This window comes from Rhododendron vialii, chromosome 6a (assembly GCF_030253575.1).
Source record: "Rhododendron vialii isolate Sample 1 chromosome 6a, ASM3025357v1".
NCBI lineage: Eukaryota > Viridiplantae > Streptophyta > Magnoliopsida > Ericales > Ericaceae > Rhododendron > Rhododendron vialii.
In genome coordinates, this window is record NC_080562.1 from 29,639,629 (window position 1) to 29,783,215 (window position 143,587).

General features: G+C 38.5%; 12 protein-coding genes and 1 long non-coding RNA gene across 15 annotated transcripts; 8 read left to right on the top strand and 5 right to left on the bottom strand.

Moving 5' to 3' along the window:
* Positions 1–11,441: 11,441 nt before the first annotated feature.
* On the bottom strand, positions 11,442–15,046 carry LOC131329334 (basic leucine zipper 61-like). The gene is made up of 4 exons (XM_058362424.1): positions 14,088–15,046; positions 13,603–13,693; positions 13,360–13,486; positions 11,442–12,524 (listed from the first exon to the last, which is right to left on the bottom strand). The coding sequence occupies exons 1-4, from the start codon at positions 14,624–14,626 to the stop codon at positions 12,376–12,378; spliced, it is 906 nt and encodes a 301-aa protein (XP_058218407.1). The 5' UTR covers positions 14,627–15,046; the 3' UTR covers positions 11,442–12,375.
* A 5,797-nt stretch (positions 15,047–20,843) lies between these two features.
* Positions 20,844–23,084, top strand: LOC131329337 (ervatamin-B). The gene is made up of 2 exons (XM_058362426.1): positions 20,844–21,473; positions 22,333–23,084. Exons 1-2 carry the CDS (start codon positions 21,041–21,043, stop codon positions 22,923–22,925), a joined length of 1,026 nt encoding a protein of 341 aa, XP_058218409.1. The 5' UTR covers positions 20,844–21,040; the 3' UTR covers positions 22,926–23,084.
* Positions 23,085–23,415: 331 nt separating this feature from the next.
* On the bottom strand, positions 23,416–25,494 carry LOC131329335 (pentatricopeptide repeat-containing protein At1g06270). Its single transcript, XM_058362425.1, has 2 exons — positions 25,274–25,494; positions 23,416–24,913 (listed from the first exon to the last, which is right to left on the bottom strand). The coding sequence occupies exon 2, from the start codon at positions 24,800–24,802 to the stop codon at positions 23,771–23,773; it is 1,032 nt and encodes a 343-aa protein (XP_058218408.1). The 5' UTR covers positions 24,803–24,913; positions 25,274–25,494; the 3' UTR covers positions 23,416–23,770.
* A 5,872-nt stretch (positions 25,495–31,366) lies between these two features.
* On the top strand, positions 31,367–35,178 carry LOC131329421 (ras-related protein RABA1f-like). Its single transcript, XM_058362522.1, has 2 exons — positions 31,367–31,909; positions 34,384–35,178. Exons 1-2 carry the CDS (start codon positions 31,689–31,691, stop codon positions 34,814–34,816), a joined length of 654 nt encoding a protein of 217 aa, XP_058218505.1. The 5' UTR covers positions 31,367–31,688; the 3' UTR covers positions 34,817–35,178.
* Positions 35,179–42,613: 7,435 nt separating this feature from the next.
* Positions 42,614–50,303, top strand: LOC131329392 (acyl-coenzyme A oxidase 3, peroxisomal-like). Its single transcript, XM_058362493.1, has 13 exons — positions 42,614–43,343; positions 45,329–45,446; positions 45,549–45,656; positions 45,731–45,903; positions 46,022–46,121; positions 46,323–46,397; positions 46,542–46,672; positions 47,621–47,756; positions 47,839–47,958; positions 48,277–48,423; positions 48,506–48,610; positions 48,722–48,823; positions 49,513–50,303. The coding sequence occupies exons 1-13, from the start codon at positions 42,868–42,870 to the stop codon at positions 49,759–49,761; spliced, it is 2,040 nt and encodes a 679-aa protein (XP_058218476.1). The 5' UTR covers positions 42,614–42,867; the 3' UTR covers positions 49,762–50,303.
* Positions 50,304–51,224: 921 nt separating this feature from the next.
* LOC131329371 (uncharacterized) lies at positions 51,225–56,896 on the bottom strand. Its single transcript, XR_009200746.1, has 2 exons — positions 52,703–56,896; positions 51,225–51,467 (listed from the first exon to the last, which is right to left on the bottom strand). It is a non-coding gene; the product is annotated as an uncharacterized LOC131329371 (long non-coding RNA).
* A 2,798-nt stretch (positions 56,897–59,694) lies between these two features.
* LOC131329067 (cyanidin 3-O-galactoside 2''-O-xylosyltransferase FGGT1-like) lies at positions 59,695–63,454 on the top strand. Of its 2 annotated transcripts, none has more exons than XM_058362129.1 (2): positions 59,695–59,873; positions 61,734–63,454. In XM_058362129.1, the coding sequence occupies exon 2, from the start codon at positions 61,777–61,779 to the stop codon at positions 63,148–63,150; it is 1,374 nt and encodes a 457-aa protein (XP_058218112.1). In that variant the 5' UTR covers positions 59,695–59,873; positions 61,734–61,776; the 3' UTR covers positions 63,151–63,454. The 2 variants fall into 2 exon arrangements, with proteins under 2 accessions (XP_058218112.1, XP_058218113.1); XM_058362130.1 differs by having other exon boundaries at positions 59,701–59,873; positions 61,699–63,454.
* A 622-nt stretch (positions 63,455–64,076) lies between these two features.
* Positions 64,077–70,589, bottom strand: LOC131329808 (proline-rich receptor-like protein kinase PERK2). Its single transcript, XM_058363182.1, has 2 exons — positions 69,914–70,589; positions 64,077–64,536 (listed from the first exon to the last, which is right to left on the bottom strand). Coding segments are annotated over exons 1-2 (528 nt in total). The 5' UTR covers positions 70,441–70,589; the 3' UTR covers positions 64,077–64,535.
* Positions 70,590–73,140: 2,551 nt separating this feature from the next.
* On the top strand, positions 73,141–79,650 carry LOC131329825 (sm-like protein LSM3A). The gene is made up of 3 exons (XM_058363200.1): positions 73,141–73,480; positions 76,231–76,326; positions 79,392–79,650. The coding sequence occupies exons 1-3, from the start codon at positions 73,364–73,366 to the stop codon at positions 79,470–79,472; spliced, it is 294 nt and encodes a 97-aa protein (XP_058219183.1). The 5' UTR covers positions 73,141–73,363; the 3' UTR covers positions 79,473–79,650.
* A 9,211-nt stretch (positions 79,651–88,861) lies between these two features.
* On the top strand, positions 88,862–89,758 carry LOC131329162 (fasciclin-like arabinogalactan protein 9). The gene has a single exon (XM_058362244.1). The coding sequence runs from the start codon at positions 88,951–88,953 to the stop codon at positions 89,671–89,673; it is 723 nt and encodes a 240-aa protein (XP_058218227.1). The 5' UTR covers positions 88,862–88,950; the 3' UTR covers positions 89,674–89,758.
* Positions 89,759–100,868: 11,110 nt separating this feature from the next.
* LOC131329416 (prohibitin-1, mitochondrial) lies at positions 100,869–106,456 on the top strand. The gene is made up of 6 exons (XM_058362516.1): positions 100,869–101,011; positions 102,284–102,471; positions 103,175–103,291; positions 105,114–105,284; positions 105,576–105,788; positions 106,022–106,456. The coding sequence occupies exons 2-6, from the start codon at positions 102,295–102,297 to the stop codon at positions 106,217–106,219; spliced, it is 876 nt and encodes a 291-aa protein (XP_058218499.1). The 5' UTR covers positions 100,869–101,011; positions 102,284–102,294; the 3' UTR covers positions 106,220–106,456.
* Positions 106,457–122,821: 16,365 nt separating this feature from the next.
* On the top strand, positions 122,822–123,623 carry LOC131329840 (glutaredoxin-C9-like). The gene has a single exon (XM_058363237.1). It carries the CDS (start codon positions 122,935–122,937, stop codon positions 123,424–123,426), a length of 492 nt encoding a protein of 163 aa, XP_058219220.1. The 5' UTR covers positions 122,822–122,934; the 3' UTR covers positions 123,427–123,623.
* Positions 123,624–125,699: 2,076 nt separating this feature from the next.
* LOC131329799 (protein ECERIFERUM 16) lies at positions 125,700–134,071 on the bottom strand. Of its 2 annotated transcripts, none has more exons than XM_058363169.1 (5): positions 133,941–134,071; positions 132,498–132,962; positions 130,826–130,935; positions 127,806–127,910; positions 125,700–126,827 (listed from the first exon to the last, which is right to left on the bottom strand). In XM_058363169.1, exons 2-5 carry the CDS (start codon positions 132,868–132,870, stop codon positions 125,994–125,996), a joined length of 1,422 nt encoding a protein of 473 aa, XP_058219152.1. In that variant the 5' UTR covers positions 132,871–132,962; positions 133,941–134,071; the 3' UTR covers positions 125,700–125,993. The 2 variants fall into 2 exon arrangements, with proteins under 2 accessions (XP_058219152.1, XP_058219153.1); XM_058363170.1 differs by lacking the exon at positions 133,941–134,071 and adding an exon at positions 133,132–133,261.
* Between the last annotated feature and the right edge of the window lie 9,516 nt (positions 134,072–143,587).

A 143,587-nucleotide genomic window follows, 5' to 3' on the forward strand; every position in this document is an offset into this window, starting at 1 on the left:
TGCACACAAAAGATATCAAAATGCATATACTAAATAATCTTTCTTACAAGTTCTTGACAAAAAAAAAGCTACACGAGTTTCTATAATTGCATTCGACGTGATTTCATATTTTGAAATCGTTGCATGATAGTTTCTATGTCAATAGCGTCAAAGTCGATATAATTATTTTTCCAAAAAATCAAACTCATATCAAACTTGAGTGTATACAAATTTCAAAGGGCAAAGCTTATAAAATTGTTCATATCATATTTTATGTATATACTCAGAATATTGTATTCATATTACTTATTCCAATCCCACCAAAGTTTTATACATTTAAACTAACAAGCCCTAAAATATTCAAAGTGGATGAGAGGAGAAAACAAGAGAAATATATGTACCAATGGCTATGACAAGAGAAAACTTCTCAGACTCAATCGAATTTGCCCACTGACGACAAGGCGACGGCCGACAAAGATCAAACCATCGGTGATCGGTCGAATCGAAGACTCGAAGATAACATAGATGGTGCACACATTTTGCTTTTTGTTTTGTACATGTATAATGTCGACTATGGTTTTGTATTGAATATGAAGGGAAAATTATCTTGTGTGGTGTCGCCGTAAATGTAGAGACCCGTAAATTCATTTTATAATTTTGTTATTTTATAAATGAAAAAAGTGGTGGATTAATGAGAATATTAAAGTTGGGGGTCAAAATGTGAGAAGTTAAAAGCCATGAGCGTTCGTGTGATTAGTGCATGTGTGAGCCGTGTATACCAGGAGAAATCCTTTTCTTTTTTCAATTTCATCTCATCACTCTCTCGTCTCTCGATCTCTCTCACTCTCTCACTCAACCACTCAAAACTCACAACAATCAAGCTTAATTCCATCGTCTACTAGTATATTCGAGCTTGTATCGTGTTGGACAAAGCTTGGTTCGGCGTATTGTTGCTTGATTTGGACTCCGGAAGCTAGGGTTTGCATAATCTTCTTGATTTCGGTTTGGATACTCGAGGTAGGGAATTCTACCTCTCTTTATATGTTAGTTGAGTTCTCCTATGTCTTATTGAGCATTTCCATGCTTTGTTTGAGCTTGTATTGATTGTTGTTTGGCCTGGATCAAAATCTGTTATCTGATGAAAAATCGCCAAATTCCGGATTCCTACCGGTAGGCCCGTCCTTTCTACCGGTAGAACGTTGTTGCGTTGTCAAAAAATTTAGCTTCCTACCGGTATAACTTTTCTCCTACCGGTAGGTTGTCTCAAATTTTCATCGTGCAAAAATGGTGGCCTTTCTGTTTCGTATCTGTACCGGTAGGACTTGATCCCTACCGGTAGAAGCAAAAAAAATTTCCAAATCTCTACCGGTATCACCCAGTTCCCTACCGGTAGACACCAGTAAAAAGGCCAAATTTTCCTGTGCCGTTCTGCTTTTATTTTCCCAAGCCTTAAGCCTTTTCCATGAGTTCAAATGATTATTTTATTATATATGATTAAGGCTTGGGGCAATCATGCATGATGTCAGGATCATTGAGTTATCCAACTTGGATATGTCCGAATTTGTGAAATTTTTGAAATGGTAAATATGGGCCTCTTGCACAATATTTGTACGAACGATACACTTGAACTTGTGAACGACGCGCAAACATTCAGGGCCCATCGACGGGTGGGTGCCTGGCAGGGGATTTCAGGGTCCCATAATTAGCCTGGCAGGAGCTTATGCTCATAATAATTTTTCAAGGCCTAACCTTCAAGGTGGGTGCTTGGCAGGGGATATCGGGGTCCCAAAATTAGCCCGGCAGGAGCTTCGGCTCAGACACACAAATGACACGACATGTTGAGACACGATTTGAACGGATATGATTTATGGGTTGAATAAAAGAAAAATTGGAGATTTTGGGACACTTGTACATGAAAATTGTGCTTCCTCCGTTGTCTCATGATCTTTTATCAGTCGTTCTTTCATCTCGCTCATTTGCATATAGAGTTTGCGTAGACTTTTCTACTGGGCTTGTGTAGCTCAAGCCCTATATTATTTTCAGGTGCTAACCCGGGACCATAGCTTGCATTGCTTGGCGTGCTTGGAGTGTGGACATTATTTTTGAAAGCTAACCGAAGGAGTTACTTATTCATCTTTGTAAACTTATTTTGAAAGATGTATTTGTAACTTAAATTGTAATTCTTTTGACTCGGAATATTGTAACCACTAATTCTCTTTCGAACTTCGCTCCTTATGTTAAATCTGGGGCCGTTGAGCCGATATTGTAATATTTTGGAACCGTGTGAACTTGGAAGTATTTGCTTTGGGAATGAGAATATAGTGATCTTTTGGGTACCGTACGGATATTTGTGAGTATTTTTATTATGTAAATCACTTATAATTATGTTTAAAATCGAGTACGTGACAACTTGGTATCAGAGCATAGGTTTAGAACACCTAGAGACCGTGGGGAGACGTTTTGTCTCATGGGTTCAAAATGTCGCGCCTTCTAACATAACTTGTGCATGCTTGTGTGACTAACATTCATGTGATTACGTGGCATTGCATTTTTCATTATCGTAGAGTGGTGTAGAGCTATTAACCCGTGTTGCGAAGTTGAGGGCTTCAACTCCATAGTTCTAATGTTGTGGTTAATAGTTTCTTTTGTATATCATGTAGTAAGATGCCTCCGAAGACGCGTGTCAGACGAGTTGGGGCTGGAACCCGGGGTGGTCGAGGCCGTGGTCGTGGCCGTGGGGTACCTCTTGAGGACGAGGTTAGTCAGCATGGGGAGAACCCAGGTGGGAATTTGGGGGCTGGGATCGGTCGAGGTGCAGGAGTACCTCAAGCTCAAAATCAGTTTGCTAGGGATCTCGTCGCAGCACTTACAGCTGCAAATCTTCTAAACCAAGCACCTAGGGAGAATGTTGAGGATCGAGCTATCGTGGCGATGCGAGAGTTTAGCCGTAGAAACCCTCCAGTGTTCGATGGGACTAGTAGCGACCCTTTGGTGGCGGACCATTGGCTAGCTCAGATTCGTAAGCTTTTTAGAGCTCTCAATATCACTGAAGACACCATCAGGGTAGGTATCGTGGCTGTGCAACTAGTTGGGGAGGCCGGTGAATGGTGGGAATCCGTTCTTGAAAGTAGGAAAGATGCAAGGAGAGCGGCAAGGACCGCAGCTCAAGTAGATGAGCCAGACATTGAGAATTTGACATGGGCTGAATTTGAGGCGTTATTTGAGGAGCAGTATTTTCCAGAAACTAGCCGTGACCAATTGAGGGACCAATTCGAAAAGTTAGAGCAAGGAAGCATGACCGTGTCGGAGTACGCACAAAAATTCCAATCTTTATCTCGCTTTGCGCCAGAGTTGGTGGCGACGGAAGAGAGGAAATGTAGACGCTTTGAGAAAGGACTGCACAACACCGTAAGGAGGATGGTAATGGTACAACGCAAGACAAAATACGCCGAGGTAGTTGAGTGTGCGAGGAGCATTGAGATACCGAAAGAGGCGCAACGTAATAGAGGGGTTTGGGAACCACGACAACCAACCGTGAACACGAGTTCTTCATCGGGGAGCTTTGGAAGCCAAGGGAGGAAAAGGGCAAGGGAACCATCTCAGACACCGCAGGGTAGTTCGTCGAACTTTAGGCCGCCTTCTTCTTTGGGGATCCGGGGTGCTTTGTCCAGACCTTCAACTGTGTGCTACAAGTGTAATCAACCTGGACACGTTCGTGCTCAGTGTCCACGCCTCGGGGAAACTTGTTATATTTGTGGTAAAACGGATCATTTCGCAAGGAGTTGTCCTCAGGGGTCGGGAGCGCGCAGTGAGTCAGGTTCTGTGCAGCAGCCGGGAACGGGGCGTAATGTGGGCCAGCCGTTTAGGGGTACTCAGAGGCAGCAGCAGCCTTACTTTCGTCAGACTACGTCAGCTCAGAGTTCCGGGGTTGATAAGGGAGCGAGTTCTTCCGCGCCTGCTCAGGGTTCTGGTCAGAGAAGGGGTTTTATGCAGGGTCAGGGTACCCAGGGGCGAGTTTTCAACATCACTTCTGCTATCCCACCTACCACTTCTCAGGCTCCGGAAACTTCTGTTGTGAGGGGTACTTTTCTTTTGTTCAACTCATTTGCTAAAGTACTCTTTGATTCTGGAGCATCGCATTCTTTCATTGCTGCATCATTTGTGTGTACCTTGGAATTGGAATCGGACACTATTAGTCCTCCTTTGTTTGTCGAAACACCTCTAGGGGGTAGAACACCTCTTAACCGTATTTGTCGAGATTGTGAGTTGGTTATTCGTGATCATCGTTTCGTGTTCGACTTCATCGTTTTAGGAATGTCGGGGTTTGATCTTATCTTGGGGATGGATTGGCTATCCACGTTTCATGCTACTATCGATTGTCTCAAGCGTCGAGTTCGTATTTGTCCTCCCGAAGGTCCTTGCTTCGAATTCTTTGGGGAGCGTCGGGAACCATTGGAACCTTATTTATGTGGGCCTCGTGAGCTAGGGTCGGTTTATTCATTGTTGGCGAGTTTGACGTTAGATGAGGATGCCTTCATGCGTGGGGAGTTACCCTTAGTGGTTTGCGACTTCCCGGATGTATTCCCGGAAGAGTTACCTGGTTTACCTCCCGAGCGAGAGATTGAGTTCACCATTGATCTACTTCCTGGTACCGCTCCTATTTCCGTACCTCCATATCGTTTCGCACCCGCCGAATTGAGAGAGCTAAAGACTCAGTTACAAGAACTGGAGAACCTAGGATTCATTCGTCCAAGTACGTCTCCGTGGGGAGCACCGGCTCTTTTTGCGCAAAAGAAGGATGGTTCACTCCGTTTGTGTATTGACTACCGTAAGCTAAACCGAGTCACCATTAAGAACAAGTATCCCATGCCTAGAATCGATGATTTGTTCGACCAACTTCGGGGTGCCACTTGTTTTTCTAAAATCGACTTGAGGTCCGGTTATCACCAATTGAGGGTTCGTAGAGAGGACATCCCTAAAACCGCTTTCCGCACTCGTTATGGCCATTATGAGTTCGTTGTTATGCCTTTCGGACTAACAAACGCTCCAGCTACATTCATGGACTTGATGAATCGTATTTTTCGTGCTTATCTTGATCGCTTCGTCGTCGTCTTTGTGGATGATATTTTGATCTATTCGCCTACGGAGGAGGAACACCAAGCCCATCTCACCATTGTTCTTGAACTCTTGAGAGAGCACCAGCTATACGCTAAACTTAGTAAGTGTGAGTTTTGGTTATCCGAAGTTAAATTCTTAGGCCACGTGGTTTCGAAGGGTGGAGTGTCTGTTGATCCCGGAAAGATAGAGTCGATTATGAATTGGCAGCGACCAAAGAACGTATTCGAGATTCGAAGCTTCTTGGGTTTGGCTGGGTACTACCGCCGTTTCGTTTTAGACTTCTCTCGTTTAGCGGCACCACTGACTAGATTGACACGTAAGGGGACCCGATTCGTTTGGAGTGACTCGTGTGAGACAGCCTTTGAGGAGTTAAAGAAGCGATTGACTACCGCGCCGGTTTTGATTGTGCCCGACCGTGGAGTTGGCTACTCTGTGTATTGTGACGCGTCTAAGGAAGGGTTGGGATGCGTGTTGATGCAGGCGGGACGAGTGGTAGCGTATGGGTCACGACAGTTGAAAACACATGAGCGGAATTACCCGACACACGATCTAGAACTTGCAGCCGTCGTATTTGCTTTGAAAAGTTGGCGTCATTACTTGTATGGTGAGAAGTTTGAAGTCTTTTCCGATCATAAAAGTTTGAAATACTTATTCTCTCAAAAGGAACTTAACCTTCGTCAACGCCGTTGGATGGAGCATTTGGAGGATTATGACTTTGAATTACAATACCACCCGGGGAAAGCGAACGTTGTGGCTGACGCATTGAGTAGAAAACCGACACATCTAGCGAGCCTAGCGATTCATGAGTGGAAAGCAATGAACGACTTGGGCTCCTACGCCATGCACTTTGAGGAAGTTCGGGAAGGGGTCACGTTATGCAACTTGACGGTACAATCGACTTTATCGACGAGAGTGATTGAGGCCCAGCAACATGATGAGGAAGCAGAGGAACTCCGTACTAGATTCCTTAGTGGAAACGCTCAAGAAGGGTGGATGATTCACGCCGACCGAAGCTTGCGCTATCAAGGAAAGTTGTTCGTACCCATTTCGTGTCGGGAAGAAATCTTACGAGAGTTTCATCATTCTCCGTTAGCCGTTCACCCGGGAGGAACGAAAATGTATCATGATTTGCGTAGACAATTTTGGTGGTCCGGAATGAAGAGGGACGTTGTGATTTTCGTGTCCAAGTGTCTCACGTGCCAACAAGTGAAAGCCGAACATCAACGACCCGCGGGGGAATTGCAACCATTACCAGTGGCCGAGTGGAAGTGGGAGCATGTGACCATGGATTTCGTTACGGGTTTACCGAGATCGCCAAGGGGGCATGATGCTATTTGGGTAGTTGTGGACCGTTTGACTAAAACCGCTCATTTCCTACCCATTCAAGTCACCGATTCCGTTGATACGCTTAGCCGTTTGTATATTCGAGAGATCATTCGACTTCATGGGATTCCCGTGTCCATCGTGTCCGATCGAGATCCGAGATTTACCGCACGTTTTTGGCAGAGTTTACAAGCTGCTTTGGGCACTAATCTTCTATTTAGTACCGCGTATCATCCTCAAACCGATGGGCAATCCGAGAGAACGATTCAGATTTTGGAAGACATGCTTCGGGCTTGTGTGATGGATTTCCGGGGTAGTTGGGAGGACCACTTGCCATTAGTTGAGTTCGCGTACAACAATAGCTATCAATCTAGTATCGAAATGGCACCGTATGAGGCTTTGTATGGAAGACCGTGTCGATCGCCTGTGTGTTGGACCGAATTGGGAGAGGCTACGTTTGTAGGACCGGACATGATTAAGGAGACCTCCGAGAGCTTGAAAGTAATTCGTCAACGCCTTAAGGAAGCTCAAGAGAGAACGACCGAACAAGTGAAGGTGATTCGCCAAAGATTGTTAACCGCGCAAAGCCGACAAAAGAATTATGCCGATCGTCGTCGTCGCCCGTTGTCATTTGAAGAAGGGGATCATGTATTCCTCAAAGTATCGCCGCGTAGAGGTTTATCTCGTTTCGGGAAAAAGGGAAAGCTATCGCCGCGTTATATCGGGCCGTTCGACATCATTGAGAAAATTGGGGAGGTTGCGTATCGTTTGGCTTTGCCACCAAGGCTATCGGGTGTTCATGATGTGTTTCACGTGTCTATGTTGAGGAAGTACGAACCGGATCCGTCGCATGTGTTGGAATGGTCCGAACTCGAGTTAGAGGCCGATGCGTCTTATGGGGAAGAACCGGTCCGTATCTTAGATTCGCGCGATCAAGTGTTGAGGGGTAAGACGATACCGTTAGTGCGAGTCTTATGGAGAAGTCAGGGTAACGAGGATCAAACTTGGGAACGAGAAGATGAGGTTAGAGAGAAGTATCCGCACTTGTTTCAGGCATAAATACCGACGTGAGTATCCGAGATTGAAGTATTTTAATGTTTAACATGTTGCATAATATTGGTGATTGAGACATTGCATGTATAAGTGGTGCATGACTTAGTGAGCACGTTTATTTGAATTTCGAGGACGAAATTTCTTTAAGGAGGGTAGGATGTAGAGACCCGTAAATTCATTTTATAATTTTGTTATTTTATAAATGAAAAAAGTGGTGGATTAATGAGAATATTAAAGTTGGGGGTCAAAATGTGAGAAGTTAAAAGCCATGAGCGTTCGTGTGATTAGTGCATGTGTGAGCCGTGTATACCAGGAGAAATCCTTTTCTTTTTTCAATTTCATCTCATCACTCTCTCGTCTCTCGATCTCTCTCACTCTCTCACTCAACCACTCAAAACTCACAACAATCAAGCTTAATTCCATCGTCTACTAGTATATTCGAGCTTGTATCGTGTTGGACAAAGCTTGGTTCGGCGTATTGTTGCTTGATTTGGACTCCGGAAGCTAGGGTTTGCATAATCTTCTTGATTTCGGTTTGGATACTCGAGGTAGGGAATTCTACCTCTCTTTATATGTTAGTTGAGTTCTCCTATGTCTTATTGAGCATTTCCATGCTTTGTTTGAGCTTGTATTGATTGTTGTTTGGCCTGGATCAAAATCTGTTATCTGATGAAAAATCGCCAAATTCCGGATTCCTACCGGTAGGCCCGTCCTTTCTACCGGTAGAACGTTGTTGCGTTGTCAAAAAATTTAGCTTCCTACCGGTATAACTTTTCTCCTACCGGTAGGTTGTCTCAAATTTTCATCGTGCAAAAATGGTGGCCTTTCTGTTTCGTATCTGTACCGGTAGGACTTGATCCCTACCGGTAGAAGCAAAAAAAATTTCCAAATCTCTACCGGTATCACCCAGTTCCCTACCGGTAGACACCAGTAAAAAGGCCAAATTTTCCTGTGCCGTTCTGCTTTTATTTTCCCAAGCCTTAAGCCTTTTCCATGAGTTCAAATGATTATTTTATTATATATGATTAAGGCTTGGGGCAATCATGCATGATGTCAGGATCATTGAGTTATCCAACTTGGATATGTCCGAATTTGTGAAATTTTTGAAATGGTAAATATGGGCCTCTTGCACAATATTTGTACGAACGATACACTTGAACTTGTGAACGACGCGCAAACATTCAGGGCCCATCGACGGGTGGGTGCCTGGCAGGGGATTTCAGGGTCCCATAATTAGCCTGGCAGGAGCTTATGCTCATAATAATTTTTCAAGGCCTAACCTTCAAGGTGGGTGCTTGGCAGGGGATATCGGGGTCCCAAAATTAGCCCGGCAGGAGCTTCGGCTCAGACACACAAATGACACGACATGTTGAGACACGATTTGAACGGATATGATTTATGGGTTGAATAAAAGAAAAATTGGAGATTTTGGGACACTTGTACATGAAAATTGTGCTTCCTCCGTTGTCTCATGATCTTTTATCAGTCGTTCTTTCATCTCGCTCATTTGCATATAGAGTTTGCGTAGACTTTTCTACTGGGCTTGTGTAGCTCAAGCCCTATATTATTTTCAGGTGCTAACCCGGGACCATAGCTTGCATTGCTTGGCGTGCTTGGAGTGTGGACATTATTTTTGAAAGCTAACCGAAGGAGTTACTTATTCATCTTTGTAAACTTATTTTGAAAGATGTATTTGTAACTTAAATTGTAATTCTTTTGACTCGGAATATTGTAACCACTAATTCTCTTTCGAACTTCGCTCCTTATGTTAAATCTGGGGCCGTTGAGCCGATATTGTAATATTTTGGAACCGTGTGAACTTGGAAGTATTTGCTTTGGGAATGAGAATATAGTGATCTTTTGGGTACCGTACGGATATTTGTGAGTATTTTTATTATGTAAATCACTTATAATTATGTTTAAAATCGAGTACGTGACAGTAAATATCCATGGGTCAGTCTATTAATTTCTAGTACAGATTTTCAACATGGTAGTAGTAAAAAAAAAATTTGCATGGGGTCGCCGGACCCCGCCCCCTGGATGTGGCATCGCTACTGGCCTTAGTAATAATGCTTGTATTGGATGACATTCAATAAACATACATTTTGTTTTCTTCATCTTTATTTTCTTATCACCAACATTAAATTTTTTTTTTTTGAAAAAGAAAATAGATTGAGAGAGAAGAAGGGGGAAAAAACTCAAACCAAATGCATCAGGCATTTAAGTGTAATTGGTTACGAGTGCAGATATGGTGTTATATTGTAAGCTGAACGGAGGGAATGTAAGCCAAACATACTTAAGGAACTATCCCTTGTTATTAGAATTTAAGTGTTATTAGAATTTAAGTGTAAGTGTAAGTGGGTATGAGGGTAGATATGGTGTTAAATTGTACGGTAAGCCGTAAGTGACAGATATTCTAGAAAATCACATAAAATATTGATAATATTCAATACAAAGAATTAGAACAAATTGTGAATTTGTAGACGCTACAGCGATCGGTTCTACCAATACAAATACATATATAATCAGTTATTTCTCCTCTCAACAATATGTATTTTTACGTTTTGTAATTGTGAATTTGTAGATGCACTCTATTCTAAAGGTTTGCTTTTTCATGATATCGTTAATCACAAAACGGGTCCCATTTCAAAATACCTTCTTAAAAAATAAATATTTATTTCATATTTTCAAACTCAAAAATAATGTAAATATAAAATAATTTTTCAATTTTTTTTGCACCGTATAAAAGATCTCAATGAGATCTATCAAACAAGATCCATATTGATAGGAAAATTATTTACGTAAGCACATGATTTTTTAGTTTGAAATTGTCTTCTTAAAAAATAAGTATTTATTTCCATTTCGGGAACAGGGTATAACAAACTATTTTGGTTTAGTGATTGTGGGTCCTCCAATTGCATGGCATCCACTATTTAAGTTGTTTTAAACCTGCGGAGAGAAAGGAGTTGGTTTTAAAGACCCAAAGCGAACACAGTTGTCTGCCTGTGCAAGTATTCAATATATGTCATGAACAGAGATCGTCGACTTTTACGATGTATTTGAATCATCTTAAACTTTCTCCCATGTTTATAAATGATTATGTATCTCGTGATTTCCATCAAAACTCATCCGAGGAGTGACTTTTTCCTTAGCCATTAGTGTGCGGTTACTTCTGAATTCAGTTGCAAGTTGTCTGCTAATTTCACTTTCTTAGGGATTGATTAATCCTCTCATAAGCTTAACAACAATACCTCTAGTTTAGGCATTTAAAAGAACTTTGTATTCTGCATAATTTTAGGAGTTTGATTGGAATGGTTTGAGTCCAAAATGCTGGACCAGAAAAAGAAATGTCACAGGGATTTTACTTAATGAAATCTCAAAATATACAAGGCTGTGTATTACATACGAAATTCGGGAGAGATCCCCTTAATTCTTGGTAATAACCTTGACACAGTTGGTAAACAACAAATCGTTCCTAGGTAATTAAACGATATTGTTACAGTTACAGGATCTCACCACAAAACGTACCAAGGTCTTCTCTCTTCTTTTCCTTTCTCTTGGCTTTTACTTTATTACGGAGATGCCGTTTCGGGCTTCGATAAAGGTGGTGGTGATGGTCCTTTGATGAAGCAAGACGGAGACAGCGGTGGTCTGATGACGAAGCAGATTGTTTGGATAGGCTTGCCTTCAGTGCTTGGTCTTGTTCTACAGAAGTAGAAGTTGTCCCCGAAGATGTTCGCCGCAAAGTTAATCAGTTTAGGTTTGTGAGTTTCTTTTGTTCCTAGATCGGCGACTTCGGTTTGTGAGGTTCTGGTATTCGTATTTGGAAAGCTAGGCCTCCTAATTGATTATTGGATCATTTGTGAATTGATAATCATCCTTTTTAATATACTGCTATGCTCTTTTTTATCAATGATAATTTGTTACCATGTTTGACAAAAAAAAACCCGTACCAAGGTCATCAATAATTTTAGATTTACACTTTTTTTTCATTACTTTCTAAAATAAAATCAACAAATATAACACCAAAAATGAAAAAATCAAAGACAAGAGAGACACTAAAATAATCTGCACAATAACCTGACACCAACAACTCCCTGACAAGCCCCTTCTTTCATACTACATCCCAAAACACAAAATCCAACTATTTTGACCACAAATACCTCCTCACAAACTCCCCCAATCAGTACTGAGAAAAAAAAAAAAAACTCCCCCAATCAGTAGAAATTTTTGGACCAACATTTTACTATACAAAACAAATCCCCACTAATCCTAGTGACTGCTTTTTTATGTTTTCTGTGGCTCCCCACCATGTGATCATCTCTGAGCCCCCACGGCCCCACCAACAGGGCAACCACCATCATGTGAAATGGGACAGGTTGGATAACAGGGACATAGCACCATCACTATTGGTAGATCTGTTCAGTTTCTTCAGTTGAAATAAAAACAGGAAAGGTTTTTTTTTTTTTTTAAATAACTACAAAGATTTTTGAAAAAGAAATTGGTTTTGTGCAGATCCTCATTGCCACTTCATTGGGTTTCTTCACTCTCCTCCAGTGAACTTTTGTTCCTCCCAGTAATGTGACTAGAAAAGGTTTCTGATGATCAAATGCTTTATTGGTGGAGATTTACCAATTTATGGGTTTTGTCAATAAAACATTCAAAAATGAAAAAAAATAATCCACAAAGCCAAGATTTGAGTTGAAAATGAAGAGAAGTTCTTCAAGTCATTAGAAAAAAGAAGAGGGGAAAATTAATTTTGGCCAATGTTTAATAGAATTTGCCCAACATTTTTTAGGCCAAGAATAGAATTTGGTTCTCAATAAGTCATGGATCACTTCGCTATACTGGGAGATCAGTAAGTCACTGAAAGGAGAGTGATGTGCCCCTGCGTTCTCTCTTTCAGTTGGCAAGTTGTTCTTTCTCCATGGAACCATTGTTGGCTTCGGACGACGACGGCGGTGGAGCACCATTTTCTACCCCTTTGAGATTTTGTTGCTGATACACCTTCCTCAACCTCTCTATTTCCCTCCTCAGCGCTTCTTGATGAGCTGCAGTATTTGCATAAATAGAACATTATTTTCAAACGATGTTCGAAATTGTTCTTCCGATCAGAGAAATTAAATTTCGAAAAGGCTTGCTAGAAACAGCTCGTGTAATAATGTCAAGAAAACAAACAAGATAATAAAACAACGAGAGTTAATCAGAGCTCCTTACTATACAATTCAAGTTTCACTTGCAGAAAGGACGATCCAAACTTGTGCTCCGGTGGGAGTTGAACTAAAAACTTTTGTTTTAGTTTGTCAAACACTTAGCTTCGACCTTCTTACCATTGTCCGTAAGAGACAAGTGAGGTCCGTTTGATTTTTCATGAGGATATTTGATAATTTGCAAAGAAATTTTGCTATTTTAACTCTACAAAAGATTTTTAAATTGTCTCAACTTGCTTCAAATGCATAGAGACACCACACGTACTCTTCTTTTTGACAATCGATAGTATTACAAATGAGACTATCTTGCATCATTTTTCAAATATAACAAATATTTGGACTAATCGAAAAACAAAACTACATTTATGTTTCAATAGATATGGGAGTGTATTAACCTCTTAGTTTTGATGTTTCTTTACATTAGCATCTATAAACTAAAATAATAAAAAACCAGCAGACATATGGACTTGATTTTTAATCTCACTAACCAAAAATCCTAGCTCAGCCTTGCTTATTACAATTTTGAACTCACCGTAATTAGACTGTATGGTTGTTCATTTGTGTTCACTATTATGCTATTTACACATAATTTCCATCCATTCATACAAGAAAGTGAGTCAATGTGCAAGTAAGATGCCCTGGAGATCTGAATTATCAAAAATGTAAATACACATACCATCTTTGAAAATCTTGTCTTGAGCGAGAGCTGCGATCCTTTGCTTTAGAGCACTATTATCCACGTTCAGAATTAAGCGTTGGTGATCCAAAAATGCAACCCTTGGCGACAGAACTGATACTTCAGCCTTCAACAAATGATCAACAAAATAAATTAATCAGACTAAACCATGCAATAATAACATTTCAAGCAATTAAAAAACTTAGCTGTAGGGAAAGAAGGCAAAATTATGCACTAACATACTTGGAGTGAGGTTACGCTGCGTTCGAGCTCGGATATATATTGTAACTTCCTCACCCGTGACCTCTGCGCGGATTGCCTGTTGGCCAAAATTCTGTTTTGCAAAACCAAAATTACATGTAGTTAATTATATGATCTTATAATCAGTCAATTTACAATAATTCAACTGAAAGTCATTCTGCAATTTTTAGATGGGTTCTGATCCTTGAGGCAGGTGCTCTTAATCGCACGATATGACACACGACAAGACAAAAGATGCATATCGTATGATTAGAGGGAAACATTTGAATTTTCGGAACAAAGAATCCTCAGTTGTTAGTTACATTGTTGTAAATGTAATGCAAAAATTCAAATACTTCATCAATTTTTTGGTGGCTAAAATGAGGATTGGCAATCAAAAGTAAAAACCTTACGCTCAAAAGCCCAGAAACAAAGCACAAATTGGAAATGTAGCAAATGTATGAGGTAAATGTAATTGCATGGTTTACCTCTTTACCCTCTTTGGATCAATATTGATCCTCTCATTTGAATTCTCCGCGCCCTGCGCCTCCGATTTGCACGAGCTCTGCACCTCGTCGGCCTCGCTCTTCACCAGCAGCTGGTGCTGGTCGAGCGGCGCCGCCTGCTTGTCGTCGTTGTTGCTGTTGTGGTCGGACCGCGACGACGCGTTCGACAGCGACATGGCGGGTCCCACCGCGATCTCGTCGGCGAACATCGACATGAGCTGCTCGTCGTCGAACCGGTCGAACTCGGCCATGCTGTTGTTGTGGCCGCCGGCCCTGGCGGCAGACGACCTCCTGCACTCCTCCACCATCGGCGGCTCGATGAAGGCGATCGAGTCGCTTATGGACCGGCGGTGGGACCCGCGCTTCGCCGTCGAGAAGTCGTGGAACTCGTCGATCCACGAGATGTTTTGGGCGGCGGCGGTGCTGGGCGGTGGCAGGTTTTCCAGGGAGGACATCCTTTGGTGGGGGAAGTCAGCCCAGTTTGGTGTCATGTTGGGCACTTTTGGAGGCAATTGTGCCATTTCTTTTCCCCCCACTCAGCTAAGCAATTCTAACACAATGTATTTGTATAATAAGTAGAGAGAAATGAACAGAGGAGCAAAGCTGAAAACAGACCAAAACTACAGTCTACACAACAGAACAAGTTATAAATACACACTAATGAGATTGCATCTATCTATATCTATAGCCACAAGAACATCATCAGCAACACACACACACACACACACACACACACTCTCTCTCTCTCTCTCTCTCTCTCTCCTCTCTCTCTCACTTGATGCAAGGTGGGGTCACATGGGGGGAGGGGATTGGGACAGCTATCTACAGCTGGGAGGGAGGTTGGGGACTCAACGGTATCAGTGGGAAGTAACAGTAGTTTAATAACTAAGAGGGAGGGGCATCAGAGACCACGTGCTCTTGTGCACCCCTTTCCCCTTTACCCCCCAAACCTTATAATACTACTCTCATTTTTATAAATTTGCATCCCAAAGGAAACATTCCCCTGTTTCCATCCCCATTCACACACACTTTGCAAAACACTTCCATCGCCGTACGATCGATTGATCAAACGGGTCGTCTTGTTTAACCATGAAATCAAATGGGTCCTCACCGTCTAATCTGGATATCATGTGCGCTCCCATAGAGAGTCCTGATGTCTCACCAACTGGCATATTAATCTTTTCGGTGCTAGGAATTTGTGAAAGGAAATTGATTTTTGCGCTCTACTTTTTACTGATGGCGCTTCACTTTTAACGTGAAGTTACTAGTAACTTCATGAATAAAGTAGAACGCCATCAATAAAAAGTAAAGCGCGAAAATCAATTTCCTTCGTGAAACCCCAAAATTCTGAATCTGGAGAGTATTAATTTCGTCAAAAAATCGAAGAGGAACAAATACAGAACACCAGATATACGTAGCTCATTTCGATGAGGGTACGTCTACGGTCGAGATAATTATTTAAACATGATGAACCTATAAGAATTCAATACATTGAAGTTGCCTAAATGCTAAGGTATATATGCCATAAAATTGGGGTTGTACCATATGTAAGTAGAAGAAGAATATATCACTAGAGTAAAATCAGGCTCCAAAAAGACCATAAAATTTGGGGGGAGGGGGGGTGTTTTCTTGAAATTATACAATTGGGTTGTTGTACCATTTGTACTTAGAGTGTATCTCTATCTACCAATATATGTATCCTATATAATGGGGGAGATGTGGGAGGATGAGCTGGGGAAAGAGAGGCACTTGTGAAGGGGATAATGTCAGGCCATGTGAATTGTTTTTGCATGCTCTTAAGCTTTCTTTACTTTGTCCCCAAACCACACCCACATGTAGGGCATGTGTACCTTATTCCTTTCCAAAAACACTGTTTTTCTTGGTACCTTCCATCACAATCCCCAGATTTGGAATCTCTTTTGTTTGCTTAATTTAAGTTTTTGGGGAAGCACTATGGATCATGATTGCTGATTAGTTTTCTTGAAATATAATAGCCGCCATTTCAGTACTACTAGTATTAAGGAAGTGCTTACCAATGAAATTTATCCACGAATTCAAGTTTCTTTTTATTTGATCGAGAATGGAACTTGTCATTGATTTTTCCAGCGTTATACTACTAATAGTTTTTACTGCATCCCTGACAAGATTTGATTTTCTTAAATTTCTCTTGTATGATTTTCCCAAAACATAGGACCAATCACAAAATATTTGAATTGAAACTGATATATTTACGGGTGAATCGATTTTCGGCATGCTCAATCAATAATCTGCAAACAAGAATTACGGACACTGATGTGGTCCCAACCAGCAACCCTCCAATGCTTTTTAGTGAGTCGAATTCTGACTTAGAGAATAAAAAGAACTCAAGCAATTGGATAGTAAGAGTTGCGTACGTGCCCATTGGGGGCTGATTTCATAGGTATTTAGGAACTGAAATCCTAGTAGGATTAGGATATTTGGAACTCATAAAGAGGGCACTAGTTGAGTCCAATGGCCTTGGCTTTTCCAAGGAGTCATTACCTGCTCGAGACCCTGTAGAAACGGTTTACACGTACTCGACCATGTGTGGACTGAGCAGGTATTAGCCAGTCCCGGGTCGGTTGTTGGTTTATTATACCTATGGAGTAAGAAATGCGGTGACATATGGAATAATCATTTTCGGTGAGTGAAAAGCAAGTTTTATTGTCTATATAATAATTAATTAAAAGTGCAATGGGTTGAGAAGTAATCACCATGCTTTCAAAGCTGCAACTTAACTTCTTTGGGCGGGAGCCTCGGAATTGCAAAAAGAAAAAAGGAAGAAAAACCTATCTTAAGCTTAAGTTGAATTAGCGCACATTAAAAAAACTTAAATTGAATTAGCGCACATTAAATAGAGTAACTTCTATTGTGTGTCTTTGGTAACTGGGAAATTTTTCGGTGCCGGATGAGTATATCCCACGTGGTAACCGCTCGACACATTCGGGTCGTCCAATACACTTTTGGACGGCTCGTATTGAAACCCTTTCTTTCCTTTCCTTATAACACTTTCTCTCTCCAAATCCGAGCCGTTCAAAAATGCAATAAACGACTCAGATGCGCCGAGCGGGCACCACGTGAGACCCACCCGGCACTAAAAAAAATTCCGTGGTAACTAGGGTCATTTGAGTACCCCACTAACGTCTAAAATTTCTTACTACTATATACTTTCTCAGTCCATTTTTTTAAGTGTCCAATACAATTTTACATGTCATTTTTAATGGCTTATATCTCTCAACATATTATGTTTTATATTTTTAAAATTATTTTCTTATAAAAATAATTGAGATCTATGAAACAAGATCAATTTGCTTATTTTTAACAATATACATTGAGAGACATAGGTAATTGAAAATGACACGCAGAACCGTAGTGGGCACTTAAAAAGAGACAGAGGGAGTACAAGTATAGATTTTTGTTGTATTTTATGAATTTGGCCCCACGAGAGTTATATATCTCAAGGACCTATACTCAAATTATAATACTTGTTGTTTTATAACGCGTTGCCACAAAATGCTTAGCTATTTGACCTCTCTATCGAAAAATTCTGACTTTGCTCCTGCTCTTATGCCTCTCCCACCGGTTTCGGCAATAATCAAAATCCAGAGAGAGAGAGAGAGAGAGAAGAATCTAGTTCGATGAATATATGACCAATTCAAAAGAGCAAAACTATCTACAGATTATCTACTTTTTTATGCATTTTTCAAAAATGGCTATGAAGATGTTTTGGAACTTTTTATGTTCCTCCTGCATTCCTTTATTCGAGCCTTTCTGGTCCTCATTATACCTACTAGCTCTTTTTTATATTACCCCTTTCTTTTAATAGGTCACTCACAGTCACAGATTTTATGTTAGAAACACTCAAGTGCTAAATAAAACTTCTTTTGTTAGAGGAATATTTTGGACACATTGCTTAAATCAAAATTTGGTTTGGAAATTACGACCTAAATTTTTTCGAAAGAAAGCGCCCTTATTATTATGAACGGCGCTATGGCACAAAAATAAATGGACAAATAATGCACAGATTTTTTTACTGGCCTGCCCCGGGTCCTGCAAGAATGATCCAAACCATTCATTTTTCTTAGAATATTTTTTTATGTATTTCTGTGAAAAATCATCCCAATGGGATATCGGTAAGGATTTTTTTTAGAATTCGTGGGGCAAACCAGTCAATTTCGCCCTACGAGTTTTGAAAAGGCCCTTACCAATATTCGATTAAGATGAATTTTTACAGGTATGCATAAAAAAATATTTGAAGAAACATAAGTGATTCGGATTGTCCTTGCGGAACTCAAAGTGAGCCCCGTAAAAAATCTGTGCAATATATATTTATATGTGCTTAATTAGTCTGTGCAAGTAGACTTTTCGTATTATTATATCAAGCTCTTCTCAATCAAGTAGTGCGTGAAATTTTTTATTTCTATTTTTTGATAGTAGCATATCCAGGCTAGTTGCACGCACCTCAACTAATTTCGAAACCCGAAAGTTAGTGACCGGGTGACCCCAAGGTTTGGAATATTTGGTCTTCGTGTGATTTGAACAAGCAATTAAATGGAGAACTAACACTCTCATGCCCACTTGACCACAAACCCTTGGGGTTAAAGTTGTACATGTTATATTCTGAATAAATATATCTCAATGGATAAAAAAATTAAAATTACCATGGGCAGTAGAAGGTGAAAGTAACTACAGGCCAACATGTTTCGGTAGAAAATTTTCAAGACAGGGAATTAGAGTCGTCAATGGGTGAGAGTGGTCGGATCTAGGCCATCCAAAACACGTTTGGACGGCTCCGATTTGCGCTCGGATACCATGTGGACTATACCCTATTTGCACTCAAAAACTTCTCCTTCACTGGACTACTGTGTCAGAATTCCCAGGTTGAATTCCTCTGTAGCTAGCAGACCCCTGCACTATTTGGAATGAGCCTTTATTTTTGTTTGTTCTTTCCATAGTTCCCAAATAAAACCCAAACTGGATGGTTTATCAGTCTTGTTTGTTCTAAGCTTTTAGCCTAACGGGTAAGGATTGCTTATCTCCAATCCTATCTCGCCAAAAGCTATCGAAACAACGGCGGAAATCTGCAAACTACAACAGGGGATCGGCTCATCTTCAATGTCTTGTCAAGAAGTTACCCCGTTTGGCTAAATAAGCCAACTGGCTCTTTTTTGTCCTTATTCAAATTTTTTTTGTATTTGTTAGTTTTTCGTCAATTTTTTGTAGATTATTGCATCGTCGTGACAAGAGGAATCTAAAAAGTAAAAAATTATGATTGAAACCTAATTTTTTTGAATAAACACAAAAATAAGCCAATAAGCCAATTTTTTCGTCTTTATTCAAAAAAATTTGGATTTCGATAATAATTTTTTACTTTTTAAATTCCTCTCATCATGACAATGCAATAATCCCCAAAAAATTGACAAAATACTAACAAATACAAAAAAAATTTGAATAAAGACAAAAAAAAAAGTCAATTGGCTTATTTAGCCGAACGGGGTTGTCTCAGATTACGGGGCATCGGTCTCTTAAGCATCTCGAAGCTCTTAGCCACCAGCCCACCACCTCTCCCAAAATCTTTGTTCTACTTTAGACTCATCTGGGGGCAATCTTTTTGGCATGCCCCGAAACAATCAAAACATGGCCCTCCAGTATTCCATACGATTGTTGGTACTATTCAGAAAGAGGTACTGGCCTAGCGCTACAGCACAAGTCTGAATCAGAAAATCGACCTTTGCAGAAAAAATTGAGCGAATTTGCCTCCTATCAGTTCTTTCAAACTGTGCTATAAGCAGGAGGCAAGTGCCGTTGGCCTCTTCGTCAAACAGTCCCATTAACATACAGTCCATTCTTGCGTGTTTTGCTATACTTGAAACCACTCGTGTGTGGCACAAATGACCTACTGGTGACCTATTATTGGGCAGTGTTTTTTAGGTAGTCCAAACAGAATTGACTTACTTTGAAAACTAGTTTTAAACGAACACAACACTGAATCATGCGAAGTGAACCGCCCAAGAATTTCAAAATATATCCCAACCAGATCTAAAGATGTGCGAGTTGTAAGATCAAAAACTCTAGCAACCTCACAGAAATGACTGGATGTGTTTGTTGGGTTCCCCCTCAATCCATTCAACAAAAGACACATGACATTCAGCAACTGAAGGTGTTAAGCGAAACTACCAAAAAAAAAATTTTAAAAATAACTTTTGGAGTGGCCTTAATCCTCTTTTTTTTTTTTTTTTTGGGTTGAGAAGCTAATTTATATGGCTCGAATACAAGCTACAAAAACCCTGGGATGCCCCGCTAGGTCCTAATCCTACATCCATGAATTGCATATTTTGTCAAGAAATTGGATGTCTTGAGAGCATTGCAGCAAGCCAACTACCTCACCATACACGCAACACTACCAGAGTAGAAGTTCAAGTGAAAATCATATCGATTCATTTGAACAGATAAGACCAGGGGATGACTTGGTGGATGAGGGACTCCCAGCAGGCCTGATTACCTGCGTTCGAGTCTTACTTTCCCAAAAAAAAAAGAATAAAAATGGTTCGAGCCCATGATTTAGATATTTGAAATAATTGTCCAATACAAGGTCCCATGTTTAACAACCACTTTTTCTCAAGCCAGGTTCTCCAAGTTTTGTGGCAAAATAAATAAGCATATGGTTTCTGACTGTTAATTTAAACCGCCAAAATAAGACATGACATTTGATACCAATAAACCAGAACATATTATAAATAAATCATGGAAGAGACGTGTACGGGACATATCAGGCAGCAGTTGAGTAAAAGAAGCATAACAGAAGAGTTGCCTTGTGAAATTCTCTTGTGCAATAGGATAGAAAAGAGACATGATGAACAACAAATGAAGTACCTCAGATATCAGGTCTCATTCTCCACCAGCATTTTAAGAAAGCCATGGAGGCTCCTTTTGTCTTTAGGAGTTTTTGCTTGACTGTCCTAATAACATTATGCATTCTATGCATTCCACCCAGAGTCTGTTCTGATGAAACTGATCCAATAAGGGAGAGATACGAAAAGTGGCTGCAAGAAAACAAACGAGAGTACAAGGATAGGGGTGAATTGGAACAGCGTTTTGGAATTTACAAGACAAATGTTCAGTTCATTGACCAGTTCAATTCCCAAAACTTCTCATTCAAGCTCATCGATAACAAATTTGCAGACATGACAAATGAGGAGTTCAAGTCCATCTACCTGGGCCTTGGAAACACTACAAATAATTCAGGCCAGGGGAAGAGCTTTGGATATGAAGAACATGAGGATTTGCCAACTAGCGTGGACTGGAGGACGAAAGGCGCTGTGACTCCAGTCAAGGATCAAGGCCAATGTGGTAAAGTATTCTCTTGCTTCTACTAGAACAAAAGGACTGTTGAGTGTGCTTAAAATCCTTTGGAGTAAGACTAACAACCTTACTACTCCTCTAGATAAAAATAAGATTCAAAAAGTAGTATCAATCAAAAAACATTGAGCAACTACTACGCTAAAAGCTCTTACACAAACATTCTACAACTACTTCAAAGGACAAGACGTCCTTTTGGAGTCATTATTCGCATCCAGTATTTCTTTCCACATTGGGCACAATACATTAAATTTTTGAAGCACAGAAGACACTCAACAGTCAAGTTCTGTGAATCCCAATAGACAATCATGATGCACCAACTCAAACAAATTGTAACACTAATTAGCATGACATTGTTTAACTAATTAGGTTGTTATGAGACTTTTGCTAAACCAAAATAAACCACAAGCCTTGAAATGTTGCAATCATACAAGATACAATACCTTCAACTTTCATCTTAGTTCTTACCAAACAAGGACTGTGTGTGTGGGTGTAATTAAAAATCTTTCTAAAAGACTAACTGTTAACTACATTTAAATTTTCTACTTGCAGCATACTGTATTGAATCCCAGTGAGCTAAAGTAACTTACTGAGGTTCTTGGTAATGGAATGATCACATCCAAGATCCTTTGTGATTGGTCTTTGAATAAGCCACTAGAAAATTCGCAGCCATTAGGAGACATTCTTCAGTCAATCTGTTGAACATAAATTTACTAAGACACCATCGTTCTAATGTTAAAGCAAATAGATAGTTGCCTTCGGAAAGTGGTTTTAGTGTCCAAGGACTACGTAGAAGGTACCATACGTGCAAAAGAGCCAGAAATAATTGTTTACTTCCCTTTCCCCGCAGGAAGTTGTTGGGCATTCTCAGCTGTCGCAGCTGTGGAAGGCATAACCAAGATCAAAACAGGCAAATTGGTGTCACTGTCAGAACAAGAGCTGGTGGACTGTGATGTTAACACTGGGAACCAAGGCTGCAATGGTGGATACATGGAAAAAGCTTTCGAGTTCATTATAAAGAATGGGGGCATTGCAACCGAAAGAGATTACCCTTATGCTGGAAGAGACAACAACTGTGACAAAGCTAAAGCTGCAACTTCCGCAACGACTATAAGTAGCTACGTACAGATACCTCCAAACAACGAGATGAGTCTACAAGCTGCAGCAGCCAAACAACCTGTATCAGTTGCAATTGACTCTGGTGGCTATGCATTCCAGCTCTACTCTAGTGGTGTCTACTCAGGCCAATGTGGCACGAATCTTGATCATGGAGTAACAGTAGCTGGCTACGGGGTATCTAACGGACAAAATTACTGGCTAGTGAAGAACTCATGGGGCACTGGATGGGGTGAATCAGGTTACGTAAGGATGAAACGCAGTGTAACTGATAAGGAAGGTACTTGTGGAATTGCCATGGAGGCCAGTTACCCAGTCAAGGACTGAATCATCAGTGATGATATTTAGCTTTATAAGTTTAATGCACTTGAATATTTTAAGTATGAATAAGGTGGATCCCCTAGCATGTAAGAGCAGATCAGCAAAATGGGATGATCCAGACATAACAGAATATGTTAATAAAACTACTCTTTAAGTTATTTTCTACTGGAGAATTCATCTCAGTACCATTAAAAGCAGGTCAAGAGTTCTGTCGCCACCTAAGATGGCTATGTTCACAATCGGCCTACAGGCTAAAAACTTGTCATCAGATTAAGCTCAACCAAATCAAAACAAAATGCCAGAATGGAGATGACAAAGTTTGACCGGTAGAAGAAAGGTTCATCCTCAAGTCCAACCTCTATCAACCACACACTGAAGCTCCTCGTGATGACTCTCTATTTGATCAGTAAAATTGGCACCATAGTAATGCTGATATATTTTTGAAGTGAGTGGAAATGGTTGCATCAAAAAGGAGGATGGAGTTCACAAATCAGGATAGCCAAGAACAAACATAATCCATAGCTTTCCAGAAAGAGAGTAAACATGAAGGAAAATAAAATCAAGAGCTGCGAATTGAAGTTTTACTTCCACCAAAGAGCTTATATATCCATGCATTGATTAAATCTGACATGATACCATGCCAGACAATAGACGTATGTCATTCATTAGAAAACTTCAATGGAGATTTATACTGCTAACTAACAAGATATTGATCATAGCTCCTCTTTGGTTGTCGACTGATATATGATGAACGTTTGATAACTAACCGAAGGTCGTTATATTCACCAGCCCACAAAAACGACCTTTAGTTCATTTTCTGCAAACAGACAGCCCAAACGACATCCGAGAAGCTAAGATTTCAATTCTACAAACTTTTGCCTCACAGCACAGGCAAGCTCCTGTTCCCCGACACTAACCAGCCCCTCAAATACCTTCTGCCTTGCCCTAATATAAGGTATAAAACCTCTTTCAGTCATCCTCATTACAACTTTCCCAGCCAAAATAAACTCACCACACTCCAAGCAGCCTTCAACCCCTAACTCGTAGCTTTCAAAACCGACAGGGAACCCTGCCTTCTCCAAAAACTCAATCAAATCAACTGCTCTCCGAATATCTTTGTTTCTGCGCATTGCCGCAACCACTTTCACCACTGTTTCCTGTCTTGGCGTCAATCCAATTTTCGCCACCATTTCTTTCATCTTTTCTGCCGCAACTGTAGTTCTTCTGACTGCACACATAGCACCAATTACAGCACTATAACTTTCCAAGTTAGGAACACATCCTACCCCACTCATGCCGTTCAACACGTTAACTGCATCTGTCAAACGATCGACAGCACAGAGTGAGGAAATAAGGTAATTGCAAGTTCCAGTATCAGGGTTATAACCAATTGATTGCATCTCTAGAAGTAGGTTTGAGACAGACTGAGATTGGTGTTGTCGATGAAGCCATGCATTGGAAAGAAAAAGCTGAGTTTGGGGGACAGGGATGCAGCCGGAACGTAGAGTTCGTTGAATAATGGCAAGAGCAAGAGGAAAGGGATCAGGACTTTGGAGGGTGTAGGAGAGAAGGAAAGAATAGGCAACATGACAGCGATAACGGGGTCTGACAGGGATAAAAGATTGCAAGATTTCGTCAATGATTTTGGTTCTCAGATGCTGCGGGAAGGTGGAGAGGAATGAGAACGGGTTTGGGTTTTGGCAAGACTCATTTGAGGCAATGAGAAGATCAGGAATTTGCTGGTATTTTTTGGCCTCCACTGCTGCTCTGACAGATTCTTCAAGTGTCGGAATTGATGAGATAAAACGAATGGAACAATACTGGAGAAATGGTTCACGAAAACGAAAAAGAGACGAACAAATCTTTGTCACTGAAGTCACCATCTTTTAAATCTGCAACAATAACATGCTGATGGAGGACCATGGGCATTATGATGCAATCAAAACCAGTAGGCATTAAAGGCGTGCACAGTCCAACTAGTCAGTGATTTGTAGCTGAAAGGATTACAAAATACAATTTAGAAGACCAAAAAAACACCCATAAAAGATGCAATATGCTAGAGTATTGGAATTCCTATGTGAAGAGTATGAAGTATACACAGGAATAGCAAGACTACGGAAATAAATATAAGGCATAAATTAAACTCGAAATCAAAACAACAACATTTTTACAGTCGGAAATTCCAACCCACTCGCATATTCAACCGCACGACCGAGAATGCACCGTAGCAATAACCGAGATGGTCATTCAACCGCCAAAAAACAAAAGTTAATTTTCGGAAATTTGAAACAACGAAGATATGGATTCATTTAATTCGAAATGAACATATGTTTGAATTCAGGATAGAGTAATACCAGGCCATCGGTGATGCCGCTCGGAGCAATTACGAAAGTTGTCGCTGGTAGGTATCTGGTGCATTTGATCTCCTCTAAAGCACAGTATTTCTAAATTCTAATGAACAATATCAATACACACACACACAGGGGAGAGAGAGAAGAAGAAGAAGAGGGAAGGGTTGAAGGACTTCTCTCCGTAGCGTGTTCGAGACCTCGGCCCGTATTCCGATAGGCCCAGGACTAGGGCCGTAAATATGAATAGAACCATTCACGAACTGTTTGAAACTCGGTTCGGTAAGAGCTCGTTCGAGTTAGATTCGCCTGCTAAACGAATTGAACCTGAACCTCAATTTTAGGCTCGCTCCGTAAATGAGCCAAACTTGAGCCTAACGGTATTCGGCTCGGTTAAGTTCGCGACTTAAATTTAATTAATAATTCAATAGGGGTCTGTTTGTAAATGTAAAAAATTTTAAGGTTGTATATATAATTCAATACTTATTTTTCTCCCAAATTCTATACTATCAATGAGAGAGTTTGGGTTCGCTTGAGTTTAATGAGCTGAGCCGAATCAAACTTGAGTCTTGACGAGCTCAATTCGAGCTTAGATTCGGCTTGGCTCGATTCATTTGAGTTTAACGAGCCAAACTCGAGCCAAGATGTTCAAGGTCGAATCGAACCCGAGCCGAATCCGAGCTGAACTCGAGTCAGACTAGTATCTTAACGAACCCAACCGAGCCGAACCCGAGCCTTGAAAAATTTTAACGAGACGAACTCAAGCCAAGTTGTTCAAGCTCGAATCGAACTCGAGCCGAACTCATACTTTAACGAACCCGAGCAGAACCTAACAGGGTTCGGTTCGATTCGGTTCATTTACAGCGCTACTAGGACACCCCAGACTCGAGTCCATTCCCCTAGTTTTTGTGGGCAGGGATTTCTAGTGAACCCTCGTTTGGTTGCTATCATTTATAATACTAGGTTTTTCGCCGTCGTGCAAGCACGAAGATTTCGTGCCCGTGGAATCTGTTAAAAAGGAGATTTTTCGAAAATATCGCATACAATGCACAATCTCCAATCACTTATCATTTTTGTGACAATTGCCTTATTAACGTCTATTTAGTTTCAATTCGGGCACGAATACCCTCAGGATCCTTTTTGTCCAATTTCTACGTTCACGTAGCAATTCAAATTACAATAATATCACAAAATAAATATTCAGCCAAACAATTAATTACTACATTTAAAATTAAGTCTATTTCTCAGATTTAGAATTTATAAAACATTTTCACTATAAGAAAGTATTCAATACACACCTCTTCAAGGTGTATATCATATGCACCTATTGTATGGTTCATATTGTGCCACCTCATAAAAAATTACTTGTAGGACCGGTCATTCATAACATTTTATTTCGTATCGTAACTTTTATACTAAAAATTCGTAACTTTTCAACAATATGATTCGTAACTTTTTAACAATAGATTCGTAACTTTTTGGAATTCATAACATTTTAGTGTATTTTAATGAGGGTGCATATGATACACACCCAAATAAAGGGTGTGTATTGTAGCACTTCCCTTTCACTATTTATCTATTTAACTACTATATTCTTATTCATAGATTTTAGAAACTAATTTTTATTCGAAAGTGCATATTACTAAATTTAGCATTTTCTTAATTTTATTTTTTTAACAAAAAAATACAATAAATGTTATAATGAGTAATTTGGTCTAATCAATATTTATTAGGGTTAAATATTAACTAATATATAATCTAAAATAAATCTAATTAACTATACAATGAAATGAATAAAAATAAATAGTATATGAACAAATACTTGTGTTAATCCTCATATTTTTAAATAGATACTTTCTACAAATTTCATTGGTAAACATGTTTTTCTTTTTATAAAAAGTTCCTTCTACGTTTCTTAATGCTATTTACTAATTAAAACCCCCCTTTTGTTTTTATATCATCTATTGACTCAATAAACCTGCACTTGTTCTCTTGCACACAATTCAACCACTTATCTCCGCCAGTGATTCACCATAATCTCGCGAATAATCAGCAATCTACGTATAAAAACATTTTCAGGCCTTACCACTGATTTTCTATCACAAACAGGACTAAATATTAATGAAAACAGGACTAACTAATAATTAATTAAATTCTGAAATTAAAAACAGGTTACCATCTTCAACAGGAATTAAGTTTTTGTCCAAACTCCATTAAAATACAAATTGAGTTACGGGTTTCCGGAAAACTACCTCAAACACGACTCTAAGTCCGAGTAAGTGTTGCACGGTGTCTCTAGTTCGCTGTGGTTGTTTCGAAAACTTGAGGCGGTGTCCGGCGGAGCTTTGACGGGGCCCGCGGCGGCGGCGTAGGCATGAAACCCACAGTTTTTTTTTTTTTAGACCACCGGGGTGGAAACGGGTGGTGGTGAACGGAGGGGAGGGAGGTGGCTGCCGTGAGAGGTGGTGGTGATGGCAGGAGGTCGGGCCGAGGAGTGGCCGGCCGAGGTGGGTGGAGAACGTGGCCGGAGGAGGTGGCTGGTGGTGCGGGGTGGAAGGAGCCGAAAACACCCCCAGCAGAACCACGGTTTAACGAAAACACCCCCGCAGATTGAAAAGACCAAATTACCCATCATCACAAACCTGGCCAACTCTAATCCAGGGGCTTAATTGGAAAAATTGGACAAAAATGGCCAAACCCTTTTAACGTTCTTTTATTAACAGGTTAGAAAATAAAAAATAATTACATTTTTGTTTTTGTTATCTGTTCATTTGGTGAAAGAAAATTACAAGAAAGTTAGGAAACACTTATTTAATTCTAAGGGAAAGTAGTGTAAACGTAGAATTCTTGCAATTTTTTTTGTTTTTGTTTTTTTTGCAGGTTGAAGAAAAATTAATTCTAGTAAGAAAGTTGGATACGTGGACTCCACAATTTCCCTGGTAAATGGAAAATTGAAAAATATAAGAAAATTAGACATTACAATACTTTTCTTTCATTTCTCAGTTTGGGCCTGGCCCCGTTTCGCTAAGATTATATTTGTAAGTACTTATTTTCTGCTTTACGAGAAATGACATTCTCTCATAATATATCACATTTAATTCAAAAAATAAGTACTTATTTGAGTTAACGGAATGAAGCTAAGTAGATTATCTTTTAGGAGGGTATAATTTGCTATCATGGTTAGGAATATTGATATATTATTAAGGTTTGATGAAGACCAAAGTTTGAACAATCTCAGTGAGAGGGTATTTTATTTCCCATAGATGGTGTATGAGTTTTTGCCAGGAAAAATTCGGTTATCAAGCGTTGGATGAGCATTTGCCCTTATTTCAATCAACCATACCCACCTTTGTTATCCAAATTAGCATTAGTTGCCCAGCGGCATTCCCTGGCCATGTTTTCACCTCATTCCCTTTTTCTTTGTTAAATGGCATGGAGGTGCTTAAGGCCTCGTTTCAAAACGGGTTTAAAGAACTTATTTTTTGTTTAATAATAAGGCATGTTTCACAAAAGGATAAATAAGTACTTATTTTTTAAGAAGACAATTTTAAACTCAAAAATCATGTGCTTACGCAAATAATTTTCCTATTAATATGTTTTGTTTGATAGATCTCATTGAGATCTTTAATACAGTACCAAAAAAATTAAAAAATTATTTTTTATTTTACATTATTTTTGAGTTTGAAAATGTGAAATAAGTTGTTTATTTGAGCTTTGTGTAACAACCCTTCTTATTTTTCTTTGAGAAGTTTCAAAATAAATACTTATTTTTTAAGAAGGTTTCTCGAACGAGGCTTAATAATTACTCCCTCCGTCCCTAAATAATTGTCCAACGCGCAAACCTAGGCCTTTAAAAAGATGCATTTGTTTCGTTAAAAAAATCAATTTTTTTCACAAATCAATAGATAGCAATGAGTTCCATTAGATTGTAAAAAAAAATTAAAATTTTAAATTAAAAACATGCATATTTTGTAAGGCCTAATTTTGCTCGCCAAACACTTATTTAGGGACGAAAGGAGTAACATGTTAAGGTCACTTGAGCACAATTACATCGATCGGGATACATACCAGGATATGCGTAAGTTACCTCAAATAGCTAAATTATCAAAATAAATAACATATCGGGGAGGTATGCATCGCCTGTCAAACAATATTTCGGCATGAATTAACAAATGGCTCTCCAATTGCCTTCTACTATAATTTTTTTGCCGGAATTTGGAGTCTTCGAATGTATGTCCCAAATTTTAGATGAAATATGAGACGTTTGATATGAGTTTGAAATTAATCCACTTTAACTTTTAACCGTCATTCTACAACAGATAGTCGCTTGTCATATATTCTATGATGGAAAAAAAGTAATATGATGCATACATATTACATATTGCCTTTCCAATTCGAGAAAATTTTTTGTGAGCTTCTTAGAAAAATATATATATATATATATTTTTATAATCCCAAATCGAAGTTTCTTTAGAGTCGATCAAACAAGGAGTTTGGAGAAATTAAAGTGGGAAAAAGGAAGGTTAGAATTAAGCACTTCACAAGGAATTGAAAGTTATGCAACGACCCCACTCTATCATGTGCTCGCATTCACATTTGTCATTTGACTAGGTATTACCCCTTTACATGTACACAACAAAGTTGTCAACAACAATACAACACATGTATCTCTGTCAACTTTTTCCCCTTCGAATTTCAAAACTTTTTGGAGGCAAAGGTTTTCTCAGTTATTTCTACCATCAAAAACTCCCGAGTCATTGACCATTTATCCGGTAATTAAATTCAGTGTTTCAAAATCAATAGATGTGCATCAGCTAGCTCAGATACTTGATTAGTAAACTTACGATGAATTAAACTTTCATAGTAATTATTCAGTAGTTTGAGGTGACAGTATTCCAGATCATTTCAGAACCACATATTTATGTGGAGATTATTCATACATTTAATCGTAGACTTCACGAGATTGTGTAGTTATGGAGTGGTTCAGAGCACAACGTTACGGTGCTCCTAGATTATTTTATACCGTAATAATTTCGCTAAGTTTTCGTAGTTAAATACAAGAAGAATCATATTTTGGTTGCGGGTCGCATCAGAACCACTTAAACATGACCCATGCATATAATTTCCTAATTCGTTCTCTTTACATGACCCATCAATAACAATTTTTTACATTTTAAAAAATAATCAACGAACTAATCCATTTATATCATGAACATTTTTAAGCAACGGACTAATCCATTTATCTACTATATATTTCACTCACCATCCTCACTGTACGTATGCAGAACTCGTGAAGAGAAAGGAAAGAGAGGACATAATTAACATGAAAAATGTGGGGAAAAATAACGAAAATTTGTTTTTTCTCAATAGTTAGTTTTGCTATTTTATTTTACTCCAGACCAATTAACCAAATACTAGTGATTGATGTATAACAGAGATTCGCTTATTCACAGAGGCTTCGTGAATCCTTTATTCAAGGAGTCGCGCGATCTCGGTCATCTATTTCGGCTTTAGAGGGTCTGGATTTCAGTGGAACTTTTCTCGTCTCCAATACAAAATTCATTAGCATTCAGACTGTCTAAAACACTCTTAAACAGTCGCGATCCACCTTCACAAACAATGAAACAACTATTCACCGAACCCTACATTAAAAAGATTTTCTCATTTTATTTTTGAGCTTCCAAAAAGAGATTAAGTTCTTTTCACCTGCGGTAAAAAAACCCCAATTTCCCACCGCCGCCTTTTTCGGTCCTACCGTGTGTTTATTGTTGATCTGAACCGTTCATCTTGTAAACCCCACATAATAGTGTATCGATGCAGAAAATAAACTTGATCGAATATCAATAGGAGTATCAAACATTGAATTTTGCTTTGTAAAATGGACAGTTTATCTTTATGTTTTATTATTGACAAATATCATATCGTCCATTTTATAAAACTAAAATTCAAATTTTGATATATCTATCAACTTTCGATGAAGCAGATTTTTGCATGGCAATACCATACTGGGTCTTATAATATGAACAATTCAAATTACAATAATAGACACTTTGTGGAGCCCATAATAAACGATAATAAAAGAGTGGAGTTTTACGCCAATGGTGTATAAAATTTTTATTCCCTTCCAAAAATTTCCCTTTTTCCTTCGTTCCTCAACTTACTTCCTCTAGCTTTGAATCGTCTCCCTCTCCTGTCTCTCTTCATCGTACGTCATAACGGTGTGCCTCTCCTTTAAAACTCACCTGTGTCTCTCTCTCTCTCTCTCTCTCTCTCTCTCAAGAAATGTTGAGATCTGTTTGCTAGCAGATCTACACATTCATCGCAATCCAATCTCACATCTTCCCCTCCAAAAAAATCCTTCCTTTCCTCTCTCGCTCTCTCTCTCTACAAATCTCTGTATAAATAAATCCAAGGAAGGGAAATGGGAGGGTACAGAGCAGACGACGATTACGATTACCTCTTCAAAGTCGTTCTAATCGGCGACTCCGGCGTCGGTAAATCCAACCTCCTGTCCAGGTTCACCAAGAACGAGTTCAGCCTCGAGTCCAAGTCCACCATCGGCGTCGAATTCGCCACCCGTAGCATCCACGTCGACGATAAGGTCGTCAAGGCCCAGATTTGGGACACCGCTGGCCAGGAGAGGTACAGATCCAACCTCGTCTCCTTTCTTTCCATTCATTTACGTACGTTTAAGAGATTATTATATTGAATCACGGCTTTTAATCGATTGCGGTTGTGGGGTTTGATTGATATTTTAGATCTGTGCGTTGTAAACTCGTCATTATGCGTTGTTCTACTGGATAGGGATGCTGGGTATAGGTTAGGCACCTCAAAATAATTAGAGATGTACAAAGTGACTGATAGATTCGTCTCGCCCCGAGTTTAGAATCTTGCGGGGGCACATGGCCCTATCAGATCTGGCATTTGCTTTATATGCTAAGAAAATGGATGAATTTTTAGGTCGTGTTTGATTCGGTGTGTAGGAGGTTCGGACTAAGAATTCAGTGGGGGCATTAATCTGCTGTTTGGTTGCATTTGCCGTGGGGGTGATTATTTGTCAGCCGGGACTCTGAATTCCCCTTTTGGGGGTTTGGCGGATCCATAGGGGAGGTGTTTTGCATGGTCTAAACTCTGAATTCCCCTTTTGGGGGTTTGGCGGATCCATAGGGGAGGTGTTTTGCATGGTCTAAACTGTCCGGACTCCTCCCAATTGACACATTATCATATTAATCTTCTCTCACTCCTCAACCAAAACAAACATAGTTTGAACAATCCCTACACAATTCGTACTTCCAACCAAACAACCAACTTCACTAGTAATCCGTCTTCACCACCAATGTCTATCCCAATAGCCTCCTCACTACAGGTCGACCCATAACACATATCAAATGAGGCCTATGGACTTATTTCAGTCTAATACGTGCTTATGTTGTGTTTGGTATACATGAAAGAAGGGGTGTTCTTCGGAGTTAATTGTGCCAGGCTTTGTTGATTGGACATTGGAGGTTTCTTTTATCTCAGATGCCATGTGATATATAGGATTTGTACCTTTAATGTTTGACATCCTCTCTTTTCAAACTTGTCACCTCGAGGTATTGGGTAGATAAAAAATCTCGTGATGCACAGATTCTCATAGTTTGGATTCTTTGTGAAGTTTCCTGATCATATCCTTGGCTTTTCCTTTCCTACGCTTGAGGATTTGGGCTTGAGGATTTGGTGTTTGTAGTTTGTGTATTCCAATAATTTTTGGAAGCCAAATCCCCTTGTGAAAGTTCTTCCTAGGGATAGAGAAGAAGTTCAATGGTTAAACAGAATTGTTGGCTGGAGCACAAAGGTGGTTTTCTTCACAATGGACCTATCACATGCCTAAGGTATTTGGCTGAAAGGAATAACCCATTTTCGATGGGTTAATTAACTTACTTTGAGCACTAACTGGTGATTTGGTGACAGAATTGGAAGCAAAATAGAAAATTCCCAAAAGCTTGATGCAATGTAGAAATACTAAGCAGAAGTTAGTTTTAAATTTTTTATAGAGCTGTTTATTTCCTATCAACTCAATAAGGGAGAGAGACTCTAATCGAATCACTAGACCTCTCAGATTGCTTCTCAATTTCTTTCTAACTAGTGTCATAAGGCACTCTACGGGGTAGATTTTGTATTACCTCAAGTACTTGTACAGTTGCACAGCTTTTTATATAGCCAGTGATGTTTGGATTTAGGTGTGAGAGAGTAGTGGAGACAAAAGAAAAATGTGAGGATGAGAGAAAAATTACAAGCTAGCAAGAAGCATAGGTAGCTTGGGGCTCAGGGACACTGGGATGAGCTAGGATTCAACTATCCTTGAGCAAGGGGCTGGGGTCAATGGTGTGGGTTTTGAGTAATTTCCATCTTACATTATAATCCAGGTATTCAAGGTGTTTCACTTTTGTGCATGTGTTGTGCATTTTTTTGAGGAGCACTTCCCCTGGGATGGAAGAGATTTGGGAAAAACTCAATAGACAAGTAATTTGAGCACTCACTAGTGTAACGCACTAGAGTTGGAAATGACTGATTTTCTGTAATTGTGAGGTGGACCGACTAAAGCACGACTAATCGCCAGTCAAATGTTTCCCTTTTTGCTTGTGTTGTTTGGTAAGGAGATGGGGTTGGGGTGGTCGTGCGATGGATGCATTTTTTTCCTAACTTCTATGTCTCTGATATTGTGTATGCGGTCCATTTTGTCATTTTGGTATTTAATGGTAAGCATACTTCTGAACTTAGCTTGAAGTTAATTATTCTAGTGAATGTAGCCTAGTACCCTTTCCTTCTAGTTCTAGATACAGGTAGTTTACAAGGATGATTTGTCCTGGACATGGTTTCCTCAAGTTTTGATTGTATACTGTGCTTCAAGTTTCAATCAGTCCCATGTTATTTGTTCCTGTTATTAGACCCTTTTACCCACCAGTGTCCAAGCTAACTATCTGGTTTATATATTTTCTTAGTTAATTCGGCTCTCTCTTTTGGAAGAGCACACCATGTTTATTTCTTCATAGTTCATACTGTTATTTACTTGATTGCGATGACAAAGCCTTAACTGTATTCTCCAGCCTCATCTAATTCCATTTTCTTTGTTGAAGATATCGTGCAATCACAAGTGCATATTATCGGGGAGCTGTAGGCGCATTGCTTGTTTATGACGTCACTAGACACGTTACGTTTGAGAACGTAGAGAGATGGTTAAAGGAGCTCCGGGGTCACACGGATACAAACATCGTGATAATGCTTGTCGGCAACAAGGCGGATTTGCGCCATTTGCGGGCCGTCTCCACTGAGGATGCCAAGGCATTTGCTGAAAGAGAGAGCACATTTTTCATGGAGACCTCTGCTCTGGAGTCTATGAACGTGGAGAATTCCTTCACAGAAGTTCTTACTCAAATATATCATGTGGTAAGCAAGAAGGCTCTGGACATCGGGGATGACCCAGCTGCTTTGCCCAAGGGTCAAACCATAAATGTTGGCGGCAAGGATGATGTGTCTGCTGTGAAAAAAGTTGGATGCTGCTCAACATAGTGTAAAAGGAAAGTAGAAAAATAAGAGCCATTTTCTCATCTTCCCCCAATGGGTTCTAAAATTTAAACGGGTTGTGGAATATTTCAATGCTAGAAGCATGGCAGAGAGATGACAAATTTTCTTTTTGATGGCATATCCTGTTTGGAGATCTGAAAGCCTCATGGGCGAAGATCCGCTTCGTCCTTGGGGTTTTTCCCCCTCCTGTTTTTGTTTTGCATTCGATATTCCTCCCCTTTTAATGTTCTTCTTTCTGTCAAGTGTACTTCTATATTTTGTGGCTGCCCTATAGGTTAGTTCATATTAGTATTTGATTGCTGAGGATTGGGTTCGTTAATGTATTAAGATATTTGATTTCCAGATTACCTGATTGATTCATTAGTTGTTCTGTGGAAATGGCCATTAGATTAGAGTTTTGCAGTATGCTTCCGGAAATTTGTTTGCTTTGGCCTACGCCGCATGCAGGCAACGTCCATCATGCAGACTGGGTCACAAACTTTATAACAACTTACCAAAAACTAGAAGCAAGCATGTTCTCTCTCTCTCTCTCTCTCATTTTCTTGCCATTTGAAAATAACCCTACCACTGATGATGAATCCTTTATCTTCAATACGCCGTAAACCTAGTTTCACACATCAACCACTATCATCCCAAATGCCAGCCTCTCTCCCGCCCGTGCGCCACCTCACCAACCTGTAAAATCCGACTAAAAGTGAAAATTTATGCGAGGTTGTGAATCGTTACACAGGAAAATGATTTCTCCAGTAGGACTCAATTTTACTTAAAACAGTTCTTGTAAAAGATATGAAATTTAGTGTTGCGAGAGAGTCCTCCTCTCGTCATTCTCAAATTTTTGGTGCCAACATTCTCCATCTCTCCTTCGTACAAATCTCCATTTTTTCTTTGTTTCCTGCTATAAAGGTAAGCAATACAGTCATTATGTCGATTTTTTGAACGCATTTTTGATCTGGGTATCGGTCTTTTGTATATTGGTTCCATTTGATTAATCATCGTTGGTTAACTAACCCCCTATAGTTAGGTTCTTTTATTTATTTCCCAGCCTGTTCTAATTTTAGAAAAAAACTTTCATTAAATGAAGAGGAAAAAGGTATTTTTGTCATAAAATCTTATTTAACAATTAACATGTCATGCTTTGCTTACATGACAAGCTCCGTCCAACATCCTAACGTTTTGCTAACGGAAGTCATCGGATGAATACTTTGAGGGGTGCTTGTGTTGAGTTTTAAACATTACAGGGGCTAGGTGAAAATCAATCATAGTTAAGTGGACTTTAAACGTAATTTATCCTTTTTAAAAATACGTTAACTAGTAGTAGTGTCCTTATGGGGGAAAATCTTTTAGTGCCGAATGGGTACCACGTGATGCCCACTTGGTGCATCTGAGCTGTTCATTGCGTTTGGATGGCTCAAATTTGGAGAGAGAAAAATGAGAGAGACAGTGTTGGGGTGAGAGAAGAGAGAGTTTCAATCCGAGTCGTTCAAAAATGTATTGGACGGCATGTGCAATATACCCACCCGACGCAAGAAAATTTCTCCCAAGTCCTGGCCCCTTGTGGTTCAAAATTTCCATAATTACCCTCTCTTTTTTAATATCAAAACTATACACAGTGGCATCCACTGAATAAAGAACGGTGGCCCAAAAAAGCATTTTCAGGTATGAATATTGTCAGAATCATTCGTGTTTTGCTTGATAAATCCCATTTGAAATCAATTTATCTCATAAACAAGCTAAACTCAAAACATACTTTTGAACCTCCCTAAATTTTCAAAGTAAACTTTTCAAAGTAAACTTGATCAACCACCTACTTAGTTTGTTCGGCTCGTTTATTACTTGACCTCCTTTACTTTTCGATGTCAAAAAAAAAATATTGGAAGAGTAGAAATAATTAAAAGGTGATGGTCCGGTAGGGTTCAACCAATCAGAGTGTTTATTGGGCCGTAGTTGCGCCGGCCCGTAATCCTTCCACCGCCAAGTTCGAGAGGTATTCGCTGCTCTGTGAAGCCAGCCTGACGCGTTGCCCTCTACTCTAAGGGCCACGAAACCCAGGCCTTCGCCCGGGCTCTGTGGCCCAACTCCCTGCTTGGATAGGGCAGGCCAGCAGTTGGCACCATTGGGCCCTACTCTTTGGGCCGACCCCACGTCCCATCACAGTAATTGCCCCCACTTGGGTCACAGGCTTGCGTTGCTAACCCCGGCAATTGGTTGTTAATTACTTGGAGTTAATATAGTGATCAGTAGCTTTCCTCTTTGGCTATGTGGGACTTCTCCATGCTTAAGCTGTAATCCAGACTTCGCTGTTTTTTTGACTTTTTGTGAGTACTAATTAATTGCCAATCTCCAGTGTTTTTGGTCAAATCAATTGCCAAAAAACTGGTTTTGTCAAATCTTTGGCAAAATAGATTGTGCTAATTAAGAAACAAGATTGGCACCTACTCCGACAAACTTCCTCCCAGAAAAAGAAGTACAAGCATACAGCAATTGGAAAAATAATTACTAATTTGAAGAAAAACTACTCCATTAGAGATGTGCTCTAAAAAAGAATGAAGTTAGGGTCGTTAGTCTACTCCGGTCGATGTGCTTAGTGGATTTTGTCCACGGGATTTGAGTTGTATCCTCTTGCTGTGTTGTTGTTATTGTTTAGGAATCCACGGTTAAGTTTATGCATTGATTAGAGCATCTCCATTGTAATAAACAAATGAGTGTGGATAAGCAAACTTAACAACAATACTCAAAAAACACCTCACATTGTAATAAGCAAAGTTATAAGTCTTTTATCAAATAATCAAATTTCACTCATTCCATAACCAAACTTAACAATTTTTACCAATAACCAAAACTCAATAACCAAACTCAAAACTCAAAAATACCCCGCATTGGAATCGTCTCATCGAGACGAATAATTTGGTGTGGTCGGGTGCGTGATTAAAATTCGTTTGCAATTGGACATAGGTTCATTGCGTATTGTGAGTTTTTTTTTTGTTAGGAATGCAAAAATAACCAACGTAGAGGTAGAGGTTGTTAAGTTTGATTATGAACTAAATGGATAATCAAATGCTGACGTGACACATTTTGGTTATTGATTTTGATTATTCCCACTGCGGATGCTCTTAGAATCTGTCATCCCTTGGGTGCCTGTTTGTTGGTCGTTGGCTGGTTCTAATGGCGTTCACGAAGTATCGGTTCTACTTGTGCAGTGTGTGTTGTGCCTTGATGGAAGAAAATAGGTAGCCCTTCGTTGTAATTTGTTTATCTGTTGGCTGGAATGCACATGTTTTTCTGATTTCTGTAATTTTGGTTGGATTCCTTGTAAGTACCGCTGGGCCTTTAATGATACTATGTGATCGACTGTTCTCAAAGGAAAAAAAAAAGACTAGGAAATGCGAAGAAATTTCAACTTTTTTGCAGATTGTTATTCCTCTCTATTTTGATATTTCTTCGAGAAACAATCTCCAAGAAATATCATCGAGACTTAAAAACATAGTGTACTATCTTCAACACAGAATGCTAATTGGTACATTACTCATAGGACGAAGCCAGAAGTTTGATGCCCGCATTAGTTTTTTCATCAGGCTTGGGAATTTCTCATTGCGGAGATCAGATTTGTGATTATCCGTATTTTTTTGTCCGTCTCAATGACTGGAACTCGAAAGATATGAAAAGAATGTAAATCCAATTAAAAAAAGGGCGTTATATAAATAGCTCAAAATAAGCTTTGGCCACGTTAGGTTTGGATTAAAAAGTATTTAGTGACTTTTTTTTTTGTCTGTATTCAAAAGTTAGTCTTGCGTCAAATTTTTTCAACTTATTAATTCGTCTCGACGAGAGGAATCAGAAAAGTATAAAATTAGGATGGAAACTCATATTTTTTTATAAAAAATAAAATTATTAGTTTCAATCATAAAAATTTACTTTCTTGATTTCTCTCGTCGAGACGAATTAATAAGCCACAAAAGTACGACGCAAAACTAACAAATGCGAATTTTTTTGAATAAAACAAAAAAAGAAATCACTCCTTGGTTTTTAATCCAAACCTACCCTTCAATATTTTCTCTTGTATATTTGTAAACCAAACCTATTATTGAAAATTCAAATAATTCTAATTGTGATACCCTGTCCGGGTATTTTACTGATTTGAATGTTATGACGGGTTTGATGGATTGTAATATCCGTACTTTTCATAAATATTTCACCCGTGCATTAAGGAAATTGCGTCATGTACTAGTAGATTTTAGGGTAAAAATATACTGCATTATTTTGCATGAAAAGCCGTAGGGTGGCGATTTTGTGAGGGGTGAGCACGTGAAAGTGCGATGGCTGTGCATGGGTGATGAGAAGATAAGTGTGGTGAGAAAAGTTAAGAAGACAAAATGAGATAAAAGACAAAGGGGTGGACATATGTCATCTTTATAATCATATATTTGGTGAGTCAACTCAGGAGGATAGTATTTGTTAAGGAGAAAATGGGTTTTGGGGGTGGTTTTCCCGGGGAGGAAAAAAAACGAAAGAGTAGTTGGGTGAAAAATATTGGGAGAGGTAAAGATGAGAGGAAGAGCAAAGGTAAGTTGAGGAGAGAAGGTTATGTGGGAGGTATAAACGATAAAGTGTGTAAATGTTTAAGGATGTGGGTTTGATTCTTAGTACTTAATATTTGTTGTTTATATTGTGGTTGTGATACTTGAGGATCTGGATTGTTACACTAACATTTTAAGAAAACATGTCAGTTTTATACACCCTAAGTCCTACAAACTAAATTATGTTCCTTTGCGGAATTCAATGTCCAAAATTTAATAAATTTTCCATTCTGCCCTCGTTTTAGGACCCAAACAAAACTTAGTAATAAAACAATGCGTCAAGTAATTGTAGAAAAACTTTTTTACAAAGAATCATTGTGTCTTAGAGAAAGTTGAATTTTCAATAGGAACTAACTTTTTAGCAACGGAGTGAGTATTTTTTAAGGTTTGTCAAACTCAAAAAATAATAAAAAGTGATGAAACTAACGATGGGTTCCCTAGTCTCCAATGATTTGAGCCGTTCGTGAATTATTCGAGACTCGACTTGGTAAAGGCTCGTTCGAGTTCATTCGGGTACTAAATGAGCTGAATCTAAATCTTAATTTTAGGCTCGTTAAATAAATGAGCCGAACTTGAACCTGACAGTATTCGGCTCGATTAAGGCCGCAAACTTGAAGTATATGTATATAATCCCATAAAAGTTTTACATATAACCTTGAATATGTATAAACTTCTACATGTACATAATATAAATTTTATAACTTGTACATATATAAACTTGTAAAAGTACTATAAACATGTATTTTAATACAGTATGTTTTTGTAATATGTATATGTAGGAAATTACTTATGTACAAACTAGAAATTTTATTTGTAATTCTAGACTTGTATCAGAGTGTAAGTATCTAATATTTTTGAGTTGTTAAAGCTCGTGAACAAATTCGAGCTCGACTCAAATCCAGGGAAACTCGACTTGAGCTCAACTTGTCAAATTTTCATGGAGCTTGAGTTCGGCTCAAGTTCGCGTGAAAACTTAATGAATGAACCTGAACATTCTAAAGTTAGGCTCGATTCGGCTCATTTGCAGTCCTACTTAAACACATATGAGCAACAACAATTATTCGGTGGTCTTGGAACACCGTCTCCTTGTGCCTAACACTCTTATACATCAAACATTTCTATGGAGCTCAATAGTAAATCTATGAAGTTTATAAAAGTATGTGGTGAATAAAGGTACGAGACATTATGTTGTGATGTCCCCCAAACCACCGAGGGGTGTTTTGGCTAAACAATTTAGTCTGAATTATTGGATTATGGGAAAATGACGGGTCCATGACGTGTTTTGATAATTAATACCCTTCAAGGACATGCTAAGAATAATTATTAATGCTAAAAATGCCCTTGATGAATATTAATTATCAAAATACGTCATAGGCCGTTATTTTCCCTTGGATTATTCATGGGGATAATCCAACTTGTTTGGGCTCAAATATGAGGGGTTGGACTGGCTTTTTGCTAACACGTAACAAGAGCCCAACTCAATTTCTAGGGAGAAAACATATCATGAATAGACCATTTTTAGGCAATCCCCTTTTTTCCCTCCCCGCCCCCTTTTTTTTTTTTGAACACATTCAATTTATTCCATAACAAAGCCCGAAGGCAATATAGATTTCATCAAAAAAATACAAGAATGAGCCAAAATTATCCAGACTTCTACACAGGCACCCCCCTGCAGAAGCAAGACCGGCGAAGTTGTCAGATGAGAACCAATCAAGGCCTAGATACTAGATAGTAGAGAATCCAAACGGACCAGACCCCAACTCAAACTCGATAAGCGCATATGAAATCTGGATGGCGAGAGCCGTTCACCGGAGCAGAAGTCAATAGCAGACCCCATCACCGACAACAGCACCCGGATGAATCTCAACCCACCAACAACCTCAAACAACCCCAACTTCGGGCGATCCTCAATAGGCACCGGATTATTCGCTCATCTCCTCTTCCACACCAGATTTGGGGAAGCCAAACTGGTATCAAACCGGACTGATTTGGTGGAAACCCAAATCAGCCGGTAGACCGAGCCAAGCGGCCGGAAAAAAAGAAAGACAAAAGAAAGAAAAAACCTAACCTCAACGCCGGCCCCCACCTCGCCGCCCCTTTCATGCAAGGGAATTCCGGTAATTTGTGGGCTGTAAAAATTGAAGGGAAAAAAATGTCAAATAATCCATCCAACCAATAAGCCAATAACCCATACGAAAATACTAAAAAAATAAAATTAAATGGGCTAAATAGTTCAATAATTCAATAAGCTGCCTTAGGAGGTGTTTCCACTAATGAATACAACTTATTCACCAAAAATCACAAGTTGTTCGCACTAATGATTAAGTTGTTCATTAGTGTAAACAACATATAAAATTGATATAACTTATGTGAACACTCTAATTATTAGGGCAAAACCACCGCGTAATTACTCGAGTAGTAATCTAGGCCCCGTTTCGCTAACAACTTTTTGCGTTTTTTCTAACATTTTTCATTATTCAATTTTTTCCCCTCATTTGTTAGTTTTGTGCGAAGCTTTTGTGACTAATTGAAGTAAAATAATTTTGTTTTTATCCAAATATTTAGAGAAATAATCACTTTTAAGAAGAAAAAAAAAGAGAGTAAAAAGTTGATTTTTTTTTTTGCTTTAAAGTGATGATTTTTTAAAATAGTGCAAAACTAATAAACATGAAAAAATTAAATAAGAAAAAAAGTGCAGTTACAGAAAAAGTTCAAAAAGTTGTTGGTGAGACAAGGCCTAAATTTTGTTACGTCGTCCCCTATCCAATGAACGGATTCAGTAAATCTATGAGTATATACATTCATGTACATATGTTAAGTACATGTGTATTTTGGATAAGTTTTGAGTCCTATAAAAATTATTCAAGTTTTTTATTTTGTTCAAAATATCATTGTAAAAAATTAATTCAATCTAATATCAGTAAAGAGTCTAAAAACATTGTAAAAAATTAATTCAATCTAATATCAGTAAAGAGTCTAAAAACATTTACAGAATATTTTAATTTTACTTTAAAATTCAGGTTTAAATTCTATCGCAAATGTGGATGTTTCATAAACGCTTCTACTGATATCGGATCGATTTATTTTTTACACGTACTGTAAATAAATATTTTAAACAAAATAAATAGCTCGGATCATTTTTTTAAGACCGAATACAGGTCCAAATACATATGTACGTGAATCAGTGTATGTAGCAGCGCTCGAATGGATTATGATGGCACACATCCCAACAACTTAAAAAAAAGTTGAAGACATCAGGCACCAATTCCGAAATCTGGCATCCGCCCACGTGCCGGCGATGCCGCCGCCTAACTAGACCATTTCAAGCAAAGCCTTCCCGGCTCCCGCAACCTCCTCTCCGTCCCATAATCCCATTTGATTTCAACCTCCTCCCTCTCAGCTCCCCCCCACCCCCTCTCTCTCTAAAAACCTCCGACCAGAATTCCAATTCCAACCTCATCCATGGCCTCCCCAATCGACCGCCCCACATTCCGCACCAAAATCCTCCTCAACCACCTCCTCCTCAACCCCGACCAAACCCTACCTCCCCTCGCGCCTTCTCCCTGCCTCAACTACTCCCCTCCCGAACTCTCCAATAGTTTCCAATTCGACACGCGCGAGATGCGAAAGCTGTCCGACGGCCACCACGTGGCGGATAGGGACTGGCTGTTCGGGCTGATGACGCAGAGCAAGCTGTTCTGCCCCAGGGAGAGGGGCGCCGGTAGGGTCTTCGTCGGCCCGGATTATAACCAGTCGATGGAGCAGCAGAGGGAGATGACTATGAGGAGGATCGAGTACTTGTTGGGGAGAGGGGTGTTTGAAGGCTGGCTCACGGGGAAAGGGCCCGAGGCGGAGTTCAGGAAGCTGGCGTTTTTGGAAGTCTTGGGGATTTTTGATCACTCGCTCGCGATTAAGCTCGGGGTTCACTTCTTTTTATGGTGCGTTTAATGTCTGGTAGTATATTTTTTCAATAATCTAGAAAGTAATCTATCGCATTTCAAGAAATGAGAACCCGATTTGTGGTGTACCCATGTACCATGTGATCCGTAGCCGCAGGACAGGATTGCGTGGGATTCTTTTGAAATGGAGAATCTTTAAACACGATCCTAAGGTACATGGGTACTCCAAAATTTGGGTACAAAGAATCTCTGGCTAGAGAAAGGGCGGGTAATTTTGGGAATTCATATATTTTGAGGAGTAATGATTATTTCATTGAAAAGTTGAGAATCCCAGAAAAGTACAGAAAAATTTGGGAAGTGTTTTTGTGGGCTCAGTGAGGACGAAGCTAGAAATGGAAATTTGGGGTGGCCAATTTAAGATGGAATTATTATTTTTTTGGATCGGCAAGCAATAGTGAATTTTGTGTATAAAGAATATGAAAATACTAATTGCACGTGTGATTATTGCATGGTATTAGAGGTCGGGTAATGCTATACTTTTGAAAGATAGTCACGAGATAAATAGATGCAATGACTAGAAGTTTCAAGAAATTAGGAGGTCATGTTACATAAAGTTTTATAATTTAGAGGTGCTATGGTAATTACTCGAAAGTTGGGAGTGGGTGAGGACACCCTTGGCACCTCCTCCCTTGGTCCTCAGGGTTTGGTTATGGTGTAAATGTAGATTTCGAGTGATATTTTGATGTTTTAAACATGGTATTTGAGCTGTGGTTCAAGCCCGGTCATGAAGGCTGGATAGATTTTTGAATGCCTGCAGATGAGAATATGATAACTATGAATTAAAATCTTAGTAATCTGATTCCTGTGGTAGTCCGGGTCAGGTGGTAGGATTGGACTAGGAATTTTTTGGGGACATGTTTTTTGAGGAACTTTTGTGGAGTTCAGTGTTTTGTTTTATATGTGGATTGAGCAGGGCAGGCTGAATGTTAAGATTATAGCAGGGGAGGATGGAGATTGGGTTCTTACTTAGTTTGAAATGTTTTCAAATGTGATTCCGGGTGGACAAATGATCAGAACTCAGAACTGAATTCCTAATCTAGTATTTGCAAACACATGGGATTCATTGGGATCTGTAATCACGTTGGCAATTTCCTCATGATTCTTGCTGTCTTGTTCAGATTTGGTAGAATGCAAAATTTTTGAAACCACTCACATGTAGGGATTTTAGGAATTCATCTTTCCCTAAATTGTATTTAGTTTCAAGTGCATTTATAAACAATCACAGTATCTCATGTCAAAGCATTTTGGGACGTATTACGAATGAAACTTCTCATGATGGATCAGCGTACCCTTATCAAATATTTGGGTACATAAGCCAGTATTCTAAGCTCTTGGGTTTAGGGAGATTTGGCACTTGAACACATGCAGCCGAACAAGTACTCTTGTTTTAGTCCATGTAACATAGCTTCTTTGTGGGTGCTTGAGCCATTCCTAGCCTCTCCTCTACCCTGGCATGGTGCAACTGCATCCCTTAAGAGTGAGGTGTTTGATTTTTTGATGGATAAGCATATTGACAATCTGGTCCAACAAATGATAGGTGCGAGTTCTTTCGCATTTGACATATAGGCTCACTTTCACATGTTGAAGTCTCCGCTTTTAGTTTTGCCTCTTTTTTCCTTCTTTCCAATTGGCGCACTCTTTTATAATTTTTATTTTTCTTGGTACTCTATTTACCTTTGTCTTCACCCTCTCTGCAGAAACTGTGGCTTTATTCTTTGCGACAAGATTGCTATTTTGGTTTTTAGATATCTAACCCACCATCTGAAGACAAGTGCAACTGACCTAGGTTGCTTGGCTTCGATTCCTACATGTAGTTGTATATTTTTTCACAGAGTTTTTTTGTTGAACTTGATTGTAAGGGAGTAGATCGACTTAGCTACTGCAAGTAACAGCCTGTTAATTGAGTTCATATAAAAAGGTCTACGTGATTAATCTTTAAGTGTTGTGTTAATCGATGGATGCAGGGGTGGTGCCATCCAATTTTTCGGCACAAAGCATCATCATGAGAAGTGGTTGAGGGACACTGAAAATTACGTGGTCAAGGGTTGCTTTGCAATGACTGAGTTGGGGCATGGAAGTAATGTATGTGAAGGTGTTCCGTCATAGTATAGGATTTTTGACATGTTTATGTGTATCTATCTGCATAGTTTCTGGTAGTTACTTCATGGTTTATGTTGGGTTTAGGTTCGAGGCATTGAAACAGTCACCATATATGATTCAAGCACTGGGGAGTTTGTCATCAACACTCCATGTGAATCAGCTCAGAAATATTGGATTGGAGGAGCAGCTAATGTGAGAAATCATATATTGCCCCTTTGTTCTTCCGTCAGCATGACTTAGAATTAACATGTTTGTTGTGATTTCAGCATGCAACACACACGATAGTATTTTCACAGCTGAACATAGATGGAACCAATCACGGGGTCCATGCTTTTATAGCCCAGATAAGAGATGCAAATGGCAACGTCTGCCCAAACATCCGCATAGCTGATTGTGGTCATAAGATTGGTTTAAATGGTGTTGACAATGGTCGAATCTGGTAAAAGCAACGCTTTATGTAGTTCCTCACCCCACCCCCTTCCCTCCTCTCCTCAAATTTGGCAAGAACTTGTAAATACGAAGAAATTGAAACATTTTGCCGTTATGTGGTTTTCCAGGTTTGATAATGTCCGCATCCCCAGAGAGAATTTGTTGAATTCTGTAGCTAATGTTTCTCCTGATGGGCAATATCTCAGTGCAATAAAAAATCCAGATCAGGTAAGTACCTCTACAGAATTGAAGTCTTCTTCTCCATCTTGTGCTCATTGTCAATGAAAGTACAACAATGTAACTTTCTTGCTCTCTATCTTGTGGTCCAAATTCCTAAGGCAAGATAGACCGGTAGCCTAGACCTATTGGCAATCGTTGCTAACATTTATGTTAATTAAATTTAAACTGAGCGTGGTTATCTGTTTACAGAGGTTTGCGGCATTCATGGCCCCGTTGACTTCTGGTCGTGTAACGATTGCTTGCAGTGCGATTTACACATCAAAGGTAAAAGAGTTCACCCAATGCATCTGTCATTCTAGAGCTTGTTTTTGCTATGTGTGTTCGCGGGGATAAGGGAACTAGAATCATCTCCAACCCAATATATTTGGATTCTTAGGGATGTTTTATCTTTTTCTATTCTCTTGACAGATTGGTTTAGCAATTGCCATAAGGTACTCATTGAGCAGGCGAGCATTTTCTGTTACACCTAATGGGCCTGAAGTTCTTTTGCTTGATTATCCAAGTCATCAACGGCGGCTCTTGCCTCTTCTTGCAAAGACGTAAGTTTCTCACCAACTGGATCTGCAGTATGTAAGCTTCTTTGAACTTTCAAGTTACAACTTATGGCTTGTACGTTCGAATGCATAGACGGAGCAAGGTTTTATTGCTTATTTAAAATTGCTGTTGTATTGGCTATTATTGGGTGAGTGAGATAATGCATTGCAAACTGCCCCGTGCAAATCTACATTGACTAGTGGTGAAAGGTTTGGTTTTGCTGAAGTCTTTGCTTCTTGATTCTAGTTCTGAATTTGTATTTTGCCATTATAGTTTATAAGAACCATATCATATACAACTTTGAGTGTGTTTGGAAATGCCATTATGAACTTACCATGTGGATATTAATGACTTAACATTAATAGTTAGTGCTTTACGGTGACTATTAAACACATTTTCAGTGTTTAATAAGATTGGACGTAGTTTTTGTTTCCAGCGATGATTTTCCAAAGGAAGTACGGCGGACGTCCCTATATACCAGCCAATTTTGAGTCCTACACTTTCCCTAGATGTGTGTTGAATTATTAATCCTGACTCTATATTGGTGTGGGGAGACCCAGTAGTGCATTTTGCAGTTCTCTGGGATTAGCAATTTGCCTCTCCACAGTAATTTATTTAAATTTGGTGTGCCCACAAAAATTAAATAGTGATGGGCTGATAATACTGAAACTTATATGGTATTTCATTCTGGAAAAGTAGCTGCAATTACTATGATGCTGTTTGATGTTGGCCTAATGTCCCAAATTTTATGCATGTTTGGTGCAATCCATTTTTCTAGCTTGAAATTAAACAGCCTAAGAGATCCAAAATAAAAAGTAAAAAAATCAATAACTAAACAGCCTAATTCCATTACCAATTAATATTAATGCATTTACTGTTATCGTGACTCATCACATGGTGCGTTTAATTGAGTATTGCTACTCCGACACATTGCTTTCGTGATCTTGCTGCAGATATGCAATGAGCTTTGCTGCTAATTATTTGAAAACAATATTTGTGACGAGGACACCTGAATCAAACAAAACCATCCACGTTGTTTCAAGTGCATTCAAGGCTACATTAACTTGGCATAACATGCGAACTCTTCAGGTCATAAACCATAATTTCTAGTTTCTGAGTCCTTCCTATTCCTACAAATGTTCTCATGAGACATTCTTTTTATATGAGTCAGGAATGTCGTGAAGCTTGTGGTGGACAAGGTATGAAGACTGAAAATCACGTAGGCCATCTAAAAGGTGAATTCGATGTGCAATCCACATTTGAGGGGGATAACAACGTTCTTATGCAACAGGTATTGTTGGAGTATGGCCTCATGTTATCATTAAACTTGCATAAAACCTGTGTCAGAATAAAAGTTGGAGTTGCAGCACTGATTTGAGCCCACAAATTTTGTATGACGGGCTTATTTCTTGACCTGAAAAAATAATGAATAAAATAGTACTTGTTACATTCGAGGGAATTTTGGTGTTTTATTGGATTGTTCATTGAAATTCACACTAGTGAATGTTTTATTTCGGGCTTGCACACTATTTGTCAAAGCAAAACATTTTTTAATTAAGCTAGTTTTTTAGGGAATGGGGAGTTAATGACTGGGGTTTTATGAACTCAGGTTAGCAAGGCACTTCTAGCTGAATATATAGCAGCTCAGAAGAGGAACAGACCATTTAAAGAATTGGGTCTGGAACATATGAACAAATCTTGTCCTGTCATCCCTTCTCAGCTCACAAATTCTACCCTCAGGAGCATCCAATTCCAGGTAATACAATTTTAGCTTTAGGGATATGAAAGTGATTCTTGTCGAATTAATTGAGTGGATTCTCACCGGTTGTGTTCGGCAGACTGATATATTTTGCCTAAGAGAGCGAGATCTACTTAGTCGCTTTGCTGCAGAAGTTTCAGCACACGAAGCACAGGGACAAAGCAAAGAATACGCATTCATTCTGGTAATCCTGCACCTCTCCATGTGCCAATGTCTTGCTTTACTGCATCTCTCTCTCTCTCTCTCTCTCTCTCTCTCTATCTATTCTTGCTTATTTCTTTCTTCTTCCAACCAGAGTTATCAACTTGCTGAAGACTTGGGCAAGGCCTTCTCAGAACGATCAATTTTCCAAACCTTTATCGAGGCTGAGGCAGCTTTATCTAGTGGCTCGTTGAAGGTAAATCTCAGGAACTGTTTTCTACGTGTATCTCCATAGGCATTTATTGTTGGATTTTTCACTGCCCTCGGAAAATCGAGGTCAATCTTGGCAACTGTTTCATCACTTAGTCTGAAGAAGCAGTATGTAAGAATTCAGAGTTAAGTGCTTCCCATTTCCACATCTAGAGGGAGATCTGAGATTTAGGTGTAAGAGATGACTGAAATGTAGCATTCACAGATTAGGTAAATGAAATATCTGACTTACTCTGATCAGTACATTTGTCTGGTTTCCCATTGCTGCTAGTAGAACAACTACGTGCGTTTGTCTCTCTGCATTTTATGGATGGACGTTTGACGATAAATAAAGCAGTAAAATGGAAAATTCAGCAGCCTAGCGGCAGTAAAAAAAATACTATCAAATGGAAATGCTTTTTGACACTCAACCTGATGTTGTCTCATTTGGTCCGTTTACTTCAGTCTTCTGCCTATATTTAACGGTATATCCATTTCAACCCTGAAATAGAAATAAGAAAGATAGAAAGGTACACAGAGAGGCTAAGTTGGTGGTTAGATTGTCATTTGGGATTTCTCTTTCAGGATTCTCCCCTGGAGAATAGTGGTCTCTTCTGATTCATGGATGCTATGGTTAGTAACTGAAGTGTAATCATAAGGCATCAGAGAGTAATAATAGTCGTTTCCTATTTGCAGGATATATTAGGCCTTGTGAGGACCATGTATGCATTGATCAGCTTGGAAGAAGATGCCTCGTTCCTCCGATACGGCTACTTATCACCGGATAATGCTGCTGCCGTCAGGAAAGAAGTGGCTAAACTGTGCAGTGAACTCCGACCCCATGCACTAGCCTTGGTCAGTTCTTTCGGGATACCTGATGCTTTCTTGAGCCCTATAGCCTACAATTGGATTGAGGCAGATTCTTGGTTTTCTGTTAAAAAATAGGCTGAGGTACTTTCAAAACAATAGTACTCCTACTAAGTATGGAATTTCTATAAAAATAATCGAGGTTTAAAAGTCATTGATCAGCTTGGAAGAAGATGCCTCGTTCCTCCGATACGGCTACTTATCACCGGATAATGCTGCTGCTGTCAGGAAAGAAGTGACTAAACTGTGCAGTGAACTCCAACCCCATGCACTAGCCTCGGTCAGTTCTTTCGGGGTTCCTGATGCTTTCTTGAGCCCTATAGCCTACAATTGGATTGAGGCAAATTCTTGGTTTTCTGTTCAAAAATAGGCTGAGGTACTTTCAAAACAATAGTACTCACTACTACTACTACTCCTACTAAGTATGGAATTTTTATAAAAATAATCGACGTTTAAAAGCCATTTAAGCAGGGCTACTTGTTTTATATAATTAATAAACATCTTGCTTTGTCCTTTATTTCGTCCCATGACATCTGGACGAACTGGTATCTTGTATCTTTATATTGTATATTTTTCAGTTGGTGATTAATCTTGGAAGTTAAATTCAATTGGTGTTTCTATGGTGCGTTCGTTACTCTCTCTCTCTCTCTCTCCATTGCTTGGATTTGATCATTTCTCAGGGTGGACAAGTTTCCCAGGGATACCATGTTGAGAAGTCTGAAAATTACTACTCCGTATATGATTAAGATTCAGGTTTAAAAGAACTCACCAAAGGCAAAATGCTGATATTGTAGTACTTCCTTTTTGCCTTTTTATTTTTGTAGGACTTTTTCTTTCAAACTTGGTCCATTTAGGGAGGCCCACCACTTCACTTTCACTTAGGCCCGGGCCAAGTTGGGGGGGGGGCCGCTGGTGGTGAGGCTCTGTCGGGCTCCTTCCCCTTTGTAATGGTTGGAGTAGTATTCTTGTGATCAAATATAAACTCGGACATCTCGTTAAGGGATATAAAAATCATGGGTTATGGGATATAGAAAGGTTATTGATTTTTACACTTCTCTATTTTATTTTCACACACCTTTTCTTTTTTTTTTTTCTTCTCTCTCTGTGGTGAATTTACAAAATTAATACTGTAGTATTTTATTTGTATACTCCTTCATTTTTGGAGGGATAACATTGTAAATAAATTGTTAACATAAAGTGAGTTATGCTCGGCGAGTGAAATGAACACTTCTCCTGTTTTGGTAAAATGGCGAAAGCAATGCTTTGCCCGTAAAACTTCGGTTGAATTGCTTCACAGACGGGACTCTGGACCAAAAAGTATAATTGAAAGGTTAAAATTGATAACCATTGGAATTGGAGGGACGAAATAGAGACTTGAATCGAGTGAAACAAAAGATTGCTGCAATTTGCTCCAAGTTATTTTTGACAACTCCTGTGTCCGGACAATTTTAGTCAAGGTTTTAATACGGAAAGATTTAGGGGAGCCTATCATGTAACGCCCCGAAAATTCGAAGACATTAAAAATAATAATGAAAAGATTATTTCCACAAAAGAAATTCATAGATTTACTGCGTCACCATTTCAAAAGCAAATGTCATTATTTTACAACCGTTTCGAATAAATCAAAATATTACAATATCCAAATAAACTTAGAAGCTTCCAAAATAAAGTAGACTTAAATTAATCAGAGCGACTATGCGCACGGAAACCAAGGTTTTCAGCTTCTTCCTCGTTAGGATTTAACTCGATCGAATCGTACGACACTTCTGTTCCATCTTCGGTACCTGGCGTTCGAGTTACCAGGGCAACATAGTACCGTGAGCGATGACGCTCAATAGCCAAAACCCACCCGAACCCATAACTTACAAGCAGCAAGAAAATATAATTGAAGCGCATTGACATAACATAAAGAGAGAACAATTAATCATTTTATTACTATTCTTCAACCTAAGTGAAATCTCGGATCTTATCCACAGATCCGTTCCTACCCATAACCTCTGGCACAAACACTGGTGTGGTCCGACTCCCCTTTTCCAGATCCGGATGAAAGATACCTAAGTTATATACCCGATATCCCATCCGCGACCATAAGTTCGGATAAAACTTCACCGGCAACGCTCAAGCGCCGTCTAGCCCGGGTTGTGACGCAAGCACAATGCCACCCTTATGTCCCATCCCAGCATCCAAGAGCCGACCACCACCATGCCGTACCCAGGGTTTCGTAAACCAACAATTCACAAATTCACCACCAATCAATCTCCAAACAATATATCACCACGGGTTCCAATCCCGGAATCCAAATCTCAGCCTCTCACTTTATTAACTTTTCCATTAATCCTATTTTCACGTCTAATAAGTTAAGTCCGCACATCGCAACCGATCCCGGGAACTTATTTGTCCATTCTACCATCACAATAAAATATCACACGATTTAACATTTCAACTAAAAAAATAATATACTAACAGGCTAACAACACATAACCATGCGATAAAATTTATCATGCAATAAAACTAATCATACGATTAAAATTTATCATGTCATCGAGTTAATCATGCGATTAAACTAGAAATTTATTAACCATAGGACTTATGATGTTATTACTTATTCCTTATGGTGGTTTCAAAAGCTTTTCAACCATCAAGGAGCCAAAATGTGATTTTTCTAACTAAAGTTTCACATTACAGTAGCTGCCATATATTTTGGAAAAACAGAACAGTGGGTTTAATGGAGTTCGAACCAAGCCGTGGGTTTTTGTCCGGACTCGATCGGGACTTAAAATATTATTTCTTAGTATGCTAGGTAGATTTACAACTAACCATAAACCAGTGACTAAACTGTGTTTATACCAAAACCATTTCAATATTTTCAGTCACTGGAACAGTCGGCGAAGAAAAGAACAAAACAGGGGAGTTTCAGCCGGATTCCGACCGACGACATCGGGTTCGATTATTATCATATCAAGCTTTAAAATCATCATATAAACACGATATATACTTAGGGAGGTGAGTTCCGGACTACCTCTCGTCCGGCGAAAAAATTTTCGGAGAGATTCGGTGGCGGGTCGGAGCGGCGGTAGAACTCGGTTGGTGGTGACCCGGTTAATGGAGATGACGATGTACGGTAGTGATTGGAATGTACGGCGGCGGTCGGATTCCGGTGGTGAAGAGATGGACTACGGTGGTGATGCTCGGGGTGGTGATGGAGGTACACGGCTGGGGTTGGAGAATGGAGGAGTGGTGGCCGGCTGAAATTTCTCTCCCTCTCTATCTGCCGAAATGTGTATAGCCTGGGAACCAGAAAATGAAATGGAGAAGGCGGATATAAACTTGGGTTTAGTTTTGCACGGGGGCTAATACCCAATGGTTAAAAATGAGTTGTCAACACTAGAGGAAAATAGGGAGGGAAAAGGGGATTTGGTCTCTCCTCTCTCAGCCGAATATTTTGAAGGAAAAGGTGAGGGTTTGTTCCGGAACAACACACGCACACGCACACGCTACTAAAATTACTCGCTGGACACACGCACATTCAATCAATTACAGAATAAAATTTGGTGTGCCGGAATAAATAATTTTTTTTTTTTCGAACAAAAATATTATTTTTGTTTTGATAATAATTATTATTTATTAAAAAATACAGGTCTTTACAATCTATCCCCCTTAAAACAATTTCGTCCTCGAAATTAAGCCGTACCTTCGATTTGAAACAGTTGCAGATAGTTGGCTTTCCTCGTGTCCTCACATTCCCAAGTTTATTCTTCCCGTTCTCGGTGCCTCCATAAGACTCTGGCTAGTTTAATTGTTCGCCTTGAGTAACTTTTTCTGCACGATCAAGAATTTCCACCAATTGCTCTTCAAAAGTCGTACCCTCATTCAGTGTGACTTCCTCCCAGTTGAACAAGTAGGTAGGGATGGGCCATATATTTCCATAGCATGGAGGTGTGAAAAATGTTGTGAAACTTTGGCGATCTGCAACGGTAAAGCTAGGCGATAGGCTACTTTGCCAATTTGCTCCAAGATCTCGAACGGACCAATGTAGCGAGGCGATACTTTCCTTTCTTGCCAAATTGGATGATCCCACGGCGCGGTTTGAATAAAAAGTACGCTGAAAGTCCACGGTCTCATCCTCTTGTCGGCGTAGCTCTTTTATTGGCTTTGAGTGATCGGGAGTCGCCAACGTATCTCCTTCCTTAGTCTGTTCTTGAAAGTTTGGTTCTTGTCTCCTAGTCGATGGATGGTACTATACTCCAAAAGAAATGAAAAGATTGCAAGAATTTTCAAGAGATTTCAAGTACAAGTCAAATGTCCAAAGATCATAGAACCAAATAGAGGGCATGAATAGATCCCCCTCCACGAGTCGAGGTGCAAATAGTTTTGAGTGGGAGTCGGAACACGATGAGAATGAGGATCAAGTTAGCTGAAGTGAACTCAATGATTTGGAGGAAGAGTTTCATCATTGTAATAGTTCTGATTAAAGATTTAACATGCGGGTGAAACAAACAAGTACTTGGTCTACCAAACATTGCAATGGAATGAATTAACAAGGGTTCTCATAAGAAATATCAATCTATCGATAGGTTTTGAAGGATTACGAGGTCCAACGATGAAACCGAACTAGATATTTATTTTGCACCACATTGGCCAAATGCGTTTCCAAAACAAACATCTAACTCTAGTTATTTAAAAGAAAGGAAAATAAAGGGCACAAGTGAAGAGTAAACGATGACTTTCGAATCCAAAAAAATAGAAATAGTCACCAATAGAATGATGATTGGATCTTACTAGCTTAAGGCATGATACAAAGCTCCAGGAAAGTGAAGCATAACAATAATATGTTCGTCCAAGGATTTGACAACTCCAACATTGAAAATTGAACTACGCTTACGGAATTAGAGTTTTGTAAGGTCGGACACATGTCTTGTTGTGATATCAAAGGAATTGAAGGTTGTGGACGGCTAATAGTGAGCTGGAAAAAAAAAAAAAACAAGGATTGCTCTAAACATGCAATATTCAATGGATCAGAAAGGTTATACTCATAATTGAGTAAATTATTGACTTCAAATCAAATTAAGAAAGGTTGGAACAAAATAATGTTTAGGAGTACCCAACTCACAAAAGAAAATGTCACGAGAGTTAGGTGCTTGGATTAGACAGGGGGTTCAACGATTTGAGCTTTAGTTGAAGTTGCAGCTCTAACAATGGAGAGCCATAATGAAGGTGATAGCCAAGAGAGATTGGAGGTAGCGGACAGTTAGGATACAATCGATTGAATGAGAATGGAGACTTAGATGAATAATCGTCAATAGCTCGTCTATCCCCCTTAAAACAAAAATAGAACTTCATTGCAAGAGAATGGCTGCCGCTTTCTCAGATATTCACGACCTTGAGCTCTTCCTGGTCTGTTTGAACTATGATGGTGCCGTCGTTGAATTCAGTTTGCATAGTATATAGCTGGATGATGATTTCGAATCTCTGACAACATCATGTTTTTATTCGTCAATCTATCTACTTTCTCGAGGGGTGTATGACGCTGGAGGTTGGAGTGTCAAAATAGTCGATCTGGCAATCGCTTGTAGAAGTTGCATAACCTCCATGTTACTCGATATCTCATTGAACTTCGTGTTGCGTTGACCTCGAGATTGGTGTAAACATGTTGATACGTGGGCGGCATCGACAATAGTGTTTGTGTGAAGTTAGGGTTAGGGGTTTCTAATTATGACTGGCAAGGATTTTGAAATTGCAAAAATAAAACAACTTTTGAAAAGTTCCTCTTTTTTTTTAAACATAAATTGAACAAAAACTATTGAAAGTACCTATTCATAGAGTGCCACAAGGGCCAGACATGCATGCTTACTATAATTAGCCCTAACTGCTAGTCATATGAGCAAGACTTAAATTTTCTCACGGTACGTTCACACAATGTCCCTACCCTTTCCAACCTATCTCTGAACATAGTCTCGACGGGAAGGGAAAACCCTTTTTCGGCGGGTATTCAATCTTCTAGATAGCGTCTTCTTTGGTGTCAGTCTCTTCCTCCCAACATTGTCAAGGTCTATCGTCTCGCCTTCGAACTATCTACTCTATATCTACAATAGGAGCGAGTTCTTCTATCTCTTTCTTGAAGTCGTTGACTTCAGTACTTTAACGGAGTTGCTTCGGGCGACAAGACATGTTTATATGCTACTCTTATAATAATAAAAAAATATCGTACAGTAGCTAAGACAATAGGTAGATTAAGCGCATAACTACCCTGGAAAACTCTCTTGGAAAATGTTCTACCCAATCTACCCAAGGCCGAGGGTTTGAACCTAAAGCTCTGATACCATTTGTAACGCCCCGAAAATTCGAAGACATTAAAAATAATAATGAAAAGATTATTTCCACAAAAGAAATTCATAGATTTACTGCGTCACCATTTCAAAAGCAAATGTCATTATTTTACAACCGTTTCGAATAAATCAAAATATTACAATATCCAAATAAACTTAGAAGCTTCCAAAATAAAGTAGACTTAAATTAATCAGAGCGACTATGCGCACGGAAACCAAGGTTTTCAGCTTCTTCCTCGTTAGGATTTAACTCGATCGAATCGTACGACACTTCTGTTCCATCTTCGGTACCTGGCGTTCGAGTTACCAGGGCAACATAGTACCGTGAGCGATGACGCTCAATAGCCAAAACCCACCCGAACCCATAACTTACAAGCAGCAAGAAAATATAATTGAAGCGCATTGACATAACATAAAGAGAGAACAATTAATCATTTTATTACTATTCTTCAACCTAAGTGAAATCTCGGATCTTATCCACAGATCCGTTCCTACCCATAACCTCTGGCACAAACACTGGTGTGGTCCGACTCCCCTTTTCCAGATCCGGATGAAAGATACCTAAGTTATATACCCGATATCCCATCCGCGACCATAAGTTCGGATAAAACTTCACCGGCAACGCTCAAGCGCCGTCTAGCCCGGGTTGTGACGCAAGCACAATGCCACCCTTATGTCCCATCCCAGCATCCAAGAGCCGACCACCACCATGCCGTACCCAGGGTTTCGTAAACCAACAATTCACAAATTCACCACCAATCAATCTCCAAACAATATATCACCACGGGTTCCAATCCCGGAATCCAAATCTCAGCCTCTCACTTTATTAACTTTTCCATTAATCCTATTTTCACGTCTAATAAGTTAAGTCCGCACATCGCAACCGATCCCGGGAACTTATTTGTCCATTCTACCATCACAATAAAATATCACACGATTTAACATTTCAACTAAAAAAATAATATACTAACAGGCTAACAACACATAACCATGCGATAAAATTTATCATGCAATAAAACTAATCATACGATTAAAATTTATCATGTCATCGAGTTAATCATGCGATTAAACTAGAAATTTATTAACCATAGGACTTATGATGTTATTACTTATTCCTTATGGTGGTTTCAAAAGCTTTTCAACCATCAAGGAGCCAAAATGTGATTTTTCTAACTAAAGTTTCACATTACAGTAGCTGCCATATATTTTGGAAAAACAGAACAGTGGGTTTAATGGAGTTCGAACCAAGCCGTGGGTTTTTGTCCGGACTCGATCGGGACTTAAAATATTATTTCTTAGTATGCTAGGTAGATTTACAACTAACCATAAACCAGTGACTAAACTGTGTTTATACCAAAACCATTTCAATATTTTCAGTCACTGGAACAGTCGGCGAAGAAAAGAACAAAACAGGGGAGTTTCAGCCGGATTCCGACCGACGACATCGGGTTCGATTATTATCATATCAAGCTTTAAAATCATCATATAAACACGATATATACTTAGGGAGGTGAGTTCCGGACTACCTCTCGTCCGGCGAAAAAATTTTCGGAGAGATTCGGTGGCGGGTCGGAGCGGCGGTAGAACTCGGTTGGTGGTGACCCGGTTAATGGAGATGACGATGTACGGTAGTGATTGGAATGTACGGCGGCGGTCGGATTCCGGTGGTGAAGAGATGGACTACGGTGGTGATGCTCGGGGTGGTGATGGAGGTACACGGCTGGGGTTGGAGAATGGAGGAGTGGTGGCCGGCTGAAATTTCTCTCCCTCTCTATCTGCCGAAATGTGTATAGCCTGGGAACCAGAAAATGAAATGGAGAAGGCGGATATAAACTTGGGTTTAGTTTTGCACGGGGGCTAATACCCAATGGTTAAAAATGAGTTGTCAACACTAGAGGAAAATAGGGAGGGAAAAGGGGATTTGGTCTCTCCTCTCTCAGCCGAATATTTTGAAGGAAAAGGTGAGGGTTTGTTCCGGAACAACACACGCACACGCACACGCTACTAAAATTACTCGCTGGACACACGCACATTCAATCAATTACAGAATAAAATTTGGTGTGCCGGAATAAATAATTTTTTTTTTTTCGAACAAAAATATTATTTTTGTTTTGATAATAATTATTATTTATTAAAAAATACAGGTCTTTACATATCACATGCCCCGCGGATCCTTATGGGTCGGCCTCTACTTACGGAATTCTCTCTCTCTCTCTCTCTAAAAAAATCTGAGTAGGGCTGCTACTATAAACGAACCAAGCTAAATTTGAGTTTGAGCTCGTGTTTGTTCGTTAAAAACTTGTTCAAGCGTGTTTCCGTTAAGCTTGAGCCGATATCAAGTAGCCTGTATAAAAAAAATTCAGGCTACTTGATATCGGCTCGTGTTTGGCTTGATTAAAATTTGTTGAGATCAGTTCATCTCATAAACAATCTAAGCTCGAACAAATTTATGAAGCTCGTCAAGTTTTCAAATCAAACTTGATCAATTACTTGCTCGACTCGTTTGGCTCGTTTATCACCCCTAAACCTGAGTCCTCAAATGCAATGGATTTATGAAATGGAAGACAAAATCAAACAAAGAAACTTCATGGCTAATCCCCTGCCTAGCTTTACTAGTGGGGTGTACGTTCACCACGTCGCTTAAACGCATGGCTACGGTGGCTGCTCGAAATCAGTCTATGACCATCACATAATATATACAAACCAAAAGCAATATTGCGCTAGCGTTAAACACAATAATGTGGCCCGGAGAGTAAAGTCTTTATTAGAAAAACAAGATACACAACACATTTATCTTGAGATAAATAATTGGATTCTGATCCACGGTGCCAACCTATTTCTCAAGATAATTGTGTTCTGAAATCAGTGAAATTATTTATATGATTGATGTTTTCAAAGAGCTCTAAAATAAAAAATATTGATTATTAAAATGGAGTCCGAGATGGACCGACAAAGGGCCCAAATTGGACGTTCGAATTCCTAAAAAGGACTAGACATGTCTAGTTCCATAAAATTTAGACTTCGTTTGTCCTCAATTGTTAGTACTTTTGGGAGAATCATACTTTTTGAGGACAACCGCTAAATTAAATGGACTAAGATTAAATTTATGTTTTCACGAATTTCTAGACAGATCATTTTTCTTGTATTAAATAAAATATTATTTGATAAAAATAACTTAACTATTGCTATTAACATGTTGTAAAATAATATTGCGGAAACACACCCCTTAGCACCTCCATTGAGAATAACAATGGAGTGGTGCTATGTGCACTGACCAAAAACATACTGACGGTGTACCGACCGCCGCACCGGGCCCACTCCGGCCACCGGACGGCCGATCCGAGCCGTCCAAATTTTTTTTTAAAAAAAACAAGGGGGCTGATGCGAGAATCAACGGCATCCGATGTGTGTAGGTACTCGATCCAAACACTCCATTTTTTCGTATATATATGTACATGTGTTTGGATTGAGCACCTACACACATCGGATGCCGTTGATTCGCGCAAACAAATTTCCGGGGAAGTGTTTGGAAAAGTTTGTTTAAAATCTGAACAGTCCAAAATACTCTTAGACGGTCCAAATTCACCCTGTTGTAAACAAGTTGTTTACAGCGGCTCCGTGAATAAGTCGCTCCCATACTAGTCTATAATAATGTGTTAGAGGACTAGACTAGTACACGTTAACCGTTGAAAATGCACTTGCACTCATTAATGTTGTTGAACCTCCTCCTCGGCTTTTAGTACAAAACACTCCTTTACCGTCACACCGTCGAGATCAGCTCCCTCCGCCGCCGCCCCCCGACTGTGCTATGTTCTTTCCATGAGTCCTTGGTCGCGAGAATCGTTCCCTCTGTAACTCTGTTCGGTGAGTCTCCTTTTGAACTCACCCTTTTATGCTGTCTATATTTCACATTTGTTTAGTGTGGATCAATCTATGCAATGTTTTGTGCTTTAAATTTTTCCATATCAATGTGCTGCAAGCTGACATCCAAATCGATGACTTTAGATTTTTCAAGTGCACAAATTTGTTCTCTCAATGAGCTGCAAGCTATTTGTTGTTTTTCTGATCAACTTAGGGGTGATAAGCGAGTCAAACGAGTCAAGCAGGTAGCTGATCAAGCTTATTTTGACAACTTAGTGAGTATCAAAAATATGTTCAAGCTTAGCTTGTATATGAGCCGAGCCGAGCCGATCTCAAACGAGCTTTAATCAAGTCAAACACGAGCCAATCTCAAAGAGCTTGAATTTTTTATACATTAATCAGGAGAAAGAGTTGGGTAGTAGCTTGTTCAAGCTTGGTTTGAAATCTTAACGAGCTTCAAAAAAATGTTCAAGCTTGGTTTGATTATGTAACAAAACCAATCTTAAACAAGTTTTTAACGAACGAACACGAGTTCAGACTCGAGTAGCGTGGTTCGTTTAGCAGCCCTAGATCAACTAGCACAAGCTAAATGATCTCTTAACATCTTCAAGTTCATTTTCTTTTTGGATAACCAAATTTAGTGGGTATCACACTCTCTTTTTCCCTTTTTTCTTTTTATCTCTGTCTCTCCTCACATTATTATTAATGGACCTATCTAGGGACAGACTCAGGAATATAGCTTAGTGGAGGCACCTATTAATCATAATGGCGAAAATTTATTTATTTTAGTCAACCACAGCAAGATTGTACAAAATTAAGGCATGAATTACTAACTACAAAAGTTTATAATGCGTATTTTAAGTTAAATTAGGTAAAAATGAGCACAAAATCCTAAACAAAATTTTTAAAGTATATTTTAAATGAACATCAACAAGTTTTAGAATGATCGATTCGTTTTGTTAATGACTTTATTTTAAAATATTTCTCCCAGACGGTTAAAAATAAAGAAAAAAGAAGAAGCTCCAAATAGATAAACAACTCGTAATTAAGCAATAAATATAAATGCAACATATGATGAATTCAGGCATAAAACTAATTCTATATGTGTATTTTTTAGATATATGGAAGTATGTGTGTTTATATGTTAGTAGCATATTTTCAAAATTATGCTAATTTATGCAAAAATATAAAAAATATATTTTAATTTCGAGTGAGGGCACGCGTTTGAGTGGGGGCACGTGCCCACTTACATTTATTCTTAACTTTCTTTATCTCTCTACTAAAAATGAATTTTTGATTATGGACCATTGTATGTAGTGATTCTTTTAATTAACCAAATCATAAACAAATTAAATTCTCATGAGCCGTATGGGGTAAGGCTGCATCCATTCGATCATTTTCAACAGGGGCGGCTCCACATGGTGTTGTAAGCGAATCCCCTGGACTCCAAAAATACACTCTAAAATTTCATATTTTTTTACATATAATTTGATTTTTCTTTCATACTTTTTTACATTATCGGGAAAAAAAATTCAGTTAAATTTATGAGTATCTAGATAATATAATATAACTCAATAAAACAAAATAAATTAAGCACAATTCATTTTCAATCATAATAAAAAAATTCATTTTACATAGAATTTCGTATCCAAAAAATTCCTTCATGCTCTTGCTACCGCTGAACTAAGGCCCCGGATCCGCCGCTGATTTTCAGACCCCACAATGCGGGGTGCCTTTTTTTAGCCATGCGTTTTAGACCTTTCAACTGTTAAAACAATCTTTGCATGGAACTTTTGGTGTCTATGACTGATCATTTTTCTGTGGGCAGTTGATACATGAAACAATTGCTTTCTTTCATTCCAGGTTGTTGCAAAATATTTCTGCTTTCTTGGCTGCAGCTCTCGGCATGGTTACACCAACCTTTCACATAGCAATGTACCCTTGGTTTGCTCTTGGCCATCTCACCCCTTTCCTCCACCTCTCCAACAAACTAGCCAAGAAAGGCCACAAAATCTCATTCCTAATCCCCACCAAAACACAAAAAAAGCTACAACCCTTCAATCTCCACCCTGAACTCATCACCTTTGTCCCCATCGCTGTCCCACCCGTACCCGGTCTACCCCCTGGTGTAGAGACCACTGCAGACGTCGGCATGGCCTCGCATACCCTTCTCATGGAGGCCATGGACCGCACAGAGGACTACATTGAGCGTCTCCTCCGCGACCTGAAACCGGACTTCGTGCTCTTCGATTTCGCCTACTGGCTCCCGGGGGTGGCCCGTCGTTTAGGAATCAAGTCTGTTCACTACTGCATCATCAGTCCTGCAACGACAGGTTACTCGATGTCCCCAGCAAGGACACTCGATGGCAGGGAGGTAACGGAGGGAGACCTAATGTTGCCCCCACCTGACTACCCGGATTTGTCGATCAAGCTACTGCCCCATGAGGCACGAGCCTTCTACGGCATGAGGACTTGGAAGTACGGCGGAGATGTGCTTTTTTATGATCGTCTCCACGCCAGCTTTACCCAGTGTGATGCCCTGGGATTCAGGACATCTCGAGAGATCGAAGGGCCTTTTTGTGACTATCTGGGACACCATTTCGGGAAGCCCGTCCTGCTTTCGGGACCCGTTATTCCAGAGCCACCCACCTGCCCTTTAGACCATAAATTGGCTAAGTGGCTAGATCAGTTCAAATCCGGTTCGGTTATTTTCTGTGCATTTGGAAGTCAGTGCATCTTGGAAAAAGGCCAGTTTCAAGAGTTACTGTTGGGTCTAGAGCTTACTTATATGCCGTTTATGGCGGCTCTGAAGCCACCTATGGGAGCCGAGACTGTTGAAGAAGCATTGCCAGAGATGTTTGAGGAAAGAATTGGAAAAAGAGGGGTTGTGTATGGGGGTTGGGTTCAGCAGCAGCTAATTCTAGAACACCCATCAGTGGGCTGCTTCATTACCCATTGCGGGTCGGGTTCTTTATCGGAAGCATTGGTGAATAAGTGTCAGTTGGTGCTATTGCCTTATTTCGGGGATCAGATAATTAACGCGAGGATGATGAGTGTGAGTATGAAGGTGGGAGTGGAAGTCGAGAAAGGGGAACAAGACGGGTTGTTCACGAGGGAGAGCGTGTGTAAGGCAGTGAGGACGGTGATGGAAGAAGGCGACGAGGTTGGGAAAGAGGTTAGGGCTAACAAGGCTAAGTTGAGGGAGTTGTTGAAGAAAGATCTGGACTCGTCTTACATTGACAGTTTCAATGAGAAATTGAGAGACTTCTTGTTGAGATAGTTGGGGATTCTGATGCTTGTTTTGAGGATTATGTTTTCAACTGGGGATGTGTGGTGAACTCGTGTGTTAATTAGCTACCAAACCAAATTATACAAGTTTTGTTGTCTGCTTATCACATTTTGTTGGACTAATGGAAGGCCTGCACAAGTTCATGATCTGTATCTGCATGTTTTGTGAGAGATCTACTTAGACAAATCCATCGCACACGGTTTTGCGAAAATTGGTTACACATTTACCAATTTTGGGACAACTCATGATTTCGAAAAGCTTTGTAATTTGAATGGCCAAAGTTATCTCTCCAATATGTTGTCGTGCGTCTTGTGACATGAGAGAAGTGTTTGGTATCTATGAAAAACTGTTTACAGAAACTCAGAAATCATTTGTCTGGCAGCGTAGATTTTGCTGCACACCCGTAACTCACATAATTTGCAAATTGCGTGCATGTAGCAATTTTGCACTGAAATTTCTCCCGTCCTTCCAGCAGGCCCCTGAATCAGCTTAAAGAGGGGTAATCACTAGCAATAGAAAATGTACTGTTTGTTCACATAAAAATATCTAGCAGGGAAATCAGAATATGTACGGAAAAATGTAAATGACTTTCATACTCGGTCTGAGAGAAATAGGGAGGCTGCAATTTACTCCGAGAAGACTCGAGCCCGAATATCACGCGATGAAAATTGTCTTATGATCTTATCCACCAAACCATTCTAGGTCATGTGTTTGGTCCCATAGAACAACCAAATGCATTGTTTATGCTGCTCAAGTCAGTATGTCTCCTCACAAATTGTAGAGAACCATTGTCCGTGTGGACTACAAAAGATGCACCATTCCAAGTCCATATCAAACTGACAAAAATAACAGCACCAGTACCTTACCATGCTGATGTTTTCGGGAAAAATCATGCGGATTGCAGAACAGAGCTAGTGTTGCTGGAGAAGAGAAAATTATAATCTCACATAAAAGTTTGTTCGTCCCATTACAAACTGAAAGGTTAATAACCGACATATAATTCTTTGCGAAGATAGACAAAAGGGGCCACAACTGAATATAATAATTCCCTTTACAAAATGATGCACTAAGTAAACAGCACAGAATCAGATGAGAGTCCATGATACATCCCATTGGCACCTTCTTTGTGACTGATAAACACCCCAGCAACAAACTATATGAAAGGCTTTAATCCACAAGCCTCCTCTTCAAAAACAACACTTGAACAAATGTCTCAGCAGCGTCGGTCAGATTCTGATTTGCATGAGTTGAAAAATTGTGAAACTATTTCAAACTAATGGCAGTCGAGGACTGGAAGATGTAGCTGTCCATTCTGAGAAAGCACTTGCTTCAAAAAGAAGTAGTTGTCCAAGGAAGAAGCTCTACCTCGGAAGAAATCTGTTCATAGGCATTTGGTCATTGTGATTAGTAAAACAATATTCCAATCAAAAGGGTCATTCCAAGCTTCCAACATTACATTACCAAAAAATACAGTATTTCAATTAGAGACTACTATGCCTCAACTAATTGCTCTTACACACAAAAAATACAGTACTTCTGTAGACCTTGATCTAGTAGCCGGGGGAGCAATAGTTCCTGCTACCTTACAAGCATCACTACACAAACTAAAAAGGCAGGAAAAAGCACAAATAATAAGAGTACGAGATAGCAAGATTTGGTAGGCAGTAACTAAATATGGTCATTCAATTAGAGCAATTGAAGTTTTCTCCATCAATTGGAGACACAAGAAGTCTTTAAGTGTTGAATTCTTTGATCTTGGTGTAACAGGGTAATTCAAAACCAAATATCTCAAAGGATCTATCCATTGTGAATTGTAGCTGAGGTCCAGTTGGATGAAAAGCACAAGTAAGCAGGGAACATGGACTCTTAAGAAGAATTTTGGGTCCATCCCCACAGGTCACTAGAGACAATCAAGACTGGCAGAAATCTTCTGATATCGTTACGGCATATCCAAGAAGATGGGTCAAAACTCAAAAGCATAACAGTAAGCAGGGAGCATGGACCTCAAAAAAGAATTTTTACATTCACCCCCACTAAAGAAACTAAAATCCAAAGGGAAACACCAAAAGGAAGCGTCTTCCTCTATCAGTGGGATTCAAAATGTGCGGGTTCTATTAAATTTCAACAAAGTACATGGCCAAAAACAATTTGATTCTTATAAAATTCTAAACTGCGGCAAAATGCAGTGTCAGGGAGCAGAGCTAGTACGGTATGGATACGGACTATATCTCCAGCCTACTGCTCCGTACAGAGTAGGATTCAGGGATTTCAAACACTCTAATGGACTATTACAAGCTGAGTAGTCAAAGTAATTGCGTCTATCACTGAAGGCAGCCAGGAGTCACTCTTGCCACACAATCATGGATCAATTTAATCGTGTCGATGCAAAAAGGTGATTTTAGTGACTTTCCGACATCAGCAAATCTGCTCCAAAGACCCATGTTCAATCTGAAGCAGCCCAACCATTAAAATTCACAGCTTTGTGGAGATCTAAGGTGGTTCCGTCGAATTCATTCATTTAAGCTGTCGCAATTGAGGATTCACTGTTTGTGTAAAGATTTGTTCGGTCAATTACTTGGACAAAAAGATCCAGAATTGAGCTAGATTTGTCCAGAAAGTTAATTTTGTTCTTGATTTCAAGTATGTAACTTGTCAATTTGATGTTTTTGGTAAATTAATTTGTTTTCCCTTCGAATAGTAGAGTGATTAAAAAAAAATTAACTTAAACAAGTGGGTTTCCAAGGAGGATTGGGACTTCTTCTGCAATAACTAAAGCTCACGTCCCCTAGCTATTGAGTTTTTTTGTTGATCATTAGAGATGAATTCTCTACATTGGTTCTGTTTGTGGGTTTTCTTATTGCTCTATTCTCCTCCTCAAACGTTTCCCTTCATCATCATAGCTCCACAAAACTTAAAAGACTGAACCACCTCGAAGAGTAAAGATGTGGTTCATTATGAGGCTCCAAGATACTTGTAGAAATCCTTGATGGTTTTTATGTTCCCGTGAAACGCTAAAACACCAAACTGTTTAATGTGATGAAGGATAACCCAGCAACTAATCAAAAACCACAACCAACGCTGAGAGCATACCAAAACAAAAAATCATAAAGACTGCAAACTTCCCCATCAACAGACAACAATGCTCATAATCTTCATCCTACTATCATATAGACCACCCGACACCACACCATAAAGCTACTAACCTTTGGCAGTGCACTTATATCAGACAGAAGCCTTTCCATACTCACTTTCCTACATGATTGGGAGCTTAAGCTTGGATAAACATAAAACTATTGCCACGAAATAAAAGTGCATAATTTAAGAAGCGGCATACATAACAAAGCACCATGCCTCAAAGTGCATAAATAAATTGGGTACATGACTCGAAGAGAGATACAGCATTAGGGGAGGGGGGGCCACGTATGACTTGACTTATTTGGTTTAGAAGATTCAATCAAGTTAAGAAAATGGATGGTTTTCCCTATAAGTGCCAGAACTGGCTTGGCACTGGCCACTTTAGGCTATCTCATATGGAGAGCAAGGTATTGTCAACGGGGGAGTACCTACTTGGTGGTTGATTGGAGGTATACTATGGCTTAGACTTTGGTTGGCCTCTCCAAATAGCTTGGATTTTCAGGTGAAAAAGAAACACCAAGTCATTTTACATTATTTGGCAATCTAAAGAAGCCAAAAGATAGTCCAACAAAGAACAAAAAACTGAACTTTATACCTCCAATCATTTACCTTCCATACATGAAATGCCAAAATGCCAAAAAGATATCGCAAACAACTTGGCATTTTTAGCTTGGATGTCTTAAATAAAAAGCCAAAAAATCCAGCGATTTCAACTTCATTTGGCATGTCTAAAATCCAACTTCGGTTTGTTTTCATGTTTGGAATTAGTATTGAAGCTAAAACAACTAACTTATTGTCCGCTCTTGTCTGGACTATGTTTTGACTTTCTCAAAATAAAACGATGGAAATAAATAGACTTCATAAGCCAAAACCAACTCATTAAGAGATCCAAAAGAAGATGAAAAAAAATAAAACCAACAAGGCAACAACACACTCTTTAGTCTTCACAATCAAAACTCGCAGCAGCTAAACAGATAAAAACAATTTGCCTAGTGCAACTCCAGTTTGGGTCCTTGCCAATCCTCAAACCATAGGGGATACATACAACTCCATCTAAAGTGCGCCACTTGGCTAATATTAGTTTCAATGACCATTATTTCAAATATTATCCAACACCCTATGATGCATGGATACGGACACGAGGACACGGGAATTCTTAAAAAAATGGGGACACGGACATAGCGGGGGACATGCCACATGTATATTTATTTATATTTTTTTTCAATTTTTTTCCAAGTTTAAATGGCAAAATGTGGACAAAACAAAAAATCCATAGTAAACAAGACATCCATAAGTTCAATACAACCCTATTGAAAAATTACAGTTTGACACCCAAAATTTTAGAAAAAGTTTGACCCCCAAATTTTTTTAAAATTACATCTTGACCCTGCTGTGTCCCCATCGGTGCCCCCCGTGTCCCCAGTTGTGTCCCTCCCAAAAATTTAAATTAAATTATGGGACACGCCACGTGGCATGTCCCATACGTGTCCCCGTGTCCGACACTGCAATACTTTGACCTCTAGAGGTGTCGGGGCTTCATAGCCCACACCAGTCTCAGACCTAAACAAAGGCAACTACACTTGTGCAGCCACTGAAACATACACGGTGTTAACAATGTTCAATACTTAGTAGGCTGAATCCAACAAAGAATAAATAAACAGCCCGAACTCAACAAGCTGAATCGCAAACCTTTGTTGCCGAAGAGCTTTTTCAACTGCATTCCCATAGGCTCTATGTCAGAGTTTTTCGTATACAGGGACTCTCACAAATCTTTCCAAATCTCTTATGGTTCAACTTGTTCGCACCTTCTGTTTTATTTTTCTTCTTTTTCTTGCAATATATATCCTGTGTCGGGTTTATTCTATTGTTTCTCCAAAATGAATTGGATGACATCATCTTCATCGCTGGAAAGTTGGGCAAAAAGGTGACGCCATTAAAAGTTTTTGGTGGCTTCAAGAAGTGTTATCTAACACTGGAATTGTTTAGGATGACATTAGGATGTATAAACTTTTTAAAACATCATCGTTGAATCTAAAACTTTCCAAGTGTCACGACTTTAGACAGGATTGGAGGATTCTCCAATCCTTTGAGAATTGGAGTTGCACATCTCCCAACTTTTTTGACATTAAATTTCCTTAACAAGGAACACGATCGCAACTTCCCTTTTTTCACCATCATTCCCATAAACTCCACAAGAGAATACCACAAACATAATCTCGTCATTTTTTAGAAGACAAGGCGGCTTCAACTAGAACAACAATTTTGGCTACCAAAAGCATTAGTTTGAGAAGAAAGAATCAGAAATAAAAACCACGCAAATCCTTTTAAGTGTATGTAAGCATTTCGCATTGAATTTAGGCCCCATTCCGCTAAGGTTCTTATCATTTAAGTACTTATTTTCCGCTTTACGAGACAGGTAAGTGCTTATTTTTTTGGAATTAAAGGTAATGTATTGTGAGAGAATGACCTGTCTCGTAAAGTGGGAAATAACTACTTAAAAAATAAGAACCTTAGCGGAACGGGGCACATGCAATGCAAAATGTTTTTAACTAACGTGCATAATTACTCACATCCTCAAAAAACCAATCTTGAGTAAAGACCATACATTTATAGGCAACTAGCGTGCAGAATTATCTGCGTGACTGCATCCTATGAGATCATCTTTCTATTTGTAAACTATCAAGCTCCCACAACTTTAGGCAAGACCTCCGGGATAATCATTAAACTCTCCAAGAAGCTACTTATTCTAGAATTACTCACATCCTCAAAAAACCACTTCTCCCTCTTCCTTAGGATGTACGAATAAAGTGGGGCACTACATTACCATGCTTCCCACCGGTACTACTCAAAGTTTCCAACAATTTCGCTCATTACCCAATAAACGCTGTTATCTGCCACAGAGAAACAGAGCTATGGCTTCGCTAGCAATTCCCGTTCCATGATAAGTTGATGAGGACCAGCCTCGTCAGTAATGTAGTTTGCATGCAACCACCCCTTCTTTTCTTTTCTTATCAGCTATGTCCAACCACCTTAGCGACAATAGATGAAAATCCACGTACAAGAAACCAACTCTCTAGTCCTATTTCCCTACCTTTACACAACATGCTACGCTACACAAAAGTTTTCAAGGGAACTGGATTCCATCATTTCATTATATAAACAGCACAACGGTACCAAATTACATGACTTTTCATATGGATACACACCTTTTGCCAAAAGAAGAAAAAAACATAACCACAAATTAGTGATTGGTCGGTCTAAACTGAATAAGAAATACAGAAATGAAGTAGTAAAAAGTTAAACGATACGCAATTCGCTGGAGTGTTTATAGAAACAAACAGAATGGTCAATCACCTATTTTCCATATATACTGTCCGTTCTGTTACTTTTTTTTAGCAAACCAAACATCCAGTTGAGCATATTCTAAGAGATGACAACTTCATTCTAGGGAACCAAACAAGGCCAAAAAATGCGAGTAACCTATAAATTTGGGGCCACCTTATTGACCAATAATGAAATGAAAATGTAACGACGATCGTAATTTAAGAAGCTTCGACAATTAGTGGAACTATAAAAAAACCCAAAAAACCATAAATTTAGAAGTTTTCAAAAACCATACCATCGTCCACTGGAACTCGGCCGAGTCCCACTCGAACCAGGCCGATTCATCTCCACCGGATTCTCCCTGGATCGGGCTCCCTGCTGCGGACCGGGCTTCTCCTCCCGGCCCGCGAACCCCGGCCGGAGATGGGGCGGGACGAACCGCCCCGACTTGGGCGACGGAGAAGGAGACGGCGAGTACTCCCTGTCCGGCTTCGGCAGAGTCAGAGGGGAGGGAATCAGGGTCGGACCCGATCCGGTTCGGCCCAGCGGGCGGAGAGATATCGGATCGGGAGTCGTCGGTGATTGCTGTAGCTGTGGTTGCGGTGGCGTGGAAGGAGGGGAGGGTTGGGGGACGGGTTTGGGAGCGGGCCGGGTCAGGACGAGCATGTTGCCATGGATACGAGAGTTGGAGAGGATTTTCTTGGTGGTGGGAGTGGTGAGGGGTGAGGCGGAGGAGGAGGAGGAAGGGTGGTGTTTCTTCTGGTGGATGTCGTTGAAGTTGAGGGAGGCGTACTTGTTGTTGGTCGACTTACTACTTGCCATCAACCGTAGTAGGAGGAGAGAGAGAGAGACGATACGATTTGGCGTATGGGAGCGGGAGTTCTAGCGGTGAGACGATTCGATGAGAGAGAGAGAGAGAGAGAGTCTCCGTAGTGATGATGGCCGACTGTGAGGAATAGACCATTTCCATCTGGATTTCCGAGCGTGCTCGGTTTTTGTGGGGCTAAATTACAGTGATTTGGCCTGAGGTTTATTGTCAGTACACAAGATTCTCCTCAACGTTTTAAAAATTACAAGAGTTCAATTCTTTTTCGTATTTGTTATTTTTGTGTAAATTTTTTGTGAATTATTAATTCACTTCAACGAGAGAAATTGAAATAAATTAAAAAAATTACTATGATTCAAAATTACTACAATAATAATTTTTACTTTTCGATTTCTTTTGTCGAGAGAGACAATAATATACGAATTCTGACACAAAAATAATAAATGAGATTTTTTCTTGAATAAAATGAATTTTTTTTTTCTTTTTTCTTTTTGCCAAACTAGGCCTAATAGAACAAATGACGATGAAATCTGATCATGGGTAATACTGTAGGTATTCCTATGCTAACTTTTACGATTTTTTTGTTTATTTTTTTATACTGTATCACATGCCATCTAAGTGTTACTTATTTTTTAAGGAAAAAAAAAAAACCAATGCAAACTCGCAGCCAAAAATTTCTCCCAGGAGTCCCAATAAGGCCTTGGGGAAGGGGCATATCTCTCTTAAGTCCCGTTCTAGAACACTTTCTTAAAAAATAGAGACATTTTTAAAATGACATCTGAATTTTGCACCAAATGTCACAGAGACACCTGAATTTAAGTTTATTTCAATTAAATACCTGTACTAACAAAATTTTCAAATTTAGACACCTGAACTTAAGTTTATTTCAATTAAACACCTGTATTAACAAAATCCCTAAATTTAGACCCCGCCGTTATATTTCGTCCCAAAAATTGCTGACATGGCATCTCCAACCAGTTTAAGTTACCCCATTGCACATGTTTCCAATAAGAGACGATGCACCCAAGCGAAACCCATAGGCAAACTTCATCGTCCCCTATTGGAAACAGTACAATGGGGCAACTTAAACAGGTTGGAGATGCCATATCAGTAATTTTTGGGAAGAAATATAACGGCGGAGGTCTAAATTTGGGGATTTTGTTAGTACAGGTGTTTAATTAAAATAAACTTAAGTTCAAGTGTCTAAATTTGGAAATTTTGTTAGTATAGGTGTTTAATTGAAATAAACTTAAGTTCATGTATCTCTATGATATTTAGTGCAAAGTTCAATTGCCATTTTAAAATTTTTCCTAAAAAATAAATATTTATTTCACATTTTTAAACTCAAAAATAATGTAAATAAAAAAAAAATTTCAATTTTTATTAAAGATCTCAATGAGATCTATCAAACAATTCTTGATCTCATCCTCTCTCTCTAGAGCTCCTGATCTCATCCTCTCTCTCTCTCTAGAGATCTCAAATCGCGGCTAAGTTCTGGGGGGGGGGCTTCCTGCCTCCGCCGCCTCCCCCCTCCTCCCTCATCCTCTCCTCCCCTCCCTCTTTCCTTTCTCTCGTTTCATTCCCCTTCCCCTCTGCTCCGATCTGTTCTTGTCCCGCTCTCAGTCGGGATGGCGTGGTGGTGGTGGGTTGGGGGCCGGTGGTCCTCTAGCTCGACTGGTGCTCGACCTCCCCCGTCTGTCTTGGATCTGGTTTAGTGTGGCAGCAGCGGTGGCAGGCGGTGGAGGTGGCGATGTCCGGGGTTTGGAATCTAAATAATGGGGTTTAAAGTGGTCGGGGTCTTTTTTTCTTTTTCTGTTCCGGCTTTGACCGGTGTTTCCTCCAGCTGTTTTCTCAATCTGGTTTGGTTTTCCCGGTTTGGGTTTTCCCCAGATCCGGTGGGAGGGATGGTGGGTGAATAAGCCGCTAACTTCACTCCGGTGTGGTGGCGGTGTGATGGATAATGGCGGGGGCTTGGCCTTGGAGCCTGGGTTCTCTTTTCGGCTTTGGGGAGTAACTGAGCAAGGTAGATTCACTGTCATCGGCGCTGTGGGCCGGTTCGATCGAAGTTGCTAGCCCAGACGGATTTCTTCTTTGTCCTTCCGAGCCCGGAGCCTGCTCGTGCCAGTGGGGGCTTGCCAGAGAGGTGTCTCCACTGCTCCGATTTGGGAACCAGTCGTTGCCTCCTTTTTTGGCGGTGAGTGATCTGTTCTCGGTCGAGGCTTGGCCGGCGTGCATCAGTGGTAGTTTTCCATGGTGGCTGTGTTTATTTCCTTGTTTGTAGTTTTTCCCTGTTTCCATCGGTTCGGAGTAGTTTGTCTTTGATTGGTCTCGTACATCAGACCGGGGCAACTAGTGGATAGATTAAGAGCCCGTCGTGACCCGACCCTTTGAGGCGGTGAGACGTGCTTAGGTCTATCCTCTAGTTCAAGTCGGTTTTGCCGATGCCCCTTTGTCACCTGGTTTCATTGCTTTTCTTTGTGATGGATTGTTGTTCGAGGCCCTTCTTTGTTATTCGGTGGATTCGCTGTAATTTGCCTATTTTGGCTTTTAATGAAATTGTGATTCAGATAAAAAAAAAAAAATCTATCAAACAAGATCTATATTGATAAAAAAATTATTTATTTACAAGAATATATAATTTTAAAACTTAAAATTACCTTATTAAAAAATAACTTATTTCTCTTCCGGGAACGGAGCACTTGTTAGATTATGAAATCATGGTTGGACTTGCGAACTCTAGTGCGTTACAGTACACTATGGTCGACCTTCTAAGGAGAAGCTCTGTCTGTTCCTAATTCTAAGAACAAGGTCTGTTCTGTTCTGTTCCTAAACAAGGTTGTAGGCTTGTAGCGACGTGAAAAACAGCAAGTAAAAAGCGGCTGTTTGTATTCGAGAGAGAGAGAGAGAGAGAGAGAGAGAATGGGGAGCGAAGAAGATAGCGCAGTGAAAGAGCCGCTGGATCTCATCAGACTGAGTCTGGATGAGAGAATCTATGTCAAGCTTCGATCTGATCGTGAACTCCGCGGAAAGCTCCACGTATGAATTAACTCTCTCTCTCTCTCTCTCACACACACACACACACACACACACGGTTTTGTAGTTCTTCCTCCGTAGTACTGAAACGTTTTTGTCTGGGTTTCTTAACTTGCAGCTACTTTGAGGCCTTGATGGAATTGGGTTTAGATTGAACTTTTGTTATTAATCATGACTAGGGTTTAGGTAGGATCAAGGAAAAAAAAATCTAGGGTTTAGGTAGGATCAAGAAAAAAAATCTAGGGTTTAGGTTGACACTTGTGCTGAGTCCAGCCTTATAGACTCAAAACAAAATTCTCTGAGTAAAACCCCTCTAAAATCACTTGAGTCTTTGACTCAAATTAATACCAAATTGAGTTTCACCCAAATTTTTCACCAAATCAAGAGAGACTTATTTTTTACGTCAAATTTGTAAGACTTATTTTGCTATTTACAATTTACAACTATGCTACGAATGAAGCTTTTACCTCGAATTTGTGCGTACATTCGAGTTTGTCCATTGGATTATTTCATACCAAATAAAGCTTGTGCTCAACAATGTACTAAAATTTGAGTAAGGGTTGGAGATGCTCTTACTATATTTTGCAATGGTATGAGTGAAATTTCAAAGAGTCGCTACTTTGTCTTCCTTTGATTTAGCTAGACTTGCTTGATTTTGTGTCCAATGGCTCCTCCAATTTTTTTTAAGGGACTCAGTGTACTGTTATAAGGCCAACCATGTTCTGTGGCACCAAGTGTTAGGATTACTAAGAAATAACATACGAGTAAGATGAGCATAGCTCAGATGAGAATGTTGAGATAGATGTGTAGTAAGATTACGCGATATTGAATTAGAAACAAACACCTTCGCAAAATGGTAGGGTTACTTGGGTAGCACCCGTGAGAAGATAAGCTGAGAGAAAATGTATTGGTGGTTTGAATATTTCTATCGTAAATCACTAGATGCGGTAGTTAAGAGGAGCCGTATAGTTGTCGTAGAGGGTAGCAGTAAGGGAATCGGTAGATCAAAATTGACTTTAGAGGCAGTAGTTTGAAAGTATTTAGGTCTGCTGGATATCAAGGAACACGATGTTCTCGACAAAGCTCAATGGAGAAGACTAAGTTTTGTTGCCGACCCCAATTGATTGAGACTTAAAAGCTCGGTTTGGTAGGGTTTGGGTTGGTTTAAGGAACTCAATGTAGACATTCAATAACATGAGTTTTTCAAATTATGTACAACATCACACTTGTCTGTTTCTATCATCTACTTCAAAAGTATTGCCAAACTTAATTCCGGTTGATTGGGGTTGTTGGATTTTGGACTTGACATATATATGTGTGTGTGTGTTATTCATGGACTGATACTGTGGTTGCGAAGTAGATTGTTTGGGGTTTAGGTTAAAGCATGTTAAACTTCCAATACACAGGGCAAAGTCAAACTGGTACACATGTTAGTTATCTTTATGCATGTGCTGTTTAAACTTGTGAAAGAGAGGATACAAGGTGCCCTGACCATTTTAGTGTTGAACAAAAGATCATGAAATGAAACAGTTTGATTTTATCAAGAGTTCAAAAAAAAGTAGATACATATTTAAGGCATTGTCGGCATCTGAAGTTAGATTGTAGACTACCGTACTTACAGGTTGTAAGATTAGTTGTTAAAGGCGAGAGGTGCACTGAGGCAACATTGGTTACACACTGTTTTAAGAAGTGTCCACTGTTCCAAAAATTCTACTAGAAGGATCTACTGAATGTTAAATAGTCAGACTTTTTAGAGAAGTGTTAAATAGTAAAAAAGAAAACACAGAGAAAGGGAAGAGGAAATGTTGGACTAAGCTCTTGGCAAGGGTGTAAGAATAGATATTTCCAGGCAATTACAGCCTAAAATACATGTATAATATGTTTACCTGAATAAAAGAGTTTATTTCAGGGTGTTCACTATGTGGAGCCGCCGCTCAGTGTGTCAAGGTGCAGCATTGTGTTACCCAAATTCTTTGGGCTCGCATTTTATAGGATGATTTTATTTTATTAGTTGTACTATTTTTGAGGTAAATCGTTGCTTTTCCCCCTGTTAGCATGTGTCACGAAGGGCAAGTATTGGATATTGGGTATCTTGCTTGGAAAGTTAACAGAAAGAACTGTTAACATTACGAACAACAATCATTCAAGGTAAATTATTGTACTCCATCTATTCGTAAATAGGTGTCCCCTACAAAAACACATGCAATTTTCATTCAAAAAATAAAGTACTTTCGTGCATAATTTTTTCGATTTCTTCGCACTGAATTAAAAATCTAATTGAGTTATTTAATTTGGTGCGAAGAAATTGAAAAAATTATGCATATGCAGTTGCGGAGCTTGGCCTTTCATTCCCAGGATTATTTGTGCCAATTTTTCATGCTTATCAAACACCCTGTCCTTTCGTAGTTACATAATTGTGGTGACTCTCTAGTACCTTCCATAATAGCAAACCTTTTCCATTGTGGTGAAAAAAGTCCCTAGTTAAGACAAACCCGACTAAACATATTCAATTAGAATGGTGTACTCTTTTAAGACTCAAAAGTTATTTCATTTTTCGTTCTTTCTTATTCCTTAGCCGTTCTTTTCGTGAAGGCCTTGATCAGTTTCTTATAATTAGCAAAGTGACATAACTATAGGGCATTCAAAGATTCAATTTTTCACATCTTCTGTATTTTGTTTTCTGAGGCTGCACCTTTATGTTATGGACTCGATTTTTTTCCCCTTTCATGATTGATGGTGATATTGTTTTGCAGGCGTACGACCAACATTTAAATATGATACTAGGAGATGTTGAAGAAATTGTGACCACAGTGGAGATTGATGATGAGACCTATGAGGAGATAGTTCGAGTAAGTTGTAATTTCACCCGATTATTGCTCACCCTTTCTATTACTAAACGAAATGGTTGAATGGTAGCTTTTTGGAGGTGAACTTCGCTAAGCTAATTATATATAGAAACCAAGGTTTTGAAAACTCATACTATACAGGCCATTACGTACAAGTATTGACCAAATCCAGTATCCTACACCTCCAATTTTGTTCCGGCTCAAATACCGATTAGTATCAGTCAATACCGGACTACTTAGGTACCAATATTGGTCAAAACCGGACGGTATTGAACTAGTTCAGATTTATTTATTTAAGGAAATGTATGTGTTATGCTAAATTTTTTGACATGGGGAAATAGCATTGATAGCGATAAATCCGAAACAGTATCCGTTTTCAAACGGGTACTGGTAGATATAGTACCAATAGAAAACCGGTACTTTAGCCTGTATGGTATTCAAAACCTTGGTAGAAACAGAACTGAATATGTAACAACCCGGATCCTCAAGCACCACAATATTAAAACCACAATCTGTCTTTTATTCCAAGAACTGTATAATTTACAACTATTTCTAAAGTAAATTAACAACATCCTTCCCTCGCATCAACTCAGACAAGCTCGCACCACCGGCACCTGACCCGCTAACCAACCTGCAAGCTGGAGTCCAAAGGACCCCAGGAGTGTGTGAGACATAATAACGTGTACAATATCAACACTAAGATAATTGCACAACATTAACCACCACGTATTAACACCAACCACAAATATAACACATTCCACATAAATGGAACCACATATCCTGTCCTCCTCAGTAAATGACGGATGACGTACCACCTCACTAGCCTCACCACAGCCCATTGGCCAACTTGTCTTTTGGCATAGCTTATTAGCCTAGTCACCCCGTCACATACCAAACAGTTCCACGACATACAGTCACCGCACATAACACAACCAACAAGAACCCAACATTAATATTGTACAAGAAATATGTATCTCACACTCACCGTCACTCGGATCCCATAACAACGTTGGATTTCCAAATCCACTCCTCGTCACGGTGTCCTCTCAAACTTCCTCACTGTTCTCTCTTTATCAGTTAAGTACGCAAACAACTTCTTTATACAAAGTGTATAAATATAGTAGCTAAGTAGACTCATCAAAGAGTTATACAAAATGACAACACTTGTTCCTCTTGAACATTAACATATGTGCCTTGACTAAATGTTTTTGTCTTGAAACCTACTTCCCAGCTAGCACCTCAAGTGCACACACCTTCACTTATATGCCACCTATTAATTCCATGCAAAAATCCATACTTTTAATATACAGGGTATTACAGTAGAGATGCCTCAAATACTGTTATTGTGCAAGGGCAGTTTTCAAATAAGGTGGGACCATTTACTAAGGTGGTGCCAAGTTCTTTGGTAGCTAAATATGGCCATAATTACCACACAATATCTGAACTGTGAAGTTGGCATCAAAGGTCAGGTTGGGGAAGGACTTAGGTTTAAGTGTTTTTGTTTGCAGTAGCTCCCCCTTTTGGTTGCAGTCTATGCATTTATAGCGGTTTGCACGTGAGGGACGGTGTTGGACCGCTTGATATACCTTGTTGGGAACATTTCCTAATTGTCTCATAGAGACTATTGCATGGGTCACTTGTGAAAACTGGTCTCCATAATTTTCTTTCATTCAGTTTATGAGGTCTTAGGAATAAGTAGATGCTTGTGATTTATTGCCACTCTTTTCGTACAGACAGCTTTAATCCCCTAGCATTGAATGTTTGAATATCTTGTTGAGATTTCGGGATGCTAATTTTTTTTTGAATGTTTCTTGGGATAACAATTAGTTTTTTTTTTTCCACCTGGCTCTTAGGAACTTAGTCAAAAGCCAGTTAGTTGAAACTCAAAAGTATGCTGTCGAATATAGCCCTTTTTTGCTAAAACACCCCAAGTTTACGTGTTTCGGAAATACTATTGTACCACCTGAATCTATGTGAAATCCACGTCCACCTGCCTGCATATATCTTGTCTTATTGATCATGTTATGTGTTTTATAGATGTGGTATATTCGTGGCGGGACTCATCAGTTACACCCCATTCCACGTATAAGACACTTGTATAAATAACCGGACACGTACCCTAATACCGGGCGAACATACATGCGAATCACTTAGACTAGGCATATATGAAACACTTAAGAAGTATCAAAAATATGTTTTACACATTTATCCATTCTTGTCAGAGTTCTTAATTTCAAGAATTCTAAACGTTCAGTCATCCATCTGTTTAAGCATTTTTTCCCCCCAAAACAAGATGAGGCATTTTTGTCCACACTTCTAGGCTCCGTTTGTTTCGATGTAAAATGTTTTTTTCAAAAAACAAACTTCAAACTTTTATTTTCTGATGTTTGGTTGGCAATTGAAAATTATATATTTTCAGAAATTGACAAAATAGTGTAGAGAGAGATAGGGGGCTTAAAAGGTGAAGAGATCTGAGAATATTGGAATTGAACGTGGGTCAGGAGACTCAGGACAGACGACCGAGGAAACTAAACGGTGAGAGTTGCAGTAGAAGGAAGCGGGTTCATTTCGGAAAATAACTTACGGAAGATTTAAGAGTAAGTCATGTTCATCTAATTAATGAAAAATAATGGAAATTTTTTTATATGTAAAATGTTTTCCTCATTTTTTACACAACCAAACACCGGAAAATTGGTAAAACATTTCACCGGAAAACATTTTATGCCCAAACCAACCCTAATATCTGAAACTTCGAATTGGTTTTTTTGCCTGCTTGGCAACAATATAATATTAGTGGATATGTATTGTTAAAAACCAAGCAGCTACTAATAGTTATTGTTCTGAACCTGCCTTGTCATGTCTGAATTTTGTAGGGATTTCTATCTGCGTTGCTTGTCTGTTTCTGTCCTCCTTAAGCTATAACTGATGCCACACAACACAAAGAACACTTATTGTGCAATGCAGATGTAGTTGGACAATTAGAATTCCTGTCTTTTGATTTCTTCCTCTGGGTAGTTTGTGTTTATTTTCCAGCAATTTCTGATGCCCTTGTTGTGTTTATGTTTCAGGCAAACAAGCGGACAATCCCTTTTCTTTTTGTACGGGGAGATGGGGTGATACTGGTTTCTCCGCCTCTGCGGACAGCTTAATGGAGACAACAGTGCACATTTGGCTGGATGGTATCATGTTTGAATCAAATGTTAGGCTCTTGCTATTAGTTGGTTTTCAATGATTTCCTTTCGACTTAAGAATTCTGTAGTAATAGACTGTAACACAACTCAAGTTCTGAATTTCAGCTTAGAGTGTTTCTGAAAGGGTCAAAGCCTATATCATTGTTGCATCCATTTTTAGCAGTTGTCGCTTCATAAAGTATCCTTTCTTTTTCTCTATTGCAGCGGTGTGAATCGAGTCCGAAGTGAAGTTGGGGAATTTTGATGTGATCAAGCAATAGGAAGTTCCGTTTTAAAAAAAAAAAGAAGAAGCAATTAGAAGTTAGTTTTTGCAATCTAGATTGAGGCAAGTGATAGATGTATTTTGTGAAGGAGAAAGAAGCATTTTCATTGACCCGGCAGCTTAATTCATACTACATATTTTTTTCTTTTTCGACAATTAAGGCCTACGCTACTGGGTTAGGTTTTCAATGCGACAACTTAAAATTGGTCAATTGGGGCAAAAGATGCACATTTTGGGGGAAAATGAAGTTACGTCTTCGGATACGCTTCAGTGTTCTTCCCAAAATTCGCCTTGTGGTGTTTGGATATCGAAATATAGATCTGTCGACGAGGGGCATTGATCCGGTTTCAAGGTCTATGAACAATAGAAATCCCTACATAATTCTTTTTGATCAAAAGAAAGGAATAGATAGGCCAGTTTTGATTTGTAAATTTGCTTGAGGAAAACATATCCTGCAATTATTTCGAAACAAGAATGGCATAGCCGCGAGCATTCCAAAATCCGAGTTACCATTACAGGAGCATTCAATCTTCATTAGCTGAGAGCTAATCATACTCTGACCATTTGTCTTTTTCATTACAATATCCCCCGAGGTTCAGCAAATGTATTAATTTGATGATGATCATCACACCTTCATACAAAGGAACGTTAAACCCAATTTGGTGGTTTCAACATTTTGGTTTGATTTTTCCAATTGTGCTCTCTGATTGGGGGAGGATGTGCTTTGGGATGTGGGTATTTCCGTCATTTCACCGTGCTAGACGGTGGGCCAGAGACACTATTCATGCGATTTTCCAAATTACTTTACTAGGTTTTTGGACTTTTGAGGAATTATGTATGTGTTTTCGCAAATATGTTTCTATTTTGTCTTTTGTGCAAGAAATTTTTTATTTTCTGTGGGGGATATTTCCGTCTTTCCAAACTTTCAGCCGCCATTCTTGACTTTGTCGAGCCCCTTTGTCTTGGTGAAAGAGACGTGAACTAAAAGGGGAAAATGACGGCCAATGACGTGTTTTGATAATTAATACCCGTCAAGGACATTTTCAGCATTAGCAAATGTTCTTAGCTTGTCCTTGGCAGATACTATTAATTATCAAAACTCGTCCTGGGCCGTCATTTTCCCAAATAAAAGACAAGTAGAACCCAGCCTACACAACATGAAAGGAAAAACATAGGCCCAAATTTAATTGACCCAACCACAAAGCCCATTACAATTTCACAACTCACCTTAATATATATAAATTAAATTTACAGTTTACAAAACCATAATACAATTGAAACTGTTAAATGTCAAATAAAAAAATGACCCAACAAAAAATAAATACTTTAATTTACAAGGTCCAAATCCAAACCACAAATTTTAAACATACAAGATTAACATAAAAACTTTAACTTCATATATGTAGATTCTTCTAAATTATTAAAATATATATTACCTCCAACAACAATATCCAAAATTAAAATCAACAGGCACGACTTTTTCGTGCGTAGCACGTTGGCATGTCCCTAGTACAAAAACAAAGATGGCATAGCAGAAGAGCATCCACAGTGACCTAACCAAAAATAGATAATCAAGAGGTGCCACATCACCTTTTAGTTATGCATTTAAGGGATTGTTAAGGTTAGCAGTTATGCATTTAAAGAATTGTTAAGGTTAACAATGTAAAAGTTTACAATGACATAATCAGAATTGGATCATTGAAACTTGCCACATCACTTTTTCAAACTAAAAACTGTAAACATATAAAACAATCTTAAAAAAAAATAGTTTTTTAACTAATAAAAACTTTTTATTAGATTTGGCCGAGTACATGCTTCAAGTTCAGGACTCTCGATTCAGCTGGACCCTACCCTACATCGACATAAGCATCATCTACCTTTTCTCGTTATATCTAAACATGTTCATGAAATATTAGTTCCTCAGAGGGTTTGGACTAACCAACTTTAATGGATACGTTACGATTTTACCAACAAATTAAAAATAACAAATAAGAGAAAAATACAAGAAAAGCCTCTCAGTTCCGATATCAAACTCAACACTCCGATCGTAGAGGTGGTTTGACGGCAGTATATATTATTTGACCGCTCTCAATCAATCCCACAATATTAACAATAACAATAGATCAGTACTAAGTTAGAAGCAAACGTTGCATCAGGCCCTAAGCCGACAAAATGGGATAGTTGTCGGAAGATCACTCAAGAAGAGAAGCTAAGAAGACTTTCTTAATGCGCAGTGCAGTCTAATCACTTATGCCGAGACAGAATCCAATCATCCCTTTTCGGTGCACACGGGCACGATACAGAAGCCCTTGCTCAATCAGCGGTGTTCTTGATGGGAACCAAAAAGAAAGCACAGCCGACAGAGGCGATGAATGGAAGGAGTCAGAAAGCCAAGCGAAGGCAAAGTTTGACGGCTCCTCCCCTTAACCCAATTGCCCCTCAGCACACCGTTTGCAGCCCAACTCGATTTCCCAACTCAAGCCTTGAGCCTTAATTGCGATTGCGGCATTCAACCGGATGAAATTGCTCGTGAATTTCCTTAGGCATGCATCAAAGCGCTTGATCTTTTGCCCCTTACTTTGAGATGCTCCTCCCTGCCGATCAAACAGCGACGCTGCTCATGATAGGCTTAGCTTTAAGCCCCTATGGTTCGGTTCAGATAAGTCAAGTCCCCTCGGTCGGTCAGCTAACTCACTATTGATGTAAGTGATGATTGAACTGCAAGAATTGGTTCGAACTGGTTATGCAACCACAATTCCTAATCTTTGGATGTCTGATGCTAGCAAGGGGCCTTCAATCACAGATCAATGGCCATTGAATCGATCTACTATAATCTGATCCTCAAATCTTGTTTATGATGTCTAACAATTAAGCTGAATATGCGTCGTAGCACAAAAGCCTAACATGCCCTAAGGCCTTTGTCTCGTTGAACATGTTACCATGCTTTTATCGTACTTTTCATATCGTTCGATATGCATGGTACGTACGCAAGGTACATTGGATCTCACATGATCATCAATGTTCGACTATTATAGATGTAATGCATTCGATTGTCAATCAAGTAGAATTAATATTGCGACCACCATAATAATTACCGAAAACAAATGTGATCATTGAAACGTCTATGCTTTTAATTGATTATCGCATCCATGCTAAAAAAAAAAAATTGATTTTCGCATTGAAATTCTGGTTCGAGGAGGAGAATAGGAGATGATGGAGTTTGTAGTTCCACCTTGAGAGAACTCTTGTGGCGCAGCTAGCTTAAGCAGATTGCCGGCCATCCTTATCCATTGATCCAATCTCAATGTTTATATATGCAGTCAAAAAAAGGACATTCCATAAGCAGAGAAGTTGTTATGACACAGAGCCCCCAGGGTAAATCTGGTTGGTTGATAACGATGGGTTTGCTCCCTACATATTAATCAGGATTCTATTCTTGGGGTCAGGTTGCAAGAAAAAAAATTTGTGGCGAATTCCCATGTCCCGGCCTTTGACCGGACCGGGGAGAATATTAGTTGAGGTGCGCACGCATAATTACGCTAGCCCGGACACCCCTAAGTGTCAAGTAAAAAGAAGAAGAAGGTAATGCATGGCACAGTAGCACATTAATTGAGCGACTTGAGCTGGACGGCTGAAAGGATATAGGTGCCAATATCCTTTCATTAATTTGTACATTACAATGGACCTAAAGAAAAATTAATCCGGCTGTTGGTTTGTCCCTCTCCTAAATCAGGATAAGGGCATGGAATTAAGTCAATTAACTATGATGCTAGAGTCAGTTACCTACTATATATGAAATTGAAATCCATGCATGCCTAACGTACAAGCACTAAACTACTAAAGGATGGAAAACTTGCAATGAAGAATTAATGCATGCTCTACAAACTAGTACTAGTAACAAACATTAACTTTTGCTTTGCTAACGATGCACTTAATTAATTAGATTATCGGAGGGTGTAAGCTTTCATTGCCAAAATGAAAGTAAGAGATTTTTTAATCATTGGGTAGGTTTGTGAAGTCTTATATATATATATATATATATATATATATATATATATATATCACAGCCGCAGGAGATATAGGCTGGAAAGCGCCCCCAGGTCAAGCCCTAATTTGGGGTAGTATAAGATTATCAAAGATGCTAAAAATAGTCCGCTGGATTATCGTTAAGGTTTAAAAAATGTATTAGAATGTGTCAAAAATGTATGAAAGTGTGTAAAAAGCGAATTTGAAAAACATAAAAAGTGAATTGGAGTCTCTTTTTTTTTTTCTGTGATTTAATTTCTATGTTAACGACAACTCAGTGGTGTGTCAATAGATTAATATTGGGACACGCCTCATATTGATTGATCCATACAAAAGTTGATAACACCTGAGAGCTTAATCCTTCAAAATGCATGTCCTGCGGTAGTCTTGCTCTCAATCCTCGCACTAGCTACGCTCGCGTTTTCAATCCTCAGTCCCAATTTTTGTTAGATTTGAATGTGTTTTAAAGACGCGTTTACACTCACGCTCATGCACGGCACACACTTTATATGACTTTGCCTGAGAGGATAGAGCTCCTCCATGCCCGGACTGCGTAGACTGCCCCACTTGATCGTTCAGATCCCCCCTTTATTAAGTCAAAATCATATGATTGTTTGGTAGTGCCAACCTGGTTTGGAATTAATGTTTTCTATTCTGCTCATTGTGATGTCCTCTTTGGTCTTTTTCCCTTTTAATCTTTGTATAACATTATATAAAATTTAATATAATTTCTTTTTTCAACAAAAAAAAAAAAAAGAGTTCAAAACCAGTTTCCTTTGTAATTATGACTCGAACTCATCACACTATAAGTCTATATCTGGACAGACAGCATTTTAGTTTATAATTCCAATAATAATACATGAAGACATATACTACTTATCACATTAATTAATTAGTACTACTATTTATTAGCTGTATCCTTCTGCTGTATGCAACCAATTAACTACTACATGAAACAATAATATTGGTGGCTCGAGCACATGCCCAAGAAGAGCCCATAATTAATATTGCAATCTGTATGTACATCGATCCAATTAAAAATGATTCCATAATTTCAATATATCGACTATTGGCTAGACTAGGATCTAGCTAGCTAGCTAGGTCCTTTATTGTTTTCTTAATCGAATATCATGACCGTGGAATTCGATCGACTATTTATCTAGCTAGGGCTGATCATATATGGCTCATGCATATTTAGTTAAGGTACTAGTAATTTTTATTGGATTAATTAAACTTAATTTCATCGCATATATAATCCGAAGGTGTAGGCCGGACCACAATATAATGGAGTACTGTGGCGTTATCAATCCGATCGAATAATATATATACACACCCTTATATAGCTTGTTAATTTGTTGAATATGTGAATAATATATACTCCCTCCGTTCCGATTTGTTTGTCCCCTTTTTAACTTATACATGTCCCAAATTGACTGTCCAATTTCAAAATCAATGGCTTAGATTATGTAGATTTTCAAATCAAAGGATTAGATTTGGTTTCCTTAATAAGTTGAAAACCCGAGATTGGACAAACAAATCGGAACGGAGGGAGTATATTATGTTGGGATCCCACGTCATATATGCATGTTATGCCAGCCTGCCATACTGAGCATATATGCTTTCTGTTTAATTTGTCCATCTTGATTGATCATATATAGTAGTGCAAATTTAGTTTTCTCGTTACAGAAAGTTATAAGAATATTTGTGTGTGTGTCTATCTTTTTTTAACAGTAGAAGAAAATTTTATTAATATTTAAAATTATAACTAAAACTAAAAGGAATAAAGATTTGACGGCTTTATATCCCTAAACAAAAGCCAAAAATAATACTCACATAACACCAAACACAACAACAAAAGTAATCCTACAACCCAAATCCTCGCTAGTCAGTAGGTGGGACCATCACCCAAATACCGTATTTCGACCTAATTACAGACTCGGAACAAGGCGGGGAGATCCGCAACTGCAAGTGGGGTCAAAATCCATATATATAGCCGAATATATATATATATATATATATATATATATATATATATATATATATATATTTGTATATATGTATAGGTCTGTGCATGGGTTATTCATACATGGTGTCCTGTCAGTTGTCATTGATAAAATATCGTATGAATCCCTTCAAGAGTGGATCGTATCCTTGGAAATTCCATTGGAGTACTTTCGGATGTGGTTCTGTTCAACCTTTGCTGGAGTTTGGTGGAGATTGAGATCTCGATCATTTTGAATTTGGTTTGAGCATTAGCTAGATTAATTTCTTTACCGGTGAGGCAGGTCACAGCAGTAGTAAGCAAAAGACTACCATCTTTTTGCCTTAGATCGAACCCGGGGAGGAGAATGACCGAGGTGCGCATACATAAGCTGGTCCGGACACCCCTGACCCTCGGAAGGGAAAAAAAAAAAAAAACTACCTACCATCTTCATTTGTGTTTTGTGGAAGCTTGTTAATTAGAATCAAAACCAAATGGTGCGGACCATCTGTAGCGGACCGAACGCAACTGCTCGCAGCCGGTCATCACTACCGTGTCTGAATTGGGGCTCGGCTACTGGCCGAGACTCGTCCATGGGAAGAATGCTTATTCAGAACTCCAGGCGACACATGTTTTTCGGGCTCGGCCACCGTCAGTAGAGAACATTTGTCGGCATGTTCCATGTACATATCACCCGTCGGGCTCGGCCGTGTGCCAGGTTCGGCCAGGAACGGGGCTCGATCAGTTACGGAGCTCGGCCACCCGCTGGGTCACGTGGCCATTCGCGTGAGAGAAACGGTTACCCTAGAAGATAATGATGAGCGCACATGGAAGGTGCCAGCTTACGCCAAAACGGTTATCAGATCTATTCTGTGAGGTCACAGTGACGCCATCTGGCCCGTGCAAGACACATGATGATACTTGAAGAGCAAGTTGGGGAGATTCTATAAATACTAAAGGATGACTACTATGGAAGGTACACACTCTACACTACCTCAAAACCCTAAACTTTTCACTTGATTCTTTGCATATTCTCATCCTCTCGCCGGAGGGCCTTACCGGGCAACCCCAGCCAGGTCTTAGTTGTGCGCTCACTGTGCAGGATCGGGCGAGAAGACCAGAAAACCCACGAGCCAACCGAGGAGGGTTGCAGGTTGACGAATCGCGGGCCACGCACCATCCAATTTGGAAGCACAGATCGATCTATGTTATTTTACAATTGAACCAACGTACCCAAAACATCAAGTTATTAATTTACCAGAACTATATGCTAATTAATTAATACACCCATTTTATTTATTTGTGCACACTCTCACATGAGCCCCATTTGCCATCTCTTTGCACAATTAACTCTCGCCTAACAATTACGAGGGATGCTACGCACACAATTTTAAAACACTAACTCATAATATAATTGTGTCCGGAATCGTTCGATGCATATGAGTCCACACCTCATGTATGGAATTATGTTTTAAAGATGTGTGAGTATTCTTTCTGTACAATTACTATGACCCATTTGTAATGTGAAGGAGTTGGGGACATGAAATTTGACTCGAGAATAGGGAGGTTAAGCTTTCGTCTGTCTTAACTTAAATTTTTGTCTTCCCAAGCTAATTGGGTTTTTTTTTTTATTTTTCTTGTCAATTTTATTTTACTTTTTCGGTTAGTCTGGAGGAGAAGCATTGCCAAAAGTAGAAATTTGTTCGGAAAGATAAATTAAAAGTTCACCAAAGCAAAAATAAGACAAAAAAATAGTTATTAATTCGTCCCTTTTTTGAGCATATTATAAGTTCGGTCCACATATATTTAATACTTAATTACTCAACTACTTAATCGGGGAAAAGGAAGAAGAGATTACATAGGCCAGGGGATCCACTTTGGATCACGTGGGCACCTAATTAAAATGTCATTTGGTATTAATAATGGCAAATTGTATGATTTTTAGGTAATCTGAATGGAAAATAAAAAGATTAGATCGAGCACCTACACATATCGGCTTCAGCTATTTTTTCACAGAACCACTTGATTTTTTTTAAAAAATATTGAACGGCTTGAATTTTTCATGCGGGATTTGTAGTGGGCTCTGCACACAAGGATGGAACCAGGGGGTTTAGTGGCAGCGACCGTCATGATAAAAATTTTAGAAAGCAATTATTATATGTAAAAAAAAAATTATGCCCAATGCAACTTATATAGTCTCGCCATTACTAGATTTTTTTAGTATACATTTCGTCATTGCTATAGCAAAATCCTGGTTCCGTCTTTGCCCGCGCGGCCATCGGTGCAACGTTAGTCTAGCCACCATTGGTGTCTGTGGAAGGGTCCGTAATAATAATAATACCAAATTGTATGAGTTTTAGACTTTTAGAGCATCCGCAATGTAGTAATCAAAATCAAAAGGTTGTTAAAGTTGACAATGTTTGCTCAAAAAAGTGCTCACATTGTAATAATCAAACTTAGCAACCTCTTAGCAACTCATCAAATTTTAGCCTTTGAATAATCAAAACTAACTTTTTGCCAACAATCAAATCTAATGGTCATCACATTTTCTCAATCAAGTACACCCATCATTATACAAAACCTTTTCTCTCTCAACAATGTTTTCAAAAAATAATTTTTAAAAACTATTTTTTTTAGAAAATTTAAAAAAATAGTTTTAAAAAAACTGTAATTTTAAAAACTATTTTCAAAACCGTTTTTACACCAAAAAAAATTGTTTTCTTTTTGAAAAAAACTAATATTTCACTAAACTCTTTTTTTAAAATTATTTTTTTTGAAAAAAACTATTCAAATTATTATCACAGTTTTTAGTTTTTAGATTTTCTAGTTTGAAAAGGTGACGTAGCAAGTTTTGGTTATTCAATTTTGATTATTAAATTATGGACCTTTACATTGTTAACCTTAACAATGTCTTAAATAGATAACCAAAAGGTGATGTGATAATTTTTAATTATCCAATTTTAATTATTACGGATGCTCTTAGGTAATTGTACTTCTATATTCAATGGCCTCATTTTACCCATTTCTATTTCAATAGTGTTTGTAATAGTTCAAATCTGTATCCAACAGCCAGCTCATTCCAACAAAGTCCCAGCCCCCACATCTCATCCACATGTATAAAACCCCCCACCACTCTCTTAACTCTTACCACCACCACCACCACCACAATGGCTTTCACACCTCTCTCTCTCCTCCTCTCTCTCCTCCTCTCCCTCCTCCTCGCCTCCCAAACCCTCGCCCAGACCCCCACCGCCCCAGCCCCCTCTCCGGGCCCGATCAACATCACCGAGATTCTCGTGCGAGCCGGCCAGTACAACACCTGGATCCACCTCCTCACGGTCACCCAAGTCGGCAGCCAGATCGACAGCCAGGTCAACAACTCCAACCAGGGCATGACCGTCTTCTGCCCCACCGACAACGCATTCAACAACCTCCCCACCGGGACCTTGAACAACCTCACCATCCAGCAGCAGGTGCAGCTCGTGCTCTACCACGTCCTCCCCCAGTACGACACCCTCGCCGATCTCCTCACGGTCAGCAACCCCGTCCGGACCCAGGCCTCCGGCCAGGACGACGAAGTCTTCGGGCTTTACTTCTTCGGCCAGAACAACGAGGTGAACGTGTCCACGCTCATCGTGTCGACTCTGGTCAGCAACTTCTTGCGCGAGCAGTTTCCTTTGGCCATGTACGAAGTGGACAAGGTTCTGATGCCTAAGGAATTCACTGAATCTCCCGCCCCCGCGCCTGCGCCGGCGGCCGCAAACACCAGCTCACCGAGCACCACGAAGTCGACGACGGCGGCGGCTAAGGGCAGTGGCTCGGGACGGTTAGGGGTGGGCTTGGGTTTGGTTGCTGGTCTTGGGTTGTTCTGCATTGGGCTTCTCCCCTGAGGATATACGTGAATTTTTTTTTTTCTTTCTTTTCTTGTGGTTATTTCATGGCATGAGTCGCTATTTCTTTCCTTTTTTTTTCTTTTGATTTTTTTGGCATTGTTTGATTAATGGTGGCACATCAAGAATTTGACATGAATTGGACAATTTATACAATTTGCTTCGTATAATCAAGAAAAAATGTCGATATATAACTAGACTAGCTAGCTTAAACATTCATTTACAAGTGTAATTTTTTTAAACTAATGACTAGGCCCCATTCTGTTAAGGTTCTTATTTTTTAAGTACATATTTTTATTTTACTATACATCAAATTTAATTCAAAAGATAAATACTTATTTTAGAAAATATATAGAACTAAAACACTTCTAGCTAAAATTGCTAAAGAGGCAATTTGCTACCGGTTTCTAATAAGAAAGCTTTATAAATTGTTTTCATTACCAATTCGGGCAAACTAAATTATCTATCTATGTATATAGAATGAAGCTACTATTCGTCCATTAATTAATTACCCACCACACGAGCCTACCAAAGAAAAAGAAGGAAGAGGTAAGACATGATATTACTAATTTTTTTCCAAGATTTTTAATTAAGCGCCCAAGATACAAAAGAAAATTCTCTGGTTCATTACGAGCAGTGCGCGTTCAAATCGGGAGTGAGAGTTTCACACTACGGCACTACCTAGCTAGGTCAAACCAAAAGCATCATCGGAATAGGGCATATGTACTTTATGATCTCATGATCTGTATTCTACAATTTATGGCCATGGATTTTGGCTCGTAGGTTTAAATCCTGTTGGATCGCACTCCTTTCTTTAAAAAAAGCTCTTTCGAAGTTGTGATTTTCAAGGAAAGATGGAGACGGTTTGGACTAAATTAATTATTCTTTTAAGACCGGATATGATAGTTTAGTGTTTAGTGAACTTATCATTTTGTAGCTGTTGTAAACAATGTCGCGATTAAAGATTTGTCTTATAATGAGAGAAATCAAGATCTAGATCACAAATCTTAAAGAAGTTCAAAACAAATGATCAACTTAAAAAATTTAATACAAATTTAATAAATAAATAAAATAACAAACAGAAGGACACTACACTTAATTTAAGACAAATACACCGTTTACTATAACGGGGGATCTCAAAGACTATTATTGATATGGACAAACATATTCTTTTGGATCGCAGGCACCTCACATGGTGCTTGCATTTTAAAAAGGTAAAAGTAGGCCCAGTTGTTGAAATAGCAAAAAGAAAAACAATTAATTGAAGGGTCCGAATAAACCAAAAAAAAAAATTATTGTGTGCCATTCATGAGGAATTTTTGGGTGCCCGCGTAGCGCATTCGAACTGCCGTTCATTTCGGTTTTAGATGACTCAGATTTAGAAAGAGAAAAAGAGAAGAAAGAGTGGTAGGGTGAGATGATAGAGAGTTTCAATTTGGACCGTTCAACCTATTTTTGGACGATTCGAATGCGCTGCTCAGGCACCATGTGAGTACGACCACGTGGTATCCAACTGACACCCAAAAATTTCTCGCCATCCAGCAGCTCAGCTAGCTAGTGATCGATTGCTAGCGGCTTAAAATCACAACATAGAGATATTTGTAATCATAACATCAAAAAATAGAAAAACAATTCAAATTATTGAAGTGGTCCATGGTTGGCAAAGTAACTCTTCCATGGTCCTAAGTCGTCACAGGGTGGTTCCCTAATCTCTTTCAAAATCGTACATTTGTATAAGATCTACAAATTAATGTAATTACAATCTCCACATAAAGGTGTGATTATGCAGGAAGTTTAAATGATCCGAGACTAATTTAGTTACTGAATCATATATGAGATTCATGACTAAATTAGTATCAAGATAAATAATCCTAGACTACTTACTTGAGGAGTACTCTTGAGAGCGACTACTGACAACATGCTAAAATAATCTCACCTTATTTCAATTAAATTAATGGAGCATTAGCTTCGGTCCATTATGAAATTAAATTAATTTGGTAAGTCAACTTTCCCCATGCTATGTTCAGTTATGGGTTTTTATATGTGAGGAAATACTACTCCTTAACTATTATCAGCTTATTTTCACGGCCTCATAAGATAAAGTAAAAACAATTGTTTCATATTCATTGTTTTCAGTGCTGTCTTGTAATATGCGTTTGATTAGCCGGATAATGATAGAAGGATTGGAAAATCCTGAAGTGTAAGGTCCTGCAAGGCACCTTGTAGGGCGCACACGGGCCATCGATCTTGACGATGAATGATTGAGATATGATTTTTAATTATGACCCTACAAGGCACTCTGTAGGGTGCACGCTAACCATCGATCTTGACAAAAAGTTTAAAATGTTGAAAGCAGATTTGCGTAAGTGGAATTCTAAAATCTTTGGGAGGTTGGAGTTTGAAAAAGCCAAGGTTATTGATGAAATATGCCATTGGGATGCGGAGGAACAAATCCGAGCTTTAATTTAAGGGATGATGAGAAAATTTTGAGAGAAAAAAAGATCAAAAAATAGTTCAGAAAAATTGCGAAATTTGAAAAAATTAGTTGGAGGCAAAAATCTAGAAATCTGTGGCTAAAAGAGGGAGAGAGGAATACTCGGTTCTTTCACAGGATGGCCAATTATAATCGGAGGAACAATTTTATTGGTAAGATTATCATAGGAGATAGCCATCTAGACAAGGATGACGAGATTAGAAGTGGTATTGCTAATTTCTATGAAGGTCTCTTTAGGGAGGAGGGAGTGGGTCATCCCCATGTTGATGAGTTGGAGTTTGACGCAATCTCGGTGGAGGATGCCTCTTGTTGGAGAGGTCGTTTGATGAGTTGGAAGTGGTGGCTGCTTTGAAGTCTATGAATGGGGATAAGGCGCCTGGTCCAGACGGTATGTCAATGGCCTTTTTCAAACATTGTTGGGGGATGGTGAGGGGGGAAGTGATGGAAATGTTTCATTATTTTTTGGAGCATGGTGAGTTTGAAAGAAGCTTGAATGCATCTTTTGTGGCTTTAATTCCTAAAAAGGGAGGTGCGGAGGATATTCGAGATTTCAGACCTATTAGTTTATTGGGTGGAGCTTACAAATTGTTGGCTAAAGTGATAGCAACTCGTATGAAGAAGGTGGTGGGGAAGGTTATGTCGGAATCTCAAAATGCTTTTGTCCACGGTAGGCAGATTCTTGATGCGGTTTTAGTTGCAAACGAATGTGTGGATTCAAGACTGAAGGCCAGCATTCCGGGGTTAGTGTGTAAGTTGGATATCGAGAAGGCATATGATCATGTTAATTGAGATTTTTTGCTTTATATTATGGAAATGATGGATTTTGGAGGACTGTGGAGGAAATGGATAAAAGTTTGCATATCTTCAGTTAGAATGTATGTTTTGGTGAATGGGACTCCAGTAGGTTTTTTTCAGACCTCTAGAGGCCTACGCCAGGGTGACCCTCTCTCCTGTTTATTTTAGTTATGGACGTTCTTAGTCGGCTAATACAGAAAGCAATGCAAGGTGGATTTTTGCAAGGTTTTGTGGTGGGAAGAGCAGATGGTTTGGGGATGATGGTTTCTCACATTCTATATGCCGATGACACTCTTTTGTTTTGCAATGCGGAGCCAACACAGGTGGGTTACCTTTGTTGTTTTCTTTTGTGCTTTAAGGCGATATCTAGCCTTAAAGTGAATTTGGGGAAATCGGAAATGATTCCAGTAGGGATAGTTGATGATATTGGTGCACTTGCTCAGATTTTGGGTTGGAGGGTGGCATCATTACCGGCGATATATTTGGACATGCCGTTGGGCTCCTCCTTCAAATCGAAGGCAGTATGGGATTCAGTGTGAAACGTTTTCAAAAGAGGTTAGCAGGATGGAAGCGTCAATATTTTTCAAAAGGAGGTAGATTGACACTTATCAATAGTACGCTTTCCAGTCTGCCTAATTATTTTATGTTTTTGTTTGTTATTCCGGTTTCGATTGTTAAGCATTTGGAGAAGATTCAAAGGGATTTTCTGTGGAGAGGAGTGGGGGAAAAGTTCCAGTATCATCTTGTTGATTAGGATGCGATGTGTACTCCTATTCGTAAAGGAGGATTGAGAGTGATAAGGCTTAAATTGTTCAATGAAGCTCTGTTGGGAAAATGGTTTTGGAGTTTTGCCTGTGAAATAGAGAAATGGTGGTGGAAAGTGGTTGTTGCGAAGTATGGATGTGAATAAGGAGGATGGTCTTCATGTTACGTGAACTTGCCTTATGGAGTGGGGTTGTGGAGGAGTATCATGAAAGGTTGGGATGCCTTTGTAATTTATACTCATTTGGTAGTTGGCAAAAGAAGGAGGGTGAAATTTTGGGACTATGTGTGTTGTGGGGAAGCGAGCTTGCGGGTGGCCTTTATGTGTATTTATTGCTTGGCTTGCGAAAGAGATGTAGCAGTCTCAGATTATCTTCTTCACAACAATGAGGCTACGGTTTGGGATATTCGTTTGCATAGAAATGTTAAAGAAGGGTAGGAGGAAGCCTTGATGGCTTTATTTTCTAGATTGTATGATTTGCAAGGAATAGGAGAAAGAGATGATGAGATGCATTAGAAACTTACCAAATCGGGTCTTTTGAGGTGAAATCTTATTATCAAGCATTACGGGGGAGTGGTAACACTCAACCCTTCCGTGGCAAGTGATTTGGAAAACAAAAGCGCCGTTGAAAGTGGCTTTTTTGTTTGGTGCGCGGCTCAAGGCAAAATTCTTACAATCGATAATATGATTCGTAGACGGAGAATAATTGTTAACTGGTGCTGTATGTGTAAAAGGGATGCAAAATCGGTGAATCGCCTCCTCATCCACTGTTTGGTGGCATGGGAACTTTGGTCCACGGTGTTATCTTAGTTTAGGTTATAATGCGTTAAGTCGAGAAATGTTATGGAGCTTTAATTGCTTGGATGGGTGCTAGAGTGGGCAAGCAGAGAAAGCGCGTATGGACTATGATTCCTTTTTGTTTGATGTGGATTATTTGGCGTGAGAGAAATTTGAGATGTTTCGAAGGGGTCGATAAGCCCTTATTTAAAATTAAAAGTTTTATGGTTAGTAGTTTGTATAGTTGGGATAAGGGAGATTGTAATCCCTCCCTTGATTATTTTCTAGAGTGGTTTGAGTCGTTCTTTTTGACTGGTGATGTATAAGGCCTTTTTGTCTTGATGATTTTTTTTGAATACGGGTGGCATTCTCTTAATGTCTTCTTTAATATAAATATTTACGTATCAAAAAAAAACTATGACCGGTAGAATCATTGATTACCAGTCATAATTGATTTTTAATATGAACCATTGATTGATAAGATCGACGGTTATGTGGCGCCCTACACGTATACTACATGGGAGTGCACTACAGCACCCCGGAAGGGGAAAAAAATACTGTAACGACTCTGATTTTTGGTAAATAAAAATTTCGTTCAATATTTAAAATTTATTTTAATTACTTATTTTTACTTTTAAAATTCCTTTTAATTTATAATAATCTGTCATAATTAGATTTTAGTCCTTAAAATTTATATTTCTTGGCTAGAAATCCTACTTGGCAAGTAGAATTAGCTTCCAACCGACTAGTTAAAAAAACCTAACTATCACTTCGCCTAGTTACATTCTCCTAACTCTAGATGAACCTTTTCGATCCTCTTTGAACCTTATGAACCTTTTAGACCTAGGAAGTAATTATTTCACTTTCTTGACTAGTCAATTCTTGACTTTATTCTTCATCATTACATTTTTCTAGTGTATCTTTTCTCTTTACCCATTGAACGATAGTTGTTAGGAAAATTCTTACCTTTTGGGTAATAGATTTTGTTTCCAATTATTTAGTTAGACAAACCTAAATACCAATTGACTTAGTTACCTTTCCTTAGCATTTAAGAACCATTGAACAAAGATAGTAATCATGATACTACCAAAAGTAGCACTCATAACCTACTTTAATCATAACTACTTGACCATAGACTTACTTTCTAGGATATGGTTAACCATTGGTCCATAATTGTTAGGAAAATCTTTATCCCTTGGATAATGGAAGCTAGACTTGCCAATGAATATAAATATTTGACAAGACAAGTCATAGCCATCATGTTGCTTCCAAAGGTGGCCATCTTTATGCATGTCATGAATGCAAACCTAGAGTTATAGTCTTAAAGTCTAATTATTCTAGGGTTACTTTCCTAGACACTTATATATATACTTATACATATATGTACTTATATATATGAATATATATATATATATATATATATATATATATATATATATATGTACATAGTATAAGAGGAGAGAAAGAGGGGGGGAGGGACAGAGAAGCCGAGAGGGAGAGGGAGAGGGAGAGAGGGAGGCCAAGAGTGAGAGGGAGAGGTGGAGTGTGTGCATGTGTTTTGGACACTTGCACAAGCTACCTATTAGCCTTAAGCCTATTTGCTACATGACAACCATTTCTAGTCAATTTCAAGAAAAGAATCCTAGCCTTAGTCATCCTAGATTTGCTTCCAAACTAGCCTTTAATCACCCTAGAATTTGACTACAACCTAGACCTAGGATTGACCATACATGGAAGGCTATACCTTAACTTAATCAAACCATACCCTAGACTTGTAAGACTTGCCAACCTAGACGATGATCACCTAGATTTTCCTAGAAAGCCTAAGATCCTACTTGATTTTATAGCCTTATGCTTAAAGATTTGGATTTGACAAGTCATGGTGAGCTTGAAAGATGTGATTTGACTATACAATGGAGTAAAATCCATGGGAAAGAAGAGAGAGAGAGGGCCAGCCAAGGGGGAGGAGAGGGAGTCCAAATTTTGCTATAAATAGGACCCCCCTATTCACCATTCAACTCACACCTTCCAATCCTCCAACTTCTCTATAAGAAATTCTAGCATTCTTATATTGTTCTTGCTTGTTCTTGGAGTTCTTCCTAAGTTCTTCAAGAAACTCATCCTAAAACCACCATTCGATCCATAAAGTTGAGTAGTTTTAGCCACAAAGTAGTTTGGAGAGAAACCTTTCTCTTTCGAAGCTACCGGAAGCCAACCGTAGGAAGTTATTCTGCCCGACGTACACATTCTCTCCGTAGTCGCCACTACCGCTAAGAAGAAAGGTAGAGTCCCATAGACGCTATCTCTAAGTATACGTAGAATCCATTGTCCTCTAAACTCAACGTATAAAGTAGAACCGTATGTTGGAAGTATAAGTAGATTCTCCGTAGATAAGGTTATCTATTTTGAAATGCATGATAGTTAGAAAACTTATTCTCACTAATAGAAGTATGAGCATGTTGGAATAATCAACTTTTACTTTAATAAATATGTGTTGTTTTGAATTTCTCACAAATGAAGAAAGAATAATTTTTCAAAAGATAAGATTTTATCGTTGATAGAAGTATTCGTATTTTGATCTTTAGATGGTTATGAGCATGTATTATGAATTGTTGCATTACTTGTCTTGTTGTAAAGCATAAGTGATTTTCACTCCAAAGGCGTCCGTACATGTGGCGTTATGCTTTAAGTTGTATTTGAGCATGATTAGTAATATAAAGTTAGATGATCTTGCTAGTTTAGTTTCAAAATTTCAATGAATGATTTATGATTACATATGTGAAAAGTCCTACCGCGGAGTCGTTGCATAAAAACGAGACACAGAAACTGAGGAAGTAGAAACATGACACTTAGGGTGTGTTAATGGCAATGTATGTTTTGAAACCGCAATGTGGCCGGACGTGGTAGCCTATTGTGTGTAAGAAAACCCACAATATGGCCGGACTTGGTAGCCCGTTGTGTGAATGAAAACTCGTAATGTGTCCGAACTTGGTAGCTCATTGCGTGGATTGTGAAAACCACAATGAGGCCGGACTTGATAGCCCATTGCGAAGATTGCTAATGGAGCCGGACGTGGTAGCCTCATTGGTAATATGGCTTGGTTATTCGCGGAGAGGAACCAATGCAAAATTTTGTGTGCCAATGGGAACCCGGTGCGGCAGAACCATTGTGAGGATACTCGAGAGACCGAAACGGTGGAACCGAGATTGGGTGTGTAAAAACGATTTTGGAAGTATTGATTTGGTAATTGAAATGTGAAACCAGTGACACGGCCTACGAAATGTTGCGTAGGAGAAACTCAAAAATCATGGACACCAACGATAGTTGATTAGCGAATGTGGATGTGTCATTGTTAATTATTTTTGTTAGATATGCATGTACTTCGTGGAAATCGTTAATATTATGATCTAATGTGTGTAAGTTAAAGGGTTAGTGGGTATGGATTATTCTATTGAGCTCTCGTAGCTTATGGTGTTATCTTTGGTGACCCTGACATATTATACTGGTGGCGACGCTGGTATAATGTGTCAGACTTTGTAGATGATTAAGGTGAGCTGTACACCTTGGAGGCCTTTGGAGCTGAAGAGTTGGCTATGATGGAAGAGCAAGCGGAGCTGTAGATAGGAACCCTAGTTTCCCTCTCTTTTGTAATGAAAGTACTCTTATGGAGGTCGTGATGTAATAATGAGCCAGACTTTATTTAGTCTTTCAATGAAAATGTCTATTTAACGTTTCCAAAATTCAGGGCGTTACAAATACATACTTCTTTTGTGCTTACTTAACAAGACTGTTATAGATATTCAAAAAAAAAACAAGACTGTTATAGAAAGTAAACTTTCATGGACGACCCTCTAAAGTTAGAGAGTTTGTCTTCATTTTTCTCACAAAATGTGCAGAAATTTTTTATCTTCTCGAGAATCAACAATAATTACTTTGACTTCGTTATTTACCTAGCCTTCTTCCCTCCACCTTTTCTCTTATACTTTGGGTAACTTTATTCTGTCTGATTTTTTATTTTGTTCCTGGCCGCCTCCAATTTTCTCTACTATTTTCTTGCAAAGCTTTCATCATAATAAAACGGATGTGAAAAATTTCTTTTACGTAACTTTCTATAATTTTCACTTTCTATTATATTTTTCTCACTAATCAAACGGACCCGTAATAAGTGAATATACCATACTATAACTATTTTGATACTGTTTGGACCAAGATTTTGCCAATTTCTTTTCGGTCTTCCTTTTAAAATTTTTGTCACATTTGTGTTAAAGTTTACTGATTTTTTATCCATCTTGACAAGGAAAATGTTAAAACTAAAAAAAGAATGCATACAAAAAACAAAGTTCGAAAATAACTATTTCACTTTCTCTTTGTTCGTTATCTAAAATTTTTTAACTTTAACTTATATATATGTTTGTACTTTTGAAATGTCAGTTTCACTTTCTCTTTGTTCGTTATCTGAAAATTTTCAACTTTTAACTTATATGTTTATAATTTTTCGACTCCTCTTATTGAGATAAATGATTATTAATCCCAAAGTTCTAATAAAAACCAAAGAATTTCATTAAAGGTGCTGAACTAGTAATTTATCTACAAACCCCATAATAAGGTTATGTAATTGCCATGTTTTTACTTTTTACGATTGTTAAACATTCTTTGCCCTTAATGGCTTAACTATCTTTGTCTCAGTCCTCTAATGGTGCCGCCTGTCCTTTTTTGAAACCCATGGATGGTCCCAAAGTATTTTTAAAATATTAATTTGGTCCCTAATAATATACAAATCGCATATATTGCATTCCTAATGTTTACAATGCACGTTTAAATGGTTCCCATAAATACCTCCGTCCATATTTACCGTCAATTATAAGGGCATTATTGTCAAATCTCTCAATTTTATTTTTAGCAATGGTCCTCAATATATTAGTGAAATGTCAATTTGGTCCCCAACATAAAAATCACTTCTTTTATCAAACAAACTATCAAACACCACTTATCTTCTCCATCTTCAAAACCTCGAGGATCCAAATCAAAACCCTAACCTAATCTTGGCCACCATTACCAATAACCACTACACTTCAGCACGTTCTCCACCTTCAGCTAATAGGACATTACAAGGGCAATCATTGCTCCCCATTCGCACTAGCCACCATGCCTGTTCCCCTTACTTTTTGATGCCGCTTGCAAATAACACACACACGCACGCACGCACATACATGTGACATGCTATTGAACAGATAAAAAATGGTGGTTGTCAAAATAGCGATGGCGAATAGAAAATGCGAGAATGAGTAGCTATGGCAACTTTTTGTGTTTTCAGAGAGATATATGTTGCATGAATATAGAATTTTTTGATTAATAGAGTTTTAGGCATCGGGGGTTACGTGACGAGTATGCTATTTGCTAGTTGGGAGGTGACAGGGAAGGTGGAGTATGGCAGTTGAGGTGGATGTCCAACAGTGGTTATGGTTGTGCGTGGCTAGAGATAGGATTATTTTCCCAAAAGTGTTCTTGCTGTAATCCATTCTGTTTAGTGGTCTAGATTAATTTTTGTGTGGTCAAAAAGTGAGATGCGATTTGTATATTTGTGACCCAATTGACATCTCGCTAATACTTTGGGGACCATTGGTTAAATTAGCCCAAGTTTAAAAACGAAGTTTCATAAATACCCCTACACTTGACAATGAACACAGACGAAGTTAGTCTAAGGGACCATTTAAACTCGCATTGTAAACATTGGGGATGCAATAGACGCAATTTGTATATTAAAGACCAAATTGACATTTCAGAAATACTGTGGGGACCATCCATACAAATAAGCCAATAGTTTCACTATTTCTATATTTGTAACGTCTAGTAACTCAAATGTGCACCGAATGATTAATCTCCCTATTTCTCTCTATTGCAACTTCTTTTATTCTTTTCTTTTCAATCATTTATGTTGGATAGGGGTATATAAGGATAATCATATGACACATGAATGTAATTTGATGGAAGCCACCAACTTTACTCATATGCAGAAGTTATTCAATAACCACAAGGCCTTTTTTTTTGGTTGTTTTCCCATGATATGATTAAGGTTAATGGTTTTGCTAATGCTTAAACAAAATTGACACAAACAATTAACCAATAATTGCCACTCGAAGTCTAACCCTTTTCAATCAGGTGTATCATTTTTTTTTATCATACGCGACATTCAATCAAAGTATTGTGGTTAAAGAGCAAATAGAAGGCTCATGGTGGAAAATGAAGGGAAAGAGTCTCAATTGGAGTTTTCCGGTTGTGTATATATAGTCGAGAAAAAAAAAAGTTTAGTTTCATTTCATTTCATACATATAAGTAGTGAGGGGAGTACATTGTGACACAAATCAAGTTATAGGGTTCTTGTATGTAATTTTCCCTGTCTTGTTCAAAAAGAAAAGAAAATATGTAATTGTCGCAACATGTATATCCAGTTTAGGGTTTTGTAGGGTTTTCTCTGTAATCAGCCACCGCCCAAATCGTGAATCGAAGAGGTACCCTTCTCTCTCTCTCTCTAGCTCTCACCGTCTCTGTGTTCGTCTCCCTCTATCTCTCTTCGTCTATCTCTCTGTTTGCTGTTTTTTTTTTTTCCTGCCAATGGCTTACTTCACTTTCTCTTTTGCTCTTAGCTTCTTTTTCAAGAAAAGGCTTTGATTACGAACTAATTTTACAGTCTAAAAATCTTGCGATTATTTCTCATTTTTGTGTATGCTTTTCTAAAACCCTCGTAGAGCATCTTTCCGAGATACGTCAATATTTATCGTAGAAGTTGTACTTTGCTACCTTGGACTGCATTTTGAAAGATTGAGTTTGTGTATTGCTATCTAACGTGGGAAATTATGTTGTTCTAGTAGTTTCCTGTTTTTGCTTTGAAAGCTCTGTCTTGTTGTTTGCCAACAAATGAGTGTATTTTCCAATGGTAGAGCATCTCTGACCCTTACTCATACTTTTACTCAAATTTGAGTAAATGCTTCATTTGGTATCAAACTCTCCAATGGGCAAACCCAAATCTAAGCACAAATTCAAGTAAAAGCTTCATCAATGGCATTGTTGTAAATTTGGGAAGGGGATCATAGCCCTTGAAAATTTTGAGTAGCAATTTGAGTCTCCCGTGATTTGAGTAAAACTCAGTATGGTTTAGGTTTGAGTAAAGGAGGGGAGTGGATTTTTTGGGAGTTTTACTCAAAATTTTAGTTTGAGTGAAAAAAGGGTGAGGAGCGGAGATACTGAAGACCGGATGAAAACATGTTATTCAGATGTATGAATGATGCTGCCCCTACTTTAAACTTGAAGGGCGTGCCGGCGTGAAAAGGAATTTGAAGCATAAGTCAGGGTTGAAGGCTCTGCTGGACTTCAGCTGAGCCTTCACATTTTCTGAGTTGTAGTATTTGAGGCACATGCTGAAGATGCTCTTGGTGTTTATGACCAGTGAATTTGTTGACAGTGTGTGCGTCATTTCGAGGAGGTCTTTTGTCTTTGATAACACTAGAATTTCCTTGAGACTGAGTAACTAGGTTGAATTTGTTTGGTCATTGAGTTGCAGTTTATGGGAATCAACTGTTTGTGGTTCAAACTTTTATTGTAGTGTTTTGATATTTCCTTTATCACTGGATGTGATATAACTCCCTTTTTTCACCCACCTTTGTCTACAGCTTACCATTCTGTTCAATATCTGTTAACTGATGCGTGACAGACTGCTTACCAGTTTTGCTGGGTTGCTGTATGCTTTAACTTCTCTCTATCGAATCTAATATACCTATTGTCAGGGATTTGAAACATGAATTTCAACAACGTTAAAGTTCCCAAGGTGCCAGGTGGTGGTGCGGCTTCTGCTTTGATCAAATTTGGGGTTGTTGCTGGGCTTGGCGTGTATGGGGTTGCTAACAGTCTCTATAATGTCGATGGAGGTCACCGAGCTATCGTCTTCAATCGCATAGTTGGCGTGAAAGACAAGGTGCTTTTTCGTTAATTCTTTTTAGCTTGCATGAGAAGTTGTAGATATCTGAAATTAGATTACGGTTACTTCTTGTACACATTCTGATCATTTAGCTTTCCTTTGCTATTTTCAGCTTATTTTCCATCCGTAGCCTCTTCTCTTTCCCTGTTTTCCCTTTGTATTCCCTTTTTTGCCGGCTTATTAACCTTTTTGGTCCCCAACGTATCAAATTCGTACCATTTTGGTCCCCAATAAATGAATTGGAGACATTTAGTCCCCCATGTTTCTAATGTGTACCAATGCAGTCCCCACCAGTCACACCGTTATCCCTAACCTTAAAACAAGGGGCACTCTTGTCTTTGCCTAAGTAGTCCGCAAATCTTAAGTTTGACAACTGGCAGTTTACTGCGATGTATGACTTTGGAGATTGGACAATGATGGAAGTTGGATGAATCATTTAAGTTTGATCAACAGGTTCCTTGATCATGGTTGCGTTGTAGCTCTTAGCCCTCGTTATTGTCAAATTTGTTTGTGTGTGTGTGTGTGTTATGTTCTTCTCTTGTGTGCTTTTAAAGATCACATTTCAATGTTTCTTCTTTGGTTAGTGGAAAACTCATATTCCATTGTTGTTGTGATTGTAGTGAAGTTTGTCAGTACGTTTTTTGAAAGCACCTGCAGTGTTAGTTTTTGATTATTTATAACCACATACTTGATGATGTAGGTTTACCCAGAAGGGACGCACCTAATGATCCCATGGTTTGAAAGGCCAGTCATTTACGATGTCCGTGCACGCCCCCATTTGGTAGAGAGTACTTCAGGGAGCCGTGACCTCCAAATGGTATCTTCCTTTAGATTTTTGTTTCAATTTTATAGTTGAGCATGCTCGTTAAGTGCTGCACTGAAGTTGTGGTTGCAATTTTTAACCTGTATCTGCATCATGTCAACTGATCTGAAAGAAGAAGAAGAGAGACCTCCGGTCAAAACTGATTGCTTGGGTTTTAATCATTTCTTTACAAATGTTAGAGAATGTCGTTGTACAAGGTGTTAAATATTACAGGAAGCCATGTTGAATGCATCAGTAGTGTGGTTTACTGATTTAATTTTGATGCATCTGGTTGTCCACGGAGATACCTTTTGCATACTTGGGCTCACTTTATCAGTCTCATTATGTATATATTACTTCCTGTACTCTTCATTCCGCCATCTTGGAGAGAGGCTTCCTGCCAACATGATTCTCTCTCTCTCTCTCTCTGGTTCACATCAATTATATTCTGGATATCCAATGCTTTTATATAAAATCTACTTGGTTCTAGTGTTTAGAGTATATCCTTATTTGTTATATTTATCCGTAAAGAGGATGTGGAAGATATTTCAGCCTTCATATCACGTGCTTTCCCTGTGTCTCAAGATTGTAGCTTGAATTATTGAACCGTCGTGGCTGTCATGGGAACATCTTTTGTGGGGAAGTTGAGGGAGGGTTGAGTCCAAGAGAGGTAAGAGTCATAAAGGATGCTTATGTGGCGGACTAACTTTCTTTAGGTTTCTTTGGCTAATTTTCTGAAGTATGGAGCAAAATTGTTTCATGTGTACTGTAGACATATAGGACACATGGGTTGTGCTTAAAATAGTGTTTCCATAGTCATAGGTTCTTTGTCATTAGGTCATGGCATGCAGTTTTTGGGACTTGCTATTCCATTTTTTTACATAATAATTAATATGCTTCAGTTTCACTTATTGTACAGGAACCTTATTTGTCATACTCCCTTCATCCCAAATTCTTGGTCCTCTACTGTTTTACGTGCAATTTTCAATGGCCTATATCTCTCAATGTATATTATTTAAAATATGCAATATGGATCTTGTTTGATAGATTTCAATTATTTCTATAAAACAATGTTTTCAAAAACATAAAAAAACAACATACATTGAGAGGTATAGGCAATTGAAAATTGCACGTAAAATCGTATAGGATCAAGAATTTGGGACGGAGTGAGTAGCTAGTTTGGACTATGGTGAAATTGCTGCTTATCGTGGTTTGGATTTCATTGCGACTACCGTCTAGTAATTTTTTGGTTTAATGCATAACAATAATCAGAGAATACATTTTCTGTATTTCTGGAGGGATTAATTTTATGGTTCTCTGGATATGATCTTCAAAGTATTCTCTTCCACTTTCATAGAGGTGTCCTTTATTCTATATTGTTTTTCCTATTTTTGTTTTCTATGCTTGGAACTGGTCATTGCATGATAACACTTAAAGCCATTATCGTCATTGGTTTAAAACTTGTGTAATGCTCGATGCCCTTGTGTGGCACTCTTTCTGCGATAAATGAAAGAGTACATGTTTGATTTATTTGATTGTGTGTCTTCCTTTTTTCTTGATACTCTATGCAGTATAGGGTTTTTTTTTTTTTTTCCCTTCTCCCTAATGTGGTTGTTCGGGCCCTCGCTCAATGTTGTTAGGACTGTACTCCAATGTTTGATAATCTAAACTTGTTTAGGAAATATCAATGCGAAGAATTTTTTATAGCTTAATGCAGTACATAAATTATGTGCCATATTTTGGAGAGACGTGTGGGTCAAGTTTCTTACACCATGCATGTCATATTCCTTCTGAATCTAATTCCTTTCTAAGCATGGCCCTTGATTTTACTGCACAGGTGAAAATTGGTCTTCGAGTGCTTACCCGTCCTGTGCCCGACCAATTGCCTACTATTTATCGGACACTTGGTGAGAACTATAATGAAAGAGTCTTGCCTTCCATTATTCATGAAACTCTGAAAGCGGTGGTTGCTCAATACAATGCTAGCCAGCTCATCACTCAGAGAGAGGTATTAATCTATTGTCAGTTTGAATTTCAAATTCTAAGCTATGGATAGAAGCTATTATGGATCCTCGTCTTTCTGGTTCTCTGTAAGTCAGTAAGGCCTCATAGAGTGAGCCCATTTTTGCAGTGTTGTGTTGCACGAATACCTTACCATTGCTATTTAATGAATTCCATCTCATTTGATGGAAATGTATCCTTGATTCATTTGCATACCATGAAATCCTTGTGTGTTAGATTTACTAGTTTGGGTTTGTTATAGTTAAAGCAATTCCTTGTGTAACTTGCTGGTTTATAGGCGGTCAGTAGGGAAGTGAGGAAGATATTGACAGAGAGAGCTGCAAATTTCAACATTGCGCTGGATGATGTCTCAATCACAAGCCTGACCTTTGGGAAGGAGTTTACTGCAGCAATAGAGGCCAAACAGGTGGCTGCGCAAGAAGCTGAGAGGGCCAAATTTGTTGTTGAAAAGGCTGAGCAAGACAAACGAAGTGCTATTATTCGGGCGCAGGTGAGATACAGATTTCCACGTGTTTCTGAATACGAAAATGATTTTAACGCGTAAAATAGATGGTTGTTTTGCAAGTTTCCTTCTCTTTCTGCCTCTTAGTTCTTAAAAACCTTCGGGTTTTCCCCCTTCTATGAGTGGATAAGCATCCTTAGACATTTTCTCTACGCACACGGAAGTTTAGTTTTCGTGCTGCTTTAACTTAAAACATTTGCTTTTCTGCATGTCTGTTGCAGGGAGAGGCAAAGAGTGCCCAGCTGATAGGTCAGGCTATTGCCAATAATCCAGCATTTATTACTCTGAGGAAAATTGAAGCAGCAAGAGAAAACGCACATACGGTAGCGAATGCAGCCAACAAGGTTTTCTTGAGTTCGGATGACTTGCTGTTGAACCTTCAGGACATGAACTTGGAGAGCGCCACTGGGAGGAAATGAACTCACCAGATTGAAAAATCTCGGTAGTTTCCCTCTTTTGAACTGCTTCTGGCTGTTGTGGACACATGGTTTGATCCATTTTCTTAACTTTTTGAATGAGGATGTTTCTTTTTCAAAACTTTTGAACCTGCTCAATCGGTATAATACCAAATTGCTGGGGTATATTTCTGCCCAATAGTTGAAAATGATTAACTTTGTATATGTTTTTGGATTGTGCAAGCATGCATTTCTGCCCAATGGGTCTCATTCAATCTTAGGTACTTTCTGATTAGGTACTTGTGCTGAATGTGATTTACAATTAGGGTTGGGTCTGAATGAGAAAGGATCCCACTAATTTGCCGATATTTCTTGTGATGCAACATGAGAATCAAAATAGTCTTATTGGTTCGCATCGCTCATTTTGCAGATCTTTATGCAGTTATAAAAGGACTTGGTCAAATCATATTTGTTTTAACATTAATCGTCAATTCCTCCTTGGACAAATATGGTTGGTTCATTCGTTGGTACTTGGTAGTTGTACTGATGTGCGATAATTCAATTTTTTTTTATTTTTTTGGTAGAATGATGTGCATATAGAGACTTGCGATGGATGGTTTGAATTGTCTATTCGGACTAGGGTAATTTTTATTTGCGTCACATGACATCCTGGAGGATTTTTATTTGAAAGTCAATGAACAGAAATCGGCAAGGTCAATGAACATCTCTAGTTTTTAATTGAAACTGGGGTCGTCAGGCACATGATAAGTATCAATGTCGTATGCTGTTTTTTTTGTTTTTTTTTTGAAGCGTAAGAACTTCATTGATATAGCAATGTCATATGCTGTTAAATTCAGACGATTTCGTATTCGTACGATACATTAGTATAGCAACGTCTTATGTCATCTCCATGGAAGAGAAAAAAGATGACTTTGTGAAACCATCTCCAACATCAACGTTCGGCTCTTGGAACATTTGTTAACAGAAAAGCTACGTGCACAGCAGCTGTGCACAGATCCCGTTTTCTTTCGCCTCGGGTCGCACAAAGATGATCGGAGTCGTTCATTTTGTTTAAAATATATTGTTTAAGGTCTTGGTAAAAAATGAGCTTCGTTCGATAACGTTAGAGGCGTTAACAAAACACCCAAAATCACTTCAGAATGAAGCTCATTTTTTATAGAGACCTTAAATAATATATTTTGAACAAAATGAGCGGCTCCGATCATTTTTGTGCGACCCGAGGCTGAAGAAAACGGGATTTGTGCACAGCAGCTGTGCACAGCTTGCTGTGCACGTAGCACAGCTAGTTTGTTAAAGTCATTCATCGATATTACAAAACTAATGACGTCAGTGATATTCAATATCTCAAAATCGATAATCTTTCTTACCAAATCGGTGCCATGTCATGGATAATCTTCTTACCAATTCGTGCCGCCTCCATGACACGAACTTCACTGCAGTATTAAAGAAACTTATGCCGTCATTGATGTATTCGTGGTTTCAAATACGACTGCAAACGAGTCGAGTCGAGCCGAGCCGAGCCGAGCTTTACGGTGTTCAAGCTTGTTTATTAAGTTTTTAACGAATACGAGCTCGAGCTCAGTAAAAACTTAACGAGTCGAGCTCGAGCTTGTTCACGAGCTTTAATGAACCAACGAAAAATGTATATATATCCTCGCATAGGCCTAATACAACCAAAAATATTTTGATTGTGAAGGTATATATCTTTCATTTTCCTATGGAGCGGGGGTGTATTGATGTGCGTGTGCTCTCGCTTCCCTTGGTTGACTAGACAGTGAAAACGGAAAGAACAAATTATAAAATAACAATAAAAATTTTAAACTTAAGTATATATACCCCGGCTCACGAGCCGACTCGAGCCGAGCTTATTCTAACTCGAGCTCGACTCGTTTACAAAACGAGCTGAAAAAATCGGCTCGAGCTCGTTCATTTAACTTCCGAGCCGAACTTGAACGAGCCACTAACGAGTCGAGTTGCGAGTCGCTCGCGAGCGGCTCGGTTCGTTTGCAGCCCTAGTTTCAAATATCAAAATCAATCAACAGTCTTCTTACTAATTGGTGCCCGCCTGCCTCCATGACACGTATTTTTGTACGGTATTTTGATTGATTAGCACTTGTTGTTAGGGCAAGAGAACAAACACACAAGCAAAACAAAAAAACGCGTTCTGTACACTTGGTACTAGAGGTGTTTACCCTAGCCTTGTCACTCTGTAAACAAGGAATTACTCACAATATCTAGAAGGGAGAGAGAGAGAGAGAGAGAGAAGGTGGGGACGGGGGACGGACAGTGTCGGTGTTGGATGGTTTTTTGAAGTAAACAAGTTTGGTGGTTTGTTTTTGCCCGCGGTTTTCATTTTGGGGCCCTATCTATCTATCCCCCCTCCCTCCCTCCCTTTTGAACAAAAAAATTCCAAAGCAAATTTAAAACATGTCAATTCTCAATCAAATGAATTACTAATTGGAGCCCCTTTTTTCTTCACGGTGAGCTGGTCTTATATACTACTGCTACCTTCCAAGATAAGCAAGCAATCTCGTATGGCTTAACCTTATAGGATAATAATCCCACTTAATTGTTGCCAATCAACTTGGTTAGCTTTTTCTTAATTTATTAATAAAAATATTACTCCGTCCGTACCCAATTAAGAGTTTAATATTTCAATTGGGGATGTCCCTTAATAAGTGTTCATTATGAAAAGTTAATGGGTAAAAGTTTGTACAATTACCATTTTGTCCTTTTGAAAAATTAATGGGTAAAGAATTAATTGGTAAAAGTAGAGGATAATTTTGAAAAGTAAAAATAAAAGTTGATATGAAAGGTGTAATTATGATATTTTATTAATAAATTGAAATTACGAATTTGAACACTTGAAAATGGACGGGGGGAGTATTACAAACGGTAGAATGAATAATTAGACAACTCCCATTCGGGGAAAATAAAATAGTCACTCTTTTTTCTTTTTTTCAGGATTGACATTGACGTTATCTATGAAAATGTACAAAGGTGAACAACTGAGGTAATTCGCAGTTGGTATGATTAGTCATCCTCGGAAATAGATTAATGCTTCATTTTGAAATTTGGACTACAAAACAAAAATTAAACGTGTATCTCCTTTTTCTTTTCCTAGGTCTATGTTTGAATACTAAAAACTTATATTTAAGGGGGAAAACAAAAAATAAACGCAAAGGAAAACCATATATAAAAATAAAAGTGAGAACATCTCCAGCCGAACCTTTAAATTAAATTAGTATTGGTAGAAGATAATAAAAGTAAATTTGTGGGGTCCCGATGCAATGCATGAAAAAAGTTACTCTTCAAATTATATAGCGAATGACCCCCAAAAAAAAAAAAAATTATATAGCGAAATAGCAAAATACGGTTTTTGATTAAGCTTTTGAACTATGCTGAAGATCCTCTAAATGAACTGGAAGAAGCAATTTACTTTTTTCTTTACTTTTTGGTCCAGCCCAGCCGTAAAAATAACAGCACTTCTTTCTAATTTCCACGCCTTAACAAATCCACCCCACTCGTAAAACAACTCTGGAAGGGACTATAGCCTGTTGGAATTACTGGTCGGGACATTCTGCATTATCAAAAAATGGGTAAAACGTTTCGTAGAGTACGCAACAGGGCCATGAATCCCAATTACCAAATCATTCTGTCTCCGCGCGATCGAATTTTTCTTTTAAGAATTGCTAATAAGACGAAATATCGACGTGGTGTTGAATTAATTAATCAAATTACATTTATATAGGTTTTGGCGTGAAACACATGCAGCTTTTCTTTATTTGGGTGAATTACACCAACCTCCCTTAAGGTTTGCCTTGATGACATTTGCACCCGTGAAAAGAAAATTCATTATCAGTAAGGCTCTAAATTTACAAATTGGTCGATGCTAAACAGTGTGTGTGTAAAACATAGTCATGTTGAAATCTTGAATGAAGTATTTTGATGGGAGATTTTTCAGGAGGTCCACTATAGTGGACCCTCAACCAATTTTTTATATTTTAATGCCCGTAGGCTACCATCTTATTTATAGGCTAAACTCTAACTCAACCAAGAAACAATAGATTCTTGCTAATCAAGAAAAAAAATGAAAAAGAAACTAAAAGCAAAAAATAAAATAAAATTGAAGACCAATACAAATAAAAGAATTGACTTAATTCACATATGAAAATTGAGACTGTTAACTAATAGAAACATGCTAAAACAAGTGGTACCTTACAATTACCTACACCAAGATAGGACTAAAATAGTGTTTTCAATGAAAATTTGTAACACCTTATCCTACATCAAGGAAAGACGAAGCATGGGTACTAAATTGATGTTTCGGCACAAGAGGTTGTAATGTCACAAGAGGGCTATAATGTCAATTAAGCCAAAAACTCAAGGAAGGTTGGTGTAATTCACCATGTTTTAATTTGAATGACTTTGCAAGTCAAGAATTAAGGCTTCCCATTTACACTTGTCGAGTCGTGATTGACCAATTATTAACTCTTTCGTGAATATAATATAATATGCCACCCCTCATCTCTTTTGTCCCCTAAATCATTCAAAAAAAATTATTTCGTTTCTCAACTTTCAATTCAACTTATTTCATCCCTAAACCATCTCAATTAATCGTAGGATTGCGTTTGATCGACGATATGATTCTCAATATGGACAAAAATTTCTTTAAGTGACATCATGAGACTTTAGCGCTAGACCAATTCATGGAATTTTCAACAATTAATCGTCTGACTTGGTCCAAGAACTTTTTATTCTCAATTATCATGACAACAAAATATTCAAACATTTAATATTTTGCAGTCACTTTTAATCTTCAATTTGATGAGCGAAGTCTCTTGCCCGTCACCTGGAACAATATATGTCCGTGGCCTGGGCACACTTTGGCAATGGGCTTAATAGGTTTTAAATAAGATGAACCAACTACATCCGTTATAATTGGTTCAAATAAGACGAACCAACTACATCCGTTATAATTGGTTCAAATAAGACGAACCAATTTCGAGGTTCAAATAAGATGGTCGAGGGACGAAAGTGGTTCAATTGATAGTTGAAAGTGGTTCAAATAAGATTACATTGGTCCCGAGGTCCCATGGTTAATAATTTACAATCAATAGACTTTTAAAAGTTGCACTACCTTGAGATTTGCTTAGATACAGTGTGTAGATTTCACAAAATATATTATTCTATTCGTGATTGAGTGCATGCATATTGTTAGGGCAAGAGAATACACACAAGCGAAAAAATAAACTAGCAATTGAAAGAGCAAGACACATAATATATGTGGTTTCGACTTAAGTAATTTGTCCAATCGTACTTCACGGGGTACTGGGGGATTTCACTGAAAAGATGAACAAGTTACATATGGAAGCTGCCCTAGCTTTACTGTTATAGTCCGGTCAAGCAATTTAATTTATGAAAAAAAATCCTAAAAAACGTTGAAACGCGCATTTTTTCTCGCGCCCGACTGCCCGGGAAGAAATGGGTTCCGATCGGGCGGAAATTAGGTTGGTTGCTAAGTTTCTCCCTATATATGCCATACTCTTATTTACTGGTCTGCTTTAAATACCATATCTAGAACTAAGGTATATATATGTTTGTGAACTTCTCCTATTTTATAGAATATTTTCCTCATAACATATAAACTGATCAGTTCTGTTTTCGTTGTCAAAATATAAATATCACATCCTGGGTTCGTAATCATTTGTTTTTTTTGATGGCCGGATATTCGGGCCAACTTACATGCATCTCGACTAACTTCAAACATCCATAGGATTTGAACATACGACCTAATGAATGACAATAATTAACTTGTTGCTTTTTCATAATCGTTTTCATGTCATGTTATATGTTTCTGTTTTTCCTTTATATTAATTTTTGTTTTGAAAGACATGGAAACAAATTGTTTGGTGGGTTGATTTCAAAGATATTTCTTTTAAAAGTGGTACTAATTATTTTTCCAAGGATCACCAAAAACAATATAAGGCTTTTTTTGTTGACTTTTGGAGTATCCATTTTGGGAAATGATTTCCACACTCTCTTTTTTACCATATACACTCATTTTTTGTCCTTATTGAGGAAAATCCCCATGCCGGCCAGCCCCCAAGCCTAAGGCTACGTCTGTGGTGCACTGCACCGGAACTTGTTTTCTGGGAAAAGAACCAAAGCCAACTCACAAAAGTTTTGACTCATGAAAAACAAATGGACAAAATCAAAAAAAAAGAAAGAAAGAAAAACAAATGGATGAGTTTTTTTCTCTCGTCTTTTACAAGAAAAAACACACATACCACAAAATACGCCATTTTGCAATGAAATTTATGGGAAAAAAAATAGAAGAACCCCAAATTAGAAGGTAAAGTGATTTTTTTCGATCCTGTCAAGGCTTAGGTAGTAAGGGGTTTGCTTTCTTTTAACAATAAGGGCCTGATCGGATGCAGCCATAGAAAAGGGATTAGCTAATCTGTCCGGATGGACACAGAAACCAAGGTTTGCCTTGGTTTGGCAGTCCATTTTTATACACGGATAAGTTATGCATGAGACTAATTAATCCGGCCTTATCCGGCTGAATTTTGACTGTTTTACCTCTCCTTATCCCCTCCCCCAATGGCTCTCTCTCTCAGTCTGCTCATTGAGACAGCAAAACCAGAAGAAGAAGAATGGAAACAGAAACAGAAACAGCTCATTGAGACAGCAAAACCAGAAGAAGAAGAATGGAAACAGAAACAGAAACAGCTCGCCACCACAAACACAAACACACACACACACACACAAAATATGTTGATCTGCTTCAATATTGAAATCACGAAAAAAAACATCATCTCCAATCTACTTCAATAATTTAATCGAAAGGTTTTCAAACAAAAGCACAAAATTTGACGGAACAAAAAACAGAAACACATTTTATATCCCCTATTATCTTATCCACCTTATTAATTAATACTCCCAATTCTTTCCCCGCATCCAATCGGGCCCTAAAGTTAAGGGGTTGTTGTAGTGCGACAGCCGTACTACACTGTGTAGTGCGGCGGATCCAACCGTCCATCTCGATATGAAAGGCTTGGATTCAATCCGAGCTGACCACCTGGATTGGGAGTTGTTATAGTGCGGCGGATCCGACCGTTCATCTCAATATGAAAGGCTCAGATTTAATCCAAGCTCCTACAAATTCGAGCTGTCCATTATTCGAATGAAAATCCGAGCCATCCATTGCCGAGATGGATGGTTGGACGTGTAGTGCGGGAAGTGCATTACGGCTAGGCCTGTGCAAAATATCCGTCTACCCACGGGTCCGAACCGACTCAACCTGACCCGAAGGGTTTTGGGTGGTTTCGAACAAGTAGATCGATCGGGTATGGGTCGGTATATATATATAATAATAATAATAAAATCAATTTTCAAGTCAGGACCCAGACAACCTGTCGGATCCGACCTGACCCAACAATATATATACACACATATATGAGCTAGAGCCCTAGGTATAAAATGAAAAAACTACTCCTTACCTTTTGCTTTCCAAACTTCCACACGCAGCAGCAGCAGTGCAACCGTTCCCACTTCCCACCCAAATCTGGAAAATTTCGCTGGCCCACCGCACATTCCCTTCGCCGCTTCCGCACACCATCGCGTCCAGCCGTCTATCCCTCTCGCGTCCACTGTGTGAATCACGAACAGACCTGGTTCTCTTTCGCTCTCTCTATGTTGAAACTGGATATATATGGATCTCCTGGTTCTCTCCACACACCCCACCCCCCCCCCCCCCCCCACCCACAAACACACACACACACACACACAATATGTAGATCTGCTTCAATATTGAAATCACGAAAAAAAAACATCTCCGATCTACTTCAATAATTTAATCGAAAGGTTTTCAAACAAAAGCACAAAATTTGAAAGAACAAAAAACAGAAACACACTTTATATCCCCTACTATCTTATCCACCTTATTAATTAATACTCCAAATTCTTTCCCCGCATCCAATCGGGCCCTAAAGTTAAGGGGTTGTTGTAGTACGACAGCCGTACTACACTGTGTAGTCCGCCGCCGTACTACACCGTGTAGTGCGGCGGATCCAACCGTCCATCTCGATATGAAAGGCTTGGATTCAATCCGAGCTGACCACCCGGATTGGGAGTTGTATTAGTGCGACGGATCCGACCGTTCATCTCGATATGAAAGGCTCAGATTTAATCCAAGCTCCTACAAATTCAAGCTGTCCATTATTCGAATGAAAATCCGAGCCATCCAATGCCGAGATGGATGGTTGGACGTGTAGTGCGGGAAGTGCATTACGGCTAGGCCTGTGCAAAATATCCGTCTACCCACGGGTCCGAACCGACTCAACCTGACCCGAAGGGTTATGGGCGGTTTCGAACAAGTAGATCGGTCGGGTATGGGTCGGTATATGTATAATAATAATAATAAAATCGATTTTCGGGTCAGGACCCAGACAACCCGTCGGATCCGACCTGACCCAACAATATATATACACGCATATATGAGCTAAAGCCCTAGGTATAAAATGAAAAAATTACTCCTTACCTTTCGCTTTCCAAACTTCCACACGCAGCAGCAGCAGCAGCAGCAGCAGTGCAACCGTTCCCACTTCCCACGCAAATCTGGAAAATTTCGTTGGCCCACCACACACTCCCTTCGCCGCCTCCGCACACCATCGCGTCCAACCGTCTCTCCCTCTTGCGTCCATTGTGTGAATCACGAACAGACCTTGTTCTCTCTCGCTCTCTCTATGTTGAAACTGGATATATATGGATCTCCTGGTTCTCTCCACCCCCCCCAAAAAAAAAAAAAAAGAAAAGAAAAACACAAACACACACAAAATATGTAGATCTTCTTCAATATTGAAATCATGATAAAAAACATCTCCGATCTACGTCAATAATTTAATTGAAAGGTTTTCAAACAAAAGCACAAAATTTAAAGGAACAAAAAACAGAAACACACTTTATATCCCCTACTATCTTATCCACCTTATTAATTAATACTCCCAATTCTTTCCCCGCATCCAATCGGGCCCTAAAGCTAAGGGGTTGTTGTAGTGCGACAGTCGTACTACACCGTGTAGTGCGGCGGATCCAACCGTCCATCTCGATATGAAGGGCTTGGATTCAATCCGAGCTGACCACCCGAATTGGGAGTTGTTATAGTGCGGCGGATCCGACCGTTCATTTCGATATGAAAGGCTCAGATTTAATCCAAGCTCCTTCAAATTCGAGTTGTCCATTATTCGAACGAAAATCCGAGCCATCCATTGCCGAGATGGATGGTTGGACGTGTAGTGCGGGAAGTGCATTACGGCTAGGCCTGTGCAAAATATCCGTCTACCCGCGGGTCCGAACCGACTCAACCTGACCAGAAAGGTTTTGGGCGGTTTCGAACAAGTAGATCGGTCGGGTATGGGTCGGTATATGTATAATAATAATAAAAAAATTGATTTTCAGGTCAGGACCTAGACAACCCGTCGGATCCGACCTGACCCAACAATATATATACACGCATATATGAGCTAGAGCCCTAGGTATAAAATGAAAAAACTACTCCTTACCTTTTGCTTTCCAAACTTCCACACGCAGTAGCAGCAGTGCAACCGTTCCCACTTCCCACCCAAATCTGGAAAATTTCGCTGGCCCACCGCACACTCCCTTCGTCGCCTCCGCACACCATCGTGTCCAGCCGTCTCTCCCTCTCGCGTCCACTATGTGAATCACGAACAGACTTGGTTCTCTCTCGCTCTCTCTATGTTGAAACTGGATATATATGGATCTCCTGGTTGTTTAAACCCCCCCCCCCCCCCCCCCCCCCAACCCAACCCAACCCAACCCAACCCAACCCAAACACACACACACACACACACACACACACACACACAAAATATGTAGATTTGCTTCAATATTGAAATCACGAAAAATAACAACATCTCCGATCTACTTCAATAATTTAATGGACAGGTTTTCAAACAAAAACACAGAATTTGAAGGAACAAAAAACAGAAACACACTTTATATCCCCTATTATCTTATCCACCTTATTAATTAATACTCCAAATTCTTTCCCCGCATCCAATCGGGCCCTAAAGTTAAGGGGTTGTTGTAGTGCGACAGCCGTACTATACCATGTAGTGCGGCGGATCCAACCGTCCATCTCGATATGAAGGGCTTGGATTCAATCCGAGCTGACCACCTGGATTGGGAGTTGTTATAGTGCTGCGGATCCGACCGTTCATCTCGATATGAAAGGCTCAGATTTAATCCAAGCTCCTACAAATTCTAGCTGTCCATTATTCGAATGAAAATCTGAGCCATCCATTGCCGAGATGGATGGTTGGACGTGTAGTGCAGGAAGTGCATTACAGCTAAGCCTGTGCAAAATATCCGTCTACCCGCGGATCCGAACCGACTCAACCTGACCCGAAGGGTTATGGGCGGTTTCGAACAAGTAGATCGGTCGGGTATGGGTCGGTATATGCATAATAATAATAAAAAAATCGATTTTCAGGTCAGGACCCAGACAACCCATCGGATCCGACCTGACCCAACAATATATATACACGCATATATGAGCTAGAGCCCTAGGTATAAAATGAAAAAACTACTCCTTACCTTTCGCTTTCCAATCTTCCACACGCAGTAGCAGCAGTGCAACCGTTCCCACTTCCCACGCAAATCTTAAAAATTTCGCTGGCCCACCGCACACTCCCTTCGCCACCTCCGCACACCATCGCGTCCAGCCGTCTCTCCCTCTCGCGTCCACTGTGTGAATCACGAACAAACCTGGTTCTCTCTCGCTCTCTCTATGTTGAAATTGGATATATATGGATCTCCTGGTTTTCTCCACCCCCCCTCCCCTCTATGTTGAAACTAGATATATATGGATCTTTCCATAGTTCCCTGTTTGCTGAGAACAAGGAAAAAGTGAAAAAATGTCCAACTTGACCAAACCGACCCGACCCGACCTGTGACAAATAGTCGATTTCTCGAACGGTTTACCCCGAGTCTCAGTTCGATTGCGGGTTCGAAAATATTCTGCCCATCATGGTCGGGTCGGGTGCCAGGTCTAGGTCAAACCCGACCCGACACATGCACACCTCTAATTACAACACCCCTGGATCCTACCAACGCGCATGCAAAGTCCATTTCGGGTCATACATAGATGATCCGAAATTTGAATGAAAAAATAGAAGATTGAATCGACCACCTACACATATCGGGATAAAATAATTTTTTACGGGCCCACTCGATTTTTTTAAAATTATTGAATGGCTCAGATCATCCGTTCAGGACTTGAAGAGGGCCCGCATGCCCGTTGGTATCCCATCAATATGCTATTGGTCAGTACCAATAGCAGGGTTCGTCTCTTAAAATTTCAATTTTGAAAATTTTAAAGTGTTAACTCTTATTGCCTTGTTCGTTTGGTAACTTTGTGTATTTTAGTTTTGGTAGTTGATGGAGAGAGAAATAGAGTAATGATTGAAGAGAGGAGTAATGAGTGGAGAGAGATAGAGAGAGAAATGAAATTAATAATTGGAGAAATATGGTAATGATTGGAGAAAAATATAGGGTAATGATTGAAAAATAAAGTTAAAACAAAGTAAATATGTTAAACGAACAAGGCCAATGTGGTCAGGCTATACGAGTTTTGTCCCGATTTTATTGTAACTCCCGCTAATGGAGGTGAGATTAGTCTCCTAAAAATTTATCGATATGTGTGCAAATTAGCCCGGACACAATATGATTTAATAAAGAAAACTGATTCTTTTGACCATAAATTCACAGAAACTGCAATGGATACCGACGATGCAAATACCGGCATGTGGGACCCACTTTGAGTCCCGCATGGATAATCCGAATCGTTCAATAATGTAAAAAAAACTTGAGTGGTCCCGTGAAAAATTAGCTTAATTGGATACGTGTATGTGCTCTGTAACGACCTACCCTAACTGATCTACTAACCCTTAGCCTAATTACGTAGCTCAAAAGGCTAACCTCAAATTATACGATAGTTGGTTGGCCTTTACTTATATACCTTATTACTTTTCATTTCATGGCCGATGTGGGACTGTTGCCCACTTTTGAGCTCTCACATGCTCGATCTAATATTCCAAATTATTGAACGAATTTGAACGAAAAATTAAATATTGGATCGAATACCTACACATATTCAATTATGTGTTTGTGGTTATAGAAAGATTGTTACACACATCCAATGTGTGTAGAGCCCACACTTTTGTGCGTATAAGTATGTAAGTGAGTGTGAGCGTAGAATGATTGATTATTGTTTAGGAAAATATTATTCATTGCTGTTGGGGCACCCCGGAGTTCTATTCAACCATAAAATCAGAATTCCGTGGAACCTGAGACGTGTGTGGACCACAGTGTAATGTGTGGTGGGAGGATGTTTGGGATAGCGTCACGTGGTGCTCAAAGGTAACTGAATAATCTCTCATTGGTTACTGTGTTTTAGTCACGCTAATGTCACCCGTGACGGTGACGTCTTTCAGTAGCCTGCATGCCACGTGGACGATGACGACAGCCGACAAGGTCGAGGGTGGAGCGGGTAAAAGATCGGCGTTGACGAAAGCCTATCGACACTTCACATGGTGGTTGACGTCATTATCTATTCCAAAAGCCTCGTCCAGCTGACGTGAGCTTCGCGCACCGTCCGCGACCTGCTTTTTCTTTTTCTTTTTTTATTATAAATACGCGCCTACTTTTATTTTTACAAAAAAGCAATTGGAGTAACCATTACTGTTCTGTTTAACCCCGATAAATAATAGGACTAGTCGAGATTTTTACGGTCCAGCATTTCATTTTGAGACGGATTTCCAATCACAATTCTTTTGACTTTAAGTACTTGAGGATGCGGATCAAAAAAAATAAAAAATACTTTAGGACTTTTTTTGTACAAGTGTGTCTAAAAGCTGTAGAAAGATTGTTCCTAGACTAGAGTAACTTTTTTTGCTTTTTCCAAATGACCATTTTGTCCTTATCCAAATAACAATTCATCTACTTTTTTTTAAACAAAACATACAGTGTTTATGGGGCAAAATGGGGAATTCACTTTCTATTTTTCGTGGTGGTCGGTTGGGCTGGCTATTGCTACAGTACAGCAGGCCTAAAAAGTTGTGGAAGAACAAGTTAATGTGACTTTTTGCTTTTTCTTATAGAAAAAAAGTAAAATACAGCAAGTTTAAAGGATTTTTAGGACTTTTTTTATTTGTCCTTATTTGTTAGTTTTGCTATTTCTTGACTTTTTTGATTCGAAATGAATTGGATAAGTAAAATTATTTTACTTTTACTCAAATATTTTTGGAAATAACCACTTTTAAGTTAAAAAAGTGTCTTTTTTTTTTACTAAAAGGTGGGTTATTTTTCAAAATATTTGGGTAAAAGTAAATTTTTTTAACTTTTCTGATTCGTGAATCAATAATTCACAAAAGTTTAGCGCAAAAAGTTCTAAAAGAAAAAGTTCTTAGCGAAATGGGGTTTGAGATATCAATTGGAAAGTTAGTTGGTAAGAATTGTGGTGTTTTCCTTTATGAAGAATCTTATAAGAAGTGTAATTATAATGTTTCTATAAAGAGAAATCATGAGAAGTTATAATTTTCAAAATATAATGATGGTATCTTCAAAAAAAAGAAGAAGTTGAATTTACGAAGTTGGATACTAAAAGAGGTACGATAAGAGTATGTTTTTGCAATTTTATTTTTTATCGCTGTATTTAACTACTTTTACTGTTTGTATTGATTTATAATATTTTTTTGTATGTGAACAATAAAAAATAAAATTTATTACTATTTCAAATGAATAAACATGATATTTCTTTAGGATGTCATTTTCATGTGAAAGAATTATTATCACCCTTTTAAAAATGGTTGACTCTATCTTAATACTTAACATCTATTATTGAAAAAAAAAAATCTTAACCGGATTTGATTAGGTTGTAGATCTTTAGAAATGTGAATATCTTAAGAGTCTGGTTTGACTTTTCTTTTTTCTTTCTTAAAAGCATCTAAAAGGGGGGCAACAAAAATCGAAATAAAACTATATATCAAGAGTCATGACAGCAAAAGACACTTCAAGGGAGATATTTAAATTTATTACATCACCTTAATGTAGCTCTCAATAATGGCTCTTCAAATTCTCACATCATCGAATATAGTATCGTAAAATGATTGATGAATTTATCACTTCATTTGGTAAAATAAATTCCTAAAAGTGAACGGATAACTAAATTTTAAATCCTGGAGAGTGCCTTATAGTGTGTTGTTGCAAATGACTTTTTAACTTACCACATGTGCCAAAAAAGCAAATTTAAAATAAACATTTAGTATATCCCTTGGAGATGCTCATATGTGGTAGAGGTAGACCATGAAAGACTAGAGAGAGAAATCAAACATGATAGCATGAGACCATTGCGTTATATATCTTCTTTTTGATACTAAAAATCTTGTTTTTTCAATTTTTTTTTCCTCAAACCATGAAAAATTTATGGTGCTAGTTATTACTTAAAAAAACAACTCGAAAAGGGATAATTGAATGATAAGTCTATTTGTTAGCATCTGCAAAGAAATAGTTGGATTTACGAAGAGATTAAAATTATGGAACGAAAGACGTGCAACTTTTGAATAAACGATTGTAGTAATATAGATTCCGTTTAAAAAAATACAATAGAGAAGTCATTTTGGGCATCACGAAAAATCCTTGAGAGAGAGAGAGAGAGAGAGTACTAGAAATGACATAAACGGAGAATTGACATCACAAAAACATTCGACAAACTAGTTGCTGACAGTGATTAAAAAAACAAAAAAAAAACTAGTTGCTGACATCAATATCGGTACTCGCTTATGTCAGAATTCGGATCAAACGATAATAAGCAAGCAAAAAGATAATCTTTTTGCCTACTTGAGCATGATTGTGTTTTTGCCTACTTTTTTTTTTTTTTTTTTTCTGTAGTCTTGAACATGTCTTTCACTTTTTTAATCCCACAGATAACTCTTCAAAAAAGCCAATTTTTTTGGACCATCAATATAAAAATGAACCCCCACGTCTCGCATGACATCAGATAAATAGGAGAGAGAGAGAGAGTCGCAATTCATTTGTGGGGCGTAGCATCTGCTGAAACGTAAGCCACACCACATGTAACGCGTAAGATATCCTAACTGCCGTTGACGCAGGACTCCTTCAAGTCATCCACCCAAATACATTAGGACATTGATATGGGTACAACACTGAGCCCCGTTTGATAACCCGATTAGCCGTGATAAAATTGGTATGACGGTAGAATTGATAATGGGGTGGGATTGATAATGAAATAGAATTGATAAATTGTAGTATATTTGTTTTGCATCGGATTAAAAGATGTGATTGGATTAGTAGTACCAAACTCATGTTTGTTTACAAATGTTAGGATGGGTTTCAAAAAATGAATTGACAATTTTGTCCTCGGCATTCAAAATTTTTTTTTTTTGTAGCTGAGCTCTATTTCCCATAAATAATTTCCATACTTGGTTTAACAAGGATAATTTAGTACTTTTGCAATAGCAAGGTTGGGATTAGATCGTGAATATCAAGTCTCAAGGAGTATTGCTAATACTACCAATTCGAAACAATTTTGTGAACTGAACACAATATTACTAATACCCTCACCTTAGTAATCCAATTTCAACCCCAAGAGCCTTATCAAACACTGTACAACATTTGTACATCATTTTGTGTGGGACCTCAAAAAAGGTTTTTGAGGTCCCATACAAATATTCTGAGTCTCTCATCAATTTGTTCAGAATATTTTCGAAAGAGTACTTCAAAAAAATCAACTCAGACGGATATCGGTAAGTGCTTGATCTATGCGTTATATTTTTTGGTACGCACGATTAGAGACCAAAAAAAGAACGTATGGATTAAGCACGTACTGACATCCGGCTGAACTAATTTTTTTTTACAGACTCTTCAAAAAAAATTCTAACAAATTGAATGGCTCAAATTATTTGTGTGGAACCTCAAAGTGGTCCCACACAAGGTGTGTACAATGGTTGTACACAAAAGTGTTGTACCCATAGGAGGGCCAAAATACACAAAACTTTTTTTTATTTTTTATTAGGAAAAATCTAAAATTAGTCTACTGGACTGACAATAAGAAGTGTGAATGTGTATTAAAAAGTGTAAAAATATATATAAAAATATGTATTTTCTTTATTCTTTTGTGTGCTTATTGTCAACCCACTGAGCTGACAATAGAAAGACCGTTTTTATTATAACTATGTATGAAGGTCATCTTACGCATGGTTGGATTAATTTCAGCAGACAAAACAAACGTTTGCAAGTTGTAACCGTATCGACCCCCAGATTCACGCGGAGAAGTCATGACGTGCACACTTCCCGCGTTACGTAAGGACGATCTCTGCGTTTTCATGTGGATAAATGCTGGCGATGGATTATTGATTGGTAAAAGATTTAAATAAAATATACTCCTAAGTGATGACGAAATACGTGCAACTCAAATAGTAGTAAGAGGGACGAAAAGTAAACAAAATCTTATACAACTGTTAACCCAAAATCTTGCATCCCCCTCCAACCCCCCCCCCCCCCCCCGCTCTCTCTACACGCATCTGCCCCCGTATATAAATACAGAGCTCCATTCCAAATCCACCACACCACAACCCCCTATACTCTCTCTCTCTCTCTCTAAATCTCTCTCTAAAATGCAAGAAGCACTCCCTTACAAGACCTGGCAACCAATCCCCCACCAAACTTTCCTGACCCGATCACCCAAACCCAACCCAATTCCAGTCGACGCAAAATCCGTTACGAAACCGTTAAATCTCAACGGATCAGTTGGATCAGCTACGAACAAATCCCCGACCGCCGACGTCCGGAACATGGTGTCGGAAAACGCTGTGATAGTGTTCGGGAAACGCGGGTGCTGCATGAGCCACGTGGTCAAGCGCCTGCTCCAGGGCCTGGGCGTGAATCCCGTGGTGTTCGAAATCGAGGAAAGCGACGAGAACGGTGTCGTTGATGAATTGGAGGCGGCGATCGGCGGCGGCGGCGGCGAAGAGGGCGGGCGGCGGTTGCAGTTTCCGGCGGTGTTTATCGGAGGGGAGTTGTTCGGAGGGTTGGATCGGATTATGGCGACCCATATTACCGGAGAGTTGATCCCGGTGTTGAAAAAAGCTGGCGCGTTATGGCTTTGATTATTGATTATAAAGTTTTTTTTTTTTCAGATTATAAAGCTTTTTTTTGTTAGTAGTGATTTGTTTATCATTTTTTTTTTTGCTGTTTTCCTGACCTTTCTTTCTCAAGCTGGGAATGATTTTTGACTTTTATATTTTGATGTTAAAAGAGATGTGACGTGGATTTGTATATAAAAAAAAGTTTCATTTTTGTTCAATTTTTTCGGGATGCTTAGAGCAATTTATATTAATGGGGTAAAGCGGTCCCTGCTCCCTGCCGAGTGAATACAGGATGTAGTCGGACGGATTTTCAGCTGTCCGGACTACAGATTGCCAAGACGGATGATTCAGATGCGTCCTACACCCGCTCGACAAGAACCTGCTTGGCAGCGTCCTTACATCCATTTTATAATGTTACTGCTATTGAACCTGATAGCAAAATAAGGATTTTGATTTTGACGCTCTAAAAATTACTACCTGTGCTCCAACAAATGTAGTGCCAAAATCATATGGGGATTGATTTCGGCACTCCACTATTGGAGTGGCGACAGTAATTTCTGTAGTGCCAAAACCAATCTCATAAAATAATCCGAAAACTATCAATATTTGAGGGATAGGAGGTGCATGAACAAATTGTAAGGGGATGGTTCTCTCTGGAATGACAAACGTGACGGAAATGGACCATTTTTTTTTTAAAAAAAATCAGGAAATGGACCAATTGATTACCGTATTTAAGTTTGTTTTGAAAAAATAACGAGTTTTAAAAATATACTCCTATTTTAAACTAGTCAGGCCAATTCAAACGAATTTCTTTAAACGAACCAAACACAAGCTGAAATTTTCAATAAACTTCTTCCATACATCAAAACCCAAACAAGCCAAGTAGTAGCGGGTTTGATGGTCGATCTTGAACAAGCTTTTAAAAAATTAATGCGAGCTTGGACTCAAGTAGCTTTTAACTGGTTGAGTAACTATTTCTCTCTCCCTCCTCAGAATTTTCATTGAATTCGACTCGCTATAATGGAATTTAGCTGTTTGAAGTTACAATTGATGGCTAGACATAATAATTATATAACGACCATATGGTAAGAAAACAAAGCATAGCTATTTCTTGATTTTCTTCGGTTTCGATTGGGTTAGGACATAAATAAAGGCACATTGGTCAAAACCATCTATCCCCCTCTCCTTTATTCTTTCGATTTATAAATCCAAGACCGAATCATCAATCGAACTGAGGTTTGATGATTTTGTCAAAGGTTGTTAACGTACTTAGAATTGAGGTTGTAGCTACTCATAATATAGCCAACGCAGTTATACCCTACTGTGTAAATGTTTCATAGTGGTAATGGGATATGATTATTGTCGGAAAAAAGACCGAATCATCCAAATTAAAATTTGAAACTCGAGCCATTTCCAAATTTATTTAACTTGATAAACCGAAAAATAACAGTAAATCATCGATTGAGAGATCCAACCAAACTGAGATGCATCTAAGAATTGTACTTGTTTCTTTGCTTCAACAACAATGCAACCCCACACTGTATAACAACAACCATCACATCTGATGAAAGAAGTAAATTAACAACCATAACAATTCTATATAACGATTCGAGCCTGCAAAGTACGTATAGGCCTTGACATCTTAAACATCCGTAATAAAATAATGGAGGTAATCAAATACAGTATTGGTACATGCTTCGTCAAATGGTCAGAGTCTGTCTGTTTGTGCTCAGCTAGATACAGATATGCAATCGTAAAATGTTTTTCCAAAAACGACAAGCGCGTATAGAGCCTTACAAAATGAACGGCTCGAGTCGTCATGTGAAACTGTGATAAATTCTTTTTTTTTTTTTTTGTTGAAAATTGATAAATTCTATTTTCCGTCACTAGATTCACCATGATTGAGTGCAATGCATGAGAATCTGCCGAAAACACTTTTTTTTTTCATCGGTGCTACGCCTAGCACTGTGTTTCCCCGCTCCACATCTCACCGTCCATCTCGGTGGTCCCTGGAAGAGTTTTTTACAATATGGATTGTCCAAAATACTTTTGAAAAATACTTTTAGACGGAGAGATTAAAAGCGATGAGAGCGCGGTGAATTTTAAGCGATGGGCATAGACTTACTATTTTTATTTTTTTGGCAGTGATCTCGTGAGAAACATGGGTCGCCCAGCTGTTGCTGTCAATTCCAGTGAATTGTTTGCATTCCAATTAAGTCATCCTTTGTGTCACAATTAGGAGACTTTGCGTAATGTTCTCTCTCTCTGTGATAACAAAAGCAAGTGGAGCTGGCTTCATGTTGTAAATTTCACTACTTAAACCAGGACAATAATACACTTAAAAAGGTGATAATCACATGGTCAAATGCATGCTCACCTAGTCATAGTTCAGATAAAATCGCTTTTCAGAAAGCATGTTAGGGATCAAATGCTTTCAAAATTTTCAGCCTCTGTTCATGGACTGAAGATTAGTGGGGTTAGGTAACAATCACCAGAAGATAGTTCCATATTCAGCTCACACCTTCCAAGGCAACAGAGAAGTTAACACACATCAAAGAGAAGCTTTGCAGCCATGTTTTTTTTTTAGCTTATGGACCATCAATGTTATCGAACCATGAATCAAAATCATCCAACGCTAACACTTTGGATTTGGAAACAGGACCAGAGGAAGAAGATGACGTAATATCGAGATGGGTTGAAATCCCCTCATGGGATTTTAGGGAGGAGACATTTCGATTTGTCAAGTTGGATGTTGCGTCGAGTAGGTCATCAAGAGCATCATCAAAGCTCGCCGTAACAGAAGCTGACTCGGATGGATTTGGACCTTTTCTTGAGAGTGGAGCACTGTGAACAGATGAAGTTCCTCCTACCGATGATGAAGTTGACGTTTCTTGTTGGATAGAAAATGTCTCACTGGTGGATGTCTCCTTGAGTAGGTCATCAAGGGCATCATCAAAGTTGGCCACTGAAGCAGGTTTAGTTAAATCTGGACCTTTCGTTGAAGGTTGACAAGCAACCTGTTTTAATGAGGAGATTCCTTCAGATGTTGACGAAGTTTCTTTCTGGTGAACCGAAAATGAGTCACTAGAATTCTCTGTGATGGCAGAGGAATCAAGGATGTTTGTTTCACTGAAGGACTCAAGAAGCATATCGAGTTCTGCTTCTGAAGCAGCCGCCTGGACTCTGAATGATTTCTTCTTTGCGTTTGCAACAGAAGTACCATCTGATTGTGCTCCATGGTACTGCACTGCCCTTTCACTGGTTCCCAGAGATTGATGTAATTCATCCTTAATTTGATTTGTTCCCTCCAATTCTTGATTAGAGGAGGTTGGAACTGAATTTCTCGTCACCCCTTCACGTTGGGATGCAGCTTGTCCTTCGCCAGGTTCCTGGCTGAAGCTAGTTTCTAGTTCTTCCGAGCACTGCAAGATACAAACACTAAATGTGTAGAAATTCTTAATTCGCAAACACTAAATGTGTTGAAATTCTTAATTCGACAAGTGTGAACATTTAAAAACTCGTAAAGTGGGAGAAAAGCTAAAGATTGCTGGAATTTGATTTTTGGCTTCTTGAAATGGATTCAGCAACAACCTATTTTCATATTTGATTTATAAATACTTGATTTTTAGTTAGATTATCAAAATAAAACCATGGAAGATCAAATCATTATGTTTATTAGCTACTATATACTGATTCAATAACTTTTTCACAGAACAAAAGAGATCAGAAGAAGTACACACGAGAAAGGCGATCGAGACCTAAATGATGATTGCATTAAAACAGTTTATTTTTTTCTTTTTCTGAGAAGGCATTGAAACAGTTAGAAACCAATGATTAAACTGTTAAAATGCGGCGAGGTGCAACTGTATACAATTAACTTTTCACTGTGGTTAAACCTTAAAATGCGAGGTGAAACTATATACCATTAACTTTTCACTATGGTTAAACCTTGGGAAAAACTTTCTGAAGAACTTTCCAATACTTTCTTAGAGCCTTCCACAAATAGTCCCCAACAAACCTTTGTGCACCGGCAATGCACTTGAGTACTTAACTAGGCTATCATACATTCAATAGTATTTCAGAGAATCAGAGGTCATGTTTATGTATCAGCATAAAAGAACTTCTGCTCTGGATGTTAGAGTTCTATCAAATTACAATTCAAGCATAACACAATTTTTTAAGAAACCAAACTTTGTAAACGTATCGTGGCGAAGTAAAATATGTAGAGAAAAGATTGACCAACTGTTTTGGATAAATCCAGAACTATTCACTGGGATATCTTGTGAATTCTATTCCAGACTGACTCCAATTTCTAACAAATCAAGAGCATTGTCCTTCTAGCAACAGAAAAAAACTTGAAACTCCACTCATCATGAGGTGGCCTGATGAAAAATACATACCAGCTCTGGCGGTAAAAACTCTGGGTCAATGAAGAGCCTCTGTGACAAATCTGCTTTTGCAAGTTGCTCCGCAAGAAGATGAAGATTAAGGGAGAGAAAGGACGCCTATATACCAAGGGGAAGGAAAAAGAAAAGTAAGCGATAAGATCGATGTGAGCCAACCAATATGCCTCGAATAAGAATAGGAGTACATAAAGGAAAGTTGACTGGCTTGCAGTTAATGTTTGAAAACTAGCTGAAATATCATTTGTAAAAATGGAAGACAAAACATAAACTATGATTTATCTCATTTCCTCTAAAATCAAAAGCATGACAAGCTCCCTAGGCTCCTTGATTCCGTAGCCACTACGAGTTCACCAACTTGATCTCTGATCAACACGATTCCGGATCCATCCGACCAAGTAGAATTTAAGGCATGAGTGAATGAGATGTGATGTGATGAAGGTTTTTTAGAGACTACGCAATCTAGAGACAATATATGCTCATAGTGTGTATTGTAGTAGATTGCTACAAAGATGATTAAACTATATATGCAATTTACTTCATCCAAGTACACAAAATTATAGAGGGGAAGGGTTTCTCTCTCTAAAGTGGGCTGAGGTCACACACATACCATAAAAGGGTGAAAGAAAGCATATACACTCCTCAAAAAACGCAGCCTAGATTCAGCCAATCAAAAGGTGCTCCGGAGCGGTGCCAGAGTGCTACAAGCTCACTTTGCAGGCAATTGCAGCGTCCTCGGGGGCACTCAAGGGCGCTTTGCAGCGCCAGAGCGCCCTCACTCTTCAAAAGTTATGCAAACAAAAACTAAGAACAAGATGGACGTGCTCTAGGAGCGCTTCATGGCGCCCATGCACCTTTTGGGAGCCACGGGAGTAGGGCCGTCTGCCATGAAATACAACCACCACAAAACCCAAGAAGTCTCCCAATCATTGAGGGTATGGGCGGGGAAGGATTGGAGATAGATCTAACCTTTAACAGTATATGCACAAAGTAGCTACTCTCTGAATACCATTGAAACAGTGGCCCCCCATTCCTCCAAGAACCAAGGAGCTAAAGGGACGTTTTGCCACGGACCATGCCCCCAAATCAAAGCCAAAAGGCATTCATAGTCCCGAGCATCGGTGTTGCACAACAGGCCGTCAGCCATGAAATGCTCTTCGAAAAATTTTAGACTCTCTTTATACCAAGCAAAAACTAACCTATTCATGCCTTGGACAAAAACCCTGATTTTTACAACAAATGCCTAGATCAGATTGAAAACAATGATGCATGGAGATTCTAAATGCATATGAAATGCACATACCTTTCAATTTTCATAAATTAAGCACATGCACTTGCATGACATCTTCAACTAGAAAAGTCTTGAATTAAAGGGCTGAGTATCAAAAAGACTAAAACAAATAAAAACCACCCAAACCCAATAGAAACAAAGAACAATTACAGACTCCAATGGTTTGTCAAATCACGAAATCGCCAATAAACCTAACAATTACACGCCATGACAACCAATCTGTTACATTGTGGCTCTTTGCCAGGCGAGGTAATTTGCAGCAGGCTTCCAATTAGCTTCACTTTTGCTCACAATCTCTAGACTACTTTTAAATATAGGTGGGATCTCAATTCCTCGTTTTTGACATGCTACTCACGGGGAAAGTGCCATTTGTTGGTTTTCTAATGGAGAGGGGAACAGAATGATCTTTAGTGTTCTCGCCTTACCCAGTAGGCCCGGTAATAGCTATCAGTCTTTCCCTGCCCTGCCCTGCCTGAATGCAAACTTTATTTTCAAACATCATGTAGCAGCTGAAGATTAAGTTATGCGGCTTATGCCTGTTATGTCATTTATAGCTAGGTCCTGTTCTAAGGCCTAGATGGTAGTGATATGTAGGGAACTGCAATACAAGGGAAAAATGACAAATATCTCATGTCCAATCTCCATCTTACTAAAACTTTGGTGGAGAATATCTTGTCCAAACACCACCTGGTCCACCTCTACAGGCAGGTCAGAAAATCAAAAGAGAACGTCACTAATGGAACTTCTAATAATAAGAATCCTTGTCCATGATGCCACCGCAACCAAAAACTAAGATGACCCTTAGCAATTTTTTAGAACATTGAAAATAACCAATCCTTGTCCATGATGCTCCGACTAGCGCTTAGCAATTTTTTAGAACATTGAATATAACCAGACGTTCATTCTTCAAAAAAGACACAAACAAACATGGTTGGGCTGGAACAGGAATGAAGTGCTCATTCCCATCCGATCTTAAGTACCGAAACCGCCATGGAACTCAGCTTAAACATGCTAGTTGCTTCCATCTTAGCTTTTGTCAAACAGTAATAAAAAAAACACAATTTTTTGTTCATTTGTACCACCATTGTTAATCTCTGATGTATGAAAGTGTCAACAGTGCAAAGTTACTGCACATGTATCACCAAAACAACGGCAAAATGATTGACCAAACAAGTAACCAATGCATTCCAAACACCTGCAAGTTGCATTATGACAGTACCCACCTCTAGTTCTACACATCTGTATAATGGTTAACTTTCTCCTAATCTGTGTATCATATTTTACATGTAGTTCTGTGATAATCCATGTTGCAGTGTGTAGCGGCTGAAGCCACGCTAAATATTCTTTGGAAAAATGTGGTGTAATTAAGTTGAAAATGAATCATTATGGTTGTTGACAATCAGGAGAAGGAAGTACAGCCACGGTAATTTTTCATCCTGACGAAGGCTAATAAACGAACCAAAAGCACAAATCATGGAGCTTGCAAGAAAAAGAGAAGAGATAGCAAACATGTATTTTCTATATAACTGGAAACTAAATTTTAAATATAAGCAAGGATTGAACAGCATTTTTTCATAAGCTTCTTTCTACAAACAGGCAAATTAACATGCAAAATGTATCATTCTTCAAATCTAATTATTTAATATCAGCTCTTGTGCTTTATCTCTTGAATAGAAAGTTCACATTTAGCAAAAGAAGCATAATGAAAAGATATATGAGGACATACCTCATGACTTGCAGTTGCTCTATCTTCAACCACAAAATTATCATCGCCCGTCCATGATAGAATGCCTTGTCCCCTTACAGAAAGCAGAGAACCAAATCCCTGATTGAAGTCTACAAAAAATTGAAGTCAATCTCCTGTCATAATATATGCTGAAACTATTGTAGCAAGAATTACTCGATCTACTTGAACTGATTAAATTCCAGTGAGACTTCTGAAACAGTACTGTGCAAGAATACAATTTACATGTCCAAACTTCAGAATACCCAGCCTCCAAGAATTAACTACATGAAAATATCACAACCCATATTGCATATCAAACCAAACCAGTATTGTCAATGTAAATATTGTGACAGAAGAGCGTGGACTAGAATAGGAACCTTAGAAGCACAGACATAGACACGGACACAGATAGGATATTATGGATACTGAATAATACTGATAGAACATGTGTCAACAATTCTAAATATATACGGACTTATGCACCCATAAATCCAAGAGTAGACGCTCTTTTTTCAGAAATTTGAGAGAAAAAAGACATGGACACGAAAAAACGAATAGATAGACATAATTCATGTTTCAACTTTAGTTGACATTAAACGAATATTGCATCCACAAACACCAAACACTAATGGAAACCAAGCACAAATATGAAAACTAATACTGCTTCTACATCATTTTTTTTTTTTTCAAAAGGCTTCTACATCATTATAAGATGATCAATCAAAACGACAAGCCACGAGGCACAAGGGACAGGTTTGTTATAACTTTCAACCCTTTCATTAAATTTTTTGAATAATGAAGTGATCTTCTTGTCCGACATGGATTTGGCAACCTCTTATGCGTGTCAGTGCTTCATAGACAGGAAATGAAGAGAAAAATATATTTATTACCTATCCAAAAAATGCTAACTGATACCCAAAAGTACATTACGTATACACAAAGGAGACTACGGCCTGTGGTACTCTCTTTACACAGTTAATCCAATTAAACCAAAGAAGTTTCTAAACAAGGATCCATCCACTATTGTTACCAGGAAAGCATAAGGTCAATGCCTTCAAAGTTCAAATGAATGCTAATCCCTTTTTCCCAATATTAACTACATCAGGCAAAAAGAGCACATTTCAAGCCCTCCACCCACTGAGAAAGATCCCCAAGAAGCGCAGCCACTGTTGTGCAAAATACCTAATGTGCACTTATCACCTCTTACCACTTGGCAGTGGATGAATATATGATCCACCAACTCCCCTAGTTTGGTACACATGAAAGCACCGGTTAGATTTTTTTTTTTTTGCTCTTAATGACACTATTGGTAGTAAGGACCTTCCCTTCTATGTCTCCGAATAACCAAATTAAAAGATGCCTTTCAAAAAACTTGAGACCAAGGAAAATCAAGGGTACCACTAGACAAATCTGCATTTGTAAGAAGGCTTTGCCTCAAACCTCACAGACTTGTGCATCCCATCTAGCTTTGTTTTCTCCTCCTCTCCTAGGATCATACATTCCACACAGACTGACAAAACTCCATTATTTCATCTACTGCATGGTAATGCATCCTTCTATGAAATCCACAACCCCTTCTAATTTTCCACCTTGACAACTCCATTGCCCAAAAAACAAATATACAAAATGATATAACTGATACAAACAAGGATAACCAAGTGCCAGTACATACCAGTGAGAACATCATCAAAAGAAGGAAGGCCATCCGAAGAAATATCCGTCAGAGACTGAGACTTTAACTCAGAAATCAGGTGACCATAGTCTGCCCCTTTACTCTTCGGCATAACATCAATTGCTTGACTCATGTTGTTGTGGGATGCATTTTCTGAACCTGAATCATACTCTTCCTCATACCGGTCCCAATTCGAGGGGAGTTTACTAGAACCCTGAGATTGATGGGGTTTTTCCCTAACTTGCTGTCCAGATGGATTTTTTCCACTGCTGGCTCCTACTGTAGGAGCTTTTGATGTTACATTTGGATGATGCTTCTTACTGTGGTGTTGAGAATGAGCTCTCTTTGACTTTGCCAAAGCTTTTGTATCCATTCTTTGTAAAGGAAAGGGGAAATTTCAGCGCAACACTAATGGACCTTACAGTTTTTTAGCAGAACAAAAATGGTGCTTATAGTTCACAACCCCTGTAACATAAAGTGCACATTAGACGTTTGACAAGTAATCTGCAGTTCCTAAGCTCCCTGTTTGATTCCTATTAATGCAAATATCCCTCAGGCATAAGCAAATAAGAACTTAGGCTTTATTTCGATATATATGGATTTCAAATGAAGGGATTTAATAGTTCAATCTCACCAATAATACCAAAGGTCTAGTTACAGGAGACTGGTGAAACTTGAGAGAAAGATGGATTAGAGATCCAAGAGATTTAGCGCATCATTGTACATGTTATAAGTGCAATCCATGATATGAAGATTTCAAATCACTTCAATATAATTTCAAATCAATCATGACAAAGATCTCAAACCCAACGTCGAAATGTTAACTACATAACTAAATTTACAAAATCCTTAGAATAGGTGCAGTCAATCCATTTCATCTCAAATCTACATCTACCCACACAGAGCCTTACTCACGTGTAACAAATCCAAACCCAATACGTGAGGAGTAATTTAGCTGTGCTCCCATCCCAATTGCCATCTTAATTAGGGGAAACATAACAGAAAAGCCAAACTTCTATATACCCAGATTCACAGACAACTCAAGAACGACTAAAAACATAACATTTCTCCTTACAAGACGAATTTCTAGTGGAAAGCTTTACCCAGTTGAAATTCATAGAAAATTATGCAGGAAAAGGACGCGAGGGAAACTTTTGGAATGAAGAATTAGGAGAGTTATTTTTTCGAATTTCGAGAGAGAACAATTCTCTACTCTACTGACCCTACTGCAAGCAGCTTAGATTGGCCACACTTCGCATTGTCGCAGACCGTAACAACTAGAAAAGGGGAGATTTAAAACTCTAGGTTCTACTGCTTCCACAAGTACTTTTTCCAGCAAAAAAACAAACAAGTAGTTAAGCATTAACATACACAACTTTCAGCGATTAATGACTGGAAAATAGCAATATGACAGAAAGATGAAAGATGTATTAGGGTTCATACCTAGTTTTGAGATTTGGGTAAGCTGAGTAGTTGCTCTACAACTGGTTACTATTACACAATCGCGAACAACTCTCTCTCTCTCTCTCTCTCTCTCTCTCCTTGTAGCAGCGGGGTCATTTGGGTCTAGAGATTGGCCCAATAATCTAGTCCAAGATTTAAAAAATAGCCCAAATCATATGGGCCAATAAACCAAGAGATACGTGGTTCTGGCTGTCTATCGAGTCGAGTCTATTGGGGCTTGGGCCCTGTTCAATACTCATTTCGTCCTTAAATAAATGTGCGGTATGCAAACTTAGGTCTTTAAAAATATATTTTTTTTATCAAAATTTTTTTTTCACAATGTTAAAGAACTTATTGATATCTATTGATTTGTGGTAAAAATTTGCTTCTTTTTACAAAAAAATGTATCTTTTAAAAGGCTTAAATTTGCGCGCCGAATACTATTAAGTTTGGGCTTATCTACTATTTTAGGTCGGGAAAATGACGGCCAAGGACGTGTTTGATAATTAATACTCTCCAAGGACATTTTCAGCATTAACAAATGTACTCAAATGTTCTCAGCATGTCCTTGGCGGATATTAATTATCAAAACACGTCCTGGGCCGTCATTTTCCCTTTTAGGTCCTGTAGTTTCAATGTGGTCCTTATAATTTTTCACTGTCTCAATTTCATCTCTATAGACTATAGTTATATGCAAGTTTTAATTTGGTTATTATATATATGTTTGAATGTTTCAATTTCGTCCTAAAGGTTTCTTTTTTTTTTTTGATTAGTCGTCCTATAAAGGTTTCTTATTTGTTTCAATTTGAATTTTTTTAATTAGACATCAGTCCTTCATGTTTATATAATTATACATTAAACCTCTAAAAGCCTATAAGGTTATATTTACTTTCCTAAGTTAAATTTTTAAATACTTTAAAAAAATTAATCGGTTAGAGTGGGGTCCTCCTAATCAGTAAGAATTCATTTTAATTCTACTAAATCTAACTATTATTGATGAATTTTCAGAATTAGATTTTTTATAGCTATTACAAGTATGACTTTTTCACGTAATTTGTTAAAGTTAAATTTACTTCCTTCACATTCTATATTTCAATTTGAATTGATTACATTTTATCTTTGCGATAAGTTCTTTAATCATTCATCTCAACAAGAGGAATCAGAAAAATATAAAATTATGTAGCGAAGTTGAAAAAAAATCGTATAAAACGATACTATGGACACAGAGAAGAGTTGGGACCAGTATGATCTTCAATCTCTTGGGGTTGGTATGCAGAGAAGATCGAATTGGGAGATGCATTACCAGTGATAGATTGTTCTCTAATGCCACCATTAATTAAAATGGAAAGGAGAGTGACAAGATCGAAGAGGAAGATTAAAAAAAAAAAAAACATATTGTAGAGTTTGGTGCTTTGACTGATAATCTAATCCTCAGGAAAAAAGAAGGGCCCTTCCTCTTCGCTTCTTTTCAAGGAGGCTCGGAGGACACTGGATTTTGGCCCCAGGATAGGTATTAAGCCTAGAGGGGGGAGGAATTATTGGTTAAAGCAATTTGTTGAAATGTAGGAGAATTAACGAATTAACGGATAGAATCAACACTTTTGATAACCTGGGGGAGGACTTTGACTTCGAGGATCTTGATGATAATGAGGAAGACGCCTCTCTTTTCTTGGAGTTTTTACTCTGAGGTTTGGTGTTTTCGGTTTGATCTTATGGCCTCCATTTTGCTTCCTCAGTTTGTTCGTTGTATTTGATTTTCTCTTTCGGATTTTGGCAGTTTTGATTATTCTTTGTTTGGGCTACGTTTGCAGTTGTATTTGGCTTGGTGTCTTGGTTTGGTTTTGGTGTTTTGGTCTTTATTTGCTTGTTTGGGTTTGAGGCTCACGAGGTTCTTGGCTGTTTTCATATCGATTTTTCTTTGGTTTTTCAGTTTTTCGGTTGGCGTCTTGCCTTCCTTTAGGTCTTGGGTGGCTTTTTACCAATTTGCCCTTGATCCTTTTAATCTTTGTAATCCTTATAAAGATTAATAAATTCTTTTACTTAGAAAAAAGAAGAAGTATGCATTGGGCCATCCATCACTATCAGTAAGAATAGTTTGTAAAATCGATTAGATTATGTCGTACGTCCAATTGTTACTACTTAACAAAGAGGATGCCATCAAATTGGGCACTAAAGCTTAAAAACCAAAGGCCACAAATCTCTTTTTTATAATGAAAAGAAACAAAGTGGGATGGTGGACCTCCCTTTGAATATTTGATCTTCTTTTTGAAGTTTTTTGAAAGTGGCCTTTTTCTCCCGGCCCTCTTGCTTGCTCTCTTTGTCTAATCTCTATCCCCCAATCAATCTCAATCTAACAATTTAATGATCTTAATTGCAAGGACTCAACTAGGGTTTAAGGGATTAATTCAAGCGAACTCTTTGGGTTCAAAAAATATATTAAAATCTTGCATATTGTCGCGTATAATGTGATATTTATTTTTTATTGTCAGCACTGCATCAGTTGTGCAAAGTAGTGTAAATGAAAATTTACTGGAATTTGTGAGTAAATAGATCATTTAGCTCAACAAAATAAAATAAATTAGGCTTGATAAATCTTCAAGCAAAGTAAATACAGTTATATTATACAGTGTTTTGTATGCAAAATTTATACATTTTTGTCACCGATGAATTAAAATCCTGCAACCGATGCTGTTCCAAGGCATTAATTGTTTTAGTGGAATTTCAGTGCTTGTAATTTGACAACATTGTTTTTCTCTTAAAAGGCTCATCATTTGCATTTCAAAACACATCTATCTCTCTCTCTCTCTCTCTCTCTCTCTCTCTCTCTCTCTCTCTCTCTCTCTCTCTCTCTCTCTCTCTCTCTCTCTCTCTCTCTCTCTCTCTCTCTCTTCCACAAACACCAAAGATGAATCATATGTAGGATGTGAATATCCTTTTAGGATAGGGACCATGCAATCCACCTAGAGAGGGGGAGACAGTGGGTTGCTTTAACTTTGCTTTTCCAAGAGAATCTTTAGTTTTTATATGCTATATTGCATGACATTATTGTTTTGTTGGTTGAACTTAATAGTGTCATTCTAACTCCATTTATTTTGTGAGCTAGGCTACCATACATATTCGGGTGCGTCATATCCAAGTTGAGAATATCTTTTTTACGGAGGATACCGTGAAATTGGGTTTACGGAGTCTAATCGCGTGCGTCCAAAGTATTTTTGGACTGTCCGGATTGAAAAGCAATATCAACTATTGATTACGGAAATGGACAGCTACGATTGAGCAAATCCGTGAAAAATATGATCACGGCTCCGCCGTGAATAAGTTTCTCTGATCATCCAAGTTATGTATTCAGAGACGAGATGGATTGCCTCAGGACTTTAAAAACCTTCATCCAAATGTAATTAAGCACGTAGAGAAGATAAGATCATACATAAAGTTATCGATAGTGGTATGCACAAATATATATACGGGAAATCCATGAGACACTTTCACATAAACATCTTGCTCTAGTATATATAATTAAGAAAATCAAATAAGAATTCAGTACGTATATGTAGAACATTGTCTGATAGGTGGGTGGCGGCTGTTTCAATTTAGGGTTAGGTTTTCAGGTTTTCTTGGGCTAACTGAACTGTAATGTTTGATTTGGACTTTTTTGGTCTTTTAGATTGTTTGAGCTGTTTAATGTTTTAATTAATTGTTGGGAAAATGACGGTCCATGACGCGTTTTGATAATTAATACCCGTCAAGGATGTGCTAAGAACAATTGTTAATGCTGAAAATGTCCTCAGCGGGTATTAATAATCAAAACATATCCTTAGCCGTCATTTTCCCTTAATTGTTTCGACTTTGTCCATGTGACGGTAACTTTTTAATTTTTGATTGGAATTCCTTCTCTTTTTTCCTAATAAAATGTTATTTTTGCCGATAAAAAAAATAGGTACAACATTGTCTCCAGGAAGTTAAAGATTGGTATTAGACTAAAGGCATAGGAGTGGGCTAGCTAGTATAGCAGCTAATGTTAATTAGTAGGGTTAGCACTTGGTTTTTATGTTATTTTATTATTTATAACTTTACAGTCACACTCAAACAAATGAGAACTACTTTATTTTAATCCATGTCCCGAGCAACATGATCTTGTTTTCAATTTGGAGAGAGAGAGAGAGAGAGAGAGAGAGAGAGAGAGAGAGAGAGAGAGAGAGAGAGAGAGAGTGAGTCTAAGTTGGTCAATCTAATGTAAAAACTAGAATCAATTATGATTCACTAGAGGACATAAGCACGTAGTGTTGTCTTCGTCTCTTCTGTTTAGTGTTTTGCACATAAAGTCTGAATTAACCTCTCCATAAAAATATATTACTACTACTTGTTTATGCACGAGAATGTGAACTCTATGGAATATATATAATACTCCACTATATATACAAATTGATTGGTTGTACAAAATTTAATTAGAGGTTGAATAATTACAGTAAAAGGATTCGCATCAGGCCCTTTACATTTTGAACCAATTTACACCTTAAAAAGTTACTTTATTACTTTAGCTATCCACTTTAAAAATTTCTACTGCATCAGATTCTTTATATTAAAATTATTCCATTAAAAATATTATTTCTCTATTCTAAAAAAAGTACCAAACTATCCCATTCCGAGCAATTGTTCACTTGTTGTTTATTATTTTTTAATATATAAATAGTCTAAAAAAATTAAGTGCTCAAATTTTCAATCAGTTTGAACCGATGTGAAAATTTTATTTTTCTGATCATTTTATCCTAAAAGATAATAATTTATATTTGTCCCTAGAACTTTCGTATAAGACCCCTAAAATAGTCGTAGAACCAAATAAAATGTAAAAAAATATTAAACCAAGTCACTGTAGCAGGGAACAGTGAAATAAAAATATTAAAATAATAAGTAACAAGTGAATAGTTACTCTCGGAAATTAAAGAGTTATTGTAGCAAAGTTATAAATCTTTCAAAGTAGAGAGGGAGGGAGAGAGCCTGATGTGGGGGGGTTTTGAAGGTTTTTTTTTTCATTTTTGCTCTTTAATTTAGTTTGGAGAGGAAAGTACGTAAAGAGGGAGATGTGAATGCTCTAAGGCTCTTCACAGAGCAACGACTCATGTTAATTAGTGTAGGATTTGGGGAAGGGTTGAATGTAGGAGACATTACCCTATAAGCAAAGAAAGTTTTAATTTTTCCACAAAAGGACTACCCAATGCGTGAGACTAATGGTTGCATAAATACAGTCTAAGAGCAAGTACACCAGCTTAGGAATAAAAAAAAGCTAGAATACCTTATAAATTCATTTGGGTAGTGATTTTACCACACACTTTTTTGATAATGTCACACCCTGCAAATATATTTTTTGGTGCAAAAATACACTTACAGTGTGTGGCATTATCAAAAAATGATGTGGCAAAATCATTTTCCATTCATTTTAGCTATTCAGTTTTCAATAGAAACTACAGCAACACTAGTTATTTCCCCTATTGTCTTTAAACAATTAATTTGTCCCATTATTTCTTGGAGGAGAGAGAAGAGGATTTACTTGGTTTGGTTTGCTGGAAGAGAGAGAAGAGATGGATGTATGAGAGAGAAAATATTTTTTTATGTTTACATTTGCTACGGTCATTAGGTACTTATAGAGAATACTGTAGATAAATGTAGAATAACTACCTCAATATATAGTTAAGCTGCTACACCACGGTTTTTAAGGTTTCATTAGGTAAAATACCTAAAAATTCTTGTATTTCTAAGTTGATGTTGATGCTCTAAGCTCTGAAAGCAGAGAAACTATTTTGACAACTTAAACTTTTGACCACTAGGTCACATTAGAGTCTTGTCAAGCAATTAATTTCGTTTAGGCTACTACTTTTTTGGGGTTTTTTTCTCGTTCTAATGTTTGAAATTTGGTAGGGAGGCGAGGTTATATATGATTTTACTTGTTGGTGCCTTGTCAAGCTTTCCTTTCGGGATATCAGAACCCATTTGGCTAACTTTTGTCGGTCTTTTTGGTTTTTCCCTCTTAAATTTTTACTTAGATTTGCGTTTATCTCAACGAGAGAAATTAAAAAATTAAGTATGAATATATAAACGAAAGTCGAAAAAGTTCGCTAAAGACGACGCTAAAGACATTGGTAACAAAAAATTAAGACGGTATAAAAAGACGACGACAAGTTAGCCCATAGAGGCCAATATTAGTCTTGCATATACTCATTTGGTATGGGCGTATGGGGGCCACGGCCCCTGTTTCGGGATTTTTTTTTTTAAATTTTATTAGTTGTTTTTATGTTTTGGTTTTTTGCCAAGTGGTGTATACATCAACGGGGGTTAGAGGTAGTTAGTAAGTTAGTCCACATGGGGTCCAAAGACAATTCATAGCCCCGAACCACAAACGCACCAAACTCTTGACGGAAGGACTAGGAAATGCCATTGGGCTACAAGCCCATTGCCGTTTTTATGTTTGTTAAGAACACCTAGAATGTGTTTGTTTTGGGTCCCAAAATCTAATTTCTCTCAGCACACAGTCTTCCATAAATTTTTTCTTTCTTAATTAATCCCATTCCTCTTTCTATCTTTTTTCACTCATTACCCAAAAAACCTCCCTCAAAACCTAAATCAAACAAACCATAAGATTTCTAAACCTTGAAATTTCAAAATCTTGTTGTTCAAAATCCCCGCGTTTGCGACATCCTGATTCCGTCCCTAATGAAGATATATTATACCTTCCTACCATTGATTGCTAATTGTAGTTTGACTCGTTGTAACTCGTACTTCAGTGTTTTCGATGTAAATAAAATTTCTTTCTTCTCCAATCATCAAAAAATGATGCTTGCATGCATGGCAGATAAAGCATTTTTTTGGTTGTCTTCCATTTTATTTGGCTATAGTCGCATCCAATGGAAAAGAACATCAAGAAAAGTAAAAGAAAAAAGAACGTAGAAGCCTTAAAAAAGAAACTCATTTTGGTGACGCATGCTTTTAGTGCAACTTTAAAGTTGGAAGTTGATTCAAAACTTATCAACATAAAAGGAAAATGTAAAAAGAGGCAAGGATAAAAATGTTATGATCACTAGCCAATAGACGATTTATCGTAGTTATACTTCAAAATTAAATTTGAAATTCAAAGCGCTTAAGTTGGTTGCTATTCGATCGATCAGGCTTCCAATTTTTGCAATTTATATATGGCATGCAGCTAGCTTCGAATGCAGTGCTATAATACGTGTTCTGTTATTTGAATTGTCAGGATTTATTCTAATTCACGTAACGTGCGTGGATGAGCGCAAGATAAAAGCGTCTCCCGAAAATATTTCAAACTATTAAAGTCTACAAGAGCGAGTGCTCACAGCAGGGAGGGTAGTTTGAGATCAAAGGCGGAGGGTCCCAGAGAAAAGGACTATATGAGACCAAGGATTATATTTACCTCAAGCTGAATAAAAAGTCCACCATTTCCTTCATTTTTTTTCCCTACTGAAAGACAAACCAACAAGAAAAAAACATACCCCTTGGTGACAACACTTTGCTTTTTCCCAAACCCTTTTGAAATCTCCACATGATTTCAATCTTGTACAGATCTTGTTGTTTTTTACTACCTCAAAAAACAAGAGATCTAGAGAGAGAGAGAGAGAGAGAGGATACAAACTAGCTAGGATTGGAGGGGTAATTAGAAAGGTAAGGGAATCCCTAATTAATAAGGGCAGATCTTGAAAGTTGAAGCTGGTGTTGGTGCCTTTGAGAGAGAGAGAGGGGTATTGGGGAAGGAGAGAATATTCTGATGGCCACCAAAGTTCAACAGCTAAACTCCAAAGATTAAACACTAAACAAAGTTTAGTAAGCAAAAAAATCATTAGATTATGATTAAAGGGCGTTTTGCAGTAAAAGTCAGCCCACAACCAGACGACTGCTCTCTCTTCCAAAAATTCACTGCCTTTGTCAGTTCTCTGTCTTTTAACCGGTCTTTTCCCAAACCAACCTTATACTGTACTATATTCTCTCTAGTAATCAATTACTCCTACCTACAGTAATTCATTACTAGTAATATGGCACCCATATCTATATATGCCCAAAAATGACTCAAATATAGTAAGTAACTCAAGATTTTTAATCTACCGCGCGCGAGCCAGAAATAAAAAGTAGGTTAATTTCATTTTTCATCTAATTCTAATGGATACTCATACTCCATTATCAATAACTCGGTAATTTTATATGGGACGGACCGCTACAGAAATCGATAGCTACAGCAATTGTAAGTTAATAAATCATTAATATAATCTTTACAAAAATAAATAAAGAAAAGAAAAAAACTGTACTCGCTTACTAAAAAGTACAAGTGGGTTAGTTTTGGTCGGCAAAAAAAAGAGAGAAAGGGATCGAGTGTTCATCTTTCAATTTCTGCACTGTTTTGGGTAGTACTCAGAAATGACAGATCCAGATATGATCTTTCCTTTAAAGAAAGAAACTGGGGAACGATTCAACAAGAAAAGCTTTAAAGTGGGTAATCATCTACCATTCAAAGAGAAAACGAACAATCAAATTAACCGTCCAACGACTTTTTATCCACTTAATTATAATCTCCTCATTTCACCATCATCATCATCATTTCACCATCATCCTCCGTAGACCCCATTCGTTTTGAGATTTTGAATTTGAATTTATAGGTAATAACTGTAAAGAGAAATAGAGTAATTATTAGAAATATAGGTAAAAATTGGAGAGAAAAATTAGAGTAATGATTGAAGACAAATAGAATAATAATTAGAATCCAAAATCCAAAACCCTTAAACGACGAATGGGGTCTTACAAAATTTGAAGCATATGTCTCTCTTTTGCATTTTTAATAGCAAAAAGTACTATTAATTACGCTCATAGATTTGATTTTATAAGCTCATATTTAATGAATTAATACTGCAAAAAAAAATCTAGAACCCTTCTTAGGCCTCATTTGGCTAAGTTTCTTATTTTTATGTACTTATTTTTTATTTTACGAGACATGTCTTTCTCTCACAATATATCATTTTTAATTCAAAAAATAAGTACTTACTTCCTTTAGTGGAACGGAGCCTATTCGCAAATGTTTAGAAGCCCAAGGCTGCTAGTACTGGCTGAGTGTTAGTTGGGGATACCATTGACACTCTCACAAGCTCAAGGTAGCTAACACTGCTTGTTCGGTGTTCCCTTCAGATTTTATTCTATTTTAGGACGATTAATTATCTATGTACTAGCAGACTATATATATAAATGAAAGGATCAAATCATCAAAATATGACACGTAATAAACTTTTGGAACAGAACAAAACTGTATCCATATATAATGCCATGGGAAACAACCAATTAAGTCTTTTTTGGGAATGCTTTTTCCATTCATTTTGACTATGCAACTAAGTAAAAAGATTTCACTTGTGTGAAATATGAGAACAAAAGGAGCTTTTTTTAGATGGGTATTGCTCATCAATCACACTTTAATATAACATCTACTTTCTTACTTTAGTTGACATAAAAAATAATAATAATAATCTCATTACACCCACTTGACTCAAAGGGTGCTCATTCCCATTGAATTGCATTTACCAATTAGCTTATGAATTTTCAGTTTTTGCACTTTTCTGAAATGTTTTCATCCTATTAAAGTGAACTGGCTTTCTCCACAGAGG

Coding starts and splice junctions, on each gene's coding strand:
- LOC131329334 (XM_058362424.1), bottom strand. CDS start 14,626: ATGGCACAATTGCCTCCAAAAGTGCCCAACATGACACCAAACTGGGCT. Junction 13,487..13,602: donor GCAGCGTAACCTCACTCCAA/GTATGTTAGTGC, acceptor CATTTGTTGAAG/GCTGAAGTATCAGTTCTGTC. Junction 12,525..13,359: donor AGACAAGATTTTCAAAGATG/GTATGTGTATTT, acceptor CAAATACTGCAG/CTCATCAAGAAGCGCTGAGG.
- LOC131329337 (XM_058362426.1), top strand. CDS start 21,041: ATGGAGGCTCCTTTTGTCTTTAGGAGTTTTTGCTTGACTGTCCTAATA. Junction 21,474..22,332: donor CAAGGATCAAGGCCAATGTG/GTAAAGTATTCT, acceptor CTTTCCCCGCAG/GAAGTTGTTGGGCATTCTCA.
- LOC131329335 (XM_058362425.1), bottom strand. CDS start 24,802: ATGGTGACTTCAGTGACAAAGATTTGTTCGTCTCTTTTTCGTTTTCGT.
- LOC131329421 (XM_058362522.1), top strand. CDS start 31,689: ATGGGAGGGTACAGAGCAGACGACGATTACGATTACCTCTTCAAAGTC. Junction 31,910..34,383: donor GACACCGCTGGCCAGGAGAG/GTACAGATCCAA, acceptor TCTTTGTTGAAG/ATATCGTGCAATCACAAGTG.
- LOC131329392 (XM_058362493.1), top strand. CDS start 42,868: ATGGCCTCCCCAATCGACCGCCCCACATTCCGCACCAAAATCCTCCTC. Junction 46,398..46,541: donor GTGCGATTTACACATCAAAG/GTAAAAGAGTTC, acceptor TTCTCTTGACAG/ATTGGTTTAGCAATTGCCAT. Junction 48,424..48,505: donor TCAGGAGCATCCAATTCCAG/GTAATACAATTT, acceptor TGTGTTCGGCAG/ACTGATATATTTTGCCTAAG.
- LOC131329067 (XM_058362129.1), top strand. CDS start 61,777: ATGGTTACACCAACCTTTCACATAGCAATGTACCCTTGGTTTGCTCTT.
- LOC131329808 (XM_058363182.1), bottom strand. CDS start 70,440: ATGGCAAGTAGTAAGTCGACCAACAACAAGTACGCCTCCCTCAACTTC.
- LOC131329825 (XM_058363200.1), top strand. CDS start 73,364: ATGGGGAGCGAAGAAGATAGCGCAGTGAAAGAGCCGCTGGATCTCATC. Junction 73,481..76,230: donor AACTCCGCGGAAAGCTCCAC/GTATGAATTAAC, acceptor ATTGTTTTGCAG/GCGTACGACCAACATTTAAA. Junction 76,327..79,391: donor CCTATGAGGAGATAGTTCGA/GTAAGTTGTAAT, acceptor TTTATGTTTCAG/GCAAACAAGCGGACAATCCC.
- LOC131329162 (XM_058362244.1), top strand. CDS start 88,951: ATGGCTTTCACACCTCTCTCTCTCCTCCTCTCTCTCCTCCTCTCCCTC.
- LOC131329416 (XM_058362516.1), top strand. CDS start 102,295: ATGAATTTCAACAACGTTAAAGTTCCCAAGGTGCCAGGTGGTGGTGCG. Junction 105,285..105,575: donor AGCTCATCACTCAGAGAGAG/GTATTAATCTAT, acceptor GCTGGTTTATAG/GCGGTCAGTAGGGAAGTGAG. Junction 105,789..106,021: donor GTGCTATTATTCGGGCGCAG/GTGAGATACAGA, acceptor TGTCTGTTGCAG/GGAGAGGCAAAGAGTGCCCA.
- LOC131329840 (XM_058363237.1), top strand. CDS start 122,935: ATGCAAGAAGCACTCCCTTACAAGACCTGGCAACCAATCCCCCACCAA.
- LOC131329799 (XM_058363169.1), bottom strand. CDS start 132,870: ATGGATACAAAAGCTTTGGCAAAGTCAAAGAGAGCTCATTCTCAACAC. Junction 130,936..132,497: donor TTTTGATGATGTTCTCACTG/GTATGTACTGGC, acceptor AATTTTTTGTAG/ACTTCAATCAGGGATTTGGT. Junction 127,911..130,825: donor GAGCAACTGCAAGTCATGAG/GTATGTCCTCAT, acceptor CTTGGTATATAG/GCGTCCTTTCTCTCCCTTAA.